The sequence below is a fragment of the Quercus suber genome, unplaced genomic scaffold (genome assembly GCF_002906115.3).
Source record: "Quercus suber isolate HL8 unplaced genomic scaffold, Cork oak 2.0 scaffold_90, whole genome shotgun sequence".
Lineage (NCBI taxonomy): Eukaryota > Viridiplantae > Streptophyta > Magnoliopsida > Fagales > Fagaceae > Quercus > Quercus suber.
The window spans coordinates 295,502-409,493 of record NW_027069555.1 but is presented as its reverse complement, the minus strand read 5'-3'; the positions used below and the strand labels follow the sequence as shown (position 1 = coordinate 409,493).

The window sequence follows — 113,992 nt, the reverse complement described above, 5'->3', positions numbered from 1 at the left end:
TACCAGTTCAGTTCTCTTGCTCAAATATTCTTTCAAAATGAAGTAATATTCTCGTTGCAGGTTTTTGCTGGTGCTAAGCCCCTCTTGGACAAGACACTTGGCATTCTTGTGGAAGGGCTGATTGATACATTTCTCAGCCTTTTCCATGAAAACAAAACCAAAGATCTTAGGTCACTTGATGCAAATGGTTTCTGTCATCTCATGCTTGAGGTAAAATATGGTGTTCAACATTCTTTACTGTAAAGTACTGAATCAAAATCAAACTGCTTGTTTCTGAAATTTCAAATAGCTATAATCATGTGAAATATAACAAATAACAGTTCAATTTCCTGGCTATCTGCAAGAACCAGGTTTTTTTTTTTTTTTTGGGTGGGGGGGAAGAGGGGGGTTTGGGAATATATACATATATCTTTTAAACTTATGATTTTGACTGACATTGATGTTGTATGCATTCTCAAAGAGAAGTCAACCCCGCCAAGAGCATTGTGGCTCAACTTACGCCTCCTGTGTTTTCAGCAGTTACATCTAGGGTTCCAATCTCCCACCCCCAACTATAAAAAATAAATAAATAAATAAAGAAGAAAGAGAAGTCAACCCCCTACCCCAAATAAAGGGAGAAAAATTGGAGAAAAGGAAAAGTTTGATGTGATTACCTTGTTGAAAGTGTATAAGAAAAAGTGTCACATGCATCACAAAATTTATATTTTATTAACTTCACCTGCAGCTGTTCCATCTGAAATATGGCTACGATATCTTTTGAAGGTTAATTATTTCATTTTTATCTTCTGCAGCTTGAATATTTCGAGACCGTATTGAATCCATATTTTACACCTGATGCAAGGGAGACACTGAAGTCTTTACAAGGGGTACTTTGGGAGAAAGCTACTGAGAACATGACTGAGGCTGGGAGAATCCAGGGCACCATCGCTGGCCAACTCGTGGGAGTGAAGATGCACTTGCAGATGATAGACAGCTAGGGATGACTGTGTCACCAGATGACCTGATTGTAAGAAACTATTCCTCGTGTATTTTTTTTTTTGTTGTATTATGTCCTAACCCCTAACACTGAGGATGCTCCGAGCCTTGTTCATTATGGTTTCTAGGTTCGTGTCAGCTTTATAGATATGGTATTATTTTTTTATTATCTTGGACATAAGAAGAAGACCAGAACGGAATTATAGGGTCTCTGGAATTTAGACAACCTGGTTTCATATGACTTGTCATTATTTTTTCCAGTTAAATTATTTTAAATATCGATTGGTTCTTGATTTAGCCTAATAGCAGAAGCTGTGATAATGCTTCTCTGCTACAGCATTCTTTTATGCGTTTTATTTGTGTTATTAGATATTCTATCTTAGCATATTTTTGGTATGCTTTAGGCTCTTGCACAGCAGTATAGCTCTGAGTTACTTCAGGCAGAGCTGGAGAGGACTCGTATCAACACAGCATGCTTTGTGGAGTCAATTCCATTAGACTCGGTGCCTGAAGCTGCAAAATCTGCTTATGCTTCTTTCAGATCAATAGATTCTCCCAGCAAAAATTACAGAGGCCCACATGCTACAGGATCACCAAGTTTCTCCAGACACAGGCGCGGATGAAATATTTTGTAACCTCAGTCTTTTATTTTATATTCCCCATGTGTATGTGTGTAAGTGTTGTATTGTAATTCACTCAATTTAATTGAATGAAATTCATATCCTTTTCATTCGTATTTACCACCTAAGTTTTGCCCTTTTTACTTTTGAGACAGCACAACGCTTTTTGGCAGACAGCACAACATTTTTTTTTTTTTTTTTTTTTTTTTTTTTTTTTTTTTTTTTTTTTTTTTTTTTTTTTTTTTTTTTTTTGGTTTTATGTTTTGGGAGGAGAGAGACATAATAGTGGATTTAACCCATTTTTAACAAAGGTGGGTTACATAACTCTAATTGAACTAATAAGTCAGTAAAGTGTCAAATTTTAAATCACAGGTAGACAATTTAAATTTCGGTCAAGGGCAAGTTATAATTTTCCCAAAAAAAAAAAAAATTGTTTCTAATTTCTCACAAAAGATTGACACATATGGCTAGCTGCTCTAGCTCCTCCTCTTATTTTTATTTTTTAATATAAAGTTTAACCTCAGCCTCAACGTCTCAAGTCTCAACCTCAACCTGTAGTTGTGTGCGTTTGGGTGATGATTATTATTATGTCTTGTACTACTACAATGGAGGTGGAGGAGGAGGGCAGCCGCAGCAGCCGCGAGGCAAGATTTTCAAGGGCTCGTGGGGCCCGCTGCAGCGGCACATTCGCCATGGAGAATTGGAGATGGAGAAACATCTTCATTCCTCAAGGAAAGGAAAGTTAGTTATGCAATTGATGACATCATCCTCCACTAACTCCCTAGGCCTATAAATACTCTAATCATTTACATGCATTTCTAATACATTTACATAGATTGATTGTTAGTAAATTTCACAGTTTCTGATTTGCTTTACATTGAGGTATGAATTTCCTCTCTTCTCTCTCTCCCTCTCCCTTTAGAAACTTGTCTTTTTCTCTCTAAATTCTCAAGTTTCTTGTAATGATGTTCCTGTTTAATTCTATGTTTTAACTTCAATTGGCATTGTATCCACTCTTGTATACATTTGGTTCATGAAATGGATACTTACTTCTCAACATGTCCTCACTCTTGGGAGACCCTGCTCATCACCATAAGCATGGGATATATAAGTACCTTGGGGATCTTTCTCTTAAAGATGCATATCAGATTTATTCAGATGCCCTAAGCTGTTATGAAGAAGCTATAAAGACATTGGGGAGACTTCCATCTGGTTCAACAGAATTATTACAAGATGTGCTCAAGAAGAAAGGGGGAGCTTACAGCCAACTGGGTCGTACATGGCTTGCAAGAAACAATTTGTCTAAAGCTGAAATTAGTTTTGCACAAGCTATGGCAGCATTCAAGGAAGTTTCTGATCACATCAACGTTATATGGGTTAACATGAATTTGGGCCATGGCAGACAATTATTTGCTGAAAAGATGTCATTGGAGACTGCCGTAGTACAATATTGGGAATCACTTAAATGTTACGAAGCAGCAAAGTCGGAACTTAATTTTGTGCCCAGATATGCTGACTTGAGGAATAAGGTGTATGAACAATATGCTAATACATATCTAATGCTTGGCATGAGATTGGCTAATGACGTAACAGAAGAAGTTTTAAACAGTCCTAGTGAAAGAAAAAGAAGGGAAGAACGAAGCAAAAAGAATTCAGCTGAGGATTCTATATGTATGGCATTGACATTTTTTGAATCGTTAGGTGAATCCTTCAGGCAGCAGGCTGCCTATGCTCATTTTCAGCTGGGTTGCTTCCGTAGGAATTGCTCTTTGAAGCTTCTAGAGTTGGGCCATAAGAAAAGGGACTCATCTGAAGGTGTTTTAGAGCAATATGTTTCCTTGGCCAAGAGAAGCTGGCAGAGTGCCTTGGAGTTTTATGGCCCACAAGCACATCCCCACATGTATCTGACCATACTCATGGAGAGGTCAGATCTTTTATTACGCCTTTCAGGCCCTGCGGTATGTTCTGGACTTTGATAGATGTTAATATTTACATTTGTTTTTCTTACTCCACATTTTGAGACAGTAATGTTTTGAATTTGTTTTTGCAGATGCAGGAATCATCTCTCTCCTACTTGCACAAAGCTCTCTCATACGTGCTTGAAGGACAACACATATCAGATGAAGCTTCAGAGAATTTTAGAATTCAGAATCCTGATTTTTGTATCAAATTCTGGAGACAATTGCAAGAGATTTTGAAGAACTTCCCGGCCAGGACAATTTCATACAGTGGAAAGGAGTCTGAAGATGCTGCGAAGCTGACTGAGCTTTACAGAAGTTGTTGAAGTTCACAGATAAGACTCATTTGAGTGCATTGCGTGACATGTATGCATCTTGGACATCATAATCAGAAACTTTTTGCATTTTAGGTTGAAAGCTCAAACGGTTATGGATGGCTGAAACACTAATTGGTATGCTAGTCTATATTGATTGCCTATAGCATTGAGAGGAAAATTTTGAAGATGAATGATGGAACCTTTAGATAATTTATTCAGATTTTGAAAATGAATGATGGAAGCTTTAAATATTCATTTTGATTGTATTGTTGGATTACAGAATCATATAAAGGTTGCTTAGGACGAAAAAATCAACATTTAAGCATGAGAAAGATCCAATCATTGGGTTTTATTTGAATTAGAGTTTTTGAGATAATATTTTACTTAAAAGGAAGTTATTAGGAAATTTCTATGTTTGAGTAAACAAGATATTTGTTCCAAAAATTGTTTGGAAATTATGAACTTTAAGTTCAAATTCTATTAGAGATGGTGTAATCGCATGAATTTTACTAATATTACCAATGTCATGTTACAAATATTACTTTTTACACAAACCGATGTTGTCACCACCCATGGCAACTTCCACATGTCACTATCACCACAATCAAAATCATAACATCATGCAACCACTATTACTATGTTATTATTGCCATTATTACCATTATCATTCAAAGGGTTCTGGAAAAATATTGCAAAATTTTAGCCTTTTTTTTTTCTATGATTGAACTTGATGGTGTGCGACTGCTGATGAAATCAGTACTTGTGATATTAATAAGCGGCAAAAATATGGTCCTTTGCACTTCGTAGTAGAAAATTATTCAACTAATTCAAATTTTAATTATTTCAAAATTATCTTTTGTTATATATATATATATATATATATGAATTGGGTTCAAATTATACCTGATATAACTCTAAACAATGTTACACTACCCAATAACTTGTTATTGAATTAATATTTTGAAAATCCAACTGTTGAATTACATGTTCTATATGTTCTTAATATGCATGTCAATTTTCATATCAATCGGATGGTATTTACCATTTGATCAATAAACTCATATTTTATACATTATTTTAAACTACAAAAATTTGAATTTTAACTATTGATTGATGACATGAATATGAATTTTTGATCACCTTGAAATTTTGCAAGCATAAAAAATATACAAAGATAATGTAATCTAACGGTAAATTTGACAATATTCGTATCCAATTAAAAAATATTGAGTGGTGTAACATTACTTAGAGTTACACTAGGTGTAACTTGAACTCAACCCTATATATATATATATATATTGCATGTGTTATAAAATTTGTTCTTTGCCTATTAGTTGGTGATTATTGTTTCAATTGTTGTCAAAGCAACTAAGCATGTGGGAAAATGTTTTATTCTAAATCAATTGTTTTTTTCATAATAATTAGTTTTATAAAAATTCCTTTTATATATACTGTAAGAACCCGATTTGGTTCCCTAGCCCAAAAGATGGATGGACTTAGGCCCAAAAAGCCCAAAACAATGAATTTATAGAGAGTAGGTTGGAAAAGTGGGCTTTAAACAATAATAATAGTGGATTCATATGACAAGAAAATGGGAATAAATTGATTTAATGCTTAAGAGAATCATCCTCGGCACAATCCGAGGAGATAAATTTTTATATATTTCTCTCAAGTTGGATTATGAAGTCAGTTTTTGATGCTACAGTGTTTCTCTCTTAGCTTCTTGATCCTCTTCTCTCATTGCTTCCTCCCCCTTTTATACTCTCTTCCCCCTTTTCTCTTTATCCTCCACGTGCAAGCCAGATAGTTGATGTTGATACTTGTCCTATCAGCACCTTCCTAAAGTCTTTGTATAACAGCTGTAAAGCTGAAAACCACTGTTCAGGTATCACCTCTATATTAATGCGGCCAGAGAGTTAGCTGTAGAGTATTTAATGCAGTGGTAGCAGCTTTCTCCTTAAATATTTTAGGACTCCCCTTTATCATATGTTTCTGCAATGCTTATCCGTACCAACAGAACTTCCTAGAACGTCCCCCTGTACGGTAGACCACCTATTCGGACATCAGCTTTGGTTAGCCGAGGAGGCATTCATCCTTTGCCCACCCTCCTAGACCGTTATGACCAAAACGAACTTCTTTATCTACTAACACAAACTCCCTTGACAATGTTTACTCATCCTCGATATTCTTCTTTCAATGTCATTGTAGTTGCTCTGTGCTCATCGCATCCCACCTCTAACTGTGAAAATGCCTTTTTAACTGCCTAAGGCACGCTCATGGTGCTTTGGCATTCGAGATGTGTTTTCATTAAATACCACTCCAATCAACGGCTAAGGATTTCACCGGGAATTGAGCGAGAATTTTCCCGCTTCTAATTCCCTCATTGGTATAAATACTACTCAAATCAATCACTCATCTCACTTTAGCATTCATTTCGTTTTAGCACACATACTTTGAACCTGCAAACCTTCCCAACTCACTCGTGCTCTTACAAATACCAAAAGCTCGTCCGAGAACACTTTTATTATTTCTGTAAGTCTTCCTAAACCTTTACTCTTTATTTCTCTATACACTCTTCTTTTCTTTGTGTCTTTTCCTCCTCGGCTCTTCTTCCTTCTATTTATCTTCTTAATTTCTACAAACTTTCCTTAGGGATGGTAGATTCGCCCCTTTAGTAGATTCTGATGAGGGTTTAGAGAACTTTAGGGCTCAGTATAGGATCCCTCCAGGAGTAGCCATAAGGTACTGTAAAGAAGGGCAATGGCACCATGATAGGCAAGAGGGAGAAATTGTAATCCAAATGATTGCCTTAATAGAATGAGGGATGAGAATTCCCATGGGTACAGTGACTAGGGACTACCTTAGAGCCCATAGGTTAGCTCCTACCCAGTGCACACCCAATACGTTCAGAATTTTAGGTAGTATAGATGCCCTTAATGAGAGAATGGGCCTAAACCTCACACACCACGACGTCAATTGGGTCTACAACCTTCATCACTTAAAAGGCAGGAGTATTACCTAAAATCTAGGTACCCCGAGGTCAAACTTATCCAATGCCTCCCCGATTCCAATAAAGGCCTAAACAGGGATTTCTTGATCGTATCAAAGGAGTGGCACGATGGCCTCCCCTGTCTGACAAGAGAGGGGCAACTAGGTGGGGCTCTAGGTCTAGGTTTACAATTTCTAAGTTGCTTCCTTTTCTTTCTCCTTTGTTTGTGTTCGTACCTGAAAATTCCTTTGACCTGAATTGTCCTTTGCTAATGATGTTTTTTTGTTTCTCTTGATGGTTTTGTGAATAAGAGAGTTGTCATTCTTAATTTCAGTCTGGTGAACCAGTAAAGCTTGGACAAAATCCTGAAGGCCAAGGGGTTTGTCCACACGGACGGACAACTAAGGGTTGCCCACGAGATCTTGGATTACATCCTAATTGCCATCACCTTTCAGGTGCCGAAGTGCATTATCAAGGTTAGGGATCCTTGGTTGCAATGAACCAGCGTCATTGCCCCCAGCTTCCTGACCACTGGCGTAGTTCCAAAAGGCACCTTTGCCACCAATCCGATACCAGAAGGTATCCCTAAGGCCGCCCTGCCATCATAATTTACAGCTGAGGAGGGAACTTCTTCTCATCCTACTATCATAAAGGAAGAAGAAGAAAAAGAAGAAGAAGTAGTAGAAGTGCCTGATTCTGAGGACGAGTTCGACGTCTTCAACCAATTTTGTCCCCAGAAGCTTTTCCCGGTGACCTCGGCTCTCCTTCCTCAGCACAATCTAATCCTTGCCAAGAACCTGATGATACATCTAGTGATATGGGCATCCAACACAGATAGAGGTCAACTCTCCAGGAGTTGGGGAAGGTATCTTAGACCAAGCTTCCCACTCTTCCGCCCACCTAACCCTTCCGAGCTAATCCAGCTAACCATAAAAGGAAGAGGGAAGAGAAGGGGAAGGAAGTGGTAGAAGTTGGGAGGACCTAGCCTCCCCAAGAGATTGAGCCCTAAAAGGGGGCCAAGCAACCCAAGGTGACGCAGACGAGGTCAGCCAATGAAGGAGAAAGGAAGGGTGACCACTGAGCTGCAACCCCTACCTGGGCCCCGCGCATAAAGTTGGAAAGAGCTCCCCTTCTTAGGGATGCCTTCATCCAAGACTTCTAGCGAGGCACAACTGGGTACATTGCTAATGCGGTGGAGCAATCCTTGTTGCTTCCCAAGGACATGGCTGACCTCAGATCCATGAGGCAGCATGAGGTCTTCCTCAGCTTGAAGAGGGACCTGGCTATAGTAAGCCATCTTTCTTTCTTCTTTCTTTTTCTCTATTTCTTATTATTATTATTATTTTATTTTAACTATATTTCTCTTCTCTTCCAGGCCATCCAAGCCATATTTAGGGTCGAGGAGATAGTGACTTACTCCCATTGAAAAATGAAAGAAGAGGAGGGGAGAAGGATAGCGGCCGTGGACGCCTTCCACGTGGTCGAGAAGAGTAACCAAGAGCTGAAGAGCAAACTGCTGAAGGAGGAGAGGGAAAGGAAAAGTGCTGCAACTGCCTTGGACAATGTTGAGAGGCAAGTGGAAAGCCAACGAATGCTTCTTTGCAATGCTGAAGACCAGCTGGCTGCCTCCAAAGAGTAGATCGTTGCATTGAAGAAAAAATTAGAGGAGGTCCAAAACGCCAAGGACTAGGCAGAGAGGGCCAAGAAGGAGGCAGAGAAAGTTAGGGACGAGGCCGAGCAACAAAGGTAAAATATAGGAGTGGCAGAGACCGAGGAGCCCCTCAAGGCGGAGGTTTCAAGAGTATGTAGAAACTACTGCTCTCAAGTATGTCATAAAGCTCTCAACCAAGCCAGGGTTGAGGATTCTTCTGTACTTAGGAAGCCAAAAAGTGTATACTACCCCCTTGCCATCTAATTATCTGGCTCGACCAGCTCGAGCATTGATGCTACTCTTGAGATGCCAGAAGTAGACAAGGATGGTCCAACTGAAGTCCTAACCTCTTTTGACCAACCCTCCAAGGTGGCTGAGCAGCCCGAAGCCACTGAAAAGGAAAAAAACGCTAACCAAGGAGTGGCCCCGATGCCATGAAGCCCCCAACTAGCACCTAGGACCCTCTTCCCAAGAAAGAAGCTCCCAAAAAGATAGAGATTGTCCTGGCCACTCTTCCCCAAGGCCTCAGAGGCAGCATCCACTCAACCTAATAAAGCCACTCCTCAAAGAAAGATTGTAATAAAAAAGAAATAACTTCCAGTATATTTCTCTTTTCTTTCTTTATTCTTTTTTTCCACTGTTTTTATTTTCGAAGTTTGTAATCAGTGTTACCCATTTTGTATTCATTCTGCCTTGCTTTAAGGCTTTAATTAATGAAAGTTGTCCATATTTTCTTTTTTCCTATGATTCTCATACTGGTGTTGATATAATTTCTATTTTTATCCAATACTTAATGAACGTAGTAAAGAGGTAACACTTTTCTCATTAATCTGCCTAAGTAGTAGAAAATTTATCCCATCTTATATGGTCAGCAGCAAAACAAGTCAAATTTTCTAAGTCCATCATCTCGACAAAGCATAATTTTGACTTCAAGAACATACAAATTAATGTAGTATGCATACAAGTTCAAACTTACTTTGTTCCCTACTCATTAGTAAGTTTAAAGGACTAGAGGGATAATCAATCGTCAACCAATTACAAGTACGCTTGCAAATGCTTTAAGCAATGCTCATGAGCATCCACTTCAGCTTGTTACTACAATGAAGATCTTTGCTGTTTAGAGTAGCTGATCATATTTGACATTTAAGTAATCGATAAGAAGCACTAATTTACCTTAAGCATGTGGTCCGAGGAACCAGGTATTGCTAAGGCTCTGTTCAACACTTAGAAAGTAGCTTAAAGCATCAATTTACCCAAGGTATGTGGCTCAAGGAACCAGACATGACTAAGATTCTATTTGATACTTAGATAGATATCAAGAAGTATTAATTTACCCAAAGCATGTGATCCGAAAAGCCAGACATAGATAAGACTTTGTTTAATACTTAGAAAAATAATTAAAAGATATCAATTTACTCAAGGTATGTGGTCTGAAAAACCAAGCATGTCCAAGGTTTTGTTTGATACTTAGATAAATGTCAGGAAGTATTAATTTACCCAAAGTATATGGTCTAAGGAGCCAAACATAGCTAAGATTCTGTTTAATATTTAGAAAAATTATTAAAAGATATCAATTTACGCAAGGTATGTGGTTTGAGGAGTTAGGCATGACTAAGATTCTATTTAATACTCAAATAGATGTCAGGAAATATTAATTTACCCAAAGCATGTAGTCCGAAAAGCCAAACATAACTAAGATTCTATTTAATACTTGGAAAAACGATTAAAAGATATCAATTTTCCCAAATTATGTGATCCGAGGAGCCAGATATGACTAAGGTTATGTTTAATACTTAGATAGATGTCAAGAAGTATTAATTTACCCAAAACATATGGTTCGAGGAGCTAGACATAGCTAAGGTTCTATACATAGCTAAGGTTCTATTTAATACTTGAAAAAATGATTAAAAGATATCAATTTACCAAAGGTATGTGGTCCGAGGAGCTAGGCATGACCAAGGTTCTATTTGATACTTAGATAAATGTCAGGAAGTATCAATTTACCCAAAGCATGTGGTCTGAAGAGCTAGGCATAACTAAGGTTCTGTTTAATATTTGGAAAAATGATTAAAAGATATCAATTTACCCAAGTTACATAGTCTGAGGATCCAAGCATGACCAAGGTTCTGTTTAATATTTAGATAGACGATAGAACGTATGACACGCCATGTAATAAACCCAAATATGATAAAGAAAATTTTCATTAATAACAATACATTCTCAGGTTATTTACATTCCAGGGGTGTGGTATAGCCTTTTTCTCTAGATTTTCAAAATAATATGCACATATTCCGGCCACTGATGTAATACGATATGGCCCTTCCCAGTTAGGTCCTAATTTTTTCCATGCTAGATTCTTTACAGTTCCTAAAACATTTCATAAGACCAAGTCTCCAACTGCCAGTGGCCTTAGTTTTACGTTGGCATCATACCCTTACTTGAGCTTATGTTGATAGTAGGCCAATTGGACCATGACATTTTCTCTTCGTTCTTCAATTAAGTCTAAGCTCTTTTCTAATAGCCCATCGTTGCTGCTCAGAGTGAAAGAACTTGTTCTTAGCATGGGGAATCCAGTTTCTAGAGGAATAACAGCCTCGGCCCCATAAGTCATTGAAAAAGGGGTCACCCTAGTAGACCTACAAGGTGTAGTCCGGTATGTCCAAAGGACATGTGATAGCTCTTTCACCCATTTCCCCTTTCACATCATCCATTCTTTTTTTTTTTTAGTCCACTCACTATGACCTTATTGACAGCCTCGGCCTGTCCATTCCCTTGTGGATAAGCCGGGGTAGAATATCTATTCGTTATTCCCAGGTCGCAACAGTATCTCCTAAAGGTTTTACTGTCAAACTGAAGTCCATTGTCTGAGATAAGGGTATGAGGGATTTCAAACCGAGTGACAATATTTTTCTAAACAAATCTTTTGGCATCCACGTCACTAATATTTGCCAGCGGTTTAGCTTTAACCCACTTGGTGAAGTAATCAATGCCGACTAATAAATATCTCTTATTCCCTGTTGCCTTAGGGAAAGGCCCTACAATATCCAAGTTCCATTGAGCAAAAGACCAAGGGCTAGTTAGAGGGTTAAGGACTCCTCCTGGTTAATAAATGTTTGGTGCAAATCTTTGGCATTGGTCATACTTCTTCACATACTCTTGTACTTCCCTTTGCATATTTGGCCATCAATAGACTTGAGCGAGAGCCTTGTGAGACAAAGATCTGCCCCCTATCGGGCTCCCACAAATTTCTTCATATAACTCTTCCAAGAGTAGCTCAACTGCTTCACGTGTATACATAGCAGATATAGGCCAGAAAAAAGATCTTTTATACAATTTTTGGTTCTCGGACAGCCAAAACCGAGGAGTCTTTCTTCGCACCTTGTTAGCCTTTGACTTTTCCTCGGGTAGGATATTCTCTTTAAGGAATAACACTATAGAGTCCATCTAGCTAGGTCCCACCCTAATCTGATGAATATGAGCCATGTTTTTCCCTACCTCAGTGGGCTTACACATGCCTTTCACAAGGATCAGCTGGGGTAAACTTTGTGCCGAGGAGGTTGCCAGCGTGGTAAAAGAGTCAGCATGTGTATTTCTACTTTTAGGAATTTGCAATAAATTAAAAGACTTAAATCCATACTATAAATGTCTAACCTGGTTCAAATATTCTTGCATTCTAAAATTTCTAGCCTTCAACACTCCTTGAACTTAGCCCACAACCAGTATTGAATAAGAGAATATTTCCACTGCATTTCCACCCATTTTTTGAACCATGGTCATCCCTACCAATAGAGCTTCATACTCAACTTCGTTGTTTGTGGCCTAGAAGCCCAATCTTAGGACTAGCCCCACTCCAAATCCTTTGTGGTTCACCGCACCATTAACAGACACCCTCCAGGAAAAGGTTCTTGTACGGAGATTACACCAACCGATTTTTCATCCATGTTCTGCTTCTCTACTCTCTCTTTTAATGGAGTTTTGGCAAACTCAGCCACCAGATCAGTGAGGACCTAACCTTTGACAGAGATGCGAGGCATGTACTTGATACCAAAAGCCCCTAGGATCATACCCCACTTTGCAATCCTCCCTGTGTAATCAGCGCTCCAAAGCAGAGATCTAAGTGGGAGCTGGGTTAAGACAACAATTGTGTATGATTGGAAATAGTGGGGGAGCTTACGTGTAGCATGCACCACTGTCAGAATGGCCTTCTCTAGTGGTAGGTAACGGGTCTCAGCCTCATGTAGTTTTGCTCACATAATAAACTGGCCTCTATACACCACTATCAACCTGTACATCAAGCTCACAGTGTGGGAGGCCGTTGTAATGTAGGCAAACAAAACCTTATCCACCTCGGGTCTAGACATAATCGGTGGCCGAGAATATATTCTTTCAACTGCTGGAAAGCCAGGACACACTCCTCAGTCCATTCAAATCCCTTCCACCTGTTTAACAACTGAAAGAAAGACCTACACCTGTCTACCAACTAAGAAATGAATTGGTTTAGAGCAGTGGTCATCCCTGTTAGCTTTTGGACCTTTTTGGGATTCTGAAGTGGCTATAAATTGTTAATTGCCCTAATTTGGTCAGGATTAAACTCAAATCTGCGGTGTGTAACCATGAACCCCAAGAACTTTCCTAATCCAACACCAAAAGAACACTTAGAAGCGTTAAGGCACAGCTTGTGTTTCCTTAATATCCCAAAGATGTTCTCGAGGTCATTAACATGCTCGGATTCTACCCTACTTTTTACCACCATATCATCTATACAAATCTCAATGTTTTTTTCCTAATTGTGGCTCAAACATCCTGACCATCATCTTCTGATAGGTAGCCCCTGCATTCTTCAAACCAAAGGGCATCACTTTATAATGGTAATTCCCAATAAGAGTGACAAATGTTGTCCTCTCTTGATCGTCCAAAGCCAAAGGTATTTGGTGATAGCCTTGAAAAGCGTCCAAAAAGCTCATCCGAGGATGACCTACAGTGGCATCCACTAGCTGGTCAATCCGAGACATAGGGAAAGGGTCTTTTGAACAGGCTTAGTTCAGATCTGTGAAGTCCACACATACTCGCCACTTTTCATTTTTCTTCTTCACAACCACAGTGTTGGCCAACCATTCAAGGTAGAACACTTCTTTAATAGCTCCAGCCTGCTTAAACTTCGTAACCTCGTCTTTGACAGCGTCAAAATAATCCTTAGATGAGCACCGAAGTGGTTGCTTTCTGGGGATGATAGATGGATTGACATTCAAATGATGGCAGATGAAGCTCGAATCCACCCTCGGAGCTTCGTAGGCATTCCAAGCGAACACATCAACGTTCCTCTTGAGAAACTCTACAAGTTCTTCCTTCTCCTGAGGCAGTAGCTGAGCCCCAACCTTAAAAAACTTCTCCGGGTCATCACCTACAACAAATATCTCTAAATCCTCACATTTCGCCTCCTCGACTGGCCCATCTACAGGTAATACTGAAGACTTTGAATGCTATAAGCTCCCCTTAACTGAGGCCGAGGACTCAGCTGTAGGCTGATGCATAATTGCAGCCATGAGGCATTGCCTATCCATGGACTGACTCCCTACCAGCCCCTCAATCCGATCCCCTGATGGATACTTCACTTTCTGATTCAGAGTTGAAGAAACGACCCTTAGGGCATGAAGCCAAGGTTTGGCCACAATGGCCGTGTAAGGAGAGTATGCGTCTGCTACAATGAAGTCCATCTAAACCACTTCTGAACCTGCCTGCACAGGCAACCTAATCTGACCCTTTGGAATGACATTCTTTCCATCAAAGCTTACCAAAGGTGAATCATAGGCTGTCAAATCCTTAGGCTTCAGGCCCAGTCCGCTGTACAAGTCGGAGTACATAATCTCTACCCCACTGCCTTGATCCACCATCACCCTTTTAACATCATATTCTTTTATTCTGAGGGTAACAACCAAAGTATCATCATGTGGCTGGATGGTTCCTATCTTGTCCTCGTCTAAGAAACTTAGTACTGGTCGGGTCCCCACTCTAGCCCTCTTCGGCTCAGAATTAGAGTCCTCGACTGTTAGCCAAGCTACAGAGAATACCCTGGAAGGATGAGAACTAGTTCTCCTAAGTGTAGCAAAGATGACACTGATTATGCCCAACATAGGCCTTAAAGAAGCGTTCCCCTAAGCCCCTGGCCTAGATTGGTCTCCTTGCCCGTTGGGGCAGTACAAAAACTGCTATAACCTTCCCTCTCTGACCAATTGTTCTAGATGGTTCCACAAAGTTCTGCAGTCCTCAGTGGTATGCCCCCGCTTTTGGTGGTATTGGCAATGAAGGCTCCAATTGCGCCTTAAAAGGTCTCCACTCATCTTGTTCGGCCATTTGAAGTATGGCTCATTCTTGATCTTCTCCAAAACTTGATGTACCGGTTCTCGGACAGTGTTAACCACTTGAGGAGCTGTAGACCTAGATTGTCCAGTGAAATCCCTCCGGGGTCTATTATTGTTGTAACAGTCCGACCTGAAATCCCTCCTCTCTTGAGGGATAACCTTATCCTTTCGCTTACCTTACTGCTGGTCCTCCTAGACCCTCTTATACTTATCAATCCGATCCATGAGCTGGTGTTCACTAGTAACAGGTTTTCCAGTCAGAGACTTCCTTAAGCCATGCTCGACAGGTAGGCTAACCTTAAAAGTCCTGATGGCTACGTCGTCAAAGTCACCATCAATCTCATTGAACATCTCCCAGTATCTATCCGAATATGTTTTCAAGATCTCTCCTTCTCTCATGGACAGGGACAACAAGGAACATAACGGCTAAGGAACCCTGTTGCATGTAATAAAGCGGGATCCAAACGCCTGGGTGAGTTCCTTAAAGGAATTAATGGAACCTACACAAGACCATCAAACCACCTCATTGCCACAGGCCCTAAGCTGGATGGGAATACCTTGCACATCAAGGCCTCTTTCTTAGAGTGCATAGCCATTCTTTGATTGAAGCGGCTAACATGCTCCACAGGGTCTGTTCAACCATTATATATGGTGAACATGGGCTGAGTGAACTGCCGAGGAAGTCTTCCTCCCTCAATCTTGCGCGTGAAAGGTGATCTAGAAATTTGGTTGAATGCTCTACTCATAGCATCATTTCCCAAGCCTCTCGAAGATGAATTTCTGTTTTTGCGCTTATGATGGTAGTCTTCATCATACGAGAAAGGCTCACTAGGAGGAATCATTGATCTGCGCCTATAACTACCATCCTTTTCACCTTCAGAAGAGAAGTCAGGATTGGAAGAAGCTCGCTTTTGCCACTCATGGTGTAAGCTTCTCTTCAAGTGATCAATCTTCAGCTGCATAGTTTTGGTATTTTTCTTATGAGAGAGGTGGCTACCACCCCGAGAGTGACCCTTACTAGTATGGGTAGTATGCACACTCCCCTCTCAGTCTCTCCTCTATTCAAGATCACGGAAGTGATCTTGACGTTGAAACCTCATGGATTCTGCTTGGTTTGAACCTGAACCTACTATCGTTGAACATTAGACTCACTATAACACTAGTAATTCCCACAGACGGTGCCAATTGTAAGGACCCAATTTGGTTCCCTAGCCCAAAAGATGGATGGATTTAGGCCCAAAAAGCTCAAAACAATGAATTTGTAGAGAGTGGGTTAGAAAACTGGGTTTTAACAAGTTGAACAACAATAATAATGGATTCAGGTGACAAGAAAAGGAGAATAACCTGATTTAATGCTAAAGAAAATCATCATCGGCATAGTCCGAGGGGATCAGTTCTTATATATTTCTCTCAAGTTGAATTACAAATTCAGTTTTTGATGCTATAGTGTTTCTCTCTTAGCTTCTCGATCCCCTTCTTTCATTGCTTCCTCCCCTTTTTATACTCTCTTCCCCCTTTCCTCTTTATCCTCCACATGTAGGTCAGATGGTTGGTGTTGATACTTGTCCCATCAGCACCTTCCTATAGTCTTTGTGTAATAGCTGTAAGGTTGAAAATCACTATTCAAATATCACCTCCACATTAATGCAGCTAGAGAGTTAGCTGCAGAGTATTTAATGCGATGGTAGCAACTTTCTCCTTAGATATTTTTGAACTCTCTCCTGTCATATATTTCTGCAATGCTTATCCGTACCAACAAAACTTCCTGAAACGTCCCCCTGGACGGTAGACCACCTATTCGGACCTCGGCCTTGGTTAGCCGAGGGGGCATTCATCCTCAGCCTACCCTCTTGGACCATTATGACTAAAACTAACTTCTTTATCTACTAACACGGACTTTCTTGACAATGTTTACTCATCCTCGAATGACCTCTAGTCCTCAGCTTGGGCCTTAGACCCAATATATACACAGATAATGAGTTCCCGGGCCCAATGCTCCTACATATATAATTAGCGTACCATCTATAGATAATTAATTTATGCAAGATAATTAGTTTATGCATTCATCCTGTTAATACAATCTAATTTATACATTGATATAAAATTATTTTTTCTTTTTTAATTTTTACTGAGGTGGACAGTTAAATGAGGAGAATTTTAGAATATTGAAACTAAGGTTCTTGTTTTTATATATACTAGTCATAAATCCACGCAATGCATGGGAAAATGTAATATAATTATTTTATATGAATATAATGTAAAATTTGTTGTTTAAATAATGCACGTATTATTTAAAAGTATTTTATATTTTTATAAGTTTTATGTAATGGAACATATAACTTATTTTTCATTCAACAACAATACATAGTAATGACTAATTTGAACATATTCAAGAATTTTTAAAAAAATGTACAAACCTGATATAATTTATTTTTCATTCAACAACAATACATAGTAATGACTAATTTGAACATATCCAAGACTATTTTAAAAAATCTACATACCCGATTCCATGGAACTCATATAACGTGTCATGTTAATTTTAAATTATTATATGAGTTTAGAATTGTAATTTTTTTTTCTTTCCAAATATAAAGGTATGTTTGGTAGACTGTTATAGACACTGTAATGTAATAGTTATTTTTATAATTTAGCTATTCAGTTGGTTATGTTTTTGTTACAGGGAATAGTCATTCCTTATGAATAGCTATTATTTAAAATGAGGAATAACTATTTATCTCTAAAACAGATGTAATGGCTATTTCTTAGTAGGTGTATTAATTTCTAAAATTAATATATTTCCAAATAAACAAACTTTCTATTTGCACATAACAATTATGAAAATAAAAAATCATAAAAAAATAACTAATCTCTCTTTTAAATTTAAAAAAAAAAAATTATTTTTTAAGAAATATAATTATATAAGTAAGAAATTTCCTAAAATACTTCTTAAGTTTGATTTAAAATACTTTCATTTTTTTGTTTTTAGGGTTCTTTTATTGTGTTGTCACCAAACAAATAAATAGTAATAAGCATTACATTACAACAACTTATATTCCTTGTAATAAATATTCCTATTCCTATGCAATTACCATTATAGTCTACCAAACGTACTCTAAGTATAATGTCTATATTATTAAAAATTGAATTTTAAGGTAATATTTAAAATATTATAATTTTTAATGTTTTTTTAGGACCCGTATTTCTAATTTCTAATGCTTATTATTATTATTATTATTATTATTGCCTAAAACTAAAGAGTTTGTCCCAAATTAAATAAAATTTTATACTTTTCTACCCTACAATTAAGGGGGGGGGGGGAATTTGGGGCCCAAAATTGAAAAAATGAATTTTTGGACCAAATGGATCGGAGTGGACCAAATTGGAATAATATGCACCATTATGGACCGAAAATGGGTTGACCGAATGGACCAAAAAGGAGTGAATAAAAAATGTGCCCACTTGAACATGGGTTTAACTGATGAAAATCCTTGAGATACACATATGAAGGAAAAATATTATTTTATGAGTTTATATGCTCATGGGTTGGAGTTGGGTTTAGACATGTGTAAGCTAGGCCCTCTTATGAAGTTTGTGGACAGTAGTTTGGTGTCTATTCACCAACGTACATATTCATACTCCCTTATTCATAAAAACTACTTTTTTTTTTTTTTTACTAAGAAACTTTCCAAAAGATAATATTTTTGTGCATACATTTGCATAGAGTCAAAGAGAGAGAAAAACATAGTTCAGTTCGCTGGGCACGGAGGTTGTAGTGCTTCTACTACGTGTTGTTGATCATTTTATCCTAGGAGATAGACATTTGTGAGTCTCAAAGCACTATTGATGGTATGAAAGGCGAAATTTGTCTTAAGGGAATTGTGTGGAACACAGGACTTGATTAGTTTTGCTTAATCCTTCTGGTCTGTGAGTTACAATATTTAATTATTTTTTACAAATTTCTTCTATTTATTGTTCTTTCCAGATGAATTTATTTGTGTTATTTTTTGTGATTACATCTATATATATATATATTGTTCATGTTTTTATATTCACAAAAATAAATTAATTTTCTCCATGGACTTGGGCTTATTCATATCACACACATTCTTCCCATGATGTTATAGCTTTGAAAGATCTTTCTAAACTTCTCTTTAATTTTTTTGTTCTTGCTAATTTTTAGGATTTCTATTGTTGAATCAAAACTTGTTTTTCTCTATGTTAGATTCTATATTTCTATAGTTTTATTGGCATACACATGAATACAAACTTGTCTAATTATAGCTATAGAGTCTATTAGAATGGTTAGACAATGCTCAAGGTACTACTTTAGTGTGCATAAACAGAAAATCAACTAATTCAAGGAACATAATTTTTAACAGTTTCGATTGATCAAAATTTAAGTTTGACCAATTGAAAGTCGTATATTCATAATTAGAAATTCAGCCCATCAACCCATTAGACTATTAGGGTTTGAGACCTACTTTACTAAGTAGATAAAGGAAACTCTAGGACACATTTTTAAGACTTTGGAGCAATTCAATTTGAGATCTAAAAGGTTTGTACCTATTGCTCTTTCAAAGTTTTTATCGGTGATTACTCACATACTCTTTGAACAAGTAGATTCAAGTTGTTGATTTCCAGATATCAAGTGTACTGGATACAAATCTTCAAGGGAACATTGAAGTCGTGGGCTAGAGGTTCATGGAGTAGCAGATTACTATCAAAGTCGTCTGTGGGATTCAAAACTCAGTTTAGTAACTATAATTAGATTTACAATAAATAGGGTTATTTTGATTATAAATCTCTATCTAATAGTGAATCTGTTAACCTCAAGATTGATAAGGTTAGGTCCCCAAGGTTTTTCTTATGAAACTATTTGTCTCATTAGGTTTATTGAGTCACTATACCGTGTCTCTTTTATATTTCCACACTTGTACGATATTGATGATTGAATATTTAACCTAAAACTTCCATAATTAATCTAATTATCAAGTTGACCGGTTAAACACAGTTTTTTGACAGGGGTCTAAACCCAACCCTCTAAAATATTTACGACATTTGCATACTCCTCATTGGCCTCCCTGCCGTACATAGAACCTTTAAGAACACAGTAATAATTTAATCTAAGAAGTTAGGTTAATGTTCTGAATTTATACTTTCATGCATGGCAAGAATAAGATAGAAGAAAATAATTATGCTTTTGTTTAAAAGGCTAATCTCTCTTCTTCTTCTTCTTCTTTTGGTTGTAAAATCGCTAGTGAGCCTTTAACTCACATGGCACTTGCTGAAAAATATGGGCATTAACGATAATGACGAAGCCAGAGTAGCTTTCCACCATGAGACCCTCGAAAACCCATCTCATATGCAAATAAACTCATGCTTCCCTTGCAAAGCCTTTGTTTCAGATACTCGAAGGATCTCCCCAACTCTCTTGCGCATCTTCTACACGACTTCGTGAACATAACAAATATAATTAACTACCGTAGTAAACAGGGAAAAACCAACCCGAATGACGGTCATTGCTCTAAAACTGTTATTGGACTCCACCTAACCTTTGTAAAGAAGGGCAATGTTTGTTACACTTATATACACACTATTACGCACTCATTTTTTGAACTAATATCGTGAATTGAAGACATAATTTAAAAACTGAAATCGTGCTTTCAACTCATGATTTTAGTTCAAAAATTGTGTAACAATTTTATCCCGTAGAGAAATCCCATCACTCCCAATACCAACCCAACTTCCCAGAAATTCCATATGATCACCTCAAAACCCAATCCAAAATTAACCAATTGGCAACTTAGTTGTTGATAACCTAGCCAAAGCCAGTGTTGAGCTATACCTCATCGAGTGCAAGCTTGACAACTATAAACCCTATAGCAGAGCCATCCCACTTTGCATAATTGCAAGCTCTAGCTCCCATTCAAAATTTTAGATCGCCAAGTCACCAAAATGAAGATGATATGTCATGACACTGGGAAAGTGGTGGCCATATCTGCCTAAAAAGACTAATTAAGTTATACTTAGGGCTCCTTGTAGTCGCTTATATAGTAAATTCTTGATATGAGACTCATCATATGCCCAAGTAACAAACCCTCATTCAATTGAATCTAATCTGAATCATACAGTCTAGGGTATTCCAATTTCTACCACTTAAATGCCTGAAATCCTCATTATGGTCTAAGTTTTGCTGTAGTGCCCCCAACCTACATGACATTACCAGATTGTCTTTGATACATTGAGGTTGAGGTTGATGTAGATCATGAAAAGATTCTTGATTTGAGCATGAAGTTGTCTTATTTCAGATTCAAAGACTCGTGGAGTAGGATTTAATTCAATCTCCCTTTTCTGAAAGAGAGTAAAAATAAAAATTAAATAATTTTCTGGATTGCTTATTGATATTCTAGTTCCACAATGCCCTTGTTTTAATAAAGAAATGAATTTCTTTGTCATCTCATGGGAGCAAGGTTAATGGATTTAAACAGAAGTACTAGAATAGATTTTAATAATTTTCTGCGTTTCTAATTTTGACTCTCAAGAATCAACAACTCTTGAGCATTGAGTTTCTGAGAAACGACCGGCTCTTAACAACTGTAACTGTTCAATTTTGTGGAACGCAGGCCTGATGTTGAATAGGGAGGAAAGTTTATTAGAAGACATAATCAATCAAAATGTGCAGACCAATCTTTATTTTTGAATTTCGCTATGCATTCAGCTAGAGTGGAGGCTTGTGATTGTCCTCCAACTAATCATGTCCCATCACAGGAGCAATCAAACTCTTTTTTTTAATCTAAGAGTCGTACTTTTTTTTTTTGTAATTTGTTAAATTTAGTTATAGTGCATTGGAAATATAATGTGATTTACTTTTAATATTATGCTAAACAGGTTGTGCGTGCATTTGCTCATGAACAATTTGCAAGGCTCGTTTTAAATTATGATGAAAAGCTGGATTTGACATCTGAATCTCTTCCTGTAGAATCCAAAGTTACAGGTACTAATGTAAATGTAAAGGAAGAATCCTTGGACTTTGTTAGTGGAATTTCTGAATCAATTGTCCATGAAAAGGTCTTCTCTTCAGTTGCAGGTAACAAACCATATGAAGATGGACAAAGTTTTCAAGATTTAGTATCAGAAGCATCTGTGAAGTTGACTTTGGAGGAAAATTTACCTGCTTCCCGGGAATTGATAGCAGCAGGTGTCAAGGTACTATCAAGGAATCCAGGACAAGCTGCACCAAGTATTAGTGGCAATTGAAAGCTTTGCAGTGTGCAAGGTGTCTCTAACACCAGTTCACACTGTTGCTGATCCCATTTCGTCTAAGTTAGCTGCAGCGCATCATGTCTCTCAGGCTATCTCATCTCTTAGACGGATGCGCCAACTGCAGAGCACTGAACTAGAGCTGGAGGATGTCATTGAAACTAATGATAAGTTGCCTTCATCTATTTATATTTCTGTTTGTGCTTGTGGTGATGCTGACTGTATTGAAGTTTGCAACATTCGGGAATGGCTTCCAACATCAAAATTGGACCATAAGTTGTGGAAACTTGTTCTTTTGCTTGGAGAATTTTATTTGGCGCTTGGTCAAGCTTATGAGGAGGATGGCCAGTTAAATCAGGCTTTGAAGGTTGCAGAATTGGCATGTTCTATTTATGGATCAATTCCTCAGCATCTTGAAGACACAAGGTTCATTTCCTCAATGATTAGTTGCTCATCACTGCAGAAAAAATTCATTGAAAGAAATGAATGCACAAGAACATACAGTGTTGGTGAGAAAGATGACATTTCCAACTCTGCAGATGATTCTCAAACTTTTGAACCATCCTCTTCAACTTACCTTTTCTGGGCCAAGGCATGGACACTTGTTGGAGATGTTTATGTTGAGTTACATACGATAAATGGTAAAGAGATCTCAATACAGGCAAGGAGGAAATCCAGTAATAGACAATTGAGAATGTCTTCTGAGGTGGCTATGGAAGTTGAAAGGCTCAAGAAGAAGCTGGGGCAGCATAACCAGAATTGCAGTTCATGTTCTTTGGTAAATTGCAGCTTCCAGAGAGACAGAGCAAGCAGTGGTATCGGGATGAAAAATATTTAATTTTTATTTGATGCCAAAATTAGAAAAATGTATCGGGATTTTTTTTTTAAATCAGTAAAAAGTTCCTCATTTGTGCAGGAAGAGAAGACAAAGAAGATGTGGCAGAGGAGCATGATCTGCAGGAGATTTCACATACAGTTTTTTACTAGTCGTTTTTACTAATGACTACTGATACACTAAAACCAAAGATACTAATAATCCTGTTGAAAAAAGGCAGCTTTGATACTTAATAATACCATAGTTGAACTCAAAATCCATCCAGAATCATCTTACATATAATTTTATGTTATGTAGAGTCTAGTGTGCAACATGATGATGCTGATGTGGCACAAGTGCCACATGGTAGGTATGGAGTTGTCTTAGTTGAATGCTACAAGGAGGCAGCCAAGCCTGAGGGCTTAATTTCAGGTTTGCCTAATGAATATTGTAACTAAAATCCACATGTGCCAAGTTTCTTGTAGTATTTGAAAATTGGAGGGAAAATTAGTTATTTTGGCATGTGATAAATGTGAGTTAGTTGTGACATCATCCATAACTAACTCTTAGGCTATAAATATCCATGTACGTGCATTCTAATAGATAGATTGCTTGTTGGTAAATTTCACAATTTCAGATTGGGTTTAGATTGAGGTATGAATTTTCTCTCTTCTCTACTTTCCCTCTCTCTCTCTCTCTCTCTCTAGAATCTTTCTTTTTCTAGAAAATGCAAATATTATGTCTTGCTTCATTATGTTATATAACAAATCTCTCTCTAGAATCTCTCTGTCTAAACATTCAAGTTTCTTGAAATGAAGTTTGATAAATATAGCTGTTTATTGTATATCCTCATTTCTATTGACATTGTAGCCACTCTAGCATACATCTTGTTTTGATTTATGTGACAAATTAGTTATGTGTTATACACAAAATATCATATCTACGTTCTTTTCTAAAAGTTTTGTTTTTGGTTTGCTAATGGGTCTGTTCCAAAATCAATTTTGTTCTTCATCCAATTACTTACCAACAAATTTTTAGTGAACTTGTACTTCTTGTCTGACTTCAAATTCTGCAGCTTTATAAAAGTGAAGTAGAAGACATAATTCAACTTTTTGATCTTTCTGTTATTCCCAAGAACCATTCTTCGAACTTCTTTATTGCATACACGAAGTGATTCTTTGTATTATTTGCTCACAGACTTTCACTTTCATTGATGTGAAAGAGATAGTAACTGTTTTCTTTCATTTATTGTCTAGTTTGTATCTCTTAGTAATTGATGGTTTCTTGCAGGCTCCTAATAATAGGGCTAGATGTTTGAGGTTCTTTTTGGATAATCTGAATTCTTTTTATGTTTCTTGAATTACTTTTAATCTGAGATTTCTTCTCTTCTTTTTTCTTTTTTTCCTTTAAAAAAAAGAGTTGTTATCTTTTTTTATAAATACTTTTGTTAAATTTAGTTGTATTACATGGAAATATAATTTGATTTACAATTAATATTATGCCAAACAGGTTGTATGTGCATTTGCTTATGAAAAATATGCTGAGGCTCATTTTAAATTCAGCTAAAATTGACATCTAAATCTCTTTCTGTAGAATTTGAAGTTACAGTTACTTTTGTTGAGGAAGAATCCTTGGAATTTGTTAGCAGTATGTCTGAATCAGATGTCCATGAAAAGGTCTCCTCTTCAGCTTCAGGACAAAACTTTCAAGATTTAGCACCAGAAGGTTCTGTGAAGGAAAATTTATCTGCTTCTCAAGAATTGATAGCAGCAGGTGATGAGGAATTAAGGGATCCAGGAGGAGCTGCGTCAAGTTCCAGTGGCAATGAAAGCTCTGTGTCTCCAGCATCAGTTCAAACGGTTGCTGATCCCATTTCATCCATCTTAGCTGAAGTGCATCATCTCTGTCAGCATATCAAATCTTACATATTGGGGCGCCAACTGCAGAGCACGAAGCAAGAGTTGCAGGGAGGCAGTGGAACTACAGAAAAGTTGCCTAATTCATCTACTAATTCTTCTGTTTGTGCTTGTGGTGGTGCTGACTGCATTGAAGCTCGCAACATTCAGGAATGGCTTCAGACATCAAAATGGGACAATGTGTTGCAGAAACTTGTTCTTACGCTTGGAGTGACTTGTTTGGGACTTGGTCACGCTTACAAGGATAATGGCGAGTCACTTCAGGCTTTGAAGGTTATAGAATCAGCATGTTATATTTGTGGATCAACGCCTCAGCATCTTGAAGACACAAAGTTCATTTCCCCAATGGTCAGTGAAAGTAATGAAAAGACAATACCATACAGTGTTGGTGCGAAAGATGATAAATCCAGCTCTGCAGATGATTCTCTTACTGTTGGGCAATCTAATTCTACTGAAATTTTCTGGTCCACCGCATGGATGCTAGTTGGAGATGTTTATATTGAGTTCAAGAATTACAGTTCATGTTCCATGGAAGATTGCACCTGCCTGAGTGACAGGCCAAGCAGTGGTAGTAGTACAAGCACTAGTGGTCTTCCCAATGCCAAAATTTGCTCAGAAGCTTGTGAAAGAAAGATATCGCATGCTAAGGGCAGTCCTTACTCACTCTTGGGAGACCCTGAAGATGACTCTGTTCATCACCAAATGCATGGGATATTTAAGTACCTTCGGGGTCCTTTTATTAAAAATGAAGTATATAATTATTCAGATGCCCTAAGCTGTTATGGAGAAGCCAGAAAGGCATTGGTTGGACTTCCATCTGATTCAGCAAAACTACAACTTTTGGTCAACAAGGAAAAGTGGGTTCGCGACGCACTAGAGGAAATCAGGCTTAGCAGTGAAGCATTGAGCCAATCTATTAATTGGTTGTTACAGCAAAATTTATGATGACACCAACAATGCATGACAAGCACGCATAGTGGACATCGTACTCAGAAAATTTTCTGTTATCTCCATAGTTTCTGTTTTTAAAACATTTTTCGTTTTAGGTAGAAAGCTCAAACGGTTTTATGGATAGTTAAACATTACTTGGTACGCTATTCTGTATTGATTGCCTATATCATTGAGAGGAAGATTTTGCAGATGAATGAATAGCACTTTTAGATATTCATTTTGATTTTCAGATTACACATTACAGCATCATATAAAGGTTGCTTAAGATGAGAAAAATCAACATATAAGCTTGAAAAAGATCAACACAATTTGAATATGAGATTTTGAGATAACATTTTACTTAAAACGTTTTTATTAGGAATGTTCACATGCCCCTTCCTCGGTTGCTCCATTGATTTATGGGATACTAGCAGAATGTCATGAGCTTAGGAATGTAGTGTTCTCTCATGTGAGACAACAAGGCAATAAGCTTGCCCATTTGTTAGCTAAACAAGCTTTTGGCTTGGTTGATTTTTTTGCTTGGATAGAGGCGTGTCCTTGTTTCTTAGAAAAAGCTCTTATCCATGATGTTGTTGAATTGTTATTTTCGTAAATAAAATTTTAGTCTTTTTCGTTAAAAAAAAAAAAAAAAAAAAATCTTACTAATGAACTGTTGCAGAAGTTTGATGGACCAGGACTTTGGAGTGAATTTACAAAATTTTAATTATTTCACAATTATTTATTTATATATTTATATTGCCTTTATTCTAAAAAAAAATTATCAACTTGTAGTTTAAGTGACATAACTCTTTTAATGAACCATGTGACTTGTTGGATGGTATTGTAAATTAATACATAGTGGATTGAAGAGGATTCCTCCAAACTGATTTTTGTTTGGCTTTTGGTTGATCTAATGTTGTCACCCAAGCTTTTAAGACCTCACAATTTTACAAATCATTATTTAATATATAATTTTAATTGAATTTAGTTTCCATATTATATTTAAACCATTCATTAAAATATGCACAAAGTTTAATTACAAAATTGGTTGTAACCTTATTTAATATCTTTTTATTAAATGTGAATTTTGACAAATCTACCATTAAATTACATATTCTTCTTATATCCTTCATACTTGCCAAATTTCTAGAAATTAATGATCAATAGCTATATCATCAATAAATTGTTTAAATTACAAGTTTTTGTAGTTTGAAATTATGAATAAAATAAAAACTTATAAATCATATAATATATAATATCTAATTGACACAAAATTTGACATATATATTAAGAGAATAATTTTTTTGAGAGATAATTACAACATGCTGCTAATCTTGTAGTTTGAACTATTTCCCCCCTCTAGGCTCCCAAGCAATTTGTACATGGAGAGGTGCCTATTCAACTACAAGGCCTTTGACATATATTAAGAGAATAAAAAACATGCAATTCAACGGTTTGATTTTTAAAATATGTAATAATATTTAATAATTACCATAATTATCAATTTATATTTAAGGAAAAATAGAAAGAAAAAAAAATTATATTTTGTTAAATTTTCACATGCATTGTATGAATTATCGACCAATTTTATATATATAATTGATAATGTTTGACTTTTGGTCAACTCCATCATATTTTGGCACTTAAAGTTTTGGGACCTCACAAATCTTACTGTCATTATTCTTATTTTTTAAATTAATTTTAAATTTAAACCCTAAATCAGAATCTTGACACATCATATTATCTTTTAAAGATATGATATATTTTTTTTGAGACAATTAAAGGTATGATATATAATTACATATACAAACAAAATCACACTAAATATTTAGTGATATACTTCTTACCTTGTACAAAATAAAAATAAAACAATTCCTTATGGTAGAATATTTAATTTGGCATAAAAACATAATAGATACCTATTAATTTTTTTTTTTTTTGATAATTCAATAGCTGAAAATGAGGCTTTTCGTTTATTAATAGCTATTTATAAGTAATTAAATTTTGTATTTAGGAAAAAAAAAAAAAAGCATATTACTTTAACTTTCCCGACACATAGATTGTTAAACAAAAATGGGCCATTAAGACAAAATAGTAAAAAAAAAAAAAAGAAGAACAAACCAAAAGGCAAAAAAGGTCTCTAGCAGGTTCTGAAAATTTATAGTAGAAGATGATGGAGGTGGTGGTGGTGGTGTCCTAACTGAGTGGTTTTAGAGGCACCCACGCACGCACGCACTTCGTTGAAGTTGAAATTAGAGACCATAAATACATACATAGTGAAGAGAAATATTATACTACCAATTAGAGAGAGAAATGGCGAAATCGGAGGGAGAGCTTCAGTGCGTGGGAAAACTTGAAGTGGTTAGGCCAAATTCAAGTTCAAAGCCCGTGGGTTTCCTCTGCGGTTCTATCCCTGTCCCCACCGACAATTCCTTCCATGCTTTCAATTCCTCCGCACTTGTTCCTTCGCTCCACCACACGTACTCTCTCTCTCTCTCTCTCTCTCTTGTTTAATTTTGAATTTTGAATTGTTGATTTTTTATTTTTGTATTTATATACACACAGAGTGAGTGCTCCGCGATATCGGATGCTTCCGACGGAGACGGATCTGAATTCGCCGCCAATTCTTACGAATTCCAAACCTACTACTGCCACCGGAGGTACCTAATTCAGTGACAATTATATTACGGCATTGTATTGGTGCTAGAATATTAACTAATAATATAGACACAATTCAAAACTCTACATACCATATATGGGAAATGCCAAATGCCACCAAAAAATATGAACGCATTTGCTTATTTTCGGTAGTATTTGCATATTGTTTATCAAAAGATATAGTTTTTGGTAATTTATTTGTTTAATGTGTTATGAAAACCTAAAAGGTAGCTTTTTTTTTTTATAAGTAATAATAAAAGTTTTATTGAAGAAGGATTACTTCATACAGAAGAATGAAATAGCTGAAAAAAATATGCTCAAACAACAAAAACAGATAGAGGGAAAAAAAATTATGTATAAGGAAAAAAGGAAATCTATAAACAACTTAATGGAATCACTAGAAGTGAATCCTCAAGCTCAAGACCGATCAAAAAAAGTCCCTGTATACAATGCTATGAGCTGGTATTTGAATGCTCCTAAAAGCTAGATTATTTGCAAAGCAAAAAGAAAAAAAAAATTTCAACAATTCCCAAACACACACCAGAAGGTGCCGGTTAAGTGCTCTTGGCATGTCTATTGCTTATCCACTTATACATCTCAATGTTGTCATTTTTGGCCTTAATATATATATATATACACACACACACACACTTTTCTTAAAAGCATGTATAGACTGATGAGTATCTACAGATTTATAAACTCCAGAAACACTTTACTGCAGATGCAAAGTTTCCTTTTTTTTTTTTGCCATGATTCATATGCATACAGCTTTATACCAATACTACTCCTTCAGTTCTATCTTTTTGGGATGTATATACATTCAACATTCAATTTTGCATTTACTTCTAGCAAAACTATAGCCCAATCACCTATCGCTAACCTCACAAAGTCATTTGTAAGCGTACTTAAAAAATACTGTGGAGAGCCGTTGTGGGACTCCCGAGTAATTATTCACTCCACTGGGAGTCTAGGGGGTCACATCAGCAATTCCCAGTGGTCCTCTCGCTCAATAATATTGTGCCATGTGTGACAATTTATTGAGTCAAATCCTAGTCATCAATCCAGTGATCAGTCATAAAAAATAAAAATAAAACTTACTTTCATCCTCACCCACTATTGCCAGTGGCTTCACCACCACCATCTCCATTGCTGCCACCATCCCCAAACTCCAGTGGCAGAGTGACGGTGGTCCTCCTTAGTAAAACATAAAAAATCTGTAGTCCCAAGTTTTTTATTGTTGTATTCTTTCTTAACCGCCATAGTTATTCCAGAAAGCCTAAAACAATCGTGTAGCTTAATACACAAATTTATCTGCAACACCACAGAAATACAACAAAAATCTTGAAAGTTTTGAAGCTTTTTTCTCTAATTTTCCTCAAATTTTCTCAGCAATCAAAGAATAATAATATTGGCACTTAAGAAGTAATAGATATTTAAACTTGAACAGAAAAATGTATGTGTGTGTGGGTATAGGTAGAAATATAGCAAATTAAAATTGGTTGATTCAGAGGAGATTAGAACCTGAAGTGAGAGAATTGAGCATCTTGCCAAATAAGGAAAAAGGGAAAAAAGAATGAGATTGAAGATTGCATATTTTTCTGATTCTTTTGGAGCTTCTTTGTTATATTGGGGAGGACCACCGTCACTGTTGGCACTGGAGTTGGTGATGGTGGCAGTGGAGCCACCGGCAGCAAGGGTGAAGATGAAGTTTTTTTTATTTATTATTATTATAATTATGAGATTGTTGACTAGGATTTGACTCAATAAATTATCAAACATGGCACAATATTATTGAGTGGGATGATGCGGTTCTCCCGGTGGACTAAAAAATTTCTCCCTAGATAGGTGTTTGATTTGTAACACTTCTAACATGAAGCGAAAGAGCTAATAAATTACAAATTTATATTTTGCATTTATCCTATTGTCTCTGTTTACTTATCCTCTGTAGTCCAGATTATACTTGACTTCTAGGCTACCACAAGATGTTTAATTGGTAGCATGGTGATAATTTGGTGAACTCTATAGTGCAGGCACAAAAATATGCATCCAATTACCTAAGCCTGTGGACATAGGTGTAAGAAGAAGACAATGGCACAACCATTGGTCTTATGGATGGAACCTATTATTAGTTAGGCCTAAGGCTTAATCAAGATTTTTTTTTTTTTTTTTTTGTAATTGTTATTTTCTTTTTCTTTCTTGGTTTAGGAATTTAATTCATTTTCTTACTAGGCTGGTAGGGTTATTTTCTTTTCCTTGTATTCAATGCACAAAGCTTGCATTTTGTGGGGTCTTAGAGAGGCGATTCATGATTGGCTGGAAACTTACTCCCTTTTTTTTGGAGAGACTTATCCCCAAACTCGAATCCGCAACTTGTCACTTTGGGTGGAAGGCACTTGCCAACCTTAAGAGTTATTTTCTTTTCCTGTTAAGATAATAAGTTTGGAACTCTTTTAAAGGAACCTAGAGTTCAATATTGTTTTATCATTTTCTTGAGTAATCAGAGTTATTTGTTAGAGTTTTCATTAAATTGCTTGGTGCTGATTCTAGGTGACCCTAGATGTGGATCCTAGGTTTTACTTTCCTGCTTGGTGCTGATTCTAGGTGCCCCTAGGTGTGGGGCCTAGTTTATTTTAATTTTCTGCTCTTTAATTTTGGTGTTGCATCAGTTTTAATTTTTGTCCTGCGCCACTTTCTTGTCTCTCCAATGTTTTTTCATGTTAGCCCCTTGTCAAAAAATTGAACTCGTGTCTACTATATTAATAATGGGCGTTGTGTGTTTTTTGGATTTTTTGGACCTTGCTAAAGTTTTCAGAAAGGGGATTTTGTTTGTGAAGGTGAAGTGAAGGCTGCTTTGGCTGAATAAATGCCTACTAACGTGTGGCTCTCACTCACTCGGATCTAGTAAGTTGGGTCAATTTGTCAACCTAGAAAGGATGGTAGGAGTAGTTGCATGGTCTAGTCTTGACGTCAAGTCTAGTTGTTAGATATTCTCAGTGAACAGAGTCCAAGCTTGATACTTCTTTGAGCTGCTTCAACTATTTCCATAAGTGCTCAAATTGTGTTTCACTGAGACAGTCCAACTCAGATAATAACCAGTTGGGTGGGCCAGGGCCTAGTGGTACATTCTTTAAGCTTGATGCTTGGGCATCGCTTTTCACAGGTTGGGTTACTTGTACTTATGAAACTCCTTTTATTGCTTGCATAGCAGAGAAAAGAAAAAGGATGAATTAAAAAAACTATTACTCTTCACTATTTTTCTAAAACCACTAGCCTAACTCATCACATGGCAGCAACCATCTGGGGGCTTGAACAATGGTTCTTTTAATTAAGAACTTTCCTTAGCATTGGATTTGCCTTCTAGGTATTATATCCTTTTTGGTGATCTCATTTCCTCACACTTTGCTTCACTCTCTTTTTTTTTTTAACCTAAAATCTAGGAAATTGGGATATGTGCAGCAGTGCAAGCATTTTAGAGTCAGGTTCTACTCAAAGGAATCCACCGTTGCAAAAGTGAAGAAAGAAAACAATCAGGTGCCTGGAGAAAGAGAACTCTCTAATGGGTTCCAATTTTCCTTGAGTCTTCAAGGATTTTCACTACTAGAATTATCAAGAAACTAAATTAGAGAACTACATGAATGCATTCAGGAAACTAAAGACATTCCAGGAAAATAAATTGATCTCACTTAGTCAAACTAACTGCTACTGAGAAGTTCGAATGTTCATCATGAGTTTTTCTCTAAGGCTGCGTTTGAATTGGGTGAAAACGATTTCAGGAAATCAATTTACGTAAAATTTGGGTGTTTGGCTGCTTAGGAAAATTGGGTCAACGGAAAATAATTTTCCCTTTGACCGAAAATAACCCCTCCCTAGGCGGAAATGCATTTCACCTTGTATTTTCACTTCAAATGGCATTTTCGGGAAAATTGAGAAACGGAGAGCACAAACCCACGAACCAAGCCTAGTCGCACGAACCCACGAAACAGAGAGCACGAACCCACGAAACGGCACCATCGCCGAGCCAAGCCCAGCGCCCATCGCACCTCGCCATCGCACCGGTCTCGCACCTCGCCGTCGCACCGCGCCGATCAATCAAAGGGAAATCGCAGCACCGCGCCGATCGCTCCATCGCCGCTCGACCTAGACCCATCGCCTCCTCGATCGCGCCATCGCACCTCGTCGTCGACCCAGACCCATCGCCTCCTCGATCGCACCATCGCTCCAACGCCGCTCGACCCAGACCCAGACCCTCGATCGCGCCATCGCACCTCGAGCTCTCTCTTCCTCGATCTCTCAGTTGTTTTTTTTTTAAAACTTGATTGTTGTTGTTGTTTTTTTTTTTTTTAATTTGATTGTTGTTGTTGTTTTTTTTTTGGATGAACTGATTGTTGTTGTGGTTGTTGTTGCCGGAATTTGCTGTTGTTGTTGTTGTTGTGTTGTTGCCGGAATTTGCTGCCGGAAAATAGCATTTTCCTAATAGAACCAAACACATGAAAATATTTTTCACAACAATTTTCATAATTCAACCAAACACTTAAAAATATTTTCCTTTTCCGGAAAATAACATTTCCGGAAAATATGTATTTTCCGGAAAACGTTTTACACGAAACAAACACAGCCTAAGAAGCATGGACACCCTGAAATCCCTGGTGTTTCTATGTCAGACATGCCAAGGACACTTTTGCATGCATGTCCTCATTGTGTTGGAAGCCGAAGATCGCTTCTAGAGTTGCTTTCTTTAGAACTTTGTTGGATTGGATGTCAGTTTTGCATAGCCAATCCATTTGTTTGGCTAGTGATTTGATAGATTTATTTAATTTGCGAGATTGTATACTGGGTGCCTCTATTTTTTTTTATATCAATAAAAATTTATTATCTAAAAATAAAAAATTCATATACTCACCATGTTGTGTCCTAATTTTTCTAAAATTGTTGTGTCATGTCCTTATTTATGCTTCTTAGGTTTTTCTGAAACCCTAAATACTATGCGTGCCAGTTTTCAAATGCCCAAAACATTACTCACTGGGCACTCTTTCGGTCTTTCCTTCGTTGACTGTTGTCCACGGGTTCATTTCTTCTTTGTACATGTGTTTAATATCCTGGTGTTGCTATTAGTTTTGCACTGTGACCAATCTCGTGTAGGCTGAATAAATTGAAAAGAGACCATTGGAGCCTCCTAATATCTTTCTGTCTAGGCACCAATTGTCAGTACTTGGGAGTTGACAACTCTATTCTCTTTTGAGATGTTAGCATTGTTTCACTCCATTATAGTCTTTTTCTTCTTATTTCCCACTGGATCCATGGCTTAGTTTTTATAGTTTTGGCGATAGGAATAGGAATAGATAAACAAAAAAAGAGGTTTTTCTGATAAGAATAGTTTCTGTAAGATATCCTGTACATTTCCCTTTCACTTGCTGGTGCATATAATTGCAAATGTTTTCCTGCATTGGTGTGAGTCCCTTTTGTGGTCTCTGTAACAATATCTATTATCTGATGTTTGAACTACTGTGTTAATGTAAACAGCATTCGAATAATTATTTTAATATTATAATTTGCTTCTTTTATGAATCAGATATATTCAATAGTATTTTACTTATCAAAAAAAAATTTATATCTGATGGTATTATTTTGGCACTCATACTTGGCAGGTTTACCATGGGAAGGTGGCGCTGTTGCATCAAATCTTTCTAGGAAATGTGAGGCCCTTGCGGTATCTGGTTTAGTTGAGTATGGGGATGAGATAGATGTGATTGCTCCAGCTGACATTCTGAAGCAAATCTTTAAAATGCCTTATTCCAAGGCTCGATTATCAATTGGAGTCCATCGTATTGGACAGACGCTTGTTCTGAATACTGGGTGGGTTATTGCATATACCGCTTTGTTTGTCATCCTATTACATATTAATCCCTTTAAGATTGGATTTGTTGTCAATTTGGTCATTGAAGTTTAGATTTGGTCAATTTAGCTCTAAAGTTGTGGTCAGTTTCGTCCATCTGTCCATATCTGTCAGCATTGTCCAAGCTAAAATGTCATAACGAAGCCAAAAGAATGGCCATTTGACACTAGAATATCGATATCAAAAAACTTTAGAATTTTTTTTTTTTTAGTTTACTAGAAAAGAGAAAAATAATTTAAATTCTCTTTTTGGTCCCCTAGTTCCATGAAGTCTCAGCCATCACATCTAACCAAACTTCCTTCTACATGGCATAATGTTAGCCACTTCAGAACATAAAAAATAAAAACTATAGTAGTAAAGAGGGTAAAACCAATCCAAACGATCATCATTGCTCTAAATTTGTTATTGGACCCCACCAAACCTTGGTAGAGAAATCCCATTTCACTTCTCAATACCAACCCAACTTCCCAGAACTTCCATATGATCACCTCAAATCCAATCCAAAACTAACCAACTGAAACCTTGGTTTTCATGATTGTTTGCAGCCCAATTGGCAACTTAGCTGTTGATACCCTTGCCAAAGGCAGTGTTGAGATGTACCTCATCAAGTGCAAGCTTGACAAAGCTAAAACCTATAGTTGAGCCATCCCAGTTAGCATGGTGGGCAAGTTCGAGCTCCCATTCAACATCCTAGATTGCCAAGTCACCAAAATGAAGATTATTTGTCACAACGCAAAGAAAGTGGCGGCTACATCTGCCTAAAAATACTAGTTAAGTTATAATTGGAGCTCCTTGTAGCCTCTTATATAGTACACACTCGATGTGAATCTGTACATGCCCACACACAAACACTCATTCAATTCAGTCTAATCTGATCCATACAATCTGGGGTATTACATTCTCTCCCACTTAAATGCTTGATGTCCTCATTAGGGCCTGAGTTGCTCTGTAGTGCCCCCAAGCTACATGGCATTGCTAGGTTCGCAATGATACATTGAGGTTGAGGTCAATGTAGAGCAAGAGGATCTTTCAGATTTGATTTTGAAATTATCTAATTTGAGGCAAGGCTCATGGAGTAGGACCAGAGTGAGAATGTTTTTCCCCCTTTTCTAAAAGAAAGTAAAAATAAAAATAATATAATTTTCTGAATTACTGATACTGATATTCTAGTGCCACAATGCCATTTTTTTTAATAAAGAAATGAATTTCTTCATCATAATGGGAGCAAGGTAAAATGATTTAAACAAAAGTACTAGAAGTCTAGAATAGATTTCAATAATTTTCTGGATTTCTAATTTTAACTCTCAAAAATCAATAGCTTTTGAGTATTGAGTTTCTGAGAAACAAACAGCTCTTAACATCTATTTTATTTTTTAAAGCGCAGGCCTGATGTTGAAGAGGGGGAAAAGTTCATTAGAAGACATAATCAATCAAAATGTGCAGACCAATCTTTATTTTTGAATTTTGCAATGCATTCAGTTAGAATGGAGGCTTGTGATTGTCCTCCAACTCATCATGTCCCATCACAGGAGCAATCAAACTCTTCCGTACTTCCTGGAAGAAGTACAACTCATTTTGTGGGGAAGAGTGATAGTGTTGTTCAAGATGAAGGATTCAATTTTTTTTCTGACTACCCACAAGTTAAACAGGATGGCCTTCTTTGGGAAAATAAGAAGAATAACAGAAGTAAAGGGCATCATCCTGTCAAAAAGGTTTCACAAGTTGGCGAGAAGCCCAGGAGCTCAATGCAAGAGTCTGAAAAACATAGAAGAGTCAGTAATGATGAGTTTTTAAGGGTTTTGTTTTGGCAGTTCCACAATTTCCGTATGCTCTTGGGCAGTGACTTACTTCTGTTCAGTAACGAAAAATATGTTGCTGTAAGCTTGCATTTGTGGGATGTTACACGACAGGTGGGAGTGAACTTCTAAATATATATTTTTTTCGTGTTTTTGTTCTTCACAAATTTCATTATGCTTTACATCAATGTTTTCACAGGTCACTCCATTAACTTGGCTTGAAGCTTGGCTTGACAATGTCATGGCGAGTGTGCCTGAGTTGGCCATCTGTTATCATGAAAATGGTGTTGTTCAAGGTTATGAGCTTCTGAAAACAGATGATATTTTTCTATTGAAAGGAATCTCTGAGGACGGCACTCCTGCTTTTCATCCTTACGTTGTCCAGCAAAATGGCCTCTCTGTTTTGAGGTTCCTTCAAGAAAATTGCAAGCAGGATCCTGGCGCTTATTGGGTACTGTCATGATTTATATTTACTTTCCTTTAAATGTGAACTACCTTCTAATAATGAATGCTTTAACCATGGATATGATGTTGGAAATAGACTGATTTATATTTACTTTCCTTTTTAAAAGTGAACTACCTTCTAATAATGAATGCACTAACCATGGATATGATGTTGGAAATAGACTGATTTATATCACCCTTCAATTCGAATATGTAGAATTAATCTCCTTGTATAATGTGATCTAAATTTGAATGAATCCACTTATCCCTGAGTCAATTAGTGACCTGAAAATCCACATAAATTTTTAGGCGAAAAGCACATTTTAGTCCCTACATTTTCAGGCGATTTCCATTTTAGTCCCTAAATTTTATTTTTACCGCTTTTAATCCCTATCCTGAAAAACGCTTCCATTTTTGTCCCTGCCGTTACTCATTTAACAGAAATATCATACGTGGCAAACGGTCCAACAGTAAATGCTGACGTGTCTATTAAAATAATATTAAAAAAAGCTACATCAGATAAAAATAATATTTCAAAATGCCACGTCAGCAATTTAATTTTTGAAAAAAAGCCACCTCAAATAAAAATAATATAAAAAGTTATAACCTAATTATTTTTTTTAAAGAAAAGAAATTAGTTAAATTAATTTTTTTTTCCTTTTTTTTGGAAGAACATGAAGAACGTGTTCTTCATTTTTCTTCCCCACAAACCCAGAAAATCATACACCGAATGAAGAACGTGTTCTTCATTTTTCTTCCCCACAAACCCAGAAAATCATACACCGAAGAACATCAAGAACCCACAAACCCAGAAAATCATACACCGAAGAACATGAAGAACGTGTTCTTCATTTTTCTTCCCCACAAACCCAGAAAATCATACACCACAAACCCAGAAAATCATACACCACAAACCCAGAAATCAAACCACAAACCCGAAACCCAGAAACAAAATCACCAAACACCCACTGACGATTGCGCCGAAAACGAAGCGGAAGAGGTTCGAGAACGGGTTGCGAGACTTGTTGGAGGAAGAGGAGATGGCCGGCGAAGAAAGAGAAGAAGACGAAGAGTCGTCGTCGGAGATAACGCAGTCGACCCGAACGACGACGTTGTCGACCTGAGGGACGAGGGAGTGGAAGCAGCGCGAAACGACGCAGCAGCGACCCAAGGCCTTGACATCGCCGATCCTGTTGAAGATCAAGAGGAGGATAGAGTCGGGAAGGCGGTCGAAGTGGTCGATGTGGGATTGCGGCTCCGAAAGCGTCAGATCTGACATTGCGAAAAGACGTAGGCTGGTTTGCGATCTGAATTCGTTAGTAGTAGAAGTGGGTTTGGTGTAGATCTGGGAAATTATAAGCCATGTGTTTCTGTTTCTGTTTCTGTTTCTGTTTCTGTTTCTGCTTTACTTTCAAATTAAGATAATTCAAAGCTTTTTTGTTTTATATATATACATATATTTGTTAGAAACAGAAATAGAACGATTCGCAGAGATTTGGAGTTTGAAAGATGTGAGCTAGGAATTGGAAATGGCGGTGGAGAATGGGAATATAGATAGATCCACGGTTTTTTTTGTCTTTGTCCAGAGGTGTAGAAGAAGAGGAGTGGTGGTGTATAGAGAGAGAGATTGGGAGATTATTATTAAGCGCGTTAAGGAAGAGGAAAAAAAAGGAAAAAATGAAGAACACGTTCTTCATGTTCTTCTTAAAAATAAAATGTAGGGACTAAAATGGAATCGCCTGAAAATGTAGGGACTAAAACGTGCTTTTCGCCAAATTTTTAATATCATAGAACTTCCTTTATGCCAAAATGAAGGTTTTAAAATTTTTCTTTATGCCAAAATGAATAAAATGTATTGGAATTATAAAAAAGAAATCAGTGAAAAGTTCCTTATTTGTGATTCAAATCTGTCAACTGTTTTTTTTTTTTATAAGTATATATTTGGAACACCAGGAAGAGAAGATGAAGAAAGTGTGGCAGAGGAGCATGATCTTCAAGAGATCTCACATATAGTTATTTTTAGTTTTACTAATGACCACTAATACACTAAAACCAAAGATGCTAATAATCATGATGAAGCCAACAAGGCAGCTTTGATACTTAATAATAGCTTAGCTGTACATATTCTCTATCTGGAATTTTCTTATTTGTATAAATCATCTTCTACTAGGTAATTATGATAGGGATACCTCCTTATCAAATTATTTGGTTTTTTGTTTCTCATATTTATAAGAAATATGCATATAGTTGTTTGTTATAATCCTAATTAATAGATTTTTGTAATGAATTAGTTATATTTATATAATAAAAGATTATATGTATATTATTTTCTGAAGGAATCTTTTTGGTTTGGTATTGGGTCTATCCAAAATAATTTTTTTTTTCATGTATTTAAAGTTAAAATTGTTGGTGAGCTTGTTCTTCTTGTCTGACTTCAATTTTTGCAGCTTTATAAAAGTGCTGGCGAAGATGTAATTCAACTTTTTGATCTTTCTGTCATTCCCAAGAACCATTCTTCCAATGATTGTGATGATGCCTCAAGCTCCCTACCTACTCTATTGCATACACGAAGTGATTCCTTGTATTCATTAGGGACTCTCCTGTACCGAATTGGTCACAGGCTTTCGCTTTCAATGGTGGGAAAGAGATAATAACTGTTTTCTTTTCATTGTTCAAAGTGTTCACCATCGTGAACATGATGTTCAATTTTTCAATAAAAGTCTTATTACCTATCAAAAAAAAAAAAGAGATAATAACTGTTTTCTTTTATATGTTGCCTAGTGGCCTCAAAATATCTCTTACAAATTGACGGTTTGTTGCAGGCTCCTAATAATAGGGCCAGATGTGTGAGGTTCTTTAGAAAATGTTTGGATTTTCTGGACGAGCCAGATCATCTGGTATGTTTATGGAGTTACTTTTATTCTAGAGTTGAACTCTTTTTTGTAATTTGTTAAATTTAGTTATAGTACATTGGAAATATAATGTGATTTACATTTAATATTATGCTAAACAGGTTGTGCGTGCATTTGCTCATGAACAATTTGCGAGGCTCATTTTAAATTATGATGAAGAGCTGGATTTGACATCTGAATCTCTTCCTGTAGAATCAGAAGTTACAGTTACTGATGCTGAGGAAGAATCCTTGGACTTTGTTAGTGATATTTCTGAATCAATTTTCCATGAAAGGGTCTTCTCTCCAGTTGCAGGTGACAAACCATATGAAGAGGGACAAAGCTATCAAGATGGACAAAGTTATCAAGATTTAGTATCAGAAGTTTCTGAGAAGATGGAGGAAAATTTGTCTGCTTCCCAAAATTTGATAGCTGCAGGTGACAAGGAACAAAGGGATCCAGATGGAGCTGCACCAAGTTCCAGTGGCGATGAAAGCTTTGCAGTGTGCAAGGTGTCTCCAACACCAGTTCAAACTGTTGCTGATCCCATTTCTTCAAAGTTAGCCGCAGTGCATCATGTCTCTCAGGCTATCAAGTCTCTTAGATGGATGCGCCAACTGCAGAGCACTGAGCTACGGCTGGAGGAAGTCAGTGAAACTAATGATAAGTTGCCTTCATCTATTCATTTTTCTGTTTGTGCTTGTGGTGATGCTGACTGTATTGAAGTTTGCGACATTCGGGAATGGCTTCCAACATCAAAATTGGACCATAGGTTATGGAAACTTGTTCTTTTGCTTGGAGAATCTTATTTGGCACTTGGTCAAGCTTATATGGAGGATGGCCAGTTACATCAGGCTTTGAAGGTTGCAGAATTGGCATGTTCTGTTTATGGATCAATGCCCCAGCATCTTGAAGACACGAGGTTCATTTCCTCAATGATCAGTTGCTCATCATGGCAGAAAAAATTCAGTGAAAGAAATGAAAACGCAAGATCATACAGCGTTGATGAGAAAGATGACTTATCCAACTCTGCAGATGATTCTCAAACCCTTGAACAATCCTCTTCCACTTACCTTTTCTGGGCCAAGGCATGGACACTAGTTGGAGATGTTTATGTTGAGTTCCATGTGATAAATGGAAAAGAGATCTCAAAACAGGCAGAGAGGAAATCCAGTAGTAGACAACTGAGAATGTCTTCTGAGGTGGCTACAGAAGTTAAAAGGCTCAAGAAGAAGCTGGTGCAGCATAACCAGAATTGCAGTTCATGTTCCTTGGTAAATTGCAGCTGCCAGAGTGACAGGGCAAGCAGTGGTAGTAGTGCCAGCAGTAGCAATGCAGATATGAGCTCAGTAGCTTATGGCAGAAAACAATCAAAGAAACCACATGCTAAGGGCACGGCCTACTCACTTTTGGGAAACCCTGAAGATGACTGTGTTCCTCACCAAATGCATTATAAGAAAAATTCTGATATTGAGTGTCTTCAGCACAGCAGAGGTGATAAAAGCCGAAAAGAAGATTCTTACACTGATGGGGTAAAACCTTTGGGGACTAATTCCAAAAAAGTGGAGGGTTTTTTGGAGATGCGTGATGTAGGCTCCAGAGTCTTACCTCAAACTGAAACAGCTCCTAGAGAAACACCTAAAGTGAAAATTGGTGGGATATTTAAGTACCTTGGGGGTCCTTTAGTTAAAGATGCAGAGCATAATCTTTTAGCTGCCCTAAGCTGTTATGAAGAAGCTAGAAAGGCATTGGGTGGACTTCCATCTGGTTCAATAGAATTACAGTTTGTAGTCAAGAAGAAAGGGTGGGTTTGTAACGAACTAGGTCGTAACAGACTGGCAAGAAAAGAAATGAACAGAGCTGAAGATGTTTTTGCAGATGCTATCGACGCATTTAGAGCAGTTTCTGATCACACCAACATTATATTAATTAACTGTAATTTGGGCCATGGCAGACGAGCATTGGCTGAAGAGATGGTATCAAAGATTGAGACTCTTAAAGCACATGCAATCTTCCGTAATGCATACAACCAAGCATTGGAGACTGCAAAACTAGAATATAGTGAATCACTCAGATATTATGGGGCAGCAAAGTCAGAACTGAATTATATCACTGAAGAGGCTGATTCTGTGACAAGTAACTTGAGGAATGAGGTATATACACAGTTTGCTCATACATATCTGAGGCTTGGCATGCTATTGGCAAAAGAAGATGTAACTGCAGAAGTTTATGAAAATGGAGCGTTGGAAGATACGCATGTAGCTTATGCCAGTTCTAGTGAAAGAAAGGGAAGGAAAGAATCAAGAAAGCATGAGATTTCAGCCAATGATGCAATAAGAGAGGCATTGTCTGTGTATGAATCACTAGGTGAATTGCGCAAACAGGAGGCTGCATATGCTTACTTTCATCTAGGTTGCTACCAAAGGGACTGTTGTTTGAAGTTTCTGGAGTCAGATCATAAGAAAAGCAATTTGTCTAAAGCTGAAAACAGCATTCTCCAACGAGTCAAGCAGTATGCCTCCTTGGCCGAGAGAAACTGGCAAAGAGCCATGGACTTTTATGGCCCACAAACACATCCCAGCATGTACCTGACTATAATCATAGAGAGATCAGCTCTGTCATTAAGCCTTTCAGGCCTTTTACACTCAAACACGGTATGTTCTTGTACTTTTTGTTTCTAGCTAAAGGAGAGCCTCATATTCCTGTTTTTCCCTTGTTGAATGCGCACCTTTTTATTTTAATGTTTATATGTGTTACACTTCCATGGCATGTAAAAAATGTGATAAGACACCAAAATATATTCCTCATCACAATTAGAATTACGGATGGGCTATGCAAGGGCCAGCCTAGATTTTATAAATTGATTCTCAAACCAGCTAAACTGAGTTGCCAAGGAGCTATCTCCGCTATTTGCAATGGAAATAATGATGATAATGATAACAATGCTTTTGAGTCTCTACTCAGCTTTGGGTGATAAAGCAGTATGATTACACTAGGTAACTCTTAGGTTCAAGTCATATTTCATTAAGGAAAAAATTTGATGATAAGACTTTTTAAGAACCCAATTTTGCATTTTTTTTTTTAATAATTAGTATGTCGAGTTTTTTCCTTGAGTAAGACTTAACCTAAGACCTAAGTAGTGCAATCCTACCACTTTACTCAAATTTGCATGTCAAAACTAAATTAATTATCTTTAAAAAAATTATGCTATTTAAATCACTATATTATGAAAACCTTTCTGATCTGAGAGGGGAATCTGATGTTAGATCTATTTTGCCATGCTATAAAAGTTACAAAAACTTCAAGATAGCGCTCAGCAATTTATACACAAATCTTATGTAGTTCCATCATAAGCCAATGTGAGCACATTTTTGTATTTGGCATCATCATAAAAAAGATTAGCATCTCTTGGGTTATTAATTATTATTGAATGAGATTCAGTAAAAATTAGGATAACAAAGGAATCATTTCTTTCTGTCCTGTAACATGGTTAGGGCTGTTTCCTCAGGTTCAAAATTTTATGATGTATCAACAAATCATGGGCTTGCTGCTAATGAATATTATGTCCTGGTCTGCATAGCGTTGTTCATTTACTCTCCACTTTTTGAGAGAGATTAATAATATTGCATTTTCTTTTTAGATGCTGGAATCATCTCTATCACGCATGCTTGAAGGACGCCATCTATCAGATAAAGAATCAGACTCTTTCCGAATCAGCTATCCTGAGATACATGAGAAATTCTGGAGACAGTTGCAAATGCTTTTGAAGAAAATCCTGGCCATGACAATTTCAGCCAGTGCAAACAAGTCTGCTTCTGTTTCTCAACCAAATCCTGTATCCAATAGGTCTGGAGATGCTGAAAAGCTGAGAGAGCTTTACAAAATGTCTCTGAAGTTCACTGATATGAGTCAATTGCATGTCATGCACGCATTGTGGACATCATAATCAGAAACTTATCTTTATAGTTTCTGTTTTTAAACATTTTCGTTTTAGGATAGTTGAACATTACTTAATATGCTACTCTATATTGGGTGCCTATATCACTGAGAGGAAGATTTTGAAGATGAATGTTTGGCACTTTCAAAATTTCATTTTGATTGTCAGATTACAGGATCATATACGTTTTTTTTTTTTCTCAACAGTTGCAAACTGCGTATGAATTTGCATCTTTCTTTTTGCCTTTTTGGATGAATTTGCAATTGCTTAACTCAATCTCAATTCAGCCAACTCTTTCTGTTCCAATTGGAGGGTTTAGCCATCCAAGGAAAATAAATATTTGATAGGGTTTGGCTTACTTCCAGTATTTTTTTTAACTGGACATGTTTTTTTGTTTTAAATATACAATGGCAAGTAGTTGTAAGTTTTAATTTTTCACATTTTATTTAATTAGTGGATAATATGGTAATTTTTCATTAAAATAAAAGGAGATTCCAATTTAAAAAGTACTAGAGGAAGCCAAATCCTATTTAAAGAACTCACAATTTTGACATGACAATGTTATTATATTCCTTCTATAAATATCGATCACGTGGTAATGCTTTTGTACTCTGCTTCCTTATGATAAAATTTTCTTGTGCTTGCTTGTAACAGTTTCAAAATTTCCAGGTACAAGAGGGAATGTAAAACAGAAATAGTCATAACAAAGTTTCTCTCCAAATTAGTTTAAAAGAGAAATCTTTCAAACTTCTCATATATCTTTATATTGAGTGTGAATTTTGAAAATCTAATCGTATGATTGTATGTTCTTATTATACTTTTCATGCTTACAAAATTTTAAAAAGATCAAATGTCAATTGTTATGTCATCAAATAAATGTTAAAATTTTAAATTTTTATGATTTAAAATTGTATATAAAAAATAAGTTTATTGATTGAATAATAAATAACATTTGATTTATACAAAAATTGATGTAGGGACTCAATTTGGATTTGACCCTGAGTATGAATGGGTTTTCAGCCCAACAAGCCCAAACAATAAATTTTTAGAGCATGGGTACAAGAACTTGTACTGTTTGACAGGAAAGGTTATACTCATCAAGTAACAAAGGATGTTTTAGGTTCATTCCTTGAGAAAAACTCTCTTCGGCTCTCTTTCAGTCCGTCTTTCTTTTCTTTTTCTCTTTTTTTTATGAAAAAGTCCCCTCTTTATTTCATTCGTTTCTATGTTATATACTCCGTTCTCCCCTCTGTTTCCATTGTACACGTGTAGTTCTTATCGTGGGAGCTTCTTTCTGTCCCATCCAGCACCTACCGGAACTTTCTACTCAGTGGCCATAAAGCTGCTTAGTCACTGTTCAGGTATCACCTCCATATTAATGCGGCCAGAGGGTTAGCTGGAAAGCATTTAATGTGGAGGTAATGGCCTTGGAAGATATTTGCTACCTTCCCCGACTCCTCCTTAGGTTTATACTCAATTTTCAGTTCAGATACAACTTTGCAGAGTCTCCTCAATAAAATGAAAGTTACATTCACCTCGGACTTTGGTGTCCTCGGACGTGCGTTATGCCGCTGTATACAATATCCATTCCTTTCTCCAATATTATCCATTTAATAATAATAAAAAAAATTTAGGCTATCCTCGGATAACTAATCGTCCTCGGATTGGGCCGTTGGGCCCCGAGCCCACTTCTGAGGATTACTATATCTTTTTTACTAACAGGCCCCACAATAGCCTCTCAAAATCTCGCTTTTTGCCACCTCGGGAAAAAGGGAGATTTTGATATCCAGCCTTCATTTATTTCGTAGGTTTCCCCCGCTTTCAGAATGTCTTTTTGTCTGCCCAAGGCACGCTCCTGACGTTTCGGCGTCATGAGCACGCCATTATTAAATGATAACTGCTTTGTTGTCCCACACGTTCAACGACCTGATGCAAATCTAACGGTGGGGGATCCTTTGCATTTATGGGTAGGGTTTTTCCCGCTCCTACTTTCTGTGCCCTTATAAAGTACCTTTCAAATCAAATCTTTCTTCAGTTACAAATTACTCCCTCTCAACACATATTCATTGAATCTGTCTCTCTCTCATTACTCCACGCTCTCATAAATACTAAGAGCCTGTCCGAGGAGCTTATTTTCCAAACCTACAAGTTTCCTTGACCCTCCCTAGTTTTCCATCTTCTGTATCAATTTTTCTCTACTACTGTTAGAAAATGGGTAGATTTAAGTATCTAGTTGATTCCGAGGAGCAAATAGAATCATTTAGGGCTAAGTATAGGATTCCCTCAACAGTGGATATGAGATACGCTTCCCCCCAAACTTGGTTGCACGATAGAAAAACAGGGGAGATAGTCATCCCCATGATAGCTTTTGTCGAGGGAGGGATGACTATCCCAATGGGTAGTCTGACGAGAAATTACCTCAGGTTCTTTAGATTATCTCCCACGCAGTGCGCCTCGAATATGTTCAGGGTGCTTGGGAGCATAGAGGGTTTAAACGCCTTGTACAATTTAGGTTTGACCCATCACGATGTGAACTGGGTATATAACCTCAATCATTTGAAGGATCAGGGATATTACCTTAAGTCTAGGTACCCTGCAGTAAGATTGATCCAGTGCCTCCCTACCTCAAACAAGGGTTTTAAAGACGATTTCCTTATTTTCTCCGGGGAGTGGCATGATAGTTTGCCTTGCCCGACTGAAGAGGGACAACCAGGTGGGGTTCCTAGGATGTACGCCCCTGATAAGTCAGATTAATTTTTTTAATTGAAGCAGTTTTTGTTTCTAACAAAAATTTCCTTTTATGTTTTAATTATTTTCCAGACAAGCGTGCCACTAGACGCAATTTCAGGTTGATTAATAGGGAGAGCTTAGATAGAATTCTGCGGTCCGAGGTGTATGTGAATCCCTCCGACGGCCAATTAAGAGCAGCACACTTAATACTCAAGTACGACCCTGCTTCAAAAGCCTTTCAGGCTCCCAAGTATGTGATAAAGGCAAAAGATCCTCGGCTCCACTGTATTAGTGTAGCCTTTGAGGGATTCATTGTTCCTGAGGGCACCCCTATTCCTGAAGGTGTGCCCTTTACTGAACCATTGCCTAAGGCCATTCCTTCTATAGGAGCTTCATCATCACGCTCCGTTCCCCAAAAAGTGAGAGAGGGAGAAGAAGAAAAAGAAAAAGAGGCCGAAGAAGAAGAAGAAGAAGACACCTCGGGAGGACTTGTAGAGTTGCCTGATTCTGCCGACGAATTTGAAATTTTTGACCAACCTCAATCTCCTGAGGTGACTTCTAAGAAAATGGTTATCCAAAGGAGAAGTCAAAGGAGTTTGAAAGACGTAATTGAGGGCCAGCCTGGCAAGGTGGTGGAAAAGCAAGTTCAGGTCAACCCTCCACCTCTCCCCCCTCCGCCTCCTCAGTCACCCTAACCAACTATGACTGAGCCCAGTGATCCGAAGAGAAGGAGAGAGCCGAAGGGCAAAGAAGTGACGGACGCAGGGAGGACTCACACTACCAGTGAGGGTGAGGACCAAAGAGCTGCTAAGCAGTAGAAAACAAGTCATGGGTCACAACAAGGGGTGGATAAAACAACCACTCAGTCCTCGGATCCTAAGGCTTGGCTCCCAGCCCCTATGCTCGATAAGAGGCCTCTGAGGGAGGATGCTTCAATTAGGGACTTTAGTGGCGGACTTGGGTGTCGAGTCGCCTCAGCATTAGAGGAAACACTTCTTCTTCCCAGGGACATGGCTGAGCTGAGAGCGATCAAGAGGGACGAGGTCTTTCAAAATACCAAAAGATATTTGGGCATGGTACGACGCTTTTACAGTTACATTTTTATTATTATTATTTTTTTTTTTTTTTTGCGTATTTCTAACTCCTTTTTCTCTAGGCCGTTCAAGCCACCTTCAGGCTGGAGGAGATAGTCGAATCCTACTACAATCAAATAGACGAGGAGAAGAAGAAAAAGATAACAGCTGTACGCACACTGAATGCTTCCGAGCAAAACATTGTGCAGCTGAAGAAGAAGTTAGCAGCCGAGGAAAGCGCTCGGAAGAGTGCTGATTCAGCTCTGGAGGGGTTCCAAAGACAGGCCGAGGACCAAGGGCGGCTTCTGCGTGACGCCAACGCCCAGCTAGCAACCTCTAAGGAACAGGTGCTGGCCCTGCAGAAACAACTGGAAGAAGTCCAGAAGCTCAGAGATCAGGCTGAGAAAACCAAAGCCGAGGCTGAAAAAGAAAAAGACGTCGCTGAGCAGCAGGGTTACAATATGGGCGTTGCCAAGACAGAGGACACTTTCCGAGCTGAGGTGCCCGTCGTGTGCCGGGAGTACTGTGCCTTGACCTGGCAAGAGGCTCTCGACCGAGCTGGAGTTGAATCCTCCTCAGAGTTGAGGAAACCTGAAAATATCTACTTCCCCCCAGCTATTCGGGCCTCCACTCCCTCTACTCCACAAGGGGAGGTATCTTTTATTGTTGCTGAGCCACCTCAAGAAGTTCAGACTCAGGCTCCTCCCACACTCAATCAGCAGGAGCAGTCACCAGTGCCTGAAAAAGCAAAGGATCTATCCTCGGCCAAAGAAGTAGCAGGGCCCAAAGACGGAGCGGCCTCTCATACTTTTGAACAGGCCTTAGCCTCAACTACCCTGCCTGTTGGAGACGCTCCCGTGGCGTAGGAAAAGGACGTTCCTCTTGAGGTAGCTGGCAAAGCCCCTCCCAAGCTCCAAATAAAGTTAACCAAATAGTTATTTGTAGTCAAATTCCTTTTAGTGTCCTTTTTATCTCATTTTTCCTTTTTTTTTTTTTTAAATCCTTTTAAGGATGTTCCTGGTTGCAACGCGTAGTTCTTTTTAGCAAGTTATAAGAGATATTTGGGGTTTCGTTTATTACCTGTATAATTTCATGTATGATTGTTCTTTATTACTTACGTTTGTTTATCTACTTTTCTTATGATCTCGGATTGTAAAAAGGATGAAAGTTGACATGATAGGGAAGAATCATAACTTTATACTCGATTATTGAGAACTCAAAGCAGGCTATAACAGTGACCTCCGCGGCCTTATAAAGGCTCCCTGTAACATTCATTAGAAAATTACACATACCTAGGATAGCATTTTTACGTTTCATCCAGAGGGGTATTGATCCCCTTGAAATGCTTTAAGTGATGCTCATAGCATTTACTTCGATATGCATCTCTAGTCACATGAACCCCTTTCAGAAGACCTAGATTCCAAGTAAGTTTGATGTCTAAATAGTTTGTTATAGCTTAATTTCTATTTAATACTTACATTCATAGTGTACTAATTTCCACTAAGTTGTGGTCCGAGGACCTGACATGACTTAGCTTCTGTTTAATACTTCCATTCATAGTGTACTAATTTCCACTAAGTTGTGGTCTGAGGACCTGACATGACTTAGTTTCTGTTTATTACTTCCATTCATAGTGTACTAATTTTCACTAAGTTGTGGTCCAAGGACCTGACATGACTTAGCTTCTGTTTAATACTTCCATTCATAGTATACTAATTTCCACTAAGTTGTGGTCCGAGGACCTGACATGACTTAGTTTCTGTTTATTACTTCCATTCATAGTGTACTAATTTCTACTAAGTTGTGGTCCGAAGACCTGACATGACTTAGCTTCTGTTTAATACTTCCATTCATAGTGTACTAATTTCCACTAAGTTGTGGTCCGAGGACCTGACATGACTTAGCTTCTGTTTAATACTTCCATTCATAGTGTACTAATTTCCACTAAGTTGTGGTCCGAGGACCTGACATGACTTAGCTTCTGTTTAATACTTCCATTCATTTTAGAAGCACATATTGCGGGAGCAAGATAAATTATAAATGAAAGTAAAGCACAACTTGTTAATAATAATACCTTCTCAGGTTGCTTACATTCCAGGGATGGAGTATGGTTTTTTCATCTAAATCTTCCAAATAGTAAGCCCCTATCCCCGCAACAGATGTAATACGATATGGCCCTTCCCAATTGGGCCCCAACTTTCCCCAGGCTGGGTTTTTGGTATTTCCCAAGACTTTCCTCAACACCAAATCTCCCGGAGCTAACGGCTTTAGTCTGACGTTTGCATCATAACCCTGCTTCAGCTTGTGCTGGTAGTACGCTAATTGAACCATAGCTTTTTCTCGTCGCTCATCTATTAAGTCTAGACTTTTCCTTAACAGCTCATCATTCCTATCCGGGGTGAAATTACTAGTTTTCAGTGTTGGAAAGCCAGTTTCAATAGGGATCACGGCCTCAGCTCCATACGTCATTGAGAATGGGGTCTCCCCTGTTGATCATCGGGGCGTCGTCCTATATGCCCAGAGAACATGCGGAAGTTCTTCCACCCATCTTCCCTTTGCATCATCTAACCTTTTCTTAAGTCCACCCACTATGACTTTGTTGACGGCCTCGGCCTGTCCATTTCCCTGTGGATAGGCTGGGGTGGAATACCTATTTTTTATCCCCAAGTCGGTACAATACCTTCTGAAAGCCTTGCTATCAAATTGCAGACCGTTGTCCGAGATGAGAGTTTGAGGAACCCCAAATTGAGTAATGATATTCCTTAATAGGAATCTTTTGACGTCAACATCCCTGATGTTAGCCAGAGGCTCAGCTTCAACCCACTTCGTGAAATAATCCGTGCCAACCAGCAGGTACTTCTTATTTCCTACTGCTCTAGGGAAAGGGCCAACGATATCCAAGCCCCACTGAGCGAAAGGCCAAGGACTAGAAAGAGGATTGAGAACTCCTCCAGGCTGATGAATATTTGGTGCGAACCTTTGGCATTGATCACATTTCCTCACATACTCCTGTGCTTCCTTTTGCATGCCTGGCCACCAGTACCCTTGGGTGATCGCCCTGTGAGACAAAGACCTTCCTCCAGTGTGACTGCCACAAATTTCTTCATGTAGTTCTTCTAGCAGATCCTCCGACGCTTCAGGGCGTACACAGAGCAGATAAGGCCCAGAGTAGGAGCATTTGTACAACTTCTTATCCTCGGATAGCCAAAATCGGGGAGCCTTCCTTCGTATCTTTTCTGCCTCTGACTTGTCCTCGGGCAGTGTATCCTTCTCAAGGAATAGTATTATAGGATCCATCCAACTACGCGCTGAACTGTTGGTTGACCTTAGCGTTTCCGTTGTTCCTCGGGTAGGTGTGCCCAAGTTCTCGATCATGATCATCCGAGGTAAGTTTGAGCCGAGGAGGTGGCAAGAGTAGCCAGAGAGTCTGCATGGGCATTTCCACTCCTAGGGACATGGGTTATTTTAAAGAATTCAAAATTGCTTGTATACGCCTAACCTGGCTCAAGTATTCCTGCATTCTTGTATCTCGAGCCTCTAGTTCCCCTCTGACCTGGCCCACCACAAGCCCCGAGTCCGAGAAGATTTCCACAGCTTTTCCACCCAGCTTATTGACCATTGCCATTCCTATTAGTAAGGCTTCATACTCCGCTTCGTTATTAGTAGCTGAGAATCCCAGCCTAAGAGACTTCTCAATGATGACTTCCTCAGGAGATATCAATACAAGTCCCACTCCAGACCCCCGCTGATTTGCTGCCCCATCCACATATACCGTCCAGGGTAAGATAGGTTGCGCGGAAATGAGGCCAACCAATTTTCATCCATGCCACCTGGGCTTGTCTCTATCTCTTCAGGACCTTCAGCAAACTCGGCCAGTAGATCGGCGAGCAGGCATGGTTTTAAAAACCGGTACGGTAAAAGAACCGGAAAAAGAGCTAAATACCGGTTTTATGGTCGGACCGGGGTCCGACCGATGGTCGAACCGATGACGTCATAAATAATTTAATTATTATTTATTTAAATTATATAAATAATTAATAATTTTTTAATATACTAAAAGTCTAAAACTAACAAACCTATAATAACAAATATGTTTCCTTTAAAAAAATACAAGAATATAAGTATATAATATTACATCTTTTTATATAATTTGACTTAATAACTTTTGATTACTGATTTTGCATCAATTTGCAAAGAAACACCTTTTTTTTTTGCAGTAATAATTTATTGACAAAAGCCAATGGATTGGTCACAACATAGCACTCAACAATAGATGGTCCATAACTTGCTTTAGAAACATCACCTGTAATAAAATATTTCCTTACTTATTAAAGCAAAAAAACCTAAGCAATCTCAAGAGGGCTCAAATCAATAAGTAATAACATTACAAAATAATCATCCTGAAATTCTAATAAACTTTCAACAAAACCAAATAAATAAGTTCATTAGTTATTACATTTACATCCAAATGAAAATAACAAATAAGTTCATTACAATCAACAACTAAGTTTTAAAGTTTCAAACAAACAACAACTAAGTTACTAAGTTTTAAAGTTTCAAACAAACAACAACTAAGTTTCAAAGTTTCAAACAAACAACTAAGTTTTAAAACCAAGCCTCATTTGTTATGAAGACAATCGAAATCAATATCATCATGTGAACCGAGAAAATGAAAAAAAAGAAAAGAAAAGATCATTAGTTCATTACCCAAGCAGAGAACACAGAGAGCAGAGAGCAGAGAACGCAGAAGACCAAGTGACCAACCAAGCAGAGAGCTGGGAATTGTAAACAAAACTCACTAAATACATTCATTTCAACAAAAACAATTACTATGACACAAATCAAACCAATAATCATCACAACACCCCAAATGAAATTACCTCTATTTATAACCTCAACATCAACAAATAGTCAAATATCCTCAACATCTAATCAAAACACAAGCCAAATCAGTACAAATATCCCAAAAGTTAAATGTGGGTTTAAAAAATTGTATAAGAAATTAAGAATAAAAAAAAGAAACTAAGTAACAAACCAAATGAGAAAGGAGCTCTTGAGATTAAAAACCCAGGTGCGGCAGAGCTTGAGAGATGCAGTGAGGCAGAGCTTGAGGGCGGCAGAGCTTGAGTGAGGCAGAGGCGCAGAGCCCAAAGGCCAAAACCCAGGTGCGTGAGCTTGAGTGAGCTCACTCTGTTTTCGAAAGGCAAAAAAAAAAAAAAAAAAAAAACTCAGCTTGCTGAGGCAGAGTGTGCGCGTGACTGCGTGAGGCAGAGAGAGCCTTGAGGTGAGCGAACAAACAGTCTGAAGACCGAGCTTGAGGCAGTGAAGACCGAGCTTGAGGCAGCGAAGAGCGAGCTTCACTTTCGGCGAGGCAGATCGCAGCCGCAGAGCGAGATGAGCGAGATGAACGAGTCTGACTCAGGCTGAGCGAGATGAGCTTTCGGCGAGGCAGATCGCAGCGATGAGCGAGATGAGCTTGAGAGTTCAGTTGAGAACTTGAGAGTGACTGTCTGAGGGTGTGGGTGGGCTTTCGGCTTAGGGAGTTAGAGTCTTAGAGATTTAGGGTTAGTTTTTAGGATTTTAGAGGTCCAAAACGGCATAGTTTTGCCGAGAAAGACAAAAAATTTCCAACCGGTTCAACCTCCGGTTCAACCTCCGGTTTTTCCGGTTGGATATCCGGTTTTTACTGTTTCGCGGTTTTTTAATTATTTTCGGTTTTTTATCATAACCGGACCGGATTTAAGGCCGGTTCCCAGTTGAACCGGTCGGACCGGCCGGTCGGTCCGGTTTTTAAAACTATGCACCTGACCCTTCACGGAAGTACGGGCATATACTTGACATCAAAAGCCCCTAAAATTGTGCCCCACTTGGCAACCCTACCAGTATAGTCTGCACTTCGAAGTACTGCTTTGATCGGATATTGAGTCAGGACAACCACTGTATGCGCCTGAAAATAATGGGGAAGTTTTCTGGTGGCATGCACCACTGCTAAAATGGCCTTTTCCAATGGCAGGTAGCGTATTTCGGCCTCGTGAAGAGACTTACTCACATAATAGACCGGCCGCTGTACTCCATTATCCACTCGTATCAGAACAAAACTAATCGCATAAGTGGTGATCCTAGGTAGGAAAAAAGAATCTCGTCTATCTTGGGGCTAGACATGATGGGTGACCGAGATAGATACTCCTTCAGCTGCTGAAATGCTAAGTCACACTCCTCAGTCCATTCATATCCTTTCCACTTGTGGAGCAGTAAGAAAAAAGGCCTCACCTATCCGCCGACCTGGATATGAATCTATTTAATGCGGCGTCATCCCGGTCAGCCTCTGGACCTCCTTGGGATTCCGAGGTGGTTGCAAGTTAGCTATGGCTCTAATCTGATCAGGGTTAACTTCAATTCCCCTATGGGTCACCATGTAACCTAGGAACTTACCTGAACTTACCCCAAATGAGCATTTGGATGCGTTCAGCCGCAATTTATGCCTCCTTAAAATCCCAAAAGTGTGGTTAAGGTCCGTCAGTGCTCGACCACTACCTTACTCTTTACGACCATATCATCAATATAAATCTCAATGTTTCTGCCCAACTGCTGCTCAAACATTTTCGTCATCATTCTCTGGTAGGTAGACCCCGCGTTCTTCAAACCAAAGGGCATTACCTTGTAGTGGTAATTTCCAGTGGGAGTGAGAAAAGCGGTCTTCTCCTGGTCGTCCAATGCGAGTGGGATCTGATGGTAGCCTTGAAAGGCGTCCAAGAAACTCATCCGAGGATGGCCCACGTAGCATCCACCAACTGATCTATACGGGGCATAGGAAAAGGGTCCTTTGGGCACGCTCTGTTAAGGTCCGTAAAATCAACACACACACGCCACTTTCCATTTTTCTTTTTCACTACGACTGTATTGGCCAACCACTGAGGATAAAATACCTCCTTGATTGCCCCAGCCTGCTTTAACTTGGTCACCTCGTCTTTAATAGCCTCGACGTGTACCTTGGACGGACGCCGAGGTGGTTGTTTCTTTGGAATACATGAGGGGTTGACATTCAGATGATGACAGATGAACTCCGGATCCACTCCCGGGGCTTCATAGGCACTCCATGAAACACTCAACGTTTCTTCTAAGAACCTCGACCAACTGTTCTTTCTCTAACAAAGGCAACTGAGCCCCGACCTGAAAATACTTCTCTGGATCATCACCAACGTTCACCCTTTCCAAATCTTCACACCTCATTTCCTCTGGGGACGCGCCGAACTGGGCTTCCTGAACCCTTGATTGCTATAAATCACCCTCGGCTACAGCCGAATTGCTTGTCTCTGGCCGATGTTAAATGGCCATTATCATACACTGCCTAGCCATGTTCTGGTTTCCCAAAATCTCTGAAACCCCGCCCCCTGAGGGATACTTCACTTTCTGATGAAGAGTGGAAGAAACAGCCCCCAAAGCATGCAACCATAGTCTTCCCAAAATAGCCATATACGGAGAAAAGGCATCCACCACAATAAAATCCACCTCCACCATATCTAAACCAGTCTGCACGGGTAATCTAACCATTCCCAACGGGGTGATCGATTTGCCCTCGAAGCCCACCAGCGGGGAACTATATGTTGTCAGGTCTTCAGGTTTCAAATTCAACCCCCTGAATAAATCAGGGTACATTACCTCGGCGGCACTTCCATCATCAACCATCACTCTCTTAACGTCATACCCTCCGATCCTAATCGTAACCACCAAAGCATCATCATGCGGTTGTATGGTTCCTCTCTTATCCTCTTCTGAGAAGCCTAACACCAACGAGGTGCCCGGTCTGGCTCTCTTCAGCCTCGAACTGGAGCCCTCCTCCGAGCACTGAGACACAGACATTACCCTGGAATGGCAAGATCCAGTTCTCCCCGGGGCAACGAATATAACGTTTATCGTGCCCAAAGGAGGTCCCCTTAAAGCATCCCCCTGAAACGCTGAGCCTACGTGGCCTCCTCGGCCACCGGAGTGATGCAGAAATTGGGTTAACTTCCCTTCTTGCACCAACTGCTCTAAGTGATCCCACAGATTGTTACAATCTTCAGTGATATGTCCGTGGTCTTGATGGTACTGGCAGTAAAGATTCCGATTACGCTTTGCAGGATCCCCTGCCATCTTATTGGGCCACCTAAAGAACGGCTCGTCCTTTATCTTCTCCAGAACTCGCTGCACTGGTTCTCGGAACACGGCGCTAACCACCTGGGAGTTGGCAGGCCCTGACTGCCCCCCAAAGTCCCTTCGAGGTCGGTTGTTGTTATACCGGTCCAGCCTGAAATCCCTCCTCTCTTGAGTTACTGCTTTAGACTTTCCTCTGCCTTGCATCTGATCTTCCTCTACTCTTCTATATTTGTCTATCCGATCCATAAGCTGACGTACACTAGTAACAGGCTTGCCAGTCAGAGACTTCCTTAGACCGTGCTCGGTTGGAAGACCTTCCTTAAAAGTGTTCATAGCCATGTCATCGTAAGCCCCAACCACCTCGTTGAACATTTCCCAGTATCTATCTGAGTAGGCTTTTAGGGTTTCCCCTTCTCGCATAGACATGGATAGTAACGACCCCAAGGGTTGAACAACCCTTCTACATGTAATAAAACGAGCACCAAAGGCCTGGGTGAGCTTCTCAAAAGAGTCAATAGTATTAGTTCTCAAGCCATTAAACCATCTCATTGCCACTGGGCCTAGGCTAGACAGGAAAACCTTGCACATTAAGGCTTCATCCCTGGCATGAATAGCCATTCTCTGGCTGTAGTGGCTAACATGTTCCACTAGGTCTGTTCGACCATTATAAATGGTGAACACAGGCTGGTGGAATCGCCGAGGAAGACTAGCGTCCTCAATATGTCGCGTGAAGGGCGACTTAGAGACCTGATTCAGAGCCTTGTTCAAGGCATCATTCCCCTGACCCTGGCGAGTCGGGCTCTTATTTCTTCTCCCACGGTGGTACTCCTCCTCACACGAAAAAGATTCGTTGGGTGGAGTTCTCGACCTTTGCCTGTAACTGGTGTCATCCGACTCCTCAGAGGAGTGCCTAGAGTTATGAGCCTTACACCTTCGTCGCTCATATCACAATTCCCTCTTCAACTTGTTAATCTCACGCTGCAAATTTCCTCCGCTCTTTACAGGGGAAGCATGGCCTTTCCCCCGAGAGCGGCTTCTATCTGTATGGGTTGTTCGGGTACTCCCCTCATGATCCCCCCCATGTTCGTGGTCTACCAACGGATTACTGTGCTAAGAGCCCCTAGACTCTGCCTGGTGCTGATCAGCATCTGCCTATTGCGGGACCGTCAATGGTTGCTGCGGTACTCCCTCTTCCATCGTAAGTATCACACCTGCCCTTCCTTCTCAACAGATCAAGTTCTTTCCCACAGACGGCGCCAATTGTAGGGACTCAATTTGGATTTGACCCTGAGTATGAATGGGTTTTCAGCCCAACAAGCCCAAACAATAAATTTTTAGAGCATGGGTACAAGAACTAGTACTGTTTGACAGGAAAGGTTATACTCATCAAGTAACAAGGGATGTTTTAGGTTCATTCCTTGAGAAAAACTCTCTTCGGCTCTCTTTCAGTCCGTCTTTCTTTTCTTTTTCTCTTTTTTTTTTATGAAAAAGTCCCCTCTTTATTTCATTCGTTTCTATGTTATATACTCCGTTCTCCCCTCCGTTTCCATTGTACACGTGTAGTTCTTATCGTGGGAGCTCCTTTCTGTCCCATCCAGCACCTACCGGAACTTTCTACTCAGTGGCCATAAAGCTGCTTAGTCACTGTTCAGGTATCACCTCCATATTAATGCAGTCAGAGGGTTAGCTGAAAAGCATTTAATGTGGAGGTGATGGCCTTGGAAAATATTTACTACCTTCCCCGACTCCTCCTTAGGTTTATACCCAATTTCCAGTTCAGATACAACTTTGCGGAGTCTCCTCAATAAAATGAAAGTTACATTCACCTCGGACTTTGGTGTCCTCGGACCTGCGTTATGCCACTGTATACAATATCCATTCCTTTCTCCAATATTATCTATTTAATAATAATAATAAAAATTTAGGCTATCATCGGATAACTAATCGTCATCGGATTGGGCCGTTGGGCCCCTAGCCCACTTCTGAGGATTACTATATCTTTTTTACTAACAGGCCCCACAATTGATATACTTGTTAAGAATATAAAGAATGTGAAATCTAACGGTTAAATTTTTAAAATTCACAACAACAAAAAGAGATATAAAAAGTTTGAAGTTTCTTGAAATATGTGTTTTTATTACACTTTTTTTTAGATTATAGTTTTCATATTATTTTGTAAACTAAAACATTTGCTACCAAATGGCCCCATATACGTCATAACTTTAGCTTTAAAATCAGTTACATTTAATGAGTGAAAGTGTAATACAATTCTGCTCTTTTCTTTTCTTTTTCTTTTTTTTCCAAATTACAAATGATAATAGTTAAGCAGAATACAAATTTTGTGTCTCATTTTTTGTATTTTACTTTATGGCTTCCTCAATTATGGTATGTCATATGTTTAATTTTTTTTTTTTTTTTACTTTTGGTATTTTTTAAGAAAAGTAAAAAGAATATTTAATAAATTGTGATTAGTAAAGCATAAAGTAAAACACAAAAAATGAGAAAGAAAATTTAAACATGTCAAAATTCATACAATTCGCTAACAGGCATAACTAACTAAAACTAATACTAGGAGAGCACATACGGATAGAAAATTAGAAATAGGCTAATATTAAACGACAGCTTTAAGAAACTACCACACTCTACAAGAATGTTGTAGCCTAGCACATAAATCCCGTTAATGAATATTGAATACCATGCTAGAATTTGCATAAATCCCCTTTCTTTTTTTTCTTTTTTTTATCCTAATCCTCTATCATTTTTTTAATATTTCATTTTATTTTTATGGGAATTCTCTATCTAATTTTTAGTATTTCATTTTATAATCTAATTGCAATAAGTTAGGTGTTACTTTTACTTTTTTTTCATTTTAAATTTAGGTTTAATTTTAAAGAAAATATAGGGATGCATGGTTGACTACAATTAATGGAGTATACACTAAACACAGAACAGAACACTCAAAATAAAATAAAAGAATTTTATTTAACAGTTACAATAGCCTTTGGTGTAAAATAAATAAATAAATAAATAAACCAACCTACTATGGCCTGTAAAAGAGAAGCTTGGTCAACGAGGTGGGTTTCTATGCCGCACCCCTACCCTTTGTCACCTTATCTATTCTTTCTTTCTGCCGAGGGGTTGTCTGGAAAGGTAAGAAAATCATCAGAAACTGGACAGTTACAATGAGTTTTATTATGTAAGGGAGGAGTCCGTATTTCTCATTTACTATTTGCTGATGATAGCTTGTTGTTCTATGAAGCATCAGTTGGAGAATGTCAATGCCTTTTGGACATCCTAAGTCAGTAAGAAGAGGCATCCGGTCAAGCCATTAATAGACAGAAGACTTCTTTATTCTTTAGTAAAAATACAACTGAAGAAGTTAAGAGGGAGATATAGCAATTATTGGGAGCAAGGATTATGAATAACTGTTAAAAATACCTTGGACTACCAATGGCTAGTGGAAAATCAAAGATGAATACTTTTAAGGAGATGCATGACCTAATAAAAAAGAGAGTTATGGGATGGAAGGAAAGCTTATTTCTAAAGCCGAAAGAGAGGTGTTGATCAGGACAATTGCACAGCCATTCCAATATACTCTGTGAGTCTCTTTAAAATTCCAAAGGCAGTAAGGGACTCTATCAACACTACTTGGCCAAATATTGGTGGGGGCAGACAAAGGATGAAAAGAAGATCCACTGGATAAATTGGAAGAAATTGTGTACACCAAAGAAAAAATGAGGTATGGGTTTTCGAGATATACATGCCTTCAATTTAGCTATGATACCTAAACAAGCCTGGAGATTGACACACCATACACACTCTTTGTTTTATCGGGTTTATAAGGCAAGATATTTTCCTAGTTGTTCTTTTATGGAGGCTAAATTAGGATATAAATCCTCACAGAGTTTGTTAGCTGCTAGGGATGTCATTATAGAAGGCACAAGATGGAGGGTGGGAACTGGTACAAAGATTGAGGTTTCATCTTCACGCTGGTTATCCCATAGACTAGTGTTTATTGGAGAAGAAAGGCTATCTGCTAAGGTGTCTGAATTCATTGATACAAACACATGGCAGTGGAATAGATTAAAAGTTTGTGAAACCTTCTCACCTAGAACTAGGAAGGAAATCTTAGCCATACCACTTAATCGAAGCCGTTCAAGGGACATTCTGATTTAGAAGGAAAATAGGAGGCACGAGTTCACTGTTAAGTCAGCATATTAGATAGCCCTTTGTTTAAAACAACAGGTGGAAGCTAAACATTCAAAGGCACAAGAGGATAGAAAATGGTGGAATAAGATTTGGGCTTTGAAAGTGCCTCCTAAAGTTAAAACTTTTTTATGGAAGGCTTGCTCCAACATTCTCCCTACAAGGGATAATCTTTTTCAAAGGAAGATACAAATTGATCTAAGATGTGAATTGTGTAGACAGAAGAGGGAAACTTGTGCTTATCTGTTTCGGGAATGCCCTTTGCTCGAAACGTGTGGGCGATGGCAAAAGACACAATGCAAAATAGTGGGTCAATTTGTATAAAGGGGTAGTGGGTCCCTTTGTTGTCAGTGTGTATAAAGTGGCAGTGGGTCTCTTTTGTCTCAATTTGTATAAAAGTGGTTGTGGGGCTCTTTTCTTTTGTTTTCCTTTGGTGTACACAGTCTTCTGGGTCTTTTTTTTTTTTTTTTTTTTAATTCCTTCTAAGTAAGTGGTTTTCTGGAGAACACACTGCTTGGTGCTTCTTAGATGTATATTGTGGTTGAAATACTCTTATAAATAAAGGATTCTATTGTTTTGTTTTCCAAAAAAAAAAAAATAGTTACTTAAACGTGTAGATCTCACACATACATACATACCCATATTTATGGGAGGATAAAACTTGGCAACGGTTCCTTAAGTCCAGTTTATTAGGGTTTTTAATTAATTTCAAACACATTATTGCCTTGAATTTAATCGCCCTTAAAAAAATAACAATGTGTGTTTTATTTTATTTTATTTTTTGTAAAATTTAAAAAAAAATATTGGCACTTTATTGATCAATGCAGCCACATGTTTAAATTATTAGGAACCCTAGTATCTTGCATGCTAAAGAGTTGTATAAGAATTCCTAAATTTTTCCCTTTATTTAAAAAACGATAAATTACAAAGTTGGTCCCTATTTTTTACATCATATTTCAATTTAGTTCATAACTTTTCAGTTGTGTTAATTTGGTCCCTAACCTTTTCAATGCGTGTCAATTTAGTCCATGTCATTATCTTTTGGATGGAAAAAGTTAATGTGTTAAACAGAACAATAAAAAAATTATTTTTCATGCCACATTATCTACTAACTATACCATTAAAACTGTTATGAAAAAAAAAAAAAAAAAAAAAAAAAAAAAAAAAAAAACCCAAATTAAATTGAGATAGGTGACAACCAAAATCCCTAAAACCCCTAACTCATCTCCATCTCTTCTCCCTCTCTCAGTCTCATCAAGCATCAAGCCTTGGTCGCGCCTTCATTTCAATACAAAGAATCATTCTCTCTCTAAATCAAATATCATGAGGGTATTATATAGATTCAAACTCATTATCTTGCCGTAGATTCTAGTTAACTTAACTGATAAAGTCTCTAATGGTTGAATAAAAGATTTGAGCTTTAATCCCGGTCTATACCAAAAATTGATTAGTGTATTGGTTTGATGATAAAGAGCTATTATTAGAAGATAGAAGCAAACGCTATAAGTTAAAATTCTCTATTAAAAAAAAAAAAAAAAAAAAAAAACTCATTATCCTGCCATCCATGCATTACTCTCATCCTTTTATAGACTCACAAAAATGCCCATTTGGCGCATTCAACTCCTTCACTCAAAAGAAGATACGCTAGTAATCTCAACTAGAACTTACTTACGGTCCGTTTGGTTGGAGGAGTGGAAAAATTGGAGGATAGAAAAGATTTTAATTTCTCTCATTTTTATTTGGTTGGGAGTAAAAAAGTGAATGAATGGAAAAATGAGTTTGTATAAATTTACTAATTTACCCTTGTTAAAAATGATGCCCAATTAAAATCAAAAAAGTGACAAACAACCCCCCCCCCCCACACACACACACACACACAAAAACAAAAAAAGAAAAAGAAAAAGGAAAGAAGAGGCAATGAAGGAAGAAGAAGAAGAAGAAGAAGAGAAGACTGTTGGGGGGATAAACACATTGGGGAGCTTCCTTGAGTAATTAATATAACATATAAAGACACGTTTTAACCCAAAAGGCCTAAGCCCAATGGGTATGTGCTTAATTATGTTATAATAACCACTTATTCTTCTCATCTTTATTCAATGTGGGACTTCAATCACATGTGTAACCTAACAATCCCCCTCTTGTGTGTGAGTCTGCCTTTCTATGGGCTTCAAGACCTCTCTGTGGGCCATGAACAAGTCATATTCACTCCCCATTGCCTAATGAGCTTTTCACTTCATCAACGCGTCATCCATGGGTCTCTCATACGCCATCCATGGGAACCCCGCACGTCCATGTCCATGGGAACCTCGCACCACATCATTATTTAGCACCATTAGCAATATTCCTTTGTTAGGCTTTTTTTTTTTTAAATTTTTTTTTATTCTCTAGGATCTTCGTGTGTGGGTCGTTTAGGCTTTCTCTATCCTTGCTGGATAGGGACCATGAACACCTTACCACCTTCACCACACGCCACCACGGGCTCTAATACCACTTGTTGGGGGTGGGGGATAAACACCTTGGGAAGCTTCCTTGAATAATTAATATAACATATAGAAACACACTTTAACCCAAAAGGCCTAAGCCCAATGAGTATGTGCTTAATTATGTTATATTAACCACTTATTCTCCTCATATTTATTTAATGTGAGATTTAACTCACACGTGTAACCCAACAGAGGCATGTCTAGGAGGGAGAAAAAAAAAATGCAACATCCAAGGAAGGAAAAAAGAAGAAGAAGAAGAAGAAGAAGAGGCAACATCCAAGGAAAAAAAAAAGTGAAGAAGAGCAATATACGGACAAAGTCCATATGCAAGTGCACAAGGGCAATTTTGTTCATTAAGCAACCTCATTTTCTCCCTTCAGTTTTTTCTCCATTTTAGGGAGAAAACATTTTCGTAGGCCTAGGGACAAAACACTTGGGCCCTATCATTTATTTTTCCTCCTCCCCACCTAACCAAACACACTCAAAAAAAGTTTTCCTTCCCATTTTCTCTCAAAAGTTTTCCATTTACCCTATTTTACCTCCAAACAAACACACCCTTAAAGGACCGAATCAAAGACCCAAAACCAAACAAACTAATAACCCACCTCAAAAAACTAAAAACCATCCTCAATCTCCACCAACTTATGTCAAACTAAAAACGTTATATCTTCGTTTCACTACAACTCATGTCCAAGTGGAAAAACACTGTTGGACTTAAATGTCAACATAGGCAAACATTTATTAACAAATACCCACATAGTTTCAAATGGGATGAGTTGGTGGTGACTCACGAAAGAGAGGCTGAGAAAGGGAAAAGAGATGGAGATGAGTTAAGAGATTTTCATATTTTGGTTGAGACATGTCTCTAATTTAATTTGGGTTTTTCTTTTAAGAAGAAGAAGAAGAAGAAAAAAAAAAAAAAAAAAAAACTAATGTGGCGTTGCTAGTGGTATGAAAAATAATTTTTTAATGTTTTGTTTGGTGCATCAACTTTTTTTTATTCAAAGGATAACGAAAATGACTAAATTGACACACACTAAATAGATTAGAGACCAAATTGACACAATTGAAATGTTAGGGACCAAATTGATATATGATGTAAAGAATAAGGACCAACTTTGTAATTTACTCTTAAAAAAACTATACATATATATTTGTTAACATGTGCTTAAGTATACTTGGTAAGGAGACTTTTAAGGATTCCCACCAACATTAGGAAATAACAAAAGTAATTAAAAAAAAAAAAAAAAAAACTAGAGATTGAAAATAGCCAACTTGACTACATTATTAAATTTAGGGTAAAAAATTAGAATAGTGTTAAAGATACAAATTATTTTACAAACTGCTGATTTGGTGAATGATTATTGATAAATGAAAAAGTGATATTAATGGTGAACCTAAATGAAAACTAATAAGAGGTCTGCCACATCAACATTTTGTAAAAATGTTGTAAAATAGTTTGTGACTGTAGTATTATTTAAAAAACTATTTTAGTACCTAAACTTGATTAGAAGTTCATTTTTTGTTTTAAATTATTAAAAAATTCGTTTTTCATATCTAAATTATTGAAAATGTTTCAATTTTTGTCCTTAAAATTTTTTTTGTTTTTTAAAGTACTTTTGAAACTATTGAAAAAGTTTTTTTTTTTTTATCCCTAATTTTGTCTTTAAATTATTATAAATAAACAAATAAATAAACTCTTTACAAAGTTTAAAGATGATTTTTTTTTTTTTAAGTCTAGGGTGACCAAAATAGTATTTTATCCTTAAATTTACCTTATCAGTTGCACCCAACAAATCTACACTAAAAAAAAAAAAAAATCTACACTCATCAAAAGCCTTGTAAATCTCTCATTTTAACTATCAAATAATTAATTAAAAAATATATATACACTTCTTGATATGAAGTTATATGAAAAATACTTATAATACACGAAACCACTAAAGGCCAGGGCAGCCGAATGAATGTGTATGGAACAAAAGCGTAGACCCCAAAGCGCAGACAAATACATAACAAATTAACAATTAACAAATCGAAAATCAGCAAACTAAACAAATAGTAAAACTTATTCAGCAAAAAAAAAAAATAGTAAAACTTAACCCTTAAGCACCGTAAAAATAGTACCAATAATTCCCAAAATAATAGTAACAATAAATAAAATCAGTTTTTCCCATACAATTAAAGATACTTATTAATATTATAATTAAGAACACTGTGATTGTCCGATTTCTTGGACGGTGGTAGTGGTGGCAAAGAGTTGTGGCTATAAAAGAAAAAGGAAGAGCCAAAAGGTAATAAATTAAAAGCTATAAAAATGGGTCTAACTCAAAGAACACTTTCATTTCTGTCTTTCACGTTGCTGCTGCTGTTGATATCGATTACAACAATGGCCGAGCGTGTTCCGGAAAAGAAACCCGATCAATCATCATCATCATCAACATCATCAGAATCAGAATCGGCGGTTCACATCGTATATGTGGAGCGACCCCAAGATATGGAGCCTGAGGCTTTCCACATCCAAACCCTAGCCTCCGTCCTCGGCAGGTTCTCTTTCTCTTTCGTAAAAGATAAAAAAAAAAAGATTCTTTTGTTATAGAAATTAGAAATATTGTTCAAAATTGTGCGTTGGAATTTTTTGACAGCGAAGAGGCTGCAAAGGAGGCTCTGATATATAGTTACAAGACAGCAGCTAGTGGATTCTCTGCTAAGCTTACACCCCAACAAGTTTCCCTCATTTCAAGTATGCGGATCTCTTTGTTTTTCGTTTGGGTCTTAATTCAATAGAAATTAAAATGAATAATATCATATTACTACTTGTTTCAATCTATTCTTTGTTTCTTTCCCCTATATTGTTGTATTTTTTTTTTTTTTTAATTATCATGGGATTTTCATCTCTAAGCCCTAACTTAAGATTTGGGGATTTTTCACCAACTTGGCCGATTGCAATGATGTGCTTGACCAATCATTTGATGCCACCTTTTCTGTCTTTCAAAAAAAAAAAAAATTATTTATAAGAATTGGTCCATATCAGATTTTCTAAGGCAGATAATATAACACCTTGAGGACATAAAATTTTAGGTTTGAAAAGCAGACTGCGCCTAAAGCTTAGGACGAAAACAATATTTTAGTTTTCTTTAGTTATGTGCTTTATTGTACTTTAATCCCAAATTTTTGGGGTTGGCTATAGATTCTCAATAAACTAGTTAAGGTCAGCCACATGTATTATTTTCCTCCATTCTTAGGGAACGCCCTGCCAATGAGTATCTATATTGGATCCAGTCATAATAGAGTGGCTAAATTTTGCGATGGCCATCAGCCTATTGCAACCCTCATCCTTTTTCCGAGCTTGGGACCAACTATGAACAAATATATGAGACTAAGCACATACACAGTTGGAGTTTTTCTAGTATAAGAATGGTGAAGATCTGAATGGCAGGCGAAGATCGTATTGTGGACTTTTGTCTTTGAATTATATTTTAAAAACGATACCCAAAGTGAGGAAAGGTTTTTTTCTTTATCAACAAAAAGAAAAAAAAAAAGAAGAAAATAAAGGTTTTCTTAGTGTCTACAATGATGTAGTCCACACTAGGTGACTTGTATTCAAATGTCATTCTCATATCGGTGTTGTGTGTTATGCTGTGTACATTAGCTCTGCCTGGATACTTTAGGTATCTTGCAGTGTCCATCTAAAATGGAATCTGATTGGATCTAAACCTTTATGATACGTGTGTAGAGGAGAGCTTCCGCACATGGAACACTACGCGTGGGCTACTCTAACACTTTGACTAGATGGGAGATTAGGTTTGCTAGATATACATTATCTTTGTGATTTTATCAGGTTAGTCAGACTAGATGAATAAAGATTGAGATTAAAAAAAAATGAGCACTATCTTATTAGCTAGGATGGCATTCATATGGCCAGTTACCAAATAATGAATAGATGAGAACTATGGTTGAAAGACACAAGTCTAAAAGCTTTTTTTGGAGGCTTTGGTTTTCCCTCAAAGAAAAACCAGCTCTTGTCCTGTATGTGCTGCCATTATTTGCACTTTCCAATACCATGGCACTGTGAGGTAGGTGCCACCAAGGTCGTGGTGGAAGTGACCACAACACTTTGTTTCAGCACTGAAGGTAGTAATTGATATGGGGTTTACAGTGGTCTGTGGGTGAGCTCTTTTAGATTTGGCTGGCTATCGGTGGTCTCTATTTTCCAATTTGTTGTCATGTTTCACTTCCATTATTCTCTTGTTCTATTTTCATGCAAAATCAGCCTTAATGTGAGCTGAAAGTTTTCCTGACATTTTTCTTTCATACGGCAGTTGAGTTAACTAGACAATGGTTGCCTAGAAATTGTCTGAATTTCCCTTAGAAGAGTTTTAGTTATTTTATTTATAAGCATCATCTTCAGAGACTCTGGTCGCCTCCTCTACTTTTGTTGTTCTTTTGTTTTCCTTTTTTCTAGCGGAAAAAACTTTATAGTGGTATAGTAGGAGTAAGAGAGAATTTATGAAAATCCTGCTACCTTATTATACTAGACACAATTATGCTTTGGTTTTGTGCTGGACACCTACCGGCAATCATATTTTGATAATATTTTATGTTATATGCTATGAAGTGATTGTGTTATTTATTATCTGACTTTTAGTTCTATAACATCAGTCTACTTGTTATTTTAAGTGATGACCTGTTTAAAATTTCCTATATAATTTACTGTGTTTCTCATCATTATTATGCCGAGAAATTCCTACTCTATTGTATTCTCCATAATACAACAACACAATCCATAGTCGTAAAACTTTGGGATTGACAATGAATCCTCAACAGACTAATCAAAACATATTCTTAATTAACATGTCCTCTTTTTTGCTTTTTACTAATTCTACCAGTATAATGTTCTCCATGAAAAAGTGGATGATTTATTTGTTTATTTCTTTCTTGGCAGAACTACCAGGTGTTCTTCAGGTTGTCCCAAGCCGGACACTGCAGCTGCATTCGGGACCCGGGAGGCTGCATTAAAGGATATGAAACTCCTGCACCTAGTATATATATCTCTTAAACAGTTGTCTCGTGTATAAACCAATCTGCCCTATGTTTTGTCCTGTGCGGCATAGGAGCTTCACCTAAATAAGGTTTAACTTTTGGATTTAAGCTGTAAAATACTCTCGTGTGATTACTTCTGCAGGTTATATATATATATATATATATGACTTAAAAAAGATAAGTTGTTTTGGTGTTCCTAATATTCAAGTGAACCAAAGGCCAAATCAGAGCAGAGTTCAAAATCTATGTTTTGCAGTTCAAAATCTCTTCCCCCCAAATCCACCCCCACCAAAATAAAATTATTGGCAATTTGATTTTCTTTTTCGGCTTTTGTCAATGGATGTGGATGTTGAAGTGCGTTAGGAATTTATCAGGTGGAAAGTAACAAGACCTAATAAATAAATACATGTTTAACTTTAGTTGCTCAATTCCCTTAACAAAAAGGTTAGTTGATTGCAATAATTTTTTTTTTTTTTTTTATCAGCTTTAACCAATTCACTTCAACACTTGTCAATTAGACCCTCCCTCTTACAACACGTGGAAGTAGTAGGTTGTGATTTGTGCAACGTCACTTTCATTGGGACTCCATTGACATCACATTTGTTCTACACTGATCACAATTTACTACCCTAGCAATTGTGATATATGTTGTGCGATTATTGTTTAAATAAACAAGTTCAAAAATTGTCAAATTATACTTATTTCATCAAAATCTTTGTTTACGTGTGTAATCTCCTCTTGACTTGAAGAAGTCATAGGTAAGAGGCAAAGTTTCTGTCTAGTGCACGAGATGGGATGTATGGGATGTGATGAACAATCGTGACCAAAATCCAACCTAACCCATAGACACAACTAATTCTTAATAAATGTATTCGCTTAATTGAGTTTTGTGTGGATACAATCACTCTCTCACAAAAACATTGAAACTATAAAGGAAAAGGAAAGTTTCAGAGGACTTTTAGAAAAACTATAGTGAAAAATGATCTTTTACCAAAAAAAAAACTATAATGCTCTAATATAAGCATATGTTTGGTTGGGTTGAAAATAGAGACGATAAAAATGGAAAAGGAAAAAGTAGAGGAAAATGTGATTTTGTTTGGTTAAAGTTAAAAGGGAAGAAAAAAAAATGGTGCGTGGAGTTTTTATTGGGCTCACCATTTTTTTTTTCCTCTCCAAATCAAGAAGAAAAGAGAAAGGAAAATGGCAATGAGATAAAAAAAAAATAATAATAAAAATAACCACCACTTTTTCTATATTCTACTTTTAATCATAAAGACATACTACCTTCATCTTAGTTTATTTGTCCTCTATTCCATTTTGGAATGTCACAAAATATTGTTCTATTTCTAATAATAAAAATTATTAGTTTACTAATATTTCTATTATACCCCTACTTTATTTTCAAAACTATTTGAAAAGAAAACTAACTAATATTTAAAAAAAATCAATTTAATTGGGGGACTTTTTTAGTTGCCTCATTAAGAATAACTCTTTTTAAAAAAGCTGACAAAATGACTCATGTTTTTTTTTTTTTTTGCCAAAATGTAATTCTATGATTTCGACAGACAATTATTGACAATTTTTGTTTGTCTCTATATTTTAGGTGTACTTTCAATTTTGTTCCCAAATTTTCTCAACATTCAATTTAGTTATTATATTTTTTAACTTTTAATTGATTTAGTTTCTATTGTCACCTCATTTATGAAAATGTCTACATAGCAAACGATCTGCACTGCTGACATACTCAAAAACCACATCAACATTTCAAAGCATTCTTCTCTCTTTTCATTCATTTATTTATTATTTTTAATTTTCTTACAATTTTTTTTAATGGTAATTTGTTGTCTCACAGTCGTTTTTAGTAATCGGAGATGATTAGAGCCCTCCCCTCTCTTATCTCTTCTCAATAAAATTATTTTATTCATTAAAAAGAAAAAAAAAAAAAATGCAAGTGACCCTTAACATCTCCCGCCATTATACCAAGGCCAATATTACCCGCCATCCGAAGGGTCGGATCGTATAAACCCAGCCGCAGTACAATAGTTTCTCAAACTTTACAAACAAAAAAACATTCTATTTTCATTTTATTTGTCAAATTTCGAAAAAAGAAAATCCCCAATTCCCCTCAGAAAGAAAGAAAGAAAGTTAGGGTTTCTGATTCTGAAAATGGCGGAGCTAAGCTGGAGACATCAAACCCTAATTCAAGCATTGTTATCTCGCGGTCCTCTCAGGGACGATCAGTTCCACCCAATCTTCAATGGCCTCACTGGCAAAAACCCAGGTTTCCCTTTTCCTCTTCTCGTTCCATAACTGCTTTAATTGTTAATTTTTGTTTGGTTAAATTTTAGTGTAGTGTTTGATATATATATATATATACACACTATTACAGGCACTCATAAACAGGCGTTTGATGAATATCTCTTGAAGATAAACAAAGCACTTTCATATGTTCAGTGTGAGCTACGGGGGTTCAGGAACCAATACGATGGCCGGGTTTACTATGGAGTGGTCAATACCGTTTCTGATGAACAATCCAAGCTTGGCACTAAATATTCAGTTCCCCAGATTGCTTTCTACAAGGCAATTGTAAGTATGGCTATACTTATATCTTGATAAGAAAATTCAAAATTGTCCCATTGCAACAACAATCGTCAACCCAATGTAGGGTTTATATACTAGAGACATATCTTCTTCCAAGAATCCATTTTGATCACCAATCCATCTTGGCTTTCAAAGATTTATAAAATCAAGTACATAGCTATTTCTGCTCAATTTTGACCTTGCCTCTTCTCCATCGTCTCAAGCAAGGCCTTCCTGATGTTGACTTGAAAAATTGACTGATTACAGAACTAACAATTTTGATGTAGGAACAGTTGCCATTGTCATGGGTATGTACTTAAGACTTGATAATCACTGATGTGTTTAAACTGTTTGTCATACAAAAGATGTTATACCTATTATCTCTACAATGTACATTGCAATTTAATATCATGGCTTTTAGGTCACATATCTCAGCCATCTCTTTTCTTTTCTTTTTTGGTTAAGTGGCATTGTTCTACAGTAAACTATGAGTAAGGGACAGTGTCATTAAAGTACTTTAGTCCACCAGAGGCCGCGGCTGCTTAGTTTTTAATTTCAGTTTTTAGTGTTTTGGGGTTTGGTTCTATTACAATGTATCATTTGGTATGTGTTTATTTTACTGAGGCTTTAATTTTTGTAATGTACTATTTTTGTAAAGGTTTAACACCAAATAGTCTTGAAATTTTACAGCATCCAAGAACTTGTTAATGGAGTTGGTTCCTTGCTTCAAATCAACTTATTAATCGGTTATTTAAAAAAAAAAAAAAAAAACTTATTAATCCACGACCGTGGGTCACAGTGGACTTGGGATACCCAATGGAGCCACTGTTGGCTCTGCACACCTGTGCGCATAATCTTTCCATATATTAGGGTATAAAAATAGTAAAGCAATTAAAAATTTTACCTTATTTATGAGAGCTCCCATCCTCTAGGAGGCTGTATGTATTATTACCTAGCAGGTTGCTACTTGCAATTTGTTCACTCTTCTTTCTAAAGCAAGATATAATCCCAATATAAAATGAGCATGGAGGACTCTGTACAAGCATAAAGATCACCCCTTAATGATATCTCTAAGAACATTTTGCTATAGATTATTGTAGTTGGTTATATTTTTTTTAGATGTCATTCCTTATAATGGAGAATATGATTTCCACCGTGAAGAGAGATGTCATATCTCAAGGAAGTAGGTGTAGCAGCAAAATAAGGGCCAAAAACAACCTTTGGTATATTCTTCCATTGTCTCTTAGCCTTTCTTGCTTCTTTTATGGATTTCCTTCAAAAAATAATAATAATAATAATAATAATAATAATATTGAGGGCATCTTTCTCTAATCCAAAAGAGAAAAAAATTTGGGCATCTTTTTCTCTTATATTCTTTTGTGTTTATCATGAAAGTTACAATAAAATAGGTAATCTTCATTTCTTTTTCACGTGCTTTGTTGCTAGTGGAATAGTTGGAAAATATTAATCAAGGTTCAAGGAGAATTTCATAACATTCACTTGACATTGCATTATCCTTAGTTATGAGAATGAAGCAAATTCTCTGATCACTATCTCAGTGTTTGAGCCTTTTAGAAAAGGTATAAATGGAAGAAACTATGTCTAAATGAAATCTTTGTTAAAATCTTTATGCCAATAGATGTTTGATGTTTACTAGTATGAATTTTATATATCTTCATTTATATCATATCTTCTTGCATCTTTTTTTATGTCAAATATCAGATTGAAGCAATTGTGCAAGATGCCACAGCTCAAGGTAGCATATCCAACATTCAGGCCCTTAATCTACGATTGGAGAATCAGGTCTGAATTTTCTGACCTTATTTGTTGCACTGATGCATTTTTTTTATAAGTAACAATCTTTATTAAAGCAGCAAAATTTCCAAGCATACACGTCTCAAAGAACAATGCTCTAAAAAATCTAAGAAAGAATCACAAGAGAAAGCTTGAAGAGCTCTAGCCCAATCCAACATAGAAAGAAAGAAAAAAGGATTCAATTATAATCTGCTCACAACCCTCAAAACTTCTAGCAATTCTCTCCTACCAAATGCACCACATTAAGCAATGTGACACAATCTTCCAACTTGCAGCATTACGGTGCCGAGCAAAACTGCCTTGCCAAGAGGCTAATAGATCCATTGCCTGCAGTGGCATAACCTGATGGATACCAAACAAACAAAAAACCAAGGACCACATCTCATGAGCTATAGGAAAATGTAAAAGTGGATATTCCATATTTTCCCCATTCCGTTTACGCATGACGCTCCAATCAATCACAATAATACCTCTCTTCCATAAATTATCTGTAGTAAAGATCCTCCCCAACGCAGCACTCGAGAAGAAGGCAGCTCTAGGAGGGATCTTAGATCTCCAAATAATTTTTCATGGAAAATGGACTCAATTGGAGGGACAGGATAGCCGGTAATAGCCTCCTACCTTAAAACCCCTACTCTTATTAAGCTTCCAACACATCTTGTCATCTCCCCTTCCAATTACAGAAAAAATTAGTAAATTAAACCCATAAACCTATCCAAAGAATCCAGCTCCCAATCTTGTACCAATCTGGGAAAATGAAGATCCAAATGCTTCACCTCAATTGCAATAAATCTGCTATGGAAGAATCTCTATCCTGACTGATCAAAAATAACTCTGGGAATGCCTACTTTAGAGGGGAATCCCCACACCACAAGTGATCAAAATAACTGATGCATTGAACTCTAGAAATATGAGTTAGCACTTTGAGTGATGCAAATCCAACTCCATATGGTTTGTCTTCTACAAGTGGCATAACTTGTATGGAAGAGATTAGCATTGGAGAAGCTCACAAAGGGTTTTAGTTTGTACTAGAAAGTTTATAAACTCGAGGAGTGAGTGATAAAGATGAAATAATAGCCAAAGGGCTGGCCTCTCAGGCTAGAGAGTAAGGACATAGAAAGAAAAGTACTCTCGCTGAAATAAAAGTCAAAATTCGGTTGCACCCCTAAATAATCAACTTTGTAGCGTAGAAAGAATTATTAAATAGAAATATTGGCCTTGATATAAAACATAATTTATCTGTCAAAAGGTAGCCTAAGAAATTTAACTCAAGTTATTCATAAAAATCCCAATTTATAAAACTGTTAGTGTTGAAAACTATTGTGCTACAATGCTGTGAACACTGACCCTGGAATCTTTTTTCTTTTCTGACTAGCTACTCATCAATTTTTCTGTGGTGGAGAGATCTTGGCATCAGTTAAAAATGTGAAAATTATGGTCATATATAGAAGGATCAACCTTTTTAAAAAAAATAACACTCCGGTAGTCCAGGTGTTTTCATTAGTTACTTTATATGAATTTGATCATAGTGATAACCTTATAATTATCAAGCCTCCTTAATATCAAGTAACTCTTCGATGACATCTCTAGGCTTCTTTGGTAACTGGACACTACAATCTTTGATTTCTGGTTGCACAGAGTCACCATCAAAGTTTTGGTAATCAAACAAATGCAAGACTGCAAGATTAGAGATAGGACTGATCTAACGATCATTTGGAAGTTCCACCTCATAAGTATTCATACTTATTTTCTTCAATGCCTTATGTAGATCAATCTTTGTAATGGATTTCCTATGGAAATATTTCTTTTGTAAAGTGTACCCAAACTAAATTACCTCCAACAAACTCCTTGAGGCACCTATGTTGAATTGCTCTCTCTTCAATAGTTTGTTGAGGATCCATAGTCAGCCCCAAAATTTTGGTACTAACGAGGATTGGTTGTTTTTTTTGTTGCTATGAACTTCTTTCTATGGTTCATAACTGGTTCTAATTGTGGTATGCACTTCATTATGAAAGCACCATATAGGATTAACGTATGCTCCTTTATATTCGCAAACTCATGCTTCATTGGGCAACAGGAAAAAGTCCAACACATAGAGTGGTTCATAATGACACTCTTCTTCTGCATCACAAATCTGTGATGTTAAGTAAAATCTTATTGGTTTGATATAATGGCACTCATAAAATGTTCTCTTTGAAATTCAAGTTTCTGTAGTAGGAGAATTTTCTTATAATATTATGGAATAAAGTAAACTTATAATAGGATTAAATTGCTGTATCCTCCCCTAAGATTTCACAAAACAACATATGCTCCCCCTCTAGCTGAGAAGATTAGCCGGCCCCATACTATAAAATGTCAAAGTACAATACTCTTTTACCCATTTGAAGTCCACCTACGCTCTTTTTTCATTTGCAAGCCTGGATAAGTAAAACGCTTTCCCATTGTAACCATGTAGCAGTGTTTTGGATAAGCCAAAGAAGATCAATGGGATCTCAAGAGGGACAACCAGATCTGAAATGGAAAAGTCAAAAGAAGTGAAATTTTTTTAAACACAACCAGTTGAGTGCTTGCTCATCCAAAGTGGTTTTTTTACAGTGTGTGAAGCAATTGGTGGATGTGGTTTTGGTGTTTTGATGATGTTATGTATGGTTGTAATTTTTTATTGGTTGGCTACCTTTCTCCCTTTTCTCAATGTCGGCAAAATGTCTGACAGTCTGAGCCATGCTCTCCCTTGCCACTTCTACTACCGCTCACCTACTTGGCAGCTCGTCTCCCCAATCTGCTAGAATTTGTTTCTTAGCTGTTGCCTGTTGGTCAGAGTTGGTGACAAGCCAAAGATGTACTTTCTAGAGGCAGTAACATTCACAGTTCCATTAAATATAATTCTGGTTCCCTTGTAAGAGCAAGGTTAAGGGTGACTTAATGGCTTCAATACCAAACCAATCAAAATAAATATAATCTAGTTATGGTCATGAGTATTGGGTCTTGAGTGTTGCCTCTCCCATCTCTACTGAAATTTCAAGATCAGTGGGTTCTCGATTCTCAAGGGAAGAGGATTGTCATGTAGATCACATTTGTGAGTACAAGTGCGCCAGTTGTGGTAAGGTTGCTAGAGGCAATGCAACTTAAATATTTTTTTTGATAAGTAAAAGAATAATTTATTAAAAAGGAATGCTCAAAAGCGAGCATCCTTAAAGAATTACGACACTCATGATCTCCAAAATAATCAATAATAAAACTACAAGATACCTCCTGATCTATGTACTATGTTCAAACATAGTTCTCAAAAGGCTATTTTTAATCTCTTGCATAGATTTCTTCATTCTCAAAAGTCCAGCAAGTCCTCTCTCTCCATATGGCCCACATAATGCAATGCGGAGTAGCTTGCCACACTACCCTATTACAGGGGCTTCCAAACACCCCTCCAAATAGTCAACAAGTCAATTACCTGGCATGGCATTACCCAATGTACTCCAAAAGCCATGAGTGCAAAAGATCACATCTCCCTAGCAATAGTACAGTGCAACAATTGATTAACTTTTTCACCGTCCCCTTACACAAAATACATATATTAACAATCACTAGCTTCCATTTAGCAAGGTTATCTATTGTCAGTATAGAATTCAAAGCTGCAGTCCATACCAAAAAAAAAAAGCTACCTTACATGGAACCTTATTGCCCCAAACACCTTTCCAAGGTAATACAGAATTAGGTGCACCATGGTAATACATAGAAAAACTACAATGTTTCTGGTTGTTTTGCTAAAGGTTTATTTCAGTTATATTTTATAGCAGTACGCGTTTTGAATACTCTTGAATGCATTTTTCTTTTTGAACATTCACCTTATTACTTACTGCAGTTGTCTGCAGCTAAACTGTGGGCACATGTCCCAGTTTGGCTTAATTTTGTCTAATGTTGGCAGTATGTCTTACATATATTCTTCTGAATGCATATATCTTTTTGAATGTTCTTCTTAATACTTGCTATAGAGAATGTTGTCTGCACTGCTAAACTGTGGATGAAAACCCAATGGGTCTTAATTCTATATGATTCTATGGCCTCAACAAGTTTATTGATCATGACTTGGTTTGCCCAAGAATGGATGTTTCCAGAACTAGTGACCGAGTGTTTATGCTTTTATTAGGAAAAATTCCATATCAATTAAATAAAACAAACTAGAATTTGCTTTCATTTAGGAACTCCCTTGACTTTTACACCATTTTTCTCACAGGCAAATGAGTTTATTATTCTGTACAAGCTGGCTCCTGTGATGCGCCCATGCTTGACACTTCATGTTGTTAATCTTCAGGTTCTAACTAGCACAGGATCACAATCACAGTGTGATCCAACTAAGGTCCCTCCTGCAGTAAAGAATTTCTCATTATCTCAGAAGGAAAAAACTCTTGATGAACTTGTGCGGGACCAGTGGCTTAATCGCACTCCTGATGGTATCATTGGACTTGGTGTCAGATCCTTTCTTGATCTGCGCAGTTATTTCCGTAATAATGATATTCCTTCATGTCAAGTGTGCAACGAAGCTGGAGTGAAGGTTAATTGATTATTACTTTGCTATGTCTGTGGATACTGGTTAATGTTTGATGTCTACTATATCTTGGAATTTTTTTTTTTTTTAACAGTTAATTAATCCATGTAGGATGTATTCAGTAAAATGTTAATTTGAATTAGCTTTGCTTGTGGTTTCAAAGTAAAATCTAATGTTTTATTCAACCATTACCCTAGGGTAATAGCAATGGAAAATTTTCAAATGTTCCAGCTAAAACTAATGGAACATTTCTTTGTTTCTGCTATTAATTTTTGTACTCTTTTGGGTTTGTTTTTGACAGGCGGATGTGTGCCAGAATGACTCCTGTACAGTCCGAATTCACAAGTACTGCCTAAAGAAATTCTTTTCCCAAAGAAGGGTATATTCATGATGTGTCTCATATTTACTGTGAACAGGGTGTTCTGTACTTAATAAACCTGCTAACTTGAATTAATTTTAGGGGGAAAGAGTTTGTCCAAGTTGTGGGACTGAATGGAATTATGTAGTACCCAAAGCAGAACTTATCGATGAAGAGGATGAGGCGGATGTGCCCACCCAGACCCAGCCGCCTCGGGGACCTAGAACAAAAAGGCTTAGATCCAGCAAAACTGACAGTGCAGATGTAGTTGGAACTGGTTCCTCTCAAGCTTCCAGACCTACTTCAGATCTTAGAAGAACAACTCGAAGCACTGCCTGCTCAAGGTAATCGTTTTCCATGTGTCCCATTTACAAGGGACTAGATGAAATATGCTGTATATTTTGTTTCTAACTAGCTGGCATTCCCTGGATAAACCTTACGTAGCAATTGTTAATCTGTTACTAGATTTTATGGGCGAATGCTGTATTAGTCTTTTCTTTTCTTCTTCTTCTTCTTCTTCTTCTTATTCAATTATAGATTCTAATAACTCTCTGAGTTAACTAAATGAGGTATTAATTTGATATTTTACTGTTATTGAACCGAGAAAAAAAGAGTCATATGATTCATATCACAATCCTATTTTAGAAAAATATTTTGAACATTCAATCCACATACCAAATACTTTCAACTTTCAATATCTTCTCCAAAAAAAGAAAGAAGAAAAAAAGAAAAAAAAAAAAAAGAGAACCAATATAACACAATATTGTTGGCTATCTTACAACGGTTTTTTTAGCACAATTAATCTAACTGTAACGGCTTTCCAAAAAAAAAAAAATTATATATATATAGTGACAAATTGCCAACTACTATGTTACATAATGAATCTCATTCAAAAACAACATATATATATATATATATAAAAACTGAAGCGTAGCATTTATTATTGTTACGCTCCAATTAAGTTACATTAACACAATATTGTTTGTTGGCTATGTTACATCTATGTTATTATCTTTTTTTTTTTTTTTCAATTTTCCTATAATTATTTTTTACATTTATTTTTTAATATTTACACTTCTCTAACATTTTTCATTCTCTTACATTTTCATCTTCCTGCTACTTCTCTAACATTCCCTCTCACTTATCTTTTCATCTCCCCACTACCCCTTACATTAATACCATTCTTCCTATTTTTTTCATCTTCTTTTATTTTTGTTTCTTTTATTCATACCCTCTTATTATAAATTTGTTACTATCTCCTCCATTCTATGCATAGTTTTTTCTCACAAAAAAATGTTGTTTCTCTCTCTCTCTCTCTCTCTCTCTCTCTCAACTTTTGGTGGATTTTTTATTTTCCTTGTATCTCTGCTTTAGGTTGATAATTTTTTTATATTCTTTAAAAATTCTACTTTGGGTTAATGTGTTTAGTTTGGTTTTTTAAATTGTTGTTGTTGTTTTTATTTTCTATTTTTGTTTTTTGTTTTATTTGATTGTTAAATGTTATGCTATTGTATTATAAAGAATTAAATATAGCATATAAAAATATAATATTATTTTATTACATAGCATGATTTAGATAATTTGGTATTTTTTGTAATTTGGTATTTTTTCTATTATATAGCATGATTTTTTATAGTGGTCAATTTAGATGTTAAACTATGAGATTTTACTAAATTTTGTTTATTTTTTAATCTTTTGTGGTAGACAAAGTATTCTTAATAGTGTATTAGAAATACTTTATAATACCATTTATTTAGAGAAAAGCAAAGATTGGCCAAACAAAAATAATCAGATAGGTGACAAATTTTAGCTTTTGTAATTTTATTTTAATTATTATTATTATTATTATTTTATAACAATGCATATATAGAAATTTAATTCTTAGATTTTGCTAATAATTTTTTATTTGATAATATGTTTTGGGTGGACAAAATTACAATTTTTGCTAAGAAAATAATCTTAATAGATTATCAACAACAAATTGTTTTCCTAATTGGTCCAGTTACTCATTGTTAAGTTTTATTAATATTTTTGTTAACTTGCCTTTTGAATTTTAGAAAAATTGTATTGTTTCCATTTTGGTACGACAAAATTTATATTTGAATTATAATTGTTCTTATATTACATTTATAATTGTTCATATAATAAATAAAATTATGATTATGAAATACATTGCTCTTTATTAAATTAGTCTAAATTGTAAAAATAAAAAATAAAACCATTATAAAAATAATTATCACGTGCAATGCGCAGGATCGTGGCTAGTTACTATAAAATTGGAACCAAAATTGAAAAGCCAAAAATTAAGGAAAGGGAATTTGGAATTAGTAAAAGTAATGTAAAGCAAGTAATAGGATATAAAGAAGTTAATAAATTCCTTGTATAACCAGACACACTATATTATGGTAAAACTAGATTCCCCTAAAGAGGCAAAAATGGTGAATTAATCAAATCGGGATAACAAAAGCAATTATATGATGGTGATGGAAGCTCAAAGAAAAGGGATTTTCTAGGTCAGGGTATTTATAATTTACAACACCATATTTTTTTAAGCTTATAATTACAACACTATAAAACCTTAAAAATAGTAACTATATATGTTAATATATATATATATATTTTAAGAAAATATAAAAATTTAAATTTAAGCATGCCGTACATATTTGATTTTTAGAAAGAGCCGTACATATATGTTGGATAGCCTTTTAAATACTGGATTAGAAATTACTTTGATGAAGGTAGTAGGATGACCCTATCTCATTACCCGAATAAAGACTAAATAAAAAAAGAGAAATGATATATTTATAATATTTTTACAATAAATTTTAAGTGGCAGGTTGTTATTGGTTGGGGCAAAAAAGTAATCTTAGTGTTAGTTTTAAATTTGAACCAATAACAACTAACCACCTGTGATTTGTTGTAAAAATATTATAAAATTGTTGTACACGTAGTATCTCTCATAAAAAAAATTGAGAAGAAAATAAATGATAATATTATGACTTGGAAAATTTATTATTATTATTATTATATGATGGACAAATTATTTAGTAGATGATAATAATGAATAAACGACTTTGTTAAAGCGAGCACCGCATATTGCTTTATTGATGACAGCGACGGTTTGGATATAAAGAAAGAATGTGAGATTTGTTTCTTTTTCTAATGACTTGCCTTTCTTATTGGACCAATTAACCACGGTAGGAGGTGCAACAAATAATTATTAGGCATTTTTGAAGCATGATAAGGCGGGGCTCTGTTATCTCACATTCAAATTGAATTTTCACCCCTCGCTATAAATATGAGAGAACGGATTACCATATTACTGTATTTCAAAGAATCTAATAATTTTCTGTCACGCAATTTTTTTTTTTTAGAAACCTGTCACGCAATTATAGGTAATACACTCTCCTTGGCGAAATTATTAGGTTTTTCAGAAGACTGCTGACGTGGTCATCACTAACCTCTCAACTAATAAAATGTTATTATTTATGTAAATGTGACATCATTTGGTTATTTTTGATTTTTTATTTCTTGTGCTGATTATGAAGCTCACACATATATTTGCGCAAATGATATTATCTCATTGGTCAGAAAGACTACTGAGGTAATCCTCCTTAACCTCTCAACCAATAAAATACTATTATTTATGTAAATGTGACATCATATGATAATTTTTATTTTTTATTCCTTGTGCTTCTTAGGAAGCTCACACATATATTTGCATAAATGACATTATCTCATTGGTCAGAAGGACCACATTAGCCGTCCTCCCAATGTAAATAATAATTTCTTCTCCCCTTGCGAATGAGCTACCCTCTTAAATAAGTGTGGTTTAAATGCTTATTCTGCATTTAATAATCATCCTTGCCAATGAACTATCTCTTAAATAATTGTGGTCTAAATACTTATTTTGCAATTAATAATAGGGAAATGTTAATAATAACCTCATTAACGGAACCAAAAACATTATCAAAAGCTGGGGCTGCAATCCAAAATTTGAAAGGTCTAATTTTGCTTTTTAAATTTTACTTTTTAAACAAATTGTTAAAATAGTGTTGACTTAAAATGATTTGGGAGATTTTTTTTGGCTACATGTTGTTGCACATAGTTAGTTATACATGCATAAAAACACAATTTTAATTATAATTGTGAAAACACAATTTCAGCTATATCATGTGCACAGTGTATAACTATCATTACTTTTTTTTCTTCTTTTTTATAATTGATTTTGTCCTTGAAATCATGTCTTATATGCCATGATATGTCAAATGTCCATAGACTGACAATAAAGTGGAGAGCGGAGCCACAAGGCTCTTGGACTTGATTCAAAATTAGTATGCTTAGTAATTATTTTAATGTCAAAATGCATTTTACACCCTTTAAAAGTTTGGGATTGCTTCTAAATCAATTATTTAAATATGAAAACTTGTAATTTACAATAATTTCAATTTGTCTATTCTGTTGGAGTACATCACATTTTCATTGTTAACCCAAAAAAGTGACAAATTATTTTACAAATAATAATAATAAATACAAGGAACAAAATCCATATATTGGTCTCATCAAATCAAATCATATTCCACAAAGCAACCTGCTTAAAAAAATAAAAAAAAATAAAAAAAAAAAAAAACCCACAAGCAACCAAATAACAAACCTGCAAATGGTCTTGACCAGAGCAAATATATCAATCCACAAATTGATCTCATCAAACCAAATTAGATTACACAAGTCAACAAACAACAAAATAACAAATCCACAAATTGGTCTCGGTTAGAACAAATTTACGAATTGATTTCATCAAACTAAATCATATTACCACGAATCGGTTGTCAATAAGTGGGCAACAATGGTTTTGACTAATTTGTTGCTCTTTTTGCTTGGAAGTGGCATTGACACATCAAAGATGAGAGAATGAGGCTGGTTGGGAAGAGATTTGATTTGGTAAATACAATTTTTTTTTTTTTTTTGTATTTTTTTTCCAATTTGAATTATTCTTCTATATTTACTTTATATTGTATTTCATATTTATTTTCTTATTTTATGATTTTTATTTTATATTTTTCTATTTTATTGGGGAGAACAATGTGTTTGGATGAGTTTACAATGAAGATGAGACAAATTCAAATAAAAAAGGTCACATTAACATTGTTGTAATACTCTTGATATGTAAATTGCATGTTTTTAGAGTTGAGTAATTGATTCAAAAAGCAACCCGAAGACGGTGTAATATGCCTTTTATATAATTGCCATTTTTGGATGATAAAAACATAGAAGGATTTGTCTTATTTTATATTTTGTATTTGGAAGATTTTATTAGGCCACGTATTAAATGCATAGTTTGATAATTGTTACAACAAATGGAGAAGGACAACTTTGAATCATATTTTCCTTCATAAGGGAGATTAGGCAATGTTAGTGATAAAAACTATATACTTACTCTGGGAGTACCATAAATGTATATTTCTACTTCCCCTCTTGCATGAATTTAATTAGCAAGACTTAATTATGTAAAAGAGAAGAATACACATTTATGGTATGCTTAAAGTTTTTTATAATTATCTGTTATTGAGTTACAAAACCCTTGATGTATTAATGTGTCTTTGATACGTCATGATTTTGGCTAAAGTGCCTTACTTGAACATCAAATTGTCCTCACATCACCTTTTTTGTATGGAAATTAAGTTTATAGGGAAATTAAGTACATATAATTAATTTCTAGTGGATTGATGTCTTAATTAACACGTGAAATGAGGCATAATTCTACCCAAAAAAAAACTAATGAAGGGATAATTTTAAAAAAAAAAAAAAAAGAAGAAGAAGTAAAATTACATATATTTGTAAATTACACAAATCATCTTTGGAGTTTATCAAAGTGACACTTTATCAAATGTTTGTGTAAATTAAACTTCCCCTAACTTTCTATAAATCCCTAACTTTCTATAAATGAAAGTATGCAATTGATAAGTTTATAGCATCTCACATTGTTACTTTCTACCAAAATATTATATTTATGAAAATATTCATATTCATCTAGTCATTTATACAAACCTCAAGGAAGAGTGTTATTTGTACAAACCATAAGGGGGGAAGTACCATTTCGTCCATAATTTAGGTATGACTTTTTTTTTTTTTTTTTTAAATAGAAGAATTTGTTAGAAAAATTCGATTTATCAGTTACATTTATAAAAACCCCAATGAGAGAGTAATTTATACAAGTCTCAATGAAGGAAATGTCATTTTATCTACAGTTTGGGTATAAATTTTATTTAAAAAAATATTATTCCGCTAGAAAAATCATACATGAATTTATATTTTACATTAATAAAGAATTGAAAAAGAAGAAGTATCATTTATACAAATGGTCAAAATTTGTATAATTTTTCAAAATTTCTTTTACAAAACTCATCAAGCTTTGTATATTGTGGAAATAACAATGCTACATAACAAATTTTGCCAACTTTTTTTTAGAAAATAACATTTGATATGGGATGAGAGATTGTAATTATTATAATATCGCTTTCACATGAGATCACCACAAAAACTCCACCTTTATGAGATTTGTCACTTATCTTGGAAATAGACAACCCCAAATGTGAAAAAGTATATTGTGGGGCCTAGAAATCTGATAGCCTTGGCCCATTTTGCACCCGGCCCAAGGCCCATGCCGAGAATGGAAAATTGCCCGAGGACGTTGTGTTGAGGCCTAGGTTGTGAGGACCAAGTCGAGGATGATCCTGTCTTTAACAGACCAAGGACAACACAAAGTGGGAGAACAAGCCCAGTACAGGTTGTCATCTCCACAATAAATGCGCTCACCTAATCCCCTGACCGCCTTAATGGAGATGTGACTCCTGAATAGGGTAACGTTGGCCACTACAAATCACATGATTACTGATAACACAGCTGATGGGACGGATGGTCAGGAGTGAAGCGCACGGATGATCAACAGGTGGAGGAGAGGGATGGTGAGAAGATGGCTATATAAGGGGGGGGGGGCACCAAAAAAAAAGGGAAGATCCTCGGACGGATGCCGAGGAGTAGTCTTGGTGAATAATCTTAATGTGCCAAACTTCAATGGGAGAAAGGGGTGACCTTTGGGCGTTGTCCGTTTGTTAGGGCCTAGTCCTTAAACCCACTCTCTAAAAATTTATTATTTGGGCTTGTTGGACCGTTTTTCCTTTTAATTTCAGAAGGCTTATCCAAATTGAGTCCCTACAATTGGCACTATCTGTGGGAAGGACTAGGGCGTTAGCAGGCGCAATGGCTAGCGATTCCCGCCGTTGGGGGCTTGCGCAAGCCACCCCGATTAAAAAAAAAAAAAAATGAAGAAACAACTAACAAGAACGCTTTTGCACAAGATACGATCGTTGTAGGAAAGTAAGAAATTCGGAGAATAGGAGAAGGAAACAAACACAACAACATTTTATTAATCGAAAAGCAAATACAAAATATAAATAGAGGCTCAGACAGGCGTGTTCTAAAGCTAAGGTTACAAACATAGGCCTAGATGGGCTTGTTCTAAGACTAACTTCAGGGAAGGAGGCTGAGGTAGGCTTGTTTTAAGGCTGCCAACGACCCCCGGGCTTGTGCAGACGGTGCCGACGAGAAGAGAGGAGCAGATGCATGGACGCCTAACGATCTCTCCCCATGATGTTCCTTTGATTCTCTCCCAGCCCCACGTTGGTTGGCCGTTGGAGACGGCAACACCTGGGCACTGGACATAACGTGATCTTGCAAGCTTCCGCCGATGGACGGGCCAGGCGCAGGTCACTACCGGTCTGAGGGACAGGCATGGGTGCGCCTTGGAGGAGGGCGTTACGTACTTCAGGGACTTCTCTCCTGACCGCCGTGCACAACACCATCGTGATGATGCCCAAACTCTGCCGCGCTGGAAGTCTAGCGCAGACTACAGTCATAACGGCTCTCGGCCGAGGAAGGAGGACCTTTGGCCTGTGTGCCCTCACTCCCATCCAAGGCTACCCTGTTTCTCCAAACTCTTGTCACAATCCTGTCAGGGTTGTTGAAGGGGCTCAAGGAGCTGAAAGGACGTGTTTCTTGTTTTGTTAGAGGGTTCATGGAGAGTGAGAAGGATGTTTCCCCCCAGAAAGCCTTATATAGAGGGTGGGAATTGATTCACACAGAGTTTGAAGAAAGGGTTATCAACGGTATTAAGTCTGACCAAATTCCAAGGAGACCGTAAACCGCTGGATCTACATCGATTCACGAGGATATTGATGAGAACGCGTCTCGCACATCGAAACATCAGGTGCGGAACATGAACAGTCAGGGGACGCCTCGTGATTGAGGAGGACGGAAACTCGAGCTGAATGTGAGATTACTGCCACGTGTGAGATTAGAAGTCCGAACCACCCCTGCCCAGGGCATCGCGGGGTTAAGGGTCCAGCCCGAGGATGAACCACTTCCGATGAAGCGCGGCCGAGGACGTCATCATGCCAAAAGTAACATTCCGAGAGTCGAGGACAAACTTCTTCATTCCATACAGAAGTGTTAGACAGAACCAAGGCCTTGCATGGTCCTCGGACCCAAGCCTATGGGAAAACTAACACTCAACTATACCTGGGTACTAGACAGAACCAAGGTATTGCATAGTCCTTGGACTCAAACCTATGGGAAAACTAGCTACTTACCAAGGCCTTGCATGGTTCTCGGACCCAAGCCTATGGGAAAACTAACACTCAACTATACCTGGGTACTAGACAGAACCAAGGTATTGCATAGTCCTTGGACTCAAACCTATGGGAAAACTAGCTACTTACAGAAGAACAGAAGTGTTAGACAGAACCAAGGCCTTGCATGGTGGTCAGACCCAAGCCTATGGGAAAACTAACCACTCAACTATACCTGGGTACTAAACAGAACTAAGGTATTGCATGGTCTCCGGACTCAAACCTATGGGAAAACTAGCTACTTACAGAAGAACAGAAGTGTTAGACAGAACCAAGGTCTTGCATGGTCCTCGGACCCAAGCCTATGGGAAAACTAACCACTCAACTATACCTGGGTACTAGACAGAACCAAGGTATTGTATGGTCCTCGAACTCAAATCTATGGGAAAACTAACTACTTACAAAAGAACAGAAGTGTTAGACAGAACCAAGGCCTTGCATGGTCCTCAGACCCAAGCCTATGGGAAAACTAACCACTCAACTATACCTGGGTACTAGATAGAACTAAGGTGCTGCATAGTCCTCGAACTCAAACCTATGGGAAAACTAGCTACTTACAGAAGAACAGAAGTGTTAGACAGAACCAAGGCCTTGCATGGTTCTCAGACCCAAGCCTATGGGAAAACTAACCACTCAACTATACCTAGGTACTAGACAGAACCAAGGTATTGCATGGTCCTCGAACTCAAACCTATGAGAAAACTAGCTACTTACAGAAGTGCAGAAGTGTTAGACAAAACCAAGGCCTTGAATGGTCCTCGGACCCAAGCCTATGGGAAAACTAACCACTCAACTATACCTGGGTACTAGACAGAACCAAGGTATTGCATGGTCCTCAGACCCAAACTTATGGGAAAGCTAACTATTTGTGGAAGAACAAAAGCGTTAAATAGAACCGAGTTGTGGTACGGTCCTCGGATTCAAGCTTGAGTGACAGTTGGTTGCCTCATGAGACTAGGTCCAGAGCAGAACCAAGGTATTGAGCAAAGCATTAAAGTATAACAAGTAAAATGAAGCATCAATCAAAAAAAAAAAAAAAGGCGAAAATGCACTTTTGGTCCCTACATTTTGGACCGATTCTCAATTTGGTCCCTAAATTGATTTCACTCCTAGGTCAGTCCCTGATTTTAGAAAATCAGTTTTTATTTTGGTCCCTGCCGTCACCCCAGTAACAGAAAATGCATACGTGGCAAACGGAATGCACTGTTTACTTACTAGATGCTGATGTGGCTAATAAAATAATAATAAAAAACCACATCAGCATGCCATGTCATCATCTAATTTAAAAAATTAATTTATCAATTTAAAAAAATTAAAAAAACACAAAAACAAAATTAAAAACATAAAAATACATAGTTTCAGATTTGAACGGGAATACACAAGAACTCAAAGAACATGAACCCAGATCACAAGAACTCAAGAACACAAAATTCCTGGGCATTCAACATCTTTCCCAGAAAATTTCACCAAACACTGAAAAAATTCACATCTAAAAAGCCGATGCCTAAGATTTTTATCACAACATTTTCTTTCCACCCAAAACCAGAAATTTTCTTATGAAACAATCACACACAAACCCAGCCAATTCGGCTCACAGTAACAACAAACCCAACCAACCTCATAAATTTTCCTTGAACAATCATCAACATTTTCCCCAGAAAATCAAGATTTTCTTTCAAACCAAACACTAAAATAACTCACATTTAATAAATCAACGCTTAAAATACATACAAAATCCCTATCCTCCACCGAAACCTCCAACAAATCAAGCCCATAAACCCAGAAAAATCATCAAATCCACATGAAAAGAGACAAACCCAGCAACAAGTGAACAGATCAGAAACCCACCGATCAAGCCACATCAAGCCACCGATCCTGCAATCCGAAACCCACATGAACAGATCAGACCACAAATCAAAAACAATGGCGGTGACACCCTCGGCTCGCGAAGAGAACGTGTACATGGCGAAGCTTTCCAAGCAAGCCCAACGGTACGAGGAGATGGTGGAGTTCATGGAGAAGGTCTCGGCGGTGGTGGAGATCGAGGAGCTCACCGTCAAGGAGTGAAACCTTCTCTCCGTGGCGTACAAGAACAAGATCAGCGCAAGGTGAGAATCGTGGCGCATCATCTCCTCGATCAAGCAGAAGGAGGAGAGCCGCGGCAACGAGGACCACGTGTCCATGATCCGGGACTACAAATCCAAGATCGAGTCGGAGCTCTCCAACATCTGCGATGGAATCCTCAAGCTCCTTGACACCAGACTCATCCCCTCCGCCGCCACCGGCGACTCCAAGGTCTTCTACCTCAAGATGAAGGGCGAGTGAGCTCCGGCCATGGACAGTGGAGAGTGAGAGATTCTATCCATTGAGCGTGAAGAGAGTGAGAGAATTTGAGATTAGTCTTTCAGGGATTTTTTTTTTTAAGTTGATGAGGTTAAAGAAAAATAAAAACAAAATTTAAAAAAATTAAAAAGATAATGATTTCCGATTTTTTAAGAAATGATTTTTAAATTGATAAATTAATTTTTTTAAATTAGACGATGACGTGGCATGCTGAGGTGGTTTTTTATTATTATTTTATTAGCTATATCAGCATCTAGTCAGCAAACAGTGCATTTCGTTTGCCACGTATGCATTTTCTGTTACTAGGGTGACGGCAGGGACCAAAATAAAAACGATTTTCTGAAATTAGGGACTGACCTAGGAGTGAAATCAATTTAGGGACCAAATTGAGAATCGGTCCAAAATGTAGGGACCAAAAGTGTATTTTCGCCAAAAAAAAAAAAAAAACTATAGGCAAACTATTGAATATATATTTTAAATAGAAAGTATGTAGTTTTGTTACAATGTCGCCGAGGCAAAAAGAAAAATGAAATGGAAAAAAGAACAAATAAGAGTGTCCTATGCCATTAAAGTGGAGTGGTCTAATAAGATGGCTTACTCCCCCAACTCGGTAGGCAGTTTATCTTGAGGAGCCTGTTAAAAGGCTTCGACTAACACCTAGGGGCCCTGACTTGGAGGGTTTACTTCAGAGGACCCTCCCACGGTAGGAGGAATCTGAGGGACAGTGATGGTGGCTTGGGAGTCAGCAAAAAGCCTCACCACACCTTGGGGCATTTCTTGACCGTCGATTCTAACCCCTTCCAGCAATCCATGGGGCTCGGCCTCCTCAAAAGGTCTGTCAGCGGAAGATGTGTCCTCAGCAGCTTTGGTCTGACTTTCACTTGTCGTTGGTAATGCAGACTTCTCCTCGGAAGTAATGGGGATAACCTCGTGAATTGAGAGGGGGTAATATACTCTCTCTGCCCTCCTAAGGTCAGACGAGGTATCCATCCCTGCTTGGTTGAGGGCTTCATTCCAGGTCTGGGAACAAAAGCGCCTGCACACTTTAGGGACTTGAGCCTTAAAGGTAGCTTCAGTCTTAGCCACCCCCTGAGCAAAGGCCTCCTCTTCCGCCTGTTCTACAGAACGCTCAGCGTCTATTCTCGCAAACACAGCCTCATCTTTGGCCCTCACGGTCTCGTCCCTGGCATACTCAGCAATACCCTTTGCCCCGACTGCCCCGGCCATCTTTTTTTTCAGCTCAGCGATGTCCTCTTTGGCAGCCTGCAGTTGGCCCTCGACATCCTGCAAGCGCTTTGTTTGATCCTCGGCTTGCTTCGTAGCCGCGGCTAGGTCAGAGGCCGCATTATCTCTAGCCTTTGTCATCTCCTCCAGATTTTCAATCACCTTTTTGAGATCCGCCTCAGATCTCTTAAGGGTACTTGCAGCCTTTAAGAACTTGTCGCGCTCCTGCGCTAAGGCGTTACTCTGGCCGTCGACCTCCTCATCCAGCCTGAAAATAGCTTGGATAGCCTGCCAATCGAAACAAATACGCCGTAAAGGAGAGGAGTGGTGCTAAGCAATAAAATTAAAAAAAAAAAAACAAAAAAGTACCAGAGGTCTTACCATGCCCAGGTATCTCTTGAAGTTGCAAGCAACTTCTGGCCCACTCATGTTCCCCAGCTCAGCCATGTCGACAAGGAGAAGAAGGGATCTCTCCAGGGCATCGGCTACGCGAGCCCCCTCGCCTTCTCGGGATTCCCGGATCGTAGCGTCATCCATCAAGGGTTATCTCTGCCCTCCTAAGGTCAGACGAGGCATCCATCCCTGCTTGGTTGAGGGCTTCATTCCAGGTCTGGGAACAAAAGCACCTGCACACTTCAGGGACTTGAGCCTTGAAGGTAGCTTCAGTCTTAGCCACCCCCTAAGCGAAGGCCTCCTCTTCCGCCTGTTCTACGGAATGCTCAGCGTCTATTCTTGTAAACACAGCCTCATCTTTGGCCATCACGGTCTCATCCTTAGCATACTTAGCAATACCCTTTGCCCCGACTGCCCCGACAATCTTTTTCTTCAGCTTAGCGATGTCCTCTTTGGCAGCCTGCAGTTGGCCCTCGACATCCTGCAAGCGCTTTGTCTGATCCTCGGCTTGCTTCGTAGTCGCGGCTAGGTCAGAGGCCGCATTATCTCTAGCCTTTGTCATCTTCTCCAGATTTTCAATCGCCTTTTTGAGATCTGCCTCAGATCTCTTAAAGGTACTTGCAGCCTTCAAGAACTTGTCGCGCTCTTGCGCTAAGGCATTACTCTGGCCGTCGACCTCCTCATCCAGCCTGAAAATAGTCTGGATAGCCTGCCAATCGAAACAAATACGCCATAAAGGGGAGGAGTGGTGCTAAGCAATAAAATTAAAAAAAAAACAAACAAGTACCAGAGGTCTTACCATGCCCAGGTATCTCTTGAGGTTGCAAGCAACTTCTGGCCCACTCATGTTCCCCAGCTCAGCCATGTCGACAAGGAGAAGAAGGGATCTCTCCAAGGCATCGGCTACGCGAGCCCTCTCGCCTCCTCGAGATTCCCGGATTGTAGCGTCATCCATCAAGGGTTCTCTGTGGAGCATGGCAGCAGGCAGCTAGGCCTGGGGCTCGGACTATTGAGCGATTTCTTTTCCTTTATGCTAACCACCAATCCTCAGTTGTTTAGAAGGTTGGCTTGCTTCATCCCCCCTAGAGAAGAGTGGGATCTGCCCCCATCTACTGGGTCCTTGCCCTTAGAGGATCTCTTCCTTTTTGGGTCGGAGGATTTGGGCTGAGAGTCTGAAATTGGAAGGATAGGTGACGACCTGATCTGTGCAGGTGAAGGCTTAGGTCCTGGGGGAGGGGGCTTGGGCTGTAACTCCCTTGGCACACTTCTATCAGATTTGCCCTTAAGCAGGTCGAGAAGGCTAGTTGGGGGCTGCCTCTTGAAACCCATCTCAGTCTGGGTGCCAACCCTCGGGGGTTGAAGATCGGCCTCGGACAGGTGGGGATCCCCTAGGTCACCAAAGGGGTCCTCAAACTGGTAAGCTCGGCCAAATACACCAAATTCGTCTTCAGATGAGCTCAGTTCGACCACTTCTTCCCCCTTCTCCAAGCTCCCTTCTTTGGCCTGTGCTGCTTGATGGGATGAGGAAGAGCCTGCTAATGGGATGCCCTCCGGAATAGAAGTTCCTTCGGAAAATGAAAATCTGTCCTCTACCACGATGATTTGCCTAAGCCGAGGATCTCGGGCCCTGATAACGTGCTTTGGGACCGGAAACAACTTCTGGGCCTTATTACATCCGAGGATCTTATGGGCAGCTCTAACCTGATTGTCGGTCTCGTTCAAAAAAGGCTTCGCCCTAAGAACGACTTCCAAGTCCTGCTTGTTGACCAGGCGAAAATGACGAGTAAAGGTGTGCGGATCTGAGAAAAGAGGAACAAAACTCCTATAATCAATCAAGCAAATGAGATATACGACAAAGAAAAAAAAAAGTTAGACCATCTTCCACCTCAAATCCCCTACCTGGCTCCCCCTCTACCTTCGGGCAGTGGAGACTGTCGTGCCACTCCCCTGACACTATGAGAAAATCTTAAGTCAAACCCTTACTAGAATCGGGGAGGCACTGGATAAGCCGAACCCTATCGTCCCTCGTCTTCATGTAATATGACTTACCCTTCATGTGCTGAAGATTGTAGCACCAATTCACATCATGGTGGGTTAACCTTAGCCCCATTGTCTCATTCAGGACATCTACGCACCCTAGTATCCTAAACATATTAACGGCGCACTGGGTAGGAGCTAGACGAAAATGCCTAAGGTAATCTCTCATCACTGGCCTCATAGGGATTCTTATGCCTCCCTCTACGAAAGCTACGATGGGAATCACAACTTCGCCCTCGTTCCTTTTAGCGTACCACTCTCCTTCTTCACAATACCTCAAGCCGACATCACGGAGTATCCCGTAATCAGCCATGAATTTCTCTATCATCTCTTCAGACTCAACTAATTTCTTAAATTTACCCATCCCCAGCAATGACTCAAAGACCCAAAAGAGAGAGAACCAAAGGGGAAAAAGGAAGTAGAGAGAGGTTTGTGCTACAGAGAGAAGGAGACTTACAAAAGTGGGGAGATTCTCCTCGGACAGACTCTTTATGCCAAAAAGAGGCACTGGTCAGTGTGGAGATTTGACTAGATTCTGAGTGTGCGCGTCGAAGCTCTTGAATGCACAAATAAGGAGACCAAGCAGTTCAAATGAGTATTTATACTCTCAGTCAAAACTAATCAGGCGGAACTTCCTGCCCATAAAGGCAAAGAAATCCCCACCGTTTGATTGCCATCACACCGCTAGACGTGGGGAACATGGAGCCACGAAAAATTTAATGCGAACGCGCGCCGAATATCGAGGCGCCAGAAACGTCCGCTGGGCAAGCGAAAAGACTCCAATGCTGACGTCAACCGATGTTGAGTGAATCATGAAAAAGGCCCAGGGATATCAAAACCTTCCTCCCCGTCTGAGGACGTGGGCAACAAGGTTTTGAGGGGCTATTGTGGGGCCTGAAAATCTGATAGCCTCGGCCCATTTTGCACCCGGCCTAAGGCCCATGCCGAGGATGGAAAATTGCCCGAGGACGTTGTGTTGAGGCCTGGGTTGTGAGGACCAAGCCGAGGATGATCCTGTCCTCAGCAAATCGAGGACAACACAAAGTGGGAGAACAAGCCTAGTACAGGTTGTCATCTCCACAATAAATACGCTCACCTAATCCCCTGACTGCCTTAATGGAGATGTGACTCCTGAACAGGGTAACCTTGGCCACTACAAATCACATGATTACTGATAACACAGCTGATGGGACGGATGGTCAAGAGTGAAGTGCATGGATGATCAAAAGGTGGAGGAGAGGGATGGTGAGAAGATGGCTATATAAGGGGGGGAGGCAAAATAAAGGGGAAGATCCTCGGACGAATGCCGATGAGTAGTCTTGGTGAATAATCTTAATGTGCCAAACTTCAATGGGGGAAAGGGGGGACCTTTGGGCGTTGTCCGTTTGTTAGGGCCTAGTCCTTAAACCCATTTTCTAAAAATTTATTGCTTGGGTTTGTTGGACCGTTTTTCCTTTTGATTTCAGAAGACTTATCCAAATTGAGTCCCTACATATATTATGTTTTTTTTTCTGCATTTCCTTCTAAGAAAGTATATTATTCTCCTAAAAAATAGAAAGCATGTTATGTTCTTGATACATGCTACCTTTAGTAAAAACCTAGATTATTATTTATCAGTGAGATGTTATATATATATATATATGGGTGTGTGAATTGTGATGTTATATTATGAGACTAACGGTTATTACACATACTTTTAAAAAAAATAAAATCGTGACTTCAACTCACAATTTCAGTTAAAAATAAAAAGTGTATAAGTTGAATATATTAATGTGTAACAGTTATTTTTCATATCATTATAGGAAAAAGTTAACGAATGCTTGAGCATTAATTTAAGAAATATTAAAAAAAAATTATATGAAAAAAAAGCCAAATAATTTTTAAATTTTTTTTTATAACTCTTATAAAAATATAATCAAAACTTTTCCTAAAATTATAGATTAACAAAAACCCTAATAGCCCGTTAACCGCATCCAATATTGCATGGGAAACAAAAGAATGTGAATTCTGATTCCCATTCCCACTCTATCCATTATTTTATTAGTATTTTCTGAAATGCTGATGTGGGTGGATACAATTATGTCTTGGGAGTCATGCAGTCCCACCAGTGACATCTTACCATCCAATCAACATACCCCAAATTCTGACACCACCACACTTCCGTCAACAACAAAATTGACTCAAAATATAATAAACAAACAAAAAACTAAAGACTTCCCAAAAGAAAAGTTCATACCTTTTGATTGAGATAGTGATAGTAATAGCAATGAGAGGAAAAGTAAAAAGAAAAGAGGTTCTATTTCGATCCTCAGCATTGTAAAAAGAAAAGAATCACACAAAATTCACAATTCACAAATCACAAATCACAAATCACAGAGATCCATCTTCCATCAAAATCTGCTGAACAATGAAGAACCAAACCACATCATCACAGTCAACAGCAACAACAACAACAACAACAACAACAACAACAACAACACCACCGCCAAAGCCAGCAAACACAGTGTTACCCTATCAAACCCCAAGACTCAGAGACCATTATCAAATAGGCAAGAAGCTAGGCCAAGGCCAATTTGGTACAACCTACCTTTGTACCCACAAGTCCACAGGTGCTCTCTATGCCTGCAAATCCATCCCAAAGCGTAAGCTTTTATGCAGAGAAGACTATGAAGATGTTTGGAGAGAGATTCAGATCATGCACCATCTTTCAGAGCACCCAAATGTGGTACAAATCAAAGGGACTTATGAGGACTCTTTGTTTGTTCACTTGGTTATGGAACTGTGTGGTGGAGGCGAGTTGTTTGATAGGATTGTGCAGAAGGGTCAGTACAGTGAGAAAGAGGCTGCCAAGTTGATTAAGACTATTGTTGGGGTTGTGGAGGCTTGTCACTCTCTTGGGGTCATGCATAGAGATCTCAAGCCTGAGAATTTCTTGTTTGATTCTCCTGCTGATGATGCTAGGCTCAAAGCCACCGATTTTGGCTTGTCTGTCTTCTATAAGCCTGGTTCGTTTCTGGGTTTCCTTTCATTTTCTTTACTTTTCATTGGAAATGCTTGTTTGGGTTTATTTATTTATGCTTGTTCATTTCTAAATTATTAGTATTGTTCAGCGTTTTTTGTTTTTTGTTTTTTTTTGTTTTCAATTATTTATTTTATTTTATTAAGACTAATTGATCTTGGTTGCGATTGATTATTCAAGTGGGCATCTTTCTCTTTATCTATAAGATTTAGGACTTTTCTATTTATTTTATAGTTATCATAGGATTTGAAACCATGACACCTGCTTACCACCGGGCCAATACATCAATTGGTTTTTAAGTATAGGCGGGATTCAAACTAAGTCCCTTGGTGGATTACAGGAGACTTTACTAGTTGAACTAACTGGAATCCACAACTTTCTAGTGTTTTTGATTGATTAGAATGCATGGTTGGTTGAAGGGTACATGTATTTACTTTTTTTAATTGCTTGGACATTGCAGGTTCTTGAGTTTCTCTGTTTTTTTTTTGGACTGAAATTTTGTATTAAGTTTGTGGAATAAGGTAATGTGCCTTTTATCCATCTGGAACCTGGTTGATTAGTTGTTGTTTTCCCCTTTTTTGTAGTTTTGCTTTTGTCATTTGGTTCTCCCTGGCTTGTTTCCAATTTGGTTGTTTTCTCTTGGAATCCAATTGTTCTGTCTCTGTCTCTAAATTCCTTTTGATATGCGTTGGTAGTTTCCTCAAACAAACTGCTGGGTTTTAATTTGCAGATTTGAGACTATTTTTTCTCTTTGATTAGAGGACCTATTGGTTGGTTAGCATGTTTACATAGAATTCCTAGTTTTTATTTATTTTCTTGGAGTGGACTTGTTGGTATCATTTTGTGGGATAAATTGTTCTCTGTGTGTTTTAGTTAGGATTGTGGTTGGTCAATGATTTTTTTTTTTCTGATTCTGTCAATTTCATTGTTTACAAATTTCATTCTTCATGTTTCTTGTGTTCAATCTTAAATAATTCTAATTTCTTGTCAAGTTAAAGTTTTGAAAGGTTTTCTCTACTTATTATTTTGTACTCTTGAAACTGCCATTTTTAATTGTCCTCTCTCCTATTTCCTTTTGTACCAATGCTTTTAGTGTGTGTGTGTGTGACAGATGTATGTTGCATTTTCCTTGATTATGAGTGTTCTTGCCATGTTATTCCTCTGAAGTGAAGAACAAATCAAATTCAATTGGTATTGATGATAAGAATCTTGGTTCTCACAAAAGTCTTTACATTCAAGTCATAAGTTCTGGTGTTACCTATCAATAAAAGTTCTTGGTCATGTATTGCACTTTTGTTTTTAATTCTAGTTAGGAATCTTCTTTAAGTTTTTTAGAATAAAATGGCAACTTTTGGTTCTCTTTGTTAATATATATATATATATATATCACATGATGTACTGCATTATTTAGAGATGATACTTACCTAAAAGGCTAAAAGCCTAAAACAAATAAAAAATAAAAAAAATTCTAGAGGTGGTATTAGAAGTTGAGACGAAGTCTGACAATCTTTCTCTTTTTCCTTGAATTGTATATTTGTTGTTAGCTTGTCCAATTCAGATATTCTAGTCATTCATATATAAGAGCTCTCTTTCATAATTCTTGCAATTATATTTTTGATTTGAACTTTATAAAAAAATAATCATGACTTCAATAAGTAGACCTAAGCTTTAGTAGCCTGGTGGCTGGCTTAAGTTTGTGTTTCAAATTCTTGAGCGTTATGTTTTCCTTCAAGAGTTGTAAAGTGGCTGGGTTCACTCTTCTATGGATAAACCAAGAAACTACTCCTAAAAGTAATAAAGTTTTCTCCTGGATCGTGGTAGTGTTCATAAACACAACTTCTACTAGGATTTCTTAAAAAGAATTTTTTTGAACCTGACTGTGTGCTTTCACCTGTATTCATGGCTGCACTAGAGATCAGAAATAACTTAGGAAACCAATAACTTTTCATGTAGATAAATTTTGGCCAACAGTGGGAAACTTTGTCATGTCACAATGTAATAAGTGGATTGGATCATTGGAGATAGTGGGAATTGGTTTCCTAACTAGAAATTGCATGCTCTGGTTCCCTCCGTGGTAGCTTTCTTTGAGTTGATGGTGGCTCTGATAAGATCTTGACTATTGTGGGTTTCTTCCGCTGGTGGTTTTCCTAGGAATGATGGCTCCAATGATATATCTTTTTGCATTTTTAATGCCTTTGCTTGACAGTTTTATATTGGTGTATACGTTGATTACTTTCCATATACTTGGGGCTTGATCCTTACATTCATTCCTTTATTGATTTTTATTATCAAAAACTAAAAATAGGAAAGTGTAAGCTATGCTGAGTAGCAGGCCAGATACCTTGTTATAGTCATACAAGAAATATAAAGCAACACTCATAAATAATGCTTACACTCTAAGATGTAGGAAGTCAGATGAAAAAGGTTGCTATACCTTAGAAAGCATAAAAATGATATATATTTTTGGGAAAAAGAAAAAAAAAAGAAAAAGAAATACTGGGACAAAGAAGAATTTTTTTCACACAAAGAATAGGATTGATTTAGGAAGTGCATTTCCAAATGACAGGAAGAATGGAAAGTGTGGGCATAAAATTTTAAAAGTGAAAAAAGCAATTTGAGAGATTTGTGCATGTATGTGTATCAGGAGCTCAATATGTGAGGTGATTTCTAAGTGCCAAAAATTCAGCTTTGAAGGCAATACCTTTTCCCACCTTTTTGAATATGAGGCAATATCTTTTTAAAAAGCAATTCCTCATAAGCAGGCTTCTCACTTGGTGACTTTGGTTGAATTGACTGACATGGTAGGACTTTTAAAAGGAGGGTATCCCATGAAAGTTATTTAACAGAGTAGTAGGCATTGCTTTATACATGGAATGATTTCAATGTCATTTGACAGAGTAGTAGGCATTGCCTTATATTAATATGTTCTATTGGTAACTGGTATAACTGAGTTAGATTGTTTCTTTTTTAGTTTTGTCATTATTAAAGCAATATATATTTATTTTTATTGGATAGTATGTTAAACTTTTCACAGATGCATTCTGTTGATGTTTCCTGAGTGGAAGTTTACATTTGGAAGTTGACATCCACACATGTTGCAGACATGAAAAGTACTAGCAAATAGCATGATAATGCCAAAACCAATGGTTTATCTCACCATACTTAAGTCTTCAGCTTTATGTATTTCTATGCATCATTTTAAATGTTCAGGCTTGGAGTTTCCAAGAGATTCTTAAGATAATGGCCCATTGCACACCTTCTCAGTTGCCAATCTTTTCTGTTAGTCTTTCAATGTTTTGTTTTTAAGTTGGAACTGTTGATTATTTTTCCTGATGTCAATCTTTTCTTGTAGGACAAACTTTTTGTGACGTAGTTGGAAGTCCCTATTATGTTGCACCTGAGGTGTTGCGAAAGAATTACGGACCTGAAGCAGATGTTTGGAGTGCTGGTGTTATCCTTTACATCTTATTGAGTGGAGTTCCACCTTTTTGGGCAGGTAGTGATCTTGATAAGCTAAGATCCCATATATTCTGTATTCGAAGCTGTATACCTGGGAGTTATATTCTATTTTGCATATTTTAACCTGAGCTGTTACTACCTTTTCCAATTACTTGCAGAATCTGAAACAGGAATCTTCAGACAGATTTTACAAGGCAAAATAGATTTTGAATCTGCACCATGGCCTAGTATTTCAGAAAGTGCAAAAGATTTGATACGGAAAATGCTTGAGAGGGACCCAAGAAAACGAATTTCTGCCCATGAAGTCCTGTGTGAGTTGTTTTATACCTGTTATGCCTAGTGTGCTTGCTACTCGTAGAAGTAGGGGATTTAGTAATGTTCCTTCCTTTTTTAAAGCTCTTATTCCTGTATAAGCAATAACAATTAAGTTTATTTGTGTATCAGGTAACCCATGGATTGTGGATGACAGAGTTGCTCCAGATAAACCTCTGGATTCTGCAGTTTTATCACGGCTGAAGCAGTTCTCAGCAATGCATAAACTTAAAAAGATGGCTCTGCGTGTATGTTTCTCTCCCCTAAGTTACTTCCCCTTTATTTGTTTTCAAATGGATTTCTGTCTAAATATATTATCATAATGATCTGGTTTGAACTGATTAGAGATCAGGTATTGAACTTATTAGACCAGATATCATTAAATGAATCTTCCTGGTTTAATATATAACGAGTGACTTTATTAAAAAGAAAGAAAAAGAAAAAGAAATACAAGCCACATCTCAAGTACGCAGGAAGTGTACTATGAGAAAAGCGAAAAAAGTCAACATAAAGTGCACACATCTAAAAACTCTACAAACAAAGAGAAAGACAGGTCATTCAAGCTCAATATCGACTCAAACAAAGTACTCAAAAGAGATCTTTTCAGCTCAAGAATGGAAAGTTCCTCTCCCTCAAAGATGTGATGGTTCTGTTCTCGCCAAATCAACCACATTAGGAACAATGGAACAGCCTCCCAAATTACTGCTAATCAACGATGCCCAAAATTCCCCCTCCAACAAGCTAATAATTCCACCACCCTCTTAGGCATCACCCAAGAAATGCCGAACAGACAACACAATTGTCCATGGGCTCTGCATGTGATGATGAGACAAATACGTGCCTTTTGGAAAAGTGAAGGATATCTGCTTTCAAGGCAAAGCTGACAGAAAAAATAGCATAATAAACAAATATTAAGTTCCATAATTTGAAATCATCTCAAACTCAATGCAACTCAACTAAGCCTTAGTCCCAACTAATTAGGTTCAGCAATAGGGATCTTTTTATGCCTCTTGGCCCTTTCTAGGGCCATGCCCCCATATACCTCATTAGTAATCATTGTTTTTCCCTATATCTTCAACCCACATCATAACGTGGGATTTTCTTGAAATGAATGACATAATGAGGAAATAGTTCTAACTTGTTTTCGGGTGTAATGCAACTTAGTATGTCAAAATTATAATATATTTTATATATATATATATATATATTTATTGTGTCTGTGTGTGTTTTGGTTGGTGAGTAAAGATGTTTATATTAATGTATAGTCAAAGGCCAGTAAACTTGAAGTATAAAAGATGCAATGGCCTTATGAGGAGAGCAAAGGTCCTAAAAATATAAAGAAAAGATATGGCTGGCGAGAGGTGTGAGCTACATGGAAGGAATTACAATTTAAGAAAAATATTTTTGTAGTTTCTAGGCATAGCTATCGCTTATATAGGATTCATTTAAAATTCCAATCATATTAAAATTGATAGGTTACACAAATTCAGCAACATAAATTGTTGAATAATGTACTTAAAAGAGTTTTGTGATGGAAGGATTGTTTGGCATTCTAGGTGGATTTTATATTGTCATAAATGTTTGGTTGCATAAATAGCACTTCAGGTGCCATGAGAGGAATGAATGAACTCATCATTCTTCATTGGTGAAAATCTTCTTTCATTCATAATTATGAAACTAGTGACAAAAAACAATTGTTTTGGTCCAGGCCAGAAGTGATTATTATATCCATCAATTTTCCATGTCTTCAAGGTGGGAGAAATAGTCACAATAACTGGAATTTTTATTTCCCTGTGTAGATGTTTACTTCTGTAATAATCTTTAATTCAAGTCATTAGTTAAATGAATCCACTTGCATATTCTCATACAATATTGAACCAACCTTTACTTCCCGTGAGATGAATATGAATGAAGTTATAACTGTGCGCACCTTCCTTTCTCAGTTAAATGTATGCTTCTGTTTCCAGAGTTGCCACTTCTTATTTGTTTCAGTATTTATGCAAATTTTGTATTTATTTCTTGCTATGGAAAATTTTGTTTTCAGGTCATAGCAGAAAGACTTTCAGAGGAAGAGATTGGTGGTCTGAAAGAGTTGTTCAATATGATTGACACAGACAATAGTGGGACGATAACATTTGAGGAACTTAAAGAGGGTTTAAAAAGAGTGGGCTCTGAACTGATGGAATCTGAAATCAAGTCTCTTATGGACGCAGTAAGTAGATCATCATAGACTGTGACTCGAAAGTTACGTAGTTTTGCTGATTTTCAATTGATCTAGTATATATTCTCTATTATACATAATTGAGTTGGTTCGGCAGGCTGATATAGACAATAGTGGATCGATAGACTATGGCGAATTTCTTGCTGCTACTTTGCACATGAATAAGATGGAGAGGGAGGAGAATTTGGTTGCAGCCTTCTCCTTTTTTGACAAGGATGGTAGTGGTTACATCACCAGTGATGAGCTTCAACATGCTTGCAAAGAGTTTGGTCTAGGTGATGTCCACTTGGAGGAGATGATCAAAGAAATCGATCAGGACAATGTAAGTCCCTCTGGTTACGTTATTTATTCTGCTTAAAATCTTCTATTTTTCTGTTAAAAAAAATCTTAGATGGAATTTTACTTATTAAAAAAAAAAAATTTCTAGATGGTGTTTCATGTAATCTTCATCATGGCTCACATGTTTCAGTTATATGTTGCTTACCCTTTTTTGTTCCTCTGATATGCATGTAGAACTGATATGCCTTCATGGAATTAAATCTGCGAACTCACCCTCCACCCCATGCTTTTGGGGGAGAGGAGATGCCATTTGGTCCAAGATCATGTGCTGATCCCTTTTTGTTGGAGTTAAGGATATGGGTCATAGTATATCTATAGGCATTAACTCTCATCTTAAAACGTTTGTTCTGATTTGGGTACTATAACCATCACTTTGCAGGATGGCCGTATAGATTACGGGGAGTTTGCAGCAATGATGAGGAAGGGTGATGGAGGAGTTGGGAGGAGCAGAACTATGAGAAGCAATTTGAACTTCAATTTAGCTGATGCCTTTGGAGTAAATGACTCAACCGTTGACACTAAACAAAAGCAATCCTCTGTATAGTTACGAAATAAGAAGGCAGTAGTCGCAGTTTTAGATCATAATTATTCTCAGTTCTTGTTTTAGCTGGAACGATGCATACTTTTCTCTTAATTGGGTTATAGCCGTTTATTTGTAATGTTTTAGAACGACCATGCCTCATCTGTGTTGTGTAGTTTCAACTTTCAGCAGGAGTGAAGTTGATGTTAACAGAAAAAGCAGCAGCATTAATGAAATAGATGTTCAGTGTATGTGCTCACATTAAAGATTTTGAAGCCATGGGGCTGTTGTTTTGATATGAAACTTTGAGGCAATGAAGACTAATGGCTATTGTTATAACATTTGTTTCTCTTAATTGACAACAATGTCAGTAAAATATGCATGGATTGTGTTGCTCTATGATTTTTGAAAAGATGGATTGCGCAAGTGATCTTGGCCAAAAAAGAAAAAAAAGCATTAACCAGATATAAGACACGTGGCATTAAAAAAAAATCCAATGGTCTTAAAACAATCATCTGAACCACACAAAATTATTTAAATTCCATGTCTTACATTTGACTAAAAACCTGAAGGATTTTAATTGTGGTGGATGTTATCTTAGAGCACCTAGCATTGGTATTGGGGGTGCTAAAAATAGCAATATAGCTTTTTAGCACCACTAATACCAAAATGTGGCTACATTGGTGGAGCCAAAGTCAAAATGTGCATGGAAGCTCATTTGTTAAAAAAAAAAAAATTATTATTATTATTAAATTGTTATATTCACATTGCTTTTTAATGAATTTTTTTTATATTTTTTTAATCAAATGTGTATTGTAAAGTGAAAAGGTAAAATATATAAAATAGCATTTTGTAGAGCCATATTGCTAAATTTATGAAAACTATTAACGAGGGCATTCTTTTGGGCCACATTATATTCGACCTCCTAGTCCAAGAGTTTTGAGTGAATGAGATTACATGGCATTGGACCTATACGTCCAATGAATTTATAGATGACGCTACATGTCATTAAGCCTTGAAACCCAATGTATTTACATATGAGGCAAGGGCTATTAGGCCATAAAGTCAAATGGATTGGAGCAAGGCTTACGAGTTTGACCCATCCAATAAATGATGTGGGCTTCTAAGGTTACAAATGCTGGATTGAGCTTTAAAAAAAAAATGTTGGATTGAGGTCGGGCGCATGATGTGCAATTGCTCTCAATGGATTGAGATAGAAAGTTTCAAACCATTAAGGTTGCATTTGATTCAATGTAAATCGAATTTCGAGTGTAAAATGAATGCAGGAGAAAGTGAATTCCCGTAAGAAAATATAAAATCTGAAGGAGAAAGTGAATTCCTGTAAGAAAAATAAAATCTTGGTGTTTGGTTCTACAATGGAAAATAATCCGGAAAACGATTTTCAGCGTTTGGTAACATTCTAAAAATGCTATTTTCCTACAAAATTTTCACATTTTCTCAGCATCCAAACAAATTTTATTACAGAAAATTTCAAAATATACACTAAACACAACCAAAAATCAAAATAAAAACATTGAGGGAGAGGAAGAAAGAGTGAGATCGGAGGGAGAAAGAGTGACAGAGTGAGGGACAAAGAGATAGATTGGGAAAGAGAGAGATCATAGTGGATGGAGGACGACAGCCAGATCAGGTGGGTTTGGGGGGGGGGGGGGGGGGGGGGGGGGGGGGGGGGGGGGGGGGGGGTAAAAAAAAAAAAAATGCATCACAGAATAATTTCAGCATATATTGATACTTTTATGGATGATCCAACAGCTAAAGCTTGGCAGATATATCTATATTAGTTTCATCCCAAACACAATTTGACTGAACATATTTCAAAACAAAATTATATGATTATTTTTTGTCAAATTAAATAGAAAAAAATTGTCAACTTATTTTGGAGAGAACCTTTTCAACATAGATTAAGAAATTTTGTATTAAATTCTATAATCCTCACCCACATTTATCCCTCTTTTCACTACTTATTATCTTATATCGCAAGTGCAACACCGCCTCTTTTACAGCTCCTGCATATCATTCACATGTACTCACCTTAAACATCCTCAAACTTGATCCGTCCCTGGTACATCATAGCTCCTCATATTCACTTACTGCATAAGACTACCAAAAGAGAATAACAACAATATTGCACAACAGTAACCATCTTGCTCTTTATAATTGGGCTATACTAAGGACCACTTGCATAGCCATATCAAGAGAAGAATGGGGTCTTGCAACAAGCCCATTGCCACTCAGCAGAGAGATACGGTTTACTAAAAAGATGCTTGAATCAGGCATGTCGCAGTCAACATTTGGAGAAATTATAAGATCCACATGGTGGACAAGTGATGTGATCCACCATTCCATTAAAAAACTGTCACTTGTTTAAAATTGTTAGTTAGAAAAAAATTTTAAACAAAAATTAATTACTGACTCAGCCATTTTAAACAAGTGGAAGTTTTTTAGTGAAATGGTGGACAAGTGACGTTGTCCACCAGAGGACTCTATAATTTCTCCAACATTTGACATTCCTTCCCGCACTAGTAACCATAAATACAACCATATATTATTATATCCACAGTGAACAGGGTGCATTAGTAACCATAAATACAACCATATATTATTATATCCACAGTGAACAGGGTAACGACAAATCCACTCCTAACAAATTTATAGCCATGTTTGAAAAACAACTAAAATCCTGCCAATGATGCGGTCCAATCTTAAAAAGGCTTTAAGCATTTAATAATGGACAAGTTAAATAATTTGACCACATCCATCAAAATGCTAAACGAGAGGGGGATACTGCTTGGCCTGCTGCCGCACCCTTCTCCTGTACTCAGTTGGTTCCTGCACAACAGGGCCAGAGAAGTATTGTTAATACCATTAGCAAGACTTGGAAATTTAGACAAAGTCTAGGATTTAAGATGTGAGGGACTGCAAAAACCTGAATAAAGAGCTGGTAGCCATCAGTTTGTGCTGGATCAGCAGGGTTGGGTTGGTCTAGCAAGTCCTGAATGCCAACTAGAATTTGTTTTACAGTAATGGCCGGTCTCCACCCCTGCAAACAGTAACAAAAGGTCAAATAACACCTGCAACTTTTGATAATCAATCATGTACACTCAGAAGCTCAATCTGCAAGTCCATGCAATGGCAGTGTTGAGTACTTACACTGTCCTCATTGAGGATTGACAAACACACTGTCCCTGAGGGGTAGACATTTGGGTGGAAGAAACCTTGAGGAAACTTGCACTTTGGGGGTTTGCTAGGGTAATCCTCACTGAAGTGGAGCGTAAGTGGAAAGAAGCCACCATCCCAATCAGTCTGCAATGTTAAGAAGATAGATGCATTGCCATTAAATGAGGCACTAAATCAACGCAATTACACCAAAATGTTATATCAGCACTACTACTTCCAGCAAAATTCATCATCTAGAACCTAAAAGCTAAAAGAAAACATCTTTAATTGGAAACTTAGCATTTGACATAACCTGTAACTTTATAAATATAGGAAATTTTTTAAATGAAATAGCATTAAAAAATAAAGTTCTGATAACAACCATTACCGGGCAGTATTCAATGGAAATGTCTTCTCCCATACTTACCTCTAGTACCTCTGCAAAAAGCCCTCAACTAACTTTCAATCATGTAATCAATAATCTCTAATAGTTCCATTACTTTGTTGAGGACCACCACGATGTCCATATTCCAAGTTCACACATCTCAATCAATATGTTATAGCTTCTGAAACATAGCCAGTCCCATTTCTACCCTGACTCACTCAAATTCACAACCACCCAACCTAGGGTTACTTTGGAAACCCTTCAGATTCTGACAGTGCCAATGTAAATGAATCATATATCGTATCTAAAGAAAAATGGAGTAACAAAATTAGTCTCCATTATCATCAAACCAACAAATCCTTATTGAATTATTTAGGCCATCTTTGCAATTTCTGCTTTGCAAATCAACTCTTTCCAAAAGCGTTGATTTTGACACATCAGAGATCATCACATTATCTAACACTCCCTCAATCCATGACCTTTTATCCTTTTGCAAGCCAAATAACATAAAACACATCACTCCTTCGTTGTTGTTCTGTGCAGTTATTAGTCTTTGTTCCACAAGATCAATCCACTAATCCCACTCTTTTGTGATCATGTCTAACATGTAAATAAAATTAAGAATTAAAAAGGAAAGTATAGTTGGTGAAAGTTCAAAAGCTAAGTCAACCAGAGAACAAAATTCCAATCTTGTATCATTAACTTTTGATTTTTTTTAAAAAAAAAAAAAATCAATCAGTAATTATTAATTATAACCAGCCAGAACAACAAAAGAATTTTACAGCCCATTCTATGTACCATAATTTGCAATATTTGGGATATCTGTCAAAATTGCAAAGTTCCCAAATCACACTACTTGTCTTTAAGTTACATGATCTCAATGGATAACATAAGCACACTTCAAAGAGGACCTTCCCAATAGCTTTGTGTTAACAATACATGCTTAATACAATTGTGCATTTTGAAGGTGCAAATAAACAATATTTGAGTTAAACATATCCATGAACAAGTCAGCCATATTAAAACTTGCTTCTCCAAGTAATCCGAAGTAAGAAGCACTACAAAGGACAATGTTGTAATTAAATGTATGCACGACATGGAATAGGCACCATAGTTTCAATAAAGAAACACAATTTCCGTAAAAGGGTGGGCACATTAACATTGCCATTGTATCTTTATGCTACACCAAGAACAACATCAATTGTTTTTTATAAAAAAAAAAGCATTGATCTCAAAACCAAACCCCAACATGAAAGGCGCTTTTACATTCATAGCTGAAATCCGCCCACTGCTGATGAAATGCACATTTACAGCATAAGACATCACTCCCATATCCACTGATAAAAATCATCTCCATATCCAATTAAATTAAACCAAATTACATATAAAATATCATTTCATTGCCAATTGCTAGTAATAAAAAACTCCTCATCACATTAAAAAAAAAAAAAAACAGCCGCCTCCATGTTATACAAAAGCGTAAAGTTCACATAACAAATGTGCACATAATGAACAAAATCCATAGAGGAATAGTAGCAAAAGTATAAAATAAATTAAATTAAAAAGCTCCTAAATCAAAACCCTAATGGCAATTTTTAAATTCGTTAGTTACAATCTTAATTAAATTTTTTTTTTTTATAATCGGATCCTCAACAGACTATTCAGGGTCGATCACATGTATAAACGAGAAAAGTTTCCAATCATAATTTTTATAAAATAAATAAATAAATAAATAAAGAACTGACCCCAGGTTTGCCAGGAATGATGCACTGCCAGACCATCAAATTGACGGAGCCATCTGTACAGGTCTCGGGCTTAGCCACAAAACCCTAATTAAACAAAAATATAAAAATATAAACAAAAAGTAAGGAAGAAAAAAATTGAAGGATTGAAAATAAATATAAATAGAGAGAGAGAGAACGTACATGAGGGTGATTCTTACGCCAGGCTTTTCGTTCCTCAGCGAGACGGCCACGCGCGATTCCTCCGGACATTTTTTCTCTCTCTCTAAATCTCTTCAAAGACTGGGTATGGGTCTGAGGGAGTTTCTGATTGATTTTCCAAGAATGGGACTCGCACGGCTTTAATCTAGTTTTGGAACTTTCTGTCTTTACTTTAAGCTTTATAATCAATCACATCACACTCACACACAGTCCCAATATATTTGTACTCCCCAATCCCCAATTTTATTTTATTTTATTTTTTCTTTTTCAAGGACCAAATTTTGTTTTTGGTTGTTTTTTAGTGTTTCAATTGGCAAGTACACAGATTTAGGTAAGTACACACGAATTTTCTCAATGATTTGATAAGTTGTAATATTCACGCTACATCATTTTCGTAAAAAAAAAAAGTAATTATTTCTTAGCTACCTAAAAACATAATGGGTTACAGCTAGCCTAATTGATAAAAATTTTTATAGTTAAATAAAAAATCTAAGTTCAATTACGTTTGCATTAAAAACTAATTGATGTGTTAATTTGATAATAAAAAATTATTATAAAAAATAGACATCATAAGTTGAAATTCTTTTTTAAAAAAAAAACTACAACATGATATCTCTATAAATATTGTGAAATAAAGTTATATGGATTTTATTAACGTGTGCCCCTAAGGCACACAATAGTATATTATTTTTGGAAAAAAATTTTGTCAGAAATTGAAAAAGTTTTAACAGCTTTTTCAATTCTTAATAAATTCTTTTCAAAAACGGATTTGTTAATGTATGCCCTAAGAGCATATATTAACCGGACCCAAGTTATATTAATCTCGAGTAATGTTAGAGATACAAATTTTTTATAAAACTTTTTTACAAAATATTGATGTGGTGAGTGGTTATTGGTAAATAAAAAAGTGATGTTAATAGTGGACTTAAATAAAAACTAATAAAAAGTCAGTCACATTAATAATTTATAAAAATGTTATAAAATAGTTTGTATTGCAGTGTATCATTCATATATAATAAATAAAAAAGTTATGTCTCTAGATTTACTGAATATTTAAAAGTCAAAATGTTTCTATTTTAATCTTTTTTGTCACAATTTTTTTTATTAAAGGCTATTCCACCCAGGTAAGTGACAGTATAAAAAATAATTTTTAAAAAAATAGTTTTTCTTCCATAAACAATTGTATCTTTTTATATATATATATATATATTTTAATCAAAATAATTATTTGGAACAAAAAATATAAAATACAGATTTTTTTTGTCTTCTATTTAGCCAATTTTTAGTGACTTTCATTTCTCTTTCCTTAATTTTTTAAAGAAAATTATATTTTAAAACTTATAGTTTAGAAGTATTAAAATCATATAGTTCTAAAACTAAAAAAATAAAATTATAATCCATTTAAATGAAATGCATTGTCTTGGAATTTCAATCAACTTAATTCATACTACTATTATACCCCGTTGCTTTCTTTTTTACTTGTTTGCCAATAATAATTTACCTAAATTTCTATACATAACCTTTCTATTCATAGCATCTTTCAATCAAATTATAAATAAATACTGTCATTATATTGTGTTGTTTTCTTTTTCTTTTTCTTTTTAAAACTTATTTGCCAATAATAATTTACATTATTTCTACACCTAACCTATTCATATTGTCATATTTATCTTTGCTTTAGCAAGTAGATAAGAATGTTTTACTATCCCCACACATGTTAGATTTTTTTTTTTTTTTTTCAATAATTCAATTTTTACAATAAGTAGGGGAAGCAGGATTTAAACATGGTTCTCTTTATAAGAAGACCAAATAATATCACAAAATTATATGGACCAATTAATGTCACAAACTTAGGAATTTACAGGAACCAAGTAATGTCGAACTACAAGACTCTTAGCATAATATTTTTATTTCTTACACATAATAAACTTCAAAAAATTACATACACCTACAATGGTGAAATTGCAATAGCAGGAAATCCTCAAAAGTCATCCAGTTCAATCACTTTTTAGATCGTTTATTGTTTACCACTATTAAAAACATATATTTTAAGGAGTTCTACGTATTCAAACTCCCGAGTGAAAATTACCCCTCAAAATATGCTATTACCAATGAATTTTTCAACCATCCATTATAAGATTCAATCAACTTCAAACACTTTATTAAGCCTAGTTGAATTTTTTCTCGCCATGTATTGATTACCCAAAAAAGAAAAACGCCACCACCATACACAGGCCTTTCCTTTTCAGAACATCAGTGAAGTTGCTAATTGGTAACAAAGCATTCAGCCCCATAATGGAAAAGTGTTGGTCCCAATATGATCCGTCTTCAAAATGCTTCCAGAGCAGTGACGCTTAAATCATCTTTTCCTTATCTTGAATAAAGCAGTTAGAGATTCAGAAGAATAAATATTTAATCTCTAAAATTTTTACATCCCAAAAATGTCCACAGTACAGTGAAAAAACACTAAATTTTTTTTCCCCCTTTGATAGGTAGATAATGGAGACAGGCGGAGTTTGAACCACAACCATGTGATAAGACACCCCAAAGGATGCTATTAAAACTATGGCTTATATTAAAAGTACTCAAAAGTTGCATGAACAAAATTTGCCATTCTAAAAATAATTGCACAGGAATTACTATATAAATTATCAACAATGACAGGCCGTAGCCTAATTAAAAAAATTGTCTTAAAATATGAAGGGCATCTAAAAGAAAACCTGATGAGGTCCAGCAAGAGCGGACAGAGTAGAGATTTGACATGCACCACTCAGTTTTAACTAGTTTTAACTCTTGAGCACCAATGCTGTAACTCTTTTCAATGATTCAGCTGCCTTTTGCAGATCAGATTCTGAATGGGCCGCAGAAACAAACAATCTGATACCAACGGGCAAACGGCACTTATCAAGTGTTGATCTTTTGGAAGCCACCACAAATACGGAGTCTTCCTTCAACACCTGCAATCATACAACAATTAGGAAATAAAAATTGCATAAGGTATGAATAGAAAATGGATAAAGCCATTTTACTTACACAGTCAGCAATGTCCTCAAGAAGACTTAAGTCATTTTTCATTGATCCTGTTGACTTCTCTAATTTGAGAAAAACAATGGGCGATTCAGGATTACTTGCTATCGAGAGGCCAGGTATATCTGACAGTCCTGCAGTCACCAAATATATTTTGAACTAAACAGTATGAAGGCAGCTTTAAGCAAGCATATCTATATTTATTAATTTTTGGTTGACTTCATAAGTTTTAACAAGAAGGTAGGAACATAAAAAATTGGCTTTTGATGGATTAAACAATTATGTTTTCAATGGCTGGATGCAGCACCATGTATTCAAGGCATATATCTAAAGTAAGCAGACTTGTTTTAAAAGGTATAATTCAGAGGTACATACATAAAAAGATTACACATGGCCATGCAGCCTTAAAGCAACCAACTTTAAACAACGGATAATAATGCCCTATCAATAGTTGTTTCTTGTACCTATGCCTATAATGATTAAAAAAAACGGATAAATGATACTGTTATAAAGCATTACTGAACATAAAATTCTTCAGCTCCCAATGTATGATATTTTTATTCTTTCCAAATACATCCAACATCAGTTAGCAGTGAGGTAGAATTTAGAACCAACCTTTCCATAAGAGAGCAGTGTTTGCCTTCAGCTTCTTTATCAGACCAGGATTTTCGTCCAGGACATCAATAGCGGTTATTGCAGCACTCGCAAGATATGGAGGCAAAGAAGCAGAAAAAACGTATCCGGAACTGCTCAATCGCTGCCAAAAATTAGGGCACACACACATATTAGCACTTAAAACACTGGACAAGAAATCTATTACTATAAAATAAGCATTTCCATCTAGAATAGAATAGCATAAAACTTTTGAATTGTGTTTCCATCCAATCAGCAAAATTGTTCATTTTACTAGGTCATTCTTATAATTTACTATTTACATACTTGGTGATCAATAACTCTAGCACTTCCAGTGCAGAATCCTCCTTCTGTGGCTAATGCATGTCCCATTGCAGCAGTTACAATATCTATCTTGTCAATCTGCATACCGTATCACCATCAATCACAAACAGAAACTGGGAAATTTATTTTAGAAGAAAAAGGGGTTTGGATAAGTTTTCATAACATACTGGAACCCCACAGTACTCAGTGAGACCTCTTCCAGAACTGCCAAGCACTCCAAATGAGTTGCTCTCATCCAATAAAACACGAAATCGATGTTTCTCCTTCAATCTAATGATTTCATCTAAGGGAGCAATTTGGCCAGAATTCTGCAAATTTTAGAAACAGATACCCAGTGTTTTATAAAAAGGTTGGCAGTGGCAAATATGGCAAAATTAGTAGAAAGAATCAGTGTGGATACCATTAACAAAGCAAAGCCATCATGGTGTACCATTAAAATTATCATAGTCAATTCTTTTTTTTATTATTATAAATTTGATAGTTACAATGGGGGGGAGGCACTTTGAACCCTAGATGTCTATGTTGAAAACACTAAAACGTGCCAATTGAGCTAAAAGGCTCTTGGCCCATATGTACAACCCTCTACCGTGAGAAATAAATTAAACAAATCTAATGGGAAGAGAAGAAATTGGCTTCAGAAACAGAAAAGAATAAAACAGCTTAATAGTCTATTACAACTCTCCCAATTCTCTGTGGAACTGGAGAAAAATGGCTAACAAACCAATTAGAGAGATTGCAACACTTAAGAATATACTACTGTATTTGCAATTGCCATCTTTCTTCTACTGACTACTGCCAGAATGTATAGCAGTAATTCATGGAGAAACTTAACAACTACTGCAACATGCAACATAAAGACAAAAGTTCAGGGTGCCTCCTATGCTTGTTCACTATGTCTAAGCACATGAGCCAAGTTAATGTGTGGGATGTACACAAACAAAGCAAAGGTGAATTTTTTAAATATATAAAGCACAAAAATTTACCTGGTATACAGCTTCCACAACAATGTAGCGCCGCAATTTCTTAGCCCGTTGATTCTCTGCAGTGAATTTCTCCAGAGTATTTCTTAGAGATTCCATATCATTGTGTTTGAAATACACAATTGTGCTTCTAGAAAGGTAAAGGCCATTTTGTATTCCCCAGTGGACTCCCTCATCCCTGAACAGGAACGACAAGAACCACATTAAAGTACAGATACAAATTTACAGCAGAAAACCTATTTTAACAGCCAAAACTCCTAATTTATGCTGAAATCTAGAAGGCACCAGGATATATGTCAAAATTGGCTAAGGTAGGCTAGCAAGCTAATAAGGCTGGTTGCATCAACGTTCTTACATCAACAAAAGAAGGCCAAGCAACGATCATATTTGTAGTTACCTTCTTTTGAAATTCTATCTCACTACGGTCATTTTTAATCATGATTTTTTTTTTTTGGGGGGGGGGGGGGGAATCCATTTAATTCAGAAGTAAAAATTTACACCCACCTTCATAAAATATCTCTTCAACAAAGTTGTGTTTCAATATAATTATATAAACTATATTTCTATTTCCAAAGTAGAAAAATAGTTTTGCCTCCATCAATTGTGCTTGGTTTGCTTACAAGGAAAAAGGAAAATTTATTTCTTTAAAAACACCATTTGATGCAGAAGCAAAAATTAAGCAATAATTGGACACATTCACTCTCCTCATTATGTTATTTCCTGGTTATTTACACCCACATTAGCGCTAACATTCTTGTCAGCCAATTACCAACCCCAGTCATTGCTACTGTCTACAACATTCATCCCATCACAAGCAACTTGCCCCTCTGAATCCAACCCAGCATCATTGATATTTTTCTCACCCCCACAAAGAAGAGCACCTTATGATTGCCCACATAGCCACCAACATGTCTTCGAAAGTCTCTCTTAACAAATTTGCAAACATGATTTTCCTCTTAGAATTGATTTTTACACAGTATTATTATTTACTTTGATTATAAATACATACACAGAAAGAAATCCTAAAGGAACCTAACTTTTATACTACAATCAAGATTACGTATACTCACACCACAACGACGTCTCCTTTTTTGCAGAATGCTGGAATTGCACTGAACATGGTGGAGAGTCCATAAGAATAGAGAATTGAATCAGGAGTTCCCAAAAACTTTGCTATTCTTGCCTCACAATCAAGGTGTACATCTAGTAAGAGGGAAAAATATATACGTAATCATCAAAAATAAAAATATTTTCCATGTGAAAACTGTTTTTTTGGAGAGGGGAGGGGGGGGGGGGGGGGCGGCGCGCTTAATGGTAGTTTCAAGATTAACTCTTACCAATTGTTCCATAGAACCCACGAGGACCACAAGACCCAACACCATATTTCTCCAATGCAGACGTACATGACTCCTAAGAAAAAATATTTTAATAAATGCTCTATCCCAACAAAGAATCATAAAAGAAAAAACAAAATATATAATAGGAACCACATTTCCTTACAAGTAACTTCTCATGTCCTATCAATCCAAGATAATTTGCTGAAGCAAAATTGACAACTTCTTTGCCATTGATTATTGTATGCACCCCTGCAGCACTGCCAGAAGGAGAAGACACAACTCATGAGTAACAATACCTCTTTTTTGTGGTTGATAAGTGCTCACGAGAAACAATACTTTAGACTTTTTTTAAAACACTTTTCAGTTCTTATTCAGAACCCTAATGTTTAACTTATGAATAATTAAAAGTCCATAAACACAATTATTTGTCCATATAATAAAATACACAAAAACGAAAGAGAATAGCAATGAAATGTAGTGCTAGGGAAGAAACTTTCTATAGAGGAGAAAAATATGCATGAAACTCATAACTAGAAAAATATTTCCTCTTAAAGTTCAAGTGGAAAAAAAGAAAAAGAAAAAAAAGAGCAAAACATATAGGTAAAGGAATTATTCTGACAAAAATCAAGGAATCCTCTACATATAGATCACAACTATACTCACCTTTCCAACACGGGAGGTTCACTCTGCATCTCTTCTGTAATAGGAGGAATGAGAGATTCTGGGACCCATTCATCACATAGCTCATCTATTTCCTATCAACATCAGGAACAGCTTCAGTGCCAGCCCTCAGTGAAACAGAATTAAGTAAAATCACAAAAGCACACAATAGACATACAGAACCTGGTGACAATTTCAATCCTATGCATTCAACTCTAACGATGATTTCATATAGCACCATAATTCAAAATTAAGCCAGGATTTCAAGCAGTGTCAAGAGTTAAGGTGTAAGTTTAATGATAATGACTTTCCAACATTGACTGAATTGATATTATTCCTTTTCTTTTTATGAAAAAAAAAATTCCTTATATTGACTTTAGCAACAAAGATCCAGGGGGTGAAAGAAAGAGATAAAACTCCTGCACCAAAATAAACTAGCTTTAAGCAGCAGTACAACCTTCACCTATGCCAACTATGATAGAGCAGAAACATTGCTAAGCCACATAACATTAAGAGCACTACACATAGGCCCAATCCACTGCAGAAGCCGTAATACTACCCTCCCTTCTCCCCTTCCCAACCCCTCCTCCCCCCCCC

The 113,992-nt window shown here is 36.9% G+C and overlaps 9 protein-coding genes and 1 non-coding gene across 12 annotated transcripts; 6 read left to right on the top strand and 4 right to left on the bottom strand.

Moving 5' to 3' along the window:
• The first annotated feature begins 64 nt into the window (after positions 1-64).
• LOC111992859 (uncharacterized) lies at positions 65-1,642 on the top strand. Its single transcript, XR_010629303.1, has 3 exons — positions 65-210; positions 792-1,006; positions 1,380-1,642. It is a non-coding gene; the product is annotated as an uncharacterized LOC111992859 (transcript).
• A 1,212-nt stretch (positions 1,643-2,854) lies between these two features.
• Positions 2,855-4,010, top strand: LOC136067895 (uncharacterized). The gene is made up of 2 exons (XM_065774320.1): positions 2,855-3,519; positions 3,646-4,010. The coding sequence occupies exons 1-2, from the start codon at positions 2,927-2,929 to the stop codon at positions 3,791-3,793; spliced, it is 741 nt and encodes a 246-aa protein (XP_065630392.1). The 5' UTR covers positions 2,855-2,926; the 3' UTR covers positions 3,794-4,010.
• Positions 4,011-13,546: 9,536 nt separating this feature from the next.
• Positions 13,547-14,224, bottom strand: LOC136067891 (uncharacterized). The gene is made up of 2 exons (XM_065774309.1): positions 14,080-14,224; positions 13,547-13,962 (listed from the first exon to the last, which is right to left on the bottom strand). Exons 1-2 carry the CDS (start codon positions 14,222-14,224, stop codon positions 13,547-13,549), a joined length of 561 nt encoding a protein of 186 aa, XP_065630381.1.
• A 13,654-nt stretch (positions 14,225-27,878) lies between these two features.
• Positions 27,879-43,566, top strand: LOC111984630 (uncharacterized). Its single transcript, XM_065774319.1, has 9 exons — positions 27,879-28,272; positions 28,358-28,452; positions 34,096-34,303; positions 35,728-36,253; positions 36,339-36,590; positions 39,031-39,219; positions 39,406-39,480; positions 39,597-42,128; positions 43,115-43,566. Exons 1-9 carry the CDS (start codon positions 28,106-28,108, stop codon positions 43,418-43,420), a joined length of 4,350 nt encoding a protein of 1,449 aa, XP_065630391.1. The 5' UTR covers positions 27,879-28,105; the 3' UTR covers positions 43,421-43,566.
• A 10,971-nt stretch (positions 43,567-54,537) lies between these two features.
• LOC136067890 (uncharacterized) lies at positions 54,538-55,776 on the bottom strand. The gene has a single exon (XM_065774308.1). The coding sequence runs from the start codon at positions 55,774-55,776 to the stop codon at positions 54,538-54,540; it is 1,239 nt and encodes a 412-aa protein (XP_065630380.1).
• Positions 55,777-64,259: 8,483 nt separating this feature from the next.
• On the top strand, positions 64,260-67,323 carry LOC111984640 (subtilisin-like protease SBT3.3). Its single transcript, XM_024016258.2, has 3 exons — positions 64,260-64,583; positions 64,682-64,779; positions 66,982-67,323. The coding sequence occupies exons 1-3, from the start codon at positions 64,354-64,356 to the stop codon at positions 67,053-67,055; spliced, it is 402 nt and encodes a 133-aa protein (XP_023872026.1). The 5' UTR covers positions 64,260-64,353; the 3' UTR covers positions 67,056-67,323.
• A 1,702-nt stretch (positions 67,324-69,025) lies between these two features.
• On the top strand, positions 69,026-76,882 carry LOC111984627 (uncharacterized). Of its 2 annotated transcripts, none has more exons than XM_065774318.1 (6): positions 69,026-69,360; positions 69,469-69,665; positions 71,382-71,462; positions 75,706-76,023; positions 76,319-76,396; positions 76,478-76,882. In XM_065774318.1, the coding sequence occupies exons 1-6, from the start codon at positions 69,246-69,248 to the stop codon at positions 76,721-76,723; spliced, it is 1,035 nt and encodes a 344-aa protein (XP_065630390.1). In that variant the 5' UTR covers positions 69,026-69,245; the 3' UTR covers positions 76,724-76,882. The 2 variants fall into 2 exon arrangements, with proteins under 2 accessions (XP_065630390.1, XP_023872014.1); XM_024016246.2 differs by having other exon boundaries at positions 69,030-69,360; positions 75,784-76,023.
• Positions 76,883-93,285: 16,403 nt separating this feature from the next.
• Positions 93,286-101,270, top strand: LOC111984647 (calcium-dependent protein kinase 11). Its single transcript, XM_024016268.2, has 7 exons — positions 93,286-94,064; positions 97,431-97,574; positions 97,696-97,848; positions 97,982-98,097; positions 99,894-100,061; positions 100,168-100,392; positions 100,789-101,270. Exons 1-7 carry the CDS (start codon positions 93,467-93,469, stop codon positions 100,951-100,953), a joined length of 1,569 nt encoding a protein of 522 aa, XP_023872036.1. The 5' UTR covers positions 93,286-93,466; the 3' UTR covers positions 100,954-101,270.
• Positions 101,271-103,473: 2,203 nt separating this feature from the next.
• On the bottom strand, positions 103,474-106,665 carry LOC112023930 (SUMO-conjugating enzyme SCE1). The gene is made up of 5 exons (XM_024056554.2): positions 106,417-106,665; positions 106,237-106,320; positions 104,101-104,253; positions 103,877-103,990; positions 103,474-103,779 (listed from the first exon to the last, which is right to left on the bottom strand). Exons 1-5 carry the CDS (start codon positions 106,483-106,485, stop codon positions 103,717-103,719), a joined length of 483 nt encoding a protein of 160 aa, XP_023912322.1. The 5' UTR covers positions 106,486-106,665; the 3' UTR covers positions 103,474-103,716.
• A 1,641-nt stretch (positions 106,666-108,306) lies between these two features.
• On the bottom strand, positions 108,307-113,490 carry LOC112023933 (long chain base biosynthesis protein 1; the record flags this gene model as incomplete). 2 transcript variants are annotated; one of them, XR_010629302.1, is given in 11 exon segments in its annotated part: positions 108,307-108,808; positions 109,155-109,391; positions 109,468-109,595; positions 110,077-110,218; positions 110,401-110,496; positions 110,586-110,726; positions 111,402-111,576; positions 112,469-112,601; positions 112,736-112,808; positions 112,899-112,992; positions 113,399-113,490. XR_010629302.1 is itself a non-coding variant. In XM_065774317.1 (10 exon segments), coding segments are annotated over 10 exon segments (1,245 nt in total), but the record flags the coding sequence as incomplete, so codon positions are not given.
• Between the last annotated feature and the right edge of the window lie 502 nt (positions 113,491-113,992).

Excerpts from the sequence above, each read along its gene's own strand:
- LOC136067895 (XM_065774320.1), top strand. The coding sequence starts at position 2,927 with ATGGCAGCATTCAAGGAAGTTTCTGATCACATCAACGTTATATGGGTT. Across the intron at positions 3,520-3,645 it reads CTGACCATACTCATGGAGAG|ATGCAGGAATCATCTCTCTC; the intron begins GTCAGATCTTTT and ends TTGTTTTTGCAG.
- LOC136067891 (XM_065774309.1), bottom strand. The coding sequence starts at position 14,224 with ATGGACTTCATTGTAGCAGACGCATACTCTCCTTACACGGCCATTGTG. Across the intron at positions 13,963-14,079 it reads GATTGAGGGGCTGGTAGGGA|ATGGGCCAGTCGAGGAGGCG; the intron begins GTCAGTCCATGG and ends TATTACCTGTAG.
- LOC111984630 (XM_065774319.1), top strand. The coding sequence starts at position 28,106 with ATGGCGAAATCGGAGGGAGAGCTTCAGTGCGTGGGAAAACTTGAAGTG. Across the intron at positions 34,304-35,727 it reads ACGCTTGTTCTGAATACTGG|GCCTGATGTTGAAGAGGGGG; the intron begins GTGGGTTATTGC and ends TTTAAAGCGCAG. Across the intron at positions 42,129-43,114 it reads GCCTTTTACACTCAAACACG|ATGCTGGAATCATCTCTATC; the intron begins GTATGTTCTTGT and ends TTTTCTTTTTAG.
- LOC136067890 (XM_065774308.1), bottom strand. The coding sequence starts at position 55,776 with ATGTCTATGCGAGAAGGGGAAACCCTAAAAGCCTACTCAGATAGATAC.
- LOC111984640 (XM_024016258.2), top strand. The coding sequence starts at position 64,354 with ATGGGTCTAACTCAAAGAACACTTTCATTTCTGTCTTTCACGTTGCTG. Across the intron at positions 64,584-64,681 it reads CTAGCCTCCGTCCTCGGCAG|CGAAGAGGCTGCAAAGGAGG; the intron begins GTTCTCTTTCTC and ends ATTTTTTGACAG. Across the intron at positions 64,780-66,981 it reads ACAAGTTTCCCTCATTTCAA|AACTACCAGGTGTTCTTCAG; the intron begins GTATGCGGATCT and ends CTTTCTTGGCAG.
- LOC111984627 (XM_065774318.1), top strand. The coding sequence starts at position 69,246 with ATGGCGGAGCTAAGCTGGAGACATCAAACCCTAATTCAAGCATTGTTA. Across the intron at positions 71,463-75,705 it reads ATCTACGATTGGAGAATCAG|GCAAATGAGTTTATTATTCT; the intron begins GTCTGAATTTTC and ends TTTTTCTCACAG. Across the intron at positions 76,397-76,477 it reads AATTCTTTTCCCAAAGAAGG|GGGGAAAGAGTTTGTCCAAG; the intron begins GTATATTCATGA and ends AATTAATTTTAG.
- LOC111984647 (XM_024016268.2), top strand. The coding sequence starts at position 93,467 with ATGAAGAACCAAACCACATCATCACAGTCAACAGCAACAACAACAACA. Across the intron at positions 94,065-97,430 it reads GTCTGTCTTCTATAAGCCTG|GACAAACTTTTTGTGACGTA; the intron begins GTTCGTTTCTGG and ends CTTTTCTTGTAG. Across the intron at positions 98,098-99,893 it reads TTAAAAAGATGGCTCTGCGT|GTCATAGCAGAAAGACTTTC; the intron begins GTATGTTTCTCT and ends TTTTGTTTTCAG.
- LOC112023930 (XM_024056554.2), bottom strand. The coding sequence starts at position 106,485 with ATGTCCGGAGGAATCGCGCGTGGCCGTCTCGCTGAGGAACGAAAAGCC. Across the intron at positions 106,321-106,416 it reads GGCGTAAGAATCACCCTCAT|GGTTTTGTGGCTAAGCCCGA; the intron begins GTACGTTCTCTC and ends TTGTTTAATTAG. Across the intron at positions 104,254-106,236 it reads TCATTCCTGGCAAACCTGGG|ACTGATTGGGATGGTGGCTT; the intron begins GTCAGTTCTTTA and ends TTAACATTGCAG.